Here is a 135,578-nt window from a genome sequence, read left to right as displayed (position 1 = left end):
TATATATATATATACACACATATAAAAAAAATAATTGTGCCTGGCTGCATGCCAGCCTGGAGGCACAGGGGGAGTGCTACACACATGGTGGGGAGGGACAGGGACCGGTGCGAAGGAGCCAGTTTTCTCTGGGAGGAAAAAAAAAATATATATATATATATATATATATACACACACACATATATATACTTTGTTTGCAGTGATTTTTCTGAGGAAAACGAAAAAAATATCTTTTGTATAAACCACCGGTCTGTGGAGCCAAGCGGACTCTGCTTGGAAAAGGTCTGTGGGCTCAGGGAGGCCTCCGGCCCCCCGGGGTGGGGAGAAAATGACCTGTACCTGCATACCGAGGGAGCACGCAGCTGCCGAGAGGCCACCCCAGCTGTCTCGGTGCCGTCAGCAGCAGGGAGGTTTGGGGAGCCAGGTTTGCACCACAGCCCCCCTGCCTGCGCCACAGGGCTGCCGGCCCCGGGGGTATGCGCGGTGCTGACCTGACCGCCGGGCCTTGCCCGGTCCTGGCCAAAATGGCTTTTTTCTTTTTTTTTTTCCCCTCTACAGAAACCCTGCACATGGGTGATGGGTCAGGGGGATGCTGTTCAGGAAAGGTCCATACATGCCCCAGATCTGTGCTTTAGGAGGAAAAAGGAGAAAAAGAAAACAACCCAAACATGGAGTAATCTGTGCTGTTTTTAACAATTCCGTTATTATGATTCTTTATGAAACCTTCGTTTTTTTAAATTGTAATAGAGGGCATTCTGGCTCAGTTTCTAGCAACTACGCCAAAGCGTAACCGCGCTTCTCATTTAAAGCTGCTTTGAAAGCGATCACATGCAATAGGTATTAGGATATTAAGAGTGTATATGCGATTTTTGCTTTTTAATTTACACATCCCGCTTTCCAGTTCTGGGACGCCACTAATGTTCTTAGGCAAGAATTACTATATTTAAAGAGCTGTTTCCTTAGCCCGGGTGGCACCGTGGGCTTTGCGAGATTTGAACGGGCAAATCTCACCGGAGTAGTTTTGCGGTAAGAACTTTTGTTTAGATGAAGGCTTTGGTGGCTTACACCTCCCAAGTGCTTTAGGTTATCTTATTGCGAGATTAAAAGAGTTCGGCGTTCAGGAGCTGCTTTCTCCAGAGTCGTTTAAGCGCCGCGTAAAATACGGGAGAAGCGGCGCGGTCCGCTCGCGGCGAGCTGGCGAGTCTTCCTGCTGCCCGAGGAGGTGACCTGGAGGTGGGCTTCTGCGTTGAAAGCGCCATCTCTCGCTTCCCGACCTTTCGTTGCCTTGGCCGAGGTGAYGAACGCCAGGTGAGCGCGGCGCCGCTCGGCAGGGCAGCGCCCGCAGAAGACGCCCAGGAGCCCGTGGTGTCAGGTCTGGGAGCCTCCCGAGCACGCGCGTCCTCGTGGGGACGGGCACGCAAAGAGCCGCGGGGCTGCTGGCGGGCGTTTCCTGGATTTCGCTGGAGCCAGGACCTAAAGGTGTCCTGCTCGGCACCACCAAAAGCAAGAGCAGCAGCAAAACTTGTGTATCTGGGTAGACCTCCAACAGCAAAGCCAACCTTTCTTCCCCACCAAGCAAGGCTTTTCAGYGAAACAGGGGGCATGATATCTTCTCGGCTGGAAGGCTTGGATAACCTTCAGTAAGCTCAGTACCCTTTTACAGAGTGGGTAATTAAACCGTGAAGTGCCTTGCCATAGGATGTTATGGAGGTCGAAATTATAAATGGATTCAGGAAAAGGGTTAGGCAAAGTCATTTTGGCTGCAAAATGTGACAGTCTAGATACAAGCTCCGGCTTCAAAAGTCCCCAACCCTGCAATTGCAGGTTTCTTCCCTCCTCTCCTTACCCAAGGCAGGCAACGGGGCAGGAGAACCCAGAGYGGAAACATGAAAACTGCAGAAACTGATCCAGGGGCTTTTTGCGATGTAAAAGTCAAGACGTCTGCAATCCAATCTCACTTAGAGTAATATTTAATATATTAATTGACAAGATCACTTTTTTCCCCTTCAGAATTTGAATTTACAGCATGCCGTCAGTCACTAGCCTCAAGCTATAACCAAGATCAATACCAGCTGATATGTATATGGCACTATTACGCTGATAGTGAAATAAATAAAACTGTCCCTTTTAAATTTGTTTCCTCCTCAAAGAATTCARTCTTTCAGACCTCTCTCTCAGCCAAAACTTTTGATAACATTTATGTTTGCTGGTCATGAAGCATCTAAATAGTGTTTCATAAAAAATCTTGATACAGAAAGACCATAGGAGTTGCTGGGTATTTATATCTCTTTAAAGAAGGTAACATGTGGCATGCAAACAGGTTGTGCCTCATAACTGTGTGTTAGCAAAGGATCACCCATGAAGTGCTCACCGTAACAAAAGTAATCTTCAGTAACTAGAAAAAGTAGTTTTTAATGAGATTTAATTTCCTTTTTAATACATTATTTTGACTTTCAGCAAACCTTTCTGTTTTCCCTTGAATGCAAGCAAACACCTYGGTGTGTGGAGCTGCTTTCTTTTCCTCTTACGAGCCCTCCAGTAGCCCTGTACAGGCACAGAATTCACCAGATTATTTTGCATTAGACGAGCTCTATCGTTAGCGAGAGCAATTAAAACAAAGGGGCTGCAGGCCAAAGTGCTCCAGTTGTATAAGGATAGCAGAAGTCGTAGATTAAGCCGTATATTAATTACTGGATTCCCTGCTGGGAGCTGTGAATCGCTAATTGTTTAAATTTACGGTGCGCTCTTAAGGTAGCTTGTGGCTCGCCRAAACCCAACGCATCAGGAGTTTTTGTATGAGGATAGTGAAATGCTGATATTTTAGGAACTGTTGCAGATGTTGGGAAGAGCCGCTCCCGTAGCTCGAGGGGCGGATTCACGGGGAAGACGCAACGCAGCTTTTGGCGGGGGGGGGGGGGGGTGTTAGACTGGTCGCTTCAGGCGAGCTGCTGTGCAGGCTTGCAGCGACCTGGTTTTGTTTCCTGTGTGTCCCTGACCTGTGCTCGCGGGCTTGGTGCTGCGTGTCCGAGCGCACCGGGTCATTTGCACCCCCCCCCACAAAAAAAAACCTGCAGGGAGAGCAGCTCTCCCTAAGTCTGTAGGGCCTTTTGGCATAAATCCCTTAGCCAAACTAAGCTATTAGAAGGCCTCGAAATTACTTGTGTGACTCAAAGTCCAGCTTCTGTCTCAGAAACCCGCTGCTGCTGACTGCAGCCTATACGTATATATATATATATACACACACACACACACACACACGCATACTATATATATATATATGTATCCCTCGTGGTGCGTCGGGAGAGGGAACCGGCTGTGACGGCGCTGTCCCGGGAAGGGCCGCGAAGGAAGACGGAGCAGCCTTGCAGCAAGCGAGGAGAGCTGCTCAGACACCTCCATCTCAGCACATTYGGGCGCTTTGTTGCGTATTTTAACCTAGAAATATTCTTTTCGGCACGATTTTGGAGCAAGATTTATTTTCAGCTTCTTTCGAGGCAAATTGGAGCCAGAAACGAACAAAAAAGCCTCCAAAGCCAAAACGGCGCCGCCGGACAAAGGGGCTCTTGTTTGTAAACGTCCATCTCGGAGCGTTGCTGCATATTCTGCGGGAGCCGTTTTTCATCTTCCTCTTACACCATCCAGTTTTTTACATACTAACCTATTCAAGAGTCAAGTACTTCTCGCTGCCTTCTTGAGTGTCTTTTCAGGGCTGCTTCGCTGTCTCTGAGGAGGGTGAACTTGCTTCTCTCTAATGTATCGATCCCCTTAGATAACGTCCCCAAAGAGAAAGCTAAAATGGTGTCTGGGTTTGCAGGGGAGAAAAGCCGAAGAGGGCCAGCTGAGTCCGTCCCCGCACCCCGTCGGCCGCAGAGCCTTCATCGCTTAATGCTCCTGTTTCTGCACAAGAACGGGCCTCTGTTTCAGCAAAACAACCCAGAAAAAACAACAAAAAAAATCCAATCCCTTGCCTTCTCCCTCCCTCAGTTTTCCTTTGAATCCAGACCTGGTCTAGCCAGCAGAAAATTTCTCTGCCYGTCTACCTTAATATTTCTGTCTGCATTGCTTTGCCTTTCGCTGCCGCCAAAGCCAAGTGTTTGCTGAATTAAATAAACCGTGCGGCGTTGACAGACCTCGTGAATGCTGCCAGCGGYGCGGGAATCCTACTGTGGCTCCCCTCCCACCTCAAATCCTACGGCCAACTTTGGGCTCATTGCTGCAGTAGTAAGTGAACAGGAATTGATTGGGCTCACAGGGCTAAGGGAGTCTCCAAAAAATTGTTTAATAGGCGGGTTTTGTCACCGAGCAGCAAAACATTGGGCAGGTGATGTCCGGTCTGGTTTGGAAGCCGCAGCCCTATCCTTCAGGAAAAGGCTTTCATTTAAATTCAGGCTCAGTAAGCCAGCAACATGTGAGAGAGATTTCTTTTTTTTTTTATCCTACAGCTGAAATTAAAGTATTTAACAATCTCAGTGGCCAATGAGTTAATAATGTGGGATTTAATGGGTTTCTGGTGCTCTGATAATACAAGAGGTGATGCTGCAAGGAAGATGGTTGTTTCTATGGGGCTGCTACAATGCAAAGTCTTCAAGGTGAAAAATAGCAGCTCTTTCTGACAAAGTGGTTCCTTAAGGACCTCGAGAGGTCAGGTTTGAATTCTCAAAACAAAACCGTAGTGATTAAGGACGCCTGATTTTGTATGTCTTAAGGGCCTAGACGCTGTTACAYGCTCAGTGCACTCGTGTCCTTCTGAGAAGTTCACATTAAAAGGTGGGCGTGCTGTTCTGGTATGAGGTGTAGCACAGAGCTGTCCGTTTAGATCCAGTTGTTCTTTGTTGTAAGGCCCAGTAAAAGAACGTCCTGTCTCAGATACCACGACGTTATTTCCTCGAGCACCCTTTCTTTCCTCTGTTTTTGTACGTGTTAAACAGTAGCAACAGCAGAAGGGGGTGTTTTGGGGAGTAACGTCTGGGAACTGATGGCTCAGATCAGTATTTGTGTTCCAGAAGTGTTGCTGGCTTAAGGTRTTTGATTTCTCTTTTAAAGTAATTGCATGAGACAGTATGATAACCTTTTTTTATGAGGGTTTGCSTTTTAGCCTCGTTTTTCTTCTTGACAATACAGCGCCCAAGARCTCAGCGTGGTTCTACGGAGAGCTGCTGCGTGAACGACTCCCGTTGTCCCTAGACCCTGTGTTGCACTCAAGCCTGCCTTACCCAGACAACGTGGTCTCGGCCCTGGGGCTTGCTTGGGTGAGTCACGCTTGACCCAGCACCTGGCAGTGGGAGAAAGGCAGCCTAGCCCGCTTTGTCTGGTGTGGCCCTTGAGGTGACGCCAGGGCAGCTTTGGGCTGCCGCACGTACTGCTGGGCTGCCCGTGGTCCCTTGCTGGGACTGCCAGGTCTGCCTGCTATGTTCTCCGGGGCCTCCTGCACGTGGAGTTGACCGAAACAGGCCCCTTCTGTGTTCCTGAGCTTTCTGGTTTGTCCAAATACAGGAAACGATATTCTTCCTCCTTAAGGTGCGAGGAGAAAGCTGTCACGTTTTAAAATGTTGTGAGGTTCGTAAGCAGGAGCTCTGGGCCACAGGAGCTTGCTCTGCTTGGGCTGGGAGCCTGGCGGCACCCTGGGGGGAGCACCAGCCCCTGCAGGACGGCGGCGCCGGAGGCAACGCGATGCGCGGCAGCCGCAGATCGCTTCCTTCCTCGGTCGACCGGGGAAGAGTTAGAGACCTGCGGCTTTTCCAGCCGTGGTCCTGCCGCTCGGCGCTCCTCGCCTCCTTGTTGCCCAGAAACTCCTCAGCTGCCTCTGAGCTGTGACTGTTTTCGCTTGCGTACAAACGTTTAGCAAGCGCTCAGTCGCAAAAACCTCGTGGTCGGATGAAGATCCCAACCTTGCCACTGCCATGACCAGCAGAGTCCGGGTTACCGTCCGACTCCCTGCTCGAGCAGGGGCTGGTGCCAACCAAAAYGGTAATTCGTTGTCCGCTGGCGTCCAGATTTTAGCTCAAGAAAAAGTGACTCTTTTAAAGCTCCAGAATAGTTATTCCACCTGGYGTTGGATTTTTTTTTCTCCAGGCTCAACTTACAGTTTATAAATATGTGAGATAGGAGATTGGTAATTCAGTTTATAGTTTGTATGAACCCTGAAGCTTATGTCAATGCTGTTATCTATTATAGAAATGCAAACATGCTCTTTGATGTGTTATTCTCAGTGACTTGGGAGGATAAAGACAGAATATTCTATGGGCATTTGTAAAAGAAATTCACAAATTGCCAGTCTTCTAGGACTAAATAACGTATTTTCATTTATTTTTTTCCTCTTTTGCAATATGCTTGATGACAATAGCTTAAAAATTAGAGAAATTTTGCATCTCTCTAGGTTTCTGCAGTACGAAAGCTTAAGCCACTTTGCCTGCTATACTGAAACCCTCCTTTTATTTATGCCCTCTCTTTTGTTACAAAACCCTCTTTTTATGTATAGAAGAGAAATTTGGTGTCTCGTATCAATGATTTGTTTTGTTGGACAGCTTTCCTTGCTATAGGAGCACCTCCTGCTGGCTCTGCACAGCACTGCCCATGGACTGCTCTTCATGGTTTTCAGACTTGGGAATAACAAGCAAGCCAAGGGGGTTTCCTAAAATACAGAGGAAAATAACCTGAGCGGGCCTGGCTGTGCTGCTGTGAGTGGTGAGAGGGATGGCCCTGCTGACTGTCGCTACCCAATCTGCTGCAAACGCGTGTGTGTAATCCATAGTGGAGTACTGTTACTCCACTAGCTCAGTTCAGGAGCATCTTACAGAGCTCCCAGATGTCCACAGTGACCCCGGCTGACACGGCTGATGTCCACAAAACAGCTGGCCATAAAACTGGTAACAGTGAGGTGAGAAACAGCACTAAGACATTGTACTTCTGCATGGTAGTTTCAAACAGTCAATGAAAAATCTTGTTTTTCCACCAAAAATGCCATTTATATATAAATATATATATATATAAAAAAAGTGAACATTTGGTGGGTTGGTGTCCATTTCGGTGAATTTCTTTTCAAAGTATAAAAGCAAAATGCCAATAAGTTGTGTTTATTGCTGCCACAACAAGCAGCTTTGATGTTTTGTTTCCAAGCAATTTTTTGTTCCAGGCTTATTTTATATTTTTTTAGAAAACAGTTAAAAAGTCATTTTTAAAAACAAAAAAGGCAAAATGTAAATGATGTGTTAAATTTAATTTAAATAAGCTCTCCTGGCCAGAATTTTCGTTTTCCTGGAAGCCTGGAACGACTGAAGTTGTTTGCTGGCATTCAGCTACACAACAAAAACAAGTTCGATACATCAGCGTTTCCCCTAGAATGCGAACGCTGCGTTTGAGCCAGCTCTGGCATGTTCCCTTTGGTGATCAAAGCTCTGGGGATGGTGGGGCTGACAGAAAGGAAACCTGGTTTGTTAGTTTAAATGCAGTGGGTGGGGAGAGCGAGCGAGYGGAGCGTCTTGGGGAGCAGGGCTCAAGCAGAAGATGAGCAGTGAAGGTCTGTTCATCAGTGCCTCTTTCTAGCTGTAAATATTAGCACTGTGGCAGCACTTAAAGGCTTCTGTTATTTATTGCTTTTTCAATAGTACATAAAGAGGCCTTTGAGATGGACACCAGATAAAAACATAATAAAACCCAGTCCTTGCCTCCACAGCAATTAAACTTTTCCTTTAAAAAAAGGATGACCCATGGATTACTGCAATAAGATTGTCATCTTTATTGTCCTGCTTTAATATTTTGACACACCCTAACGAAAGCACAGCGTGCCACTACAAGGCCGTGCCGTGCTGGGCTGGCATGTGTTTTATGGCCGTGTGTGTCCTCCAGCGTGTTTCTGTAGACTCCTCGGCTTGTTAGTTGTCGCTTTTGTTCRACTCGCAGCTCTTAGTGAGGTTGCCACGAAGGCATCAAGAGCGCTGGGCTGGTGCTCGTCACAAGCAGACCTCCACCGGCCCGGGTAGACGTTGAACCGGGACAGCGGGCTCAGTCCCAGAGCCTGTGTAGCACACGTTTTTCAGGAAGAAAAACTGGAAAATAATTTGGAAATATCTTAGAAAATGGGTTAAAATTTCTCTGAGGCTATTTTGGTAAATCTTGCTGCTCATAAAACCCGGCTCCTTTTATCTCATAGGGACTGAAAGGCAAAAGAAAATTATAACTAATACATTTTTAAGAATTAGAAAAAATTATCTAACCTCACATATTCAAAATATCAGCATATTACCATTTAAGGCTGTGATTCTCAACAGAGYTTATGGGAGCATGGCACCCAGGACCAACTCCTACCCCCCTCGCAATGCATATTAATTTCCTATCAACTTTCATGGGAGGGATCAAAACTCTCAGCTCTCACTGAATTTCCCTGGGAGTTTGGTAACTGTTGCAAAAATCCCAGCTCAACCCTCCTAACTGTCACTCTCGCTTCAGGGGGAATTGGGTGCCTATTGCGGAAATCCCAGGCTCAACAGCCTGATAACTCCTGGCTTTCTGGGCCGAGAGGCAAGCTCTGTGCATCATATCCGAGAGCCAGCAGGAATCTCCTTTTCCTAGTGCAGAGGGTTTTGACATTTTGGCCTTAATTATGTCTTTCAGGCTGGACTGAATCTTACCTGTCTGGGGTTCGAGTTTACAGTATTCAGGGATCAAGGAGTATCTACATTTAGGCAGCAATATTCAATCTGGGTGTAGCACTCAGTTTCTACTAATTGTTACTGTTCCAAAATTGGCCCCAAATTTGCGATGACAAAAAGTAGGTTTCGTGAGCTGGACGAGTGGGTGAAGTGGCTGGGGCACTTGCCAGCACGTTGCCGTGAATCCGTGTCGGTGTCACTGTCACACAGAAGCCTTTCTTTTTCTGAGACGAAAAATAACGCGTGTGTTGTTTCATATTGAATTGCTGCAACTAGATCGGCGCAGTGGCTTTGCAAATCAGTGTGGACCATAACCAGCTGCGGTCAGCGGGATGCTGCAGGGGCAGAAGTAGTCACTGCTACAAGCCTGATTACAAGACTAAGGCTAGCGCACGTGGGCTTGTGCTTGCAGGAGCGTGGGTGTGGGTGTGTGTGCGTGCGTGCGCCCACCCAGCTGCGCACATACATGCAGACAGGCAGCAATAGCAAAAGCRGTTGTTTCTGGAACATACAAATCTGCTTTGCAATTACAGCTCTGGACCTGTGATCTTTAGTTGTGATTTATTTAGAAGAAATACTACTTGTGTAGCCCACAAATAAAACGGGCCTGCTTGCCAGCGCTCCCAGAGCGATGGTAATTACATAGATTTTTTGGTCAGTCCTGTCATATTTACTTCACTAAGTTGATTAACCTGTGTAATGAGTACAGGACTGTGACCAACACTGACCCCACATCAAAGGATGGTATTGCTGCTTTGTGCTGACCTGAATTTTAATTGTTCGCTAGGTTTTGTAATTGAACCACAGATGTGCTAAAGAAGAGAGGAGGCATTTCAGCTGGCAGGGTGTGCATTTTCCCACATGTGTCCATTGTGTATACTATAAAACGTTAGATGCCCGCTTCAATACGCAAATACCTAGTAACATGCCACTTCACAGATACCTAAAGCCTTTTTTTTTTTGGCTCAACATCTTAAAATGAGGAACAAATTTAATTTATATGCTAAAACTTCTCTATATGCATTACTGTGCATCACCAAGGCTTTTGCATAAAGGTATATAAATAAATCAACAATGAATAAATTAGGATTTCAAGTGTCTGTGAAGTTCCCATAGGCTTATACACTGAGTCCTCAGAGTCCAAAAAAAGCTACTGCAGACAGATGTTTTTCCCTTCTTCAGGATCATCAGCGAGCTACATCTGTTGCTTCAGCCAGTGGCTATGCCAGACACAAGAGAAAACACGTTGCTCCTTAAATGAAGACAACTATTAGAAATAAATTAGAGCATTCGGCGAGTGACTGCACCGCACTTTTGTTTGAAAGAACTTCTCTTTTGGAAGCCCTCGCAGCGTGAAAGAGACGGCCTAGACCGATTGCCCCGTTTCACACATCCCCTCCCTCTTTCTTTTCGCTGGAGAGAAACACGTGTTTCGACATCTGAGTTCTCCAGCGTACGCTGCTTTCTACCTCAGCGCCCCTTCCATTTGCAAGGAAAAGTGCCGTGTACTCCATGGTACGCCTCTGACAAAGCAGGGGGGATTAAACTAGACCTAAGCGGGTTAATGCAGAGTTGGGTGGGTTGCGCTGCAAGGGAATGACTGGGAAGAAGATCCATGTTTCATTCATAACATTTTGTTTAAATCATATGGAAATAATTAGGAGCTACATTCTCATCTTGGTGAGCTGGGACTTGGGAGTGTGCACTGAGATTTATGCAAGACTGAATTTGGTCTGAAACTATTATTCTTTATTCTGCTTGTACTTCTTCCATCTTCCTGCGATTTAAATGTCTTCCTGTGATCTGCCAGCAATGGATGTTGTCAGGATTCACAGAAAGCTGTTGACTCCATGACTTTGATTTTGTGCAGAGAGCTGGCTGAAAGAAGACCAGAAGACCCAGATTTGTCTCATTCAAGAGGACTGTTGTGCATGGCAGAGTAATGAAGGCAAGATGACAAAATGTGGCAGGTTTCATGCATAGCATACATGGCTATTTGCCTCACACCTTTGGTAGCCAGAGTTCTTTTAAAATGGGCAATTTGCAAATGTCTACTAATACTATGGAAAAAAAAAAGATTCTGTCTGCGTTTGTACCACTTACTGGGATCTTGAAATAGTCCTGGCCTTCCTTTTTTTTAAAGAAACTGCAGACTACAGGAGTATCCATCTGGCACTTACTAGAGTCTGTAGGCACTGTGCTTAATGTAACATTTGCAGCACACCCTCCAGGACAGTCTCTGCTTTGTTTTTCTTCCCTGTGTGCTGCCCAGGAATCCCAGAGGCATCTCTGGGAAGGTTTTTCTTTCAATGGGGGAATTGTTTGTTCAGCCACGTAGTTCAGTTCACCAACTGGATGCATTTCTTTTTTTTTCTTTGCAGTTCACTCCATTACACCTTGATTCACCCTTGGAGCCTCAGAAGCAACCTGGGTGTTGCTTGGGTCTGAACTTCTCTGCACAAGACTTGCAGACTCTTCCCCCTCTGGCACAAGACTTGCAACCTGTTTCAGTTGCTTGTGCCATAAGGGTTGTTCTTGCAAGCAAGAGTTTTAAGAGCATTGATTTATCTTCTAGTGGCAGTGTACTGGCATTTTTCTACTGTTTTGCAATGGTTAGTTACTCACTTAGGCATGTGACCGGCCTTGAAAAGTCAGTGAGAATGTTTAAATGCTGAACGTTGCACACTATGAAGAACGGTGCCTTAGTTATCAAACTTGAATACGCACAAGCACCTTGCTTCCCAGTTCCACAAGCACTCTTACCCTTACAGACGATATAATACGTGAAGCTGGCTGTGTCTAGCCACCTTGAATGTATTTGCAAGGACTGAGTGTTAATCAATACACATGCTAGCTAAAGAAAATAATGTAGTCCCGTCAGAAACCCTAATGTGGTATATTCTTTCATAGTGCGTGTATGCACCTGTAAGGGCAGTTTTCAGATTGTAAATATGGCCTCTACATTTCTCTCCTGTGTTTTAAGCTTGCAAATGATAAAAGCTTGTGCAGTGCATAATGATGCCTCCAAACTAAATATCTAAAATGTGCTAAAAAAAAAAAATTTTTGCTTTCTAGAAATCTCAAGCTCTATAAAATAGATTTTGACTCTTACATCAAGACAGTATTACTCAAATCAAATTACATGGGGTATCCCAAGATTAAGTTACTAATAGAAGAATTAATAGAGAAGAAATGTCATAAACAAATTATTAAAATACAATTTTAAGGTAAATATGTTAATTTAAAATAAGTTTCCTTACTCATTTGAAAGATGTAATTTCAAGAGAGAATAACCAGTTTAAAATTAATATAATTTATTAACAATTAAAAATTATAACACAAGCAGAGGGAGGTTGGAGGTGAAATATTGAGTTTCCTTTGATAGGTAGAGTAATTATGAAGTATGCTTTTGAAGTTCAAGAAGAGAGCCTTAGGACACAACATTTTTTAAAGTAAAAATTGGCCTGCACTCTGTACAAGTGATTTATTTTGCACTAAGAAATGGGTGTGAGACATGATGTGATTTAAAATGTCATCCCTTGATGGAACTGCTTGAGGGTGACATCATTTTTTTTACTTTTTTCTCTCCTTTTATATATATATTTGGCTGATTGATTTCCAAAGTTTTCTGTCTTAGGGAATCTGCTGAAATTATGTAGAAATGAAAAAAACAAACAATCAACACCCACTTCAGAATAAAGCTTCCTCCTAAAGTTCAGGAAGCTAAACTCTAGGCTCTGGAGGGAGCCACCATAACTTTTTCAGCTGCGTCTTTGTCATCTGTGCTGTTTACCTGATGGCTGCCTTTGCAGAATACCACTTTAAGGTACCACCGAATACATTTAACAAATGCAGCAGAAGTTTTGTTTCTCTTCAAAACAGCCTGTCTCACACATCTTTAGACAGGGAGGGCCCCTTTCCTCCATATGTGTCCTTTCATAGCCATACTTCTAAAATTTGGGACCAGACTTACCACCTCTTACAGCTTTTCTTGCAAACGTGTTTAGACTTTGCTTGCTTGAGTAAATGGGCCTTTTCCCCTGATGCAACAGATGGAGAAACAGACCTGCATTGTGGGAAATGGGGGAGGCCTAAGGATTATGCAGTATACCTGGTAGCTGATGAAAATGGTGACTTTGTGACACATTTGCTTGCACTGCGCTTTACAAGCGAGAAGGAGGAGGAGGCAAAGCTGGCCGTTGTGGCCTGAATGACAGAGGTGGTACTATGGCCAAAATATACCCTTGGCTACATTTGCAAGCTCGCTGCCTGTAAAAGTTTTGCTTAAGCTCAGTGGCATTTTTATATGCCTTGTTGACAACCCTGGTGATTTTTATCATAAATCTTACAAGTTTTGTTTGAAGCCTTAGCTGTTGGAGACAAGTGATTTATGTGAGAATCTCACAGTTTTTACTCATTGGTGAATCTCATGTTTTACCTACTGCTAGCTGAAGAAGTTTTCCTGAAAAAAAGAGTAAATTTCTAGCCTTCAGGTTTGCAGGAAAAAAGCCTTGGAAAGATAACTGGCATACATCCCAAGGGTCAGAAGTAGGCCCACCCTTCTGAGGGACGCTAGGCTGACGACATCCTCACCACAGTATGTTGATGGTGCAGTACCTCCTCTGCCTGGTTGATTTGTACCCACTGAACTGCTCTGTCTGGAGCCTCCCAGGGAGCTCAGAGGTTGTTCATGAGTTGTGCAGAGCTTTTGCAGTCCATGCCACAATCCTAGGAAGTGCTGAGCTTGTGAAGTCTGGATGGCAGAAACATCTGGACGCATAGTAGCTCTTTTGGGCTGCTGTGGGGGAGCCTCACCTGCACTTGTGCTACCTACAGAAATTCTAGCAAAAAATACCCACTCCCACCCCCTAAAAAAACCCAGTCACAAATGTTTCAAGTTTCACATAGATAAAATGGCTGGACAGGACAGGGGTTGTGTTCTGGGAAGCCCTGAAGAGGGTTTATCCTTTTCTCTCTGTGAGCTCTACCAGCTCTGCAGGACTGAGCGAGTGAAAACTAAGGGAATGTATTTCATCACCAGCATGAATAAATTATAACTGCATACACACAGGGAGCAGATCTGCCAAGTAAGAGAAGCCACTTTTTTTTTTCTTGTCACTTTTCAAATAAAATTGCCATCTAATCTAAAATGAGGCAGTCTTGCTGAAAGTCTATGAATTCTCTTTGTGTGAGGGACTGTAGCAAAGTTTGTAGCCAGACTTGTTATAAAGACATAGAAGTTAAAAATAGCTGTGCAATCTAGGAGCAGAATCCAGCTCTAAATGGGTGGCCCAGTTTGCTCTCACATGCAAGTATTGTAAACAAAAATTACCCTTTTCTTCTTAGGTTACTGCTGATTGCTTTTTCTCTTGCCATGGGGAAATGTTCGCGCTTCCCTATCATCTGACAAATATTCTTATGATCTTTGTTCATGAAAGATCAATGTTAAACAGTGTACCAGTATCATTTTGACTGTGAGCAGCACATAATTATGAAGATGTTTCTAATGGAGGAGAGGGAAGAAGATAAAAAAGATTCCTGCAGGAAGCTTGCAAGGGGCTTGCTAAGCTTTTCTTCTGGGCCTTCTTTAAGAGTTACTCCATTTCACGGGCCAAATTGCTGCTGCATGGCAGGATTGACTGACTCTTGCTCCCAATCTGACAGTCATGAGGCCTGCATGAATTACACAGGCTAATTTTTTGGGGTGGAGTAATTTTGGAAGATTGATCCTGGTTTTGTCACATATCAGCTGATAAATTCTTTCCCGTTGTCCCATGCAAAAGGACTAGGGGCAATGGGCACAAACTGAACCACAGGAAGTTCTGCCTGAAGATGAGGAGGAGTTTCTTCACTGTGAGAGTGACAGAGCACTGGAACAGGTTGCCCAGAGAGGTTGTGGAGTCTCCTTCTCTGTAGATGGTCAAGGCCCACCTGGATGCAACCCTGTCTAACATGCTCTAGGTGACCCTGCTGAGCAGGGGGGTTGGACTAGATGTTCTCCAGAGGTCCCTTCCAACCTCAACCATTCTGTGATTCTGTGAAAAGGGGCTGGGAATCTGGGCATGTGAATCCCTGTCTCCCTGCTGTGCTACAGCCAGGAATTGCTTTCATCGGTAAAGAGAGAATGTGTTGCACCATAGAGAAAGTTGAGGCTATAAAGGAGGAGGGAGTAGGAGATATCTAAGCTGGTTTAAGTCTGTTATGAATAGAAATACTATTTTTTTTGCTAAAATACTTAGATGAAAAACTCAGGCAAATGCTTCGTATTTTCTGACTCACTCTAATACCCAGCCTTGTTAGCATTTGTGCTGTTTTACTGTGCAGGCCTCATATATGTCTATTAAAGATAGCACAGAGAGGTTTATCCGTCTATGAAATGGGAGCATACTAGTTATTGGTCTTGCAAAGTGTTTTTAAATCAGTTTATTCTTCTCATGTTTTTAACTGTAAGCCTGTCTGAGGCAGGGTCCTTATCTTCTGTGATTGCTTGGTGCCAAGCAGAGGTGGCATTAGAGACAGACTGTAACAAATGCTTTAAAATCACTGGATCAAAAGACTACAGAATTAAAAGGCACGCCTTCATTTTAATTGCTTAAAATGTTCACAGTTCACAGACAACAGTAGATATGTTTTCCATTACTGACCCGTACATTAAATGCGTGACCTTACAAGAACAACAGTATCTGCTATTTTCCTATAGCTATCATTCCTAGTAATTTAAACACCTCAGATGCAGTGTGAGGAATAAAGCCAAAGTGTGTATCCGTCGCCCAAGATGCGTTTGGTGATATCATCGCCTATCGTGTCCTCCTGCTGTATCCATTGCTGCAAGAGGCTTGGAAGTCATAAAAGGAAGGCTGCTAGAAAGCTGGGAAGCACTCGGCTAATCCATAAAGTCTTAAATATATGTAAAGCAATGTGCAAATGACACCTACTAACTGGAAATTGCTACAGATGAAAGAGATTTGGCAGCTGAATCACAAAATATTATTCAAAGTAAATAGTTACACCAACTTAATAGCCTAGAAACAGTTCTACCACTTGAACAGCTTTCAGAAGTACCAACTACTTTGAAAGAGTGGCCCATTAAAGTAATAACGAATCCAGCCTCATCCTCTTTTCTCCATATCCTTCAGGCCTGCTCTGGTTTTTGTCCGATTCAGCACAAGCTTAACACCCATCTGCATTCGGAAATGCATTTCAACATGCGCTCGAAGCTCAGCACCTTCGTGCCCGAGTGCCTCGCTGTCCGGGTGCCCAGGCACAGGCATTTGCCTCCCTCATCGCTTAAAATCAAGGAGCACCGGGTACGTCATCAGCACAGCAAATTCAAACAGCCTCACCCGGGATGTAATGTGCCACGCTGCTCACTTAGCCTGCCTCGTGCAGGATGTGGCGACCATTTCTGAGTCGCTGCCCAAAAAACGTCTAGCAGAAGGCAAGGTCTGCTCTAAAAAAATCGATCAACGCCTGATTTAAGGTAGACGTGTGAAAAGAGCGCTTCAAGTGTGACATTTGTCTCTAGGCTAGCGAGATGTCGAACTCGGCGGCCAGGAGGGCTGTTCTTGCATCACGCTGTTGTAAGCAGCGCTCAGAYGCTCGGTGAACGGTGTGTGCGGTGGCAGCGCGCTGCGGTGGCTGTGGCTGGCAAACCGGTCTCCCAGGCGGCAGCTCCTGGGGGCTGGCTGGCAGCGTCACAGGCAGAGCTGTCTCGGGCCAGGGAATTTTACTTTATTTTTTGCTGGTTAATGCAAAACCCCGCTGGCTAGCGCTCCGTGGCTGGCTGTGGTTTCAGCGAGCCGCAAGGCTTCTCCGCCGCTCCTCACCACCGGCCGGAACCGGCCGGAACCGGCCAAGACCCGCACGGGGCTGCCTCGGCGGCGGCCATTTCGTGACCTGGCCGTCTCGYGACCCAGCCATCTTGTGACCCACCACTGAGGGGGCCAGTGGGGCCCTCGGGGCGCGGACCCAGCCGGATGGGATTCAAAACACGMAATTAGTTCCTGGACACTCGGAGGAGAGGGCCCGTGTTGTAATTTTTTTCCCCYCGCCGCTTGCAGCAATCTCTGGAGGATGGAGTTTGCTGGCAGAAAAATGCAAATAAGACACATCCCCAGTGAACTTTTTTTGCCAGACGGGGTGCTAAAGCGAGGTGTCGATGTGTTCAAGAAAACCATTGCAAGGTTAGCTAAAAAAGCCTTTCTGGTGTCTTGGTGTCTTTGAGATAAATCCTCAAAGTCCTCAGATGGCTTGTGTGTTCTCAGGCTGCTGCTCTTCAGTTACTGCACTTCCCAGACTTCAGGATAATTACCCTGTTTTGTCTGAAAGTTTAGAAAATTAACAAGAATTTGGAGAATTTAAAAGAACTTTCTTATCATTGCTAAGTATCAAGGCAGGTGAGACTGCTGTATGGCCGCAAGAGTGCAAGTCATTCCAACAAGGGTCTGCAGTATGTGTGCGAGTGTTTGCAATATGAGGACCTGAAATACTGGTGTTATAACAATTTCAGCTATTTTAGCACAAATATCCAGGAAATATCTCTAGTACTTTCCCAGTGGGCAATGGGCCTGTTAAAGTGAATGACTAAGACCCTGCCGTGTTGACTGTGTGATCCATTTGGGTATTTAACCAAGGAAAAATTTCTTGTTTCAATTTCAGTGAAGTGAAATTCCCAGCACTGCACTGCCTCACGGGCTCCAGGTGTTGCTTTAGGATTTAGGAACAGTGTGCCACACAGTGCAAGGCATTTTTTTCCCATGTATTCAAGGAAAAAGAATGTTTTAGAAATGAAGGTGTTGATCTAAAACCTGGCAGGTGCTTACTCCTTTACTGACTGCCCATGTGACAATTAGGCTTAGCCTCCCTGTGCTGCCTCATCCACCTGTTGTAAAACAGGGATGGAGTGAGGACACACTGGTGTTGTGAGACTGCTAAGAATTATATTTTGATATTACACCAATGGCATGTTCTAAAGTATGCATATAGGTGAATATAATTTAGTTTTTGTATATTGGTACTTGGAAAACTTTGCAGTATGTTGTCCAAAAGCTGTTTCTTCCATTTTGATGAAAAAAATAACAAAAGTGTCAGCCTACTTTTTAATTGAAGATTTCCAGATACTGTAATTGCAACAAAGTCTGCATTAAATTCTGCTTATTATAAGTCACTGCTTATTCAAATATAGCAGATAGGCCTTAGTGATTACTATTGGCTTCATGTTGGTCACTTAAATCAAAACTGATTTCTCACTTCCTTATTTTCAGCTGCAGGATGGATCAGCGTTGACGTAGCTTGTATTGTGTTAAGGAATAAATACTAAGAACACTCAGCTCCTGTCAGTGAGTACAATTTATTCTATTTATGTTTGATAGATTACTGTGTGTTGTTCCAGATTATGTGCAGGTGACCTGTTCGTAGTGAAGAGATTCCAGATTTGCTTTAATTAATCATGTACAAGCTGTGATTCAGGTTACATGCATGTAATACATAACATTGGACAGGAAATATAAAGAAGATTATTTTAGAGTACCTTTTGAACTTCATGCTCATAAATATCTATGCTACTAGAGCCTTATAGATTCAAAAGGCAATTGTTTATTCCTTTTGCATTTATTCCAATGAACATAGTCAATGCTGAGTATTTCTAAGGACCTTGCCTGTCCTGAAATAACAGTTAAGTTAAAAAACAGAAACTTCTTATATTGAAACACTGATTATAATTTTTGAGCTTAATTATTCATTCAAGAACACTGTCAAATGTTAAAAGGAAGAAAATAATCCACGTTTTACCTGTCACACGTAAGAAAACTATGGATGTGTGTAACCTAGCTGTTGAGCTATTGGCTTAGCTTCTCTCAAGGAGAGCTATGAAGCCACGTGGTGTCTCCAGGTACTGGATTTTGTACTTGGACCTCTGAATTAAAACTCCTGTAGAGTGACAGCTCCCTATTGGGTATACATCTGAAGAGCCACAAGAGTGCAAGTCATTCCAACAAGGGTCTGATATAAATTACACTCAGTAAATTGGCTCCAGATATGTCTATTTTGGACAGTGGAACATGAAGAACTTGTGTGGTGTACTAAATCTTCCTACTTCCTGCCCAAACCTTGTCTCTTTACAGGGAGCTGCTAGCATAGTTACAGAAATATGGATATAGAGGCTGGCAGGCTCTATATAGAGGCTGGATGACAAAATTCCACAGGATCAGATTTACACAAAGACTGCTATTAGCTTTGTAGGCACATTATTTAATAACTGGGGGATGTGCAGTGGGGATCTGAGAGCTATATCAGATACTTCATTTAGCTGTAGCAAGATCTCCTTCAAATAAGTGGCAACATGCATCCTGATTTTGATATATGTAGCCTGAGATAATGGAAGAGGTAATCATGATGTAGTTGTTTAAACCTCAAAAATGTTTTAAATAATTGATTTCCATGCATGTAAAGTAAATATCAGTTATTCAAAACATATTTATATTTTCAAGAAATAACAGTATGACAAAATAAATACTTACAAATAATTTAAAACATATTTAGAGGCTTTTAATGGTGCAAAATATATGTGTGTAACAGCAGCAAAACCTCAATAAATATGTTTTAATAATTCTTTGGATATTTAACGCATAAACATCCTATTGAGTTGGAAAAACAGATTTAATTTTAAGTTAAGCAATAGGGAATGAGTTCACAAAAACAGTTTTTAAGATTACACCTGTTTTGTGAAAAGCATACACATGCCTCTCACACGTGAGAAGAAAGTGGTGTTTATGTTAAAGAATCCCTGATTACTGATCCAGTGCAGAATCAAACTAGTACTTCCTAATCTGTTTTTCTTTCGTTATATCAAGTGAGAAGTGTTTGGCCAGACTCTCTAGGGTATGAAAACTAAGAAGTCCAAGGTGACTTTTAAAATGTATGGAGGTAGCTAAAGGAGAATTTCTCTAAACTGGTGGAATTTTTACTGATGTTACTATATATGTCAGTGACACTCTATATCTTTGTCAAAAACTAAGGCAAATGTTTTTAGGGGCATGTCAGAGGGTAAGAGGTGTCGTTGTTAAGCTCAATCATCCAATGGAGTAAGGACTGGACCACCTCCTGGAAGAAGAAATTAGGGTAAGACTTCTGTAGGTTTTGCTCTCTCAGAAGCTGGGCCGCTAGACCCTGTCTGTATGGCCTCTCCTGAACCCTTGAGTGCAGAGCACACCATGATCCTATTGCCAGGGAGTTTTAGTTCTTGTGCCTGTGTTCTTTCTGCTGATGCATACATATAATGATGAGGTATAATTCTTGCCTTACGACAAAACAGGGAAGTCAGCTGCCCTTTCTCAGGCAGAATTCCTAATGACTTCCCTGGATGCTTGGTTGGAATAAGGACAGCAGAAGAACATTTAAACATTACACATTTGGTGTCACTTGTAGTCTCACTTGTAATGTAATTAAGCTGCCTGCCTGTAAAATATTCCCTTCCTACAGTAAAATGACTGTCATTCGAAATCTACTTCAGATAACAAAGTTCCCTTCCCATAGCGAGATCAGTCCTGGCAAAAGTAAATATAGAATAACGCAATTGTTATGCCATTTTTACTCAGTAAACCTGATTTTCACTGTCTACTTATTCTTCACTGACGTAATGCAATTGACTTCTTGGAAGTAATTGCTGATTACAGTAATTTAAAGGCTTGTCTACATGAAGCATTTTGTAACAACTGAATTGGGGTGTGAAAGTAAATCACATTAGCTCTTCTTCAAGTCTCTATATGGACACTCCTATTCTGAGTGTCTTCATGGAGTTTGGATTTAATCCATTTCCAAGATTAATTAACATATTAATTTATTCTGTGCTAACTTTCTCACAATCAGCAAGCTAACTCGGTATTGCTCCCAATAGTTTTAAGCTCCCAAATCACCTTTTTCTTATCTCTCTCTTTTTGTTTGTTTCTTTCATTCATTCCTATTACATAGCAATGTGGTTATATACTCAGTGTTTCTGAAATATTCTTAACTGTGGAATTCCCCAGCTAGAAGCTAAATATTTCATGTTGTATTCTCTCTCTGTGTTGCAGTGTAGTGAGGAGGGTGCATATACACATGTGAAACTCCTAGGTCCCTACAGAGAAGAAGTTTAGGTGAGCATCTATCTTCCATACTATCGAATGCTATTTTGCGTGCTTTTGTGAAAAGGGTAATGCAACACAGAATGCTGTACATGGKTTCTTCCAGCTATGAATTAGTCTCTTTTATCTGTCTCTGACCACAACAGATGTTGGCAGCCTTTCTATTTCATATCCTTAAGTCAGACTAAGAATATCAGTTCCGCTTAGAGAAGCTGTAGGGGAAAAGTTTAACCCTTTTGGGAATCCTTTTCCTAATTTCTTATCTTTTCTTTAAAGCTCTTGACTTTTGTAATTTAAAGGAAAAAAATCAGCAAATGTCCAAAGTGACAAATACATCTTTGGGTATCCTAGGAGCTTAAATTTCATAGATTGCTTTTTGGTCCCTTTGCATTTTCAGTCACCCTCTCTTTTGCTGGGGATACATAGACAGAGATTACAGAAATCACTGTGAATATTTCTAATATAAAGTTAGCAAGAGAATTTGCATGGAATAGCAGCAGTACTGCAAAAGGCTTGTGAGTATAATGTTCCGCATTTCAAAGGTACTGTATTGCACCATCAGCAGTACTGGCCATCGCTGTGCAAAACTGGCCTCTCCTTTCCAAATCATCAATCAGTTCATTATTTTCCATTCATAGCAGTATGAAACATTATTTTGAAGGTCTGAAGAGAAGCAACATATTTTTCCCTATTGACAAAATTAACAAGGGTTTCATATACCTAGGTTTTCTTCAGGATAATCTTGGACTGTTTACTTTCATCTCAAACAAAAGCAAGCAAGAAAAAACAAAGCCATGAATCTGTAATTTTAAATAATTATGAAAGCTGTTTTATTGCACTGTTCTTAAAATGAGGTCATCAGAAAGTCACAATAAAATGAAAGCATTACATGAAAAAGGGTAATAATTTGAGAAGTGTCTATTACTCCTGCACACAGTCCTTGCAGTCTGTTCAATGCTGCTTTCTCATTGAGATTACCAGCTAATGGAAAGATCCTGGCAATGCCAGAAACCAGTTCAGCATTCTTCTTCCCATTCTCCTGCTGCTGTCATGCCACAAATACAGCTCTGTACAGCCTGATGTGTAACTAGTTACAAGTCTTCAAGAGAGAGGGCTATAAGGATCTAATTTTACTGACTGACATGGAGTGCAGAAGCATACACAGCTTGCTCATATCCTTTGTGGAGCTGGAAGCAGAGCCACTTTTTTTTTTTTTTTTTTTTTTTTTCCACCACACAGAGACGCCATCACATATGTTCAGAGGCTGATGAACTAAAAAGATCTGGGAGCCACATGTGACCAACAGAATGAGCATCAGTCTAGAGTAGAGTTTCAGTGGGAGATGACTTTTGGGAAAGTTCCCATAGAAATGTCATTGTAGCATTTCTGTCCTTACAGGGCCTGATTTCATTTATTCTGAGGCTTCTTTACACATCCGTGGCACTGCAACAAGACCTTAAAGTGGACATAAAGCACATTCACAATCAAATCAAGGGCCCTTTGGCATTGACAGAAGGGTGTGATAGGGCCATGAATGACAAGGAGAATCTAGCCCACCATGTTTATTCACACAGTAGCTTCTGCTAAGACACAGAGTCTGCCTCACAGTCAGGAAAAAGAAGGGCTTGTTTTCATTAGTGGACATCAATGCTATCTGGTGGGAGCAGAGTACCGGAGAGCAGAGCTGCCAAAGGAAGATCACAGAAAACTCGCTGGAACTCCAGAATGGGAGTATTTTAGTGTAATGAGCGACACAGCTGGAAAGATGGTATTTTCAATAATGTAACAGTCTTAACCCTTAAGGCTTAATCTCCCAGTGTTGCAAGTGGGTCGATCCCTACTCTCCTGTGAGAACAGAAGCGAAAGACCCCGGAAGTACAGACAGACTGTGTGAGCAGGCAAGCCTCCAGACAGTTTGCTCTTGAAGGCAATGGCAGCAGCTTCCCTGAGGGCAAACCTGCAGCACAGGTTCCCTGGGCTGAACAGGCCTCCAAATTAGTCACACTTTGTTAGCCCAACTGCATCTTCACAGAATGGAACAACAACTGAAGCCACTTTACTTTTCCTTCATAAGAGGCTGGGAGAATTGCAAAGAAAAGGCTCCCCCCCCCAAATTACAGTTTTTTGATATCTCAGGTAGAGTTTATTATACAGCTTTTCATGTAATTTGTAATTTTTCCTGTGACTTGTGATTTGTGGAAAGCTGCAAGCAAAGCACTTCAGGGGCAGAGTTACCCCCACTTTCAAATCCTGGAAGCCTGTAAGTAGGACACACAGCTGCAAGGTCTGTTCTTGGCCTCACTGAATGGTACCATATTTATATTAGATGGAGCAGCACCCACCAGGACCATCTTCCAGGGTCCTGTCTCCTGTATTGCTGGGGTGTCCTTAAAGGCCTCTCACTGCCGTACTGTAATGAGAGGTAAGTGATGAGTGTTCATGTCCCCTCGGACAGAAAAGGGATTTGGGGCTGGTTCTCCTGCRTCCCAAATGAGTGCTCTAATCACTTTTATTTAGCAATTGGCAGCAGCTACAGCCACTGCTGGTCTTCTGCAGTTTTGTGGTCTTGGCCCTTTGCTTCATCGGCTTTTCCTCTAAGCACCCACAAATTAAATATTTCATATTGAAAAAAATCTTTTGTGGCCAATGAAATGTTTTTCTTGGTTGTCGTGACCTGGAAGATCAGTTATTTGCATAGTGCAGCTTCAGACATAATATCAGCTTGTATGGGACAGATCATGAAGCTTCTCATTATAGTGAGTGAAGGATTTGCAGTTTGCACCTAAGAGATTTTTGTTACTGAGAATTGATCTCTCATATTTAGTGTGTATTTAAGCAGCAGCATATCCTGCAATTACTAGAAGATAATGTTAACTTATTTTAGAGCCTGTCAGTGAACATTGTCTAATGTTGGTGAATGTTGTCTAATAATTGATAGTCAGAGGGTTTCTTAGTCACTTGTGGTAATGTGGTCTTCCTCTTTGCAGGATTATCAGTCTTTTAAGTGGGATCCAACGACTTTCCTCAAAAGAGTGGAATACTAGACTCAGCCAAGGAACACTTTGAAATGATATTTAACCTAAGGCTGACAGTGTTACAGAATATGAAGCGATAATATTCTCTTTCTCTCTTCTTCAAATTTACATGCACATGATTAATTGCATTATTTATCCATAGCTAAATACTGTATAAAGCTCTATCTTTATTCATCTCCATTGCAATTTGGCAGTGAGATATTTTTAGATGCTACATACAGTATCTGCTTAATGTTAATTTTTCTATTTCATTCATCTGTAATTTTGCATATATGTATAATCCTAATCATTATAACAGAATTCTAATGATTCTTCCTTTTACACTTGATAAACATCTACTAGTTCAGTGAAGAGTATGAAAAAAATATTTGAGATAGACCAAAAGGTACAACTGAGAGCAATACTCATGATTTCCCATAGTCTAATCAGCTCGTTTGTGGAATGGCTTTCCTAAAAGGCTTCCTGAAAACATCTTAGCTTGATTCTACATTCCCAAGAATGTGAAAGAGCTGGATTATCTCCAGGTTAGTTTACACTGCAGCACAGTATAGACATGATAGAGATRACTCTAAATGAGCTGCATTAAACATATTAAATGCATAAAAAATGTACACATGGCCTGAGATATTTAAACTAGTTTAACGATAACATTCAAAAATATGAAAAGTGTAAAGGAATAAATTAAATACTCAGAAAGGTCTCTCTTGTCTCTAAGTTTCATTGATAATGTAGCTCTTCCCAGTTGTCCAGTCTGTGTAAGTCTGGCGCTAACACAATTCTTCAAAGCTTACTTTTGTTGTTATCTTTGTACTAACTAGGGTGAAGCCAATTTGCAAATTATGGTACTGTGTCATCAAACAGGCCAGCACTGGTGTCCTGCTCCACCAGTTGAAAGTGGATGTACATGAATATTGAGAGGTCTTTGAATCTGAAAAAAGGCTGACCAATGATTGAAGAAGGTTTGGCCACCTGAATTTCTAGATTGCAATTCCACTCTGACACAGTCATCCTGTTTCCTTTCATGTCAAGTCTCAGACATTGACTCCATCTTGCTGAAAAAAAAGGGTAAGGAGAGAATAGCAACTCCCTTCTCTTATTTTGTTGCCATCTGATGTTTTAGCTACAGATGGTAACCCACTGTGATGAGGAACAGCCTGTTCCCTTCTGCTACAGGAAGTCCACGTAGGATTAATGAGCGCATGGATGCACCACAGCGTGTCAGCCCCCACCAAGGCAACTCAGAGCGCGAGGCTGGTCGGCCTGCCCACTTCTGCTGTGCTGCTAGTGGTAGCACAGTGCAGAGCTCTCAGAAACTGGGAACGGCTGCCTGTAGCTCCTGCTGCTTCACAGACGCTTGCAACATTGGTGAACCTGACTGCTTTTTAACCAAGTGTTGCAGTTTTCTGAGGCTGACCATGTTAGTCCCCAGTTTGAAAATCTTCTGCCTTGAATTCAGGGAAAAATATACCCCGGTGATCATTTTACTGTTAAAATGTGACAGAAGAGCATAGAGCATACACTAATAAAAATGGCATGGGTCTTCAGAGCAACTCAGTGGTTCAGCTGAAAAAAGCAACCCTTGCATATTTTAACACCCTATACTCGTGTCCTGCTTTAGGAGGTTCTGAGAAATAAGGAGGCTCTGAACTGTTAAGCTCAGCTGCAGCAAGCACAGCAGCTTTTACCTGACAAGGTGTCCTCTCTCAGGCTATGCAGAGCATGAGTTATACAGTCTCCCTCTGGACAGAAGAACTCTTAACTACCTAAACAGATCCACAAATTAATTCAGTCCTACATTCCTGAATACATCCTGAGCAGCTCTTGAAGAAGTTATCTGGATCAGATACCCTGAATTACTCTTTACTCTTGCCACTTTCAGTGGCTTGGAAACTTAGATCAATTCCAGTTTTAGGAACACTGATCCTCAGAAGTGACAGTGCCTTCACACATAGGTCATCTCAGAAAAGGTGTACAAAGTTATGTTTACCTTCACATGAGGAGAGTGTAGTTGCAGGTTAATACTATTCTGTGAGCAGGGAAAGATAGTAAATTTGCAGGCTAAATTATTTCTCCGTTTTAATGCAGCATAGATTCCAGTGTTTGTCATGGTAAATTCCATTTGATAAATTCCATTTATATTTTATTATATATTAAATTTTATTTGTACTTGCTTTATTTTGGCCCTCTCATTAATAATGTCTCCAGAACTTACTAGCAAATCTTCAGAAAAGAATTTAGGCAACTAGCTAAAAAACTGTAGCCTGAGTATTTTCTCCTCTCCCTGCCTCTTTAAATATTACAAAGGCCTGATGTGCAAAAAGGAAAATATTTAGGGATAAACTGAAGCTAGGTTTAAGGAATTATATCTCACAAGCGTATAGGTCTAAAAATAGGATCTTTATATTGTTAGTGATAGGTATTCCAAGCTTACCAAAGGACTGCACAAGAACTCCTTAGGGCTGGAAAGAAGTAGGATGATGGATGTTAAAGTAGAGTCATTTTTAGACATTTTTCAAAATAAATGGCTATTTTTCTTGCCATTTGGGAACTACACAGCAGGATTAATGGTAACTAATGCAGTGTAGGTTTAGACAAAAAAGTAGTCCCAGCAAGCAATTTTAAAAGTCTCTCAAACATTATCTGATATTGTAAATAAACAGGAATATATAATCATATGAACTGTTTTTTTTGGCATGAGTTTGGGATACTATCTTTACCTTAAAGTATGATAGTGTTCAAAATAATGTCATAAAAATATTTTCCAATGCACATCCTCAAGTATTCCATCCATGTTTGTACTGCATTTTACCTGTGCCATCTCTCTGGCAAAACTTACCAACAGTTAGACATTTTACAAGTATCTGGCTGCATATACATTAGTGTTGGTCATGCATCCATTCTATTAATACTGCTCAAGGTCACTGGGGAAGCAATGTTTGTATACCTTGGGAAAGAGTTGTAAGCCTTACTATCAATAGATTTGCTTTATAAAACAACAACTGCAAATACCTTTTCTCCAAACTGTTTTTTTTTCCTCTGTTTTTTGATACTTTCCGCAAAAGATCAGTAATTTTTGAAAATGCGAACATCATACTCCTATAATGCACCTAAGATCAGAAGTTAAGTTTGGCAATTTTAACTTCCGTTAAGCCTGTTCCCTTCCCTCACAAAGGTGTGAAAATAAAGGAAAACTGATTGAAAGAAATATCTTGGGCAAAAATTTGCAAATGATCAAGGTTATGGAAAAAAAAATGCCAATTTTAGTCTAGAATACATAGCCATTAAAAAAAGAGAAACAGTGGACTAATTATAGTTGTGGGGCAGCTATTCTACGTGAGTTGCAAAAATGAGGATAATGGTCCACACTCAGGGGAGAGAAGGGAAGCCAAGACACAGGATGCTCAGTTGTGAATCAGGCGAATAATGATACTTCAGCATGTCTAATTGTCTAATGCTGCAGTGTGTGTAAACTAGGGCAAGCTGTATATTAAACAAATTAAAAGCAACCCAAGGCTGTCTCCTTGCATGGGCTCTGTTGTCTTGCAGAAGAGCTGTTGCCATTGGCTTTGGTGGGAGATGTGGTTTCTGCATTACCCACCAGGCAGTTGTAACAATATAAACGTGGTGGTGTCATTTGCTCTGTCTGCAAGATGCAGTTGCATCTGCACCATGTTAAAGGCTTTTTCTATAATTTTGTTTTAGAATGATCTCTAGCAGTCCCTCTGCCTTGCCTTCAGAGATGCAAGTTAGCAAGTGCTTAGTGTTGCTTTAAATCGCCTCTTTGGAGGAGAGCTGAAGGTCTCGCTTGCGACCTTCCAAGATGGCATGTGAAGCGCTGCACACAGGATGCGCTCGAGGCAGGAGCGGTGCTGGAGTGGGCAGCTTTTGCATCCTCTGGCTTCAGGCATCTAAAGAGCTTTGATTAGGAGTTCAAGCTCCCTATAGTGAATACAGAGGCAGACTCCTCAGAGGAGGCATTCAGAGCACCTAAACTGGAAGTCTGCCTCTCTCAAAAATATTTCTCCCTGAGTCTGAAGATTACAGTGTCTGTAACATACCTCCGAAGGATATTAAGACATGAAAAACTCTTGCTTGAGAAATGAATGAAAGAGCTAGCGTTTTCAATTTAAAGAGAAGAGAGAAAAAGGCAGCTGATAAGGTGTGAAAAACAGAGAATAGTAAGGAAGTTTAGGAACTTCCACTGAACGTCATTGTCTGCCTTTTCCTCCTGGCATCCCTGGATTTCTATCTTTTAATCTTAATTCTAATCAAGGATTTTGGTAATGTTTAACTACGTTGTTAAAGCCCTTAATTTAATCCAGAGAAGTCATGTATATTGTCTCTGAGTATGTAGAGAATGGTGGCTAATAAGGAAGACATTAAACTGTGAACCAATTTTTCTGTAGGGGGAAGGGCTTGCAGCTTGTATCTGCTCATATGCTTTCCTGAATTGTGTCATTCTGAGTCCAGCTCTTGTCCCAGGGATGATATGTKCCAGGGTTTTCCTAGCACAAGGTGCTGTCAGCTGCTCATGTGGCTATGCTAGTGAGGTTCCTGTGTCTCAGAGACTGAAACCATTTTGTCTCCAGCCTTAGCAAACATTGCGTCATTCCTTTGGACAGTAACTTAAATCTGTGCAAAGATCAATGCAAGTTAACAGGATATTTAATGTGAAGGGAGATGAGAATCAGTAAAGCATCCATCTATGGCACACAAATAAAAGAAGTGAGCAGGTGTTTCTTTTTGGTAGCAGCATTTTAATTGGTGCTAAAGCATGGGAACAGTAGTACTGTCACAAAGGCGGTGTGTGAAATGGGAGGCGTGTTTTGTATTCCTCATATAGAATGAGAAAGTATCAGTAAAGGAATTTCATTTCTAAATACCCAAGGGCAAGTTCTGATCTTGGCTACCCTGCTAAAACTCAGTAGCAGCTGTACTGAGAAGAGTCATTGTAGAAATGCTCTACTCTGAAGAAATAGCAACATAGGCCCTGGACAGAGATTTGCAAAACCCTTATGCTTGGGTCAAGATGAAAGCCTTGCATCTGCTCCCCCTGAAATTGAGCAGAATTCAGCTGTATGTTTTACCTTTGGACCGTCATGCTTATTTTGATTCTTTGGGGAACTGGGGGAATGAATGGGAAAATGATGAAACACGTGAGAGGGCCTGGACCCAAGGGATCTCCTGGTTCAGACCGAAGACTTACCAGGTTGGAGTTATTAAGCAATCATATTGGGGAATGTTTATCAGAAGTAACCAGATCTCTGAACTGCTTGAAGTTATCATGTCATGAGTTGAAGGTAACAGTTCAGATACTCTTTCAGATTTCCCTGCAAGAAGATTTCAGAGGCAAGAGCCAACAGTTTGCAAACTCCCTGCATAAACATCTACTTTCATATAATGCAGGCATATGTCTGCATGTGCAGAGATATGCATATGTCTATAATTATCAAAACTCCTTCCAGGTTCAGAATGAAAAGAAAGCCATAAAACCAAAACTTTAAATACTCTGATATAAAACCGTAGATCTCAGCACACCGAAACTTTGGACAGTGTGAAATCCTTCCAGATTTGGATTTTGTCTCTAAAGCACATCTCTACTAAAGCTACAAGTTCAGTACACTCATGCATTTTAGTAGTTATCCTAGAAAATACCCAGAGACAGATCTGTGTAATTAAAATCCTGATTACTGAAGGGATCAGCATATGATGAGGCAAGAAATGGTGGCTAATATCTGATGTTATCTTGCAAAAGAAGAGCCCTAGAGCTTGAATTTGTTTAATGCTCATTTGGCTTTCCATATATGAATGATATTGATCATCTTTTGACAAACACTGCTGATGATAATGGATGAGACTGGGAGCGTTACTTGTTTTGGTTTGTCTTGCTGACTATGACATTTAAAAGAAGAGTATGGCATTTTTGTCAAACCTTTTGAGGGGTGTTTTCAGAGGCAAGCTTTCTAAGCTCAGTTTTGCAATTCTGTGGGACAGTAGGTGTTTGGGGAAGGACAACTGCCTGTGACCCATCATTAGGACCTACTAGCACACATCTTTTCCAGTGGTGCTGAAGGACACCTCTGTAATCAGCAGTGATCTGGGTACACATTTATAAAAAAGGTTGTATGACCTGTCTGATTTCTGGAAGAAGGGATTGGATGTGATGACCCTAAAATCCTTCCAAGAACTAGAGACATGCTTGTATACTGTCAATCCTTCCCATTAAATGATAACTTAGCAAAGAAAAACGCCAAAGTTACCTTATTACCTCTGAAATTTCAGTGCTCCTGAAAATTTGACCCGTTGAGAGCTCTAGTTCAACACTGACAAAGAATTCTTGCCTTTAATTAAATTGTAAGTATTACTTGATAGTGATTACAGTTATCATTTTAATTATTTCACTGAGTACAATACCACTGGCTCACACTGGAGCTTTTCAAAATGCATCTCTCTGTATGTAGAAGGACAAATAGCATGCTCTGATCAGTGAGCTCATGTGATTTGTAGATGCTGTAGTTAACAGAAAGATTAGTGTTTCTATGATCTTAAAGATTTAGCTGTCATCTTTCATTTTCTTTTAAACCTCACTTTTCTTTTTATCCTGAGGGCATTATGAAAGAAGTTTCTTCTAAAATTTGTCTTGGAGTCATCCAAACTGAGACAAGAAAATGCCTGGTCTGGAAAAAAGGAAAATTAAAAAATACAGTTCTTGTGAGATGCATGGAAAGCATGGAGATTATTCAATCTTTATTGATGGATAAAAAGGGCAAGCAAAGAATTAACATGATAAACAACTCCCCTGTACAGGCTGAGAGGGCAACCCAACATGCAGAGGATGTTGTGTGTGGAGCAGAAGTAGCTGGCCAGAGCTCCCTAGCAGCAGCCCCCTAGTCCTGCTTAGCTGCTGCCCTGTCCTGAAGAACCATGCAGGTAAGCAAGGGGACATGCTCCTGCTGTGTGACCAAATGGCAGCATCACACCCATGGTGAACACATGTGGTACCTCATGATGGAGCATGTGCACCCATATTAGGCTGTTGAATCTGAGGTGCATGATAGTCCATCCTGTCTCTGGCCAGGTAATGATTTAGGTGAGACCCACTGAATACTTATAATTGTGACCAGTATGCATGCAGCTACATGGGGTCCTGATCTATATGCCCAAATGTGTCTCTCAGAAGCTGTATGCCTCAACAGATTGTCCACCTGTAACATAGGCTAACCCCTAAATTCAGAATTCATGCCGACAGAGCATTAAAATTTTAGTCTATTTAGTCCACAACAAGAAGAAAAATCTTTTTGTAAATCCACAATTTTATGATAAAAATATCTAGTTCTTTGACTAACTTAAATCAGTTTGCAAGAAATGAATTGCAACAATATCACGACCTGTTCTGTGTAGGTTTTCATTAATAGGACTCTCCCTAATTTACTGAACTCCACATACTTGTCCAGTTCACAGGAGAAGACAAAGAAATTAAAAGTTTTCTCTGCCCCAGCAGGATGGTCAGGAACACAAGCAAGTACTGAGCAAGTCCCAGGTGAGAACAGTGGCCTCTGGGCAAACAGTACCTGTAAATGCCAGCTCAGAATCCATCCCCCACGGGCTTGCAAATACCTCGCCAGTGACTGAAGGGCTAGTTCAGGCAGAGACTAGAGGCAGTTGTCTTAATAAGGGCTCACTGGGTTAGGCAGAGTAACCAGACAACCGCTGTTCAAAACCACTGCCAAATTAAAAGGAAAATGAGAAGATTTTTACATCAATTTAGTAACTCCAGTGATAGGAGAAATTTAAGGTCCTTGAAACTGGATACAGATAGCAACGCTACARCACACCGTGAAACAACGTAGATAGAACAGAATTCCCCACGTAGGGAAGAGGGAGTTTCTGCTTCAGCTAAGAGAGATTTACTTCTTGTGGAAGTGTCCTATTTCAGTTTGTGTTAGTCTCTGTTGTGCCCTCCTCTGAAATACTGATTCAGTGGGAACGATGCCGTCTCTGGCAGCTGGTCCCAGACTGCACTGTACCCTGCTCTGATACGTGGAACTGTCTTTCAAATAACGGATTTCACCTTTAGCACAAGGGACTGAGTATTAATTCCTGTAATTTTCTCAGTGTCTGAAATTACTAAGTTATTTTTAAGTGGTCTGCTGGACACTTGCTAGGATCACTCATTCTTCCTTGTTTGAAACTCAAGATTTTTCCTCCTGGTACTTTCGTAGTTCCCAAGTACTATTTTAAAGTATTTCTCAGAGGTTCTCTAATTGTCTAAATGCCATAATTCCCCAAACATATTAAAACAAATGTTATGCAGCCTATAGCCTTTCCATGTATAACCTCACTCATAAAAAATGTTGATAGAAATCAAATACTACTGCCTACTTTCTGCTTCTTGTTAGACAATTTAGGAAGACATCTATTACATTAATGATTTTAGCTATTCATATCAACCCTCTTTTCCCTAAATTTGTGCTTCACCTTTCTATAATATTTGCAGAAACTTTTCATTCTTCTAACCCTCTTACAGCTCAGATCAACTTTATTTTCCTTTTCTCCTTTTGATTTTTTACAGCCTTTTAGTTTTTCCTTGCAAACTTTAACTGACTCTGCCTTCTCATTTAGTTTCTTCCTCCTTCTCCATTTCCAGTACAGATTATTCTTTGTCCTTAGAGCTTTGAGTGGTCCCGTGTGAACACTCATCAGTTGCTACTGCTGCTTTGCTGACATGAGTGTTGCAGTGTGCAGAACGTGAGAGTCAGCAATGCTTGGACCTTGATTATGAGAAGGCCCTCCCCTTGCTACTTAAAACCTCCCTTGCAAATACTAGAGGGGAGGGGAAACACATGGTGGAGCAGATATATTAATACACATACAATAGCACCAATTGCCTGCAGGAGTAGAAAACCATGAACACCTAACTTGAGAACAAAATTAATTTAAAAATGTAGGTCATATGCTAATATAGTTCCCAATGTAACCTGTATAGCATCACCCAGCACAACATAGGAGTGGATTGTGCCTTTTTGTTTTTCTTGCTTGCTGTTTGCACCACTTTCTATGTGTATACGACCAAATTAACTGCCAGATGCAATGGCCATGTTATAGAGAGGATTTCTTAATCCAATGATCAGTATAAAATGCTTTATGTATTCTTATGCGGGGAACTGTCAATTCTCCTTCATTGCTGATGAGCAAAGGACAGAAAAATAAGTTTTTCTGCCATGATCATGTTACACAATGCACAGGCTTTATTACGGGGGATTTTTACTGTTCTTCAGAGCAGTTGTACTCAAATCTCCTGACTGGGTGGACTGGAGAGCTCAGGTCTAGTAGCTGAGGCAGGTTGTGCACCGCAGCCTTACTCTATATGGTGTGAGCAGACTTAATGCATGTGTGTGATATAATTTGATTTACATATAAGGTAGGCCCTGTGCTTTGCAGTAAAGTCAGGCTTCCGAAGTATGTCCTTCACAGACTGTCTACCTGACATCTCTGACTGTTTCCTCGTGAATAAGCAAGCACTGCCTGGGCAGTTGATCCAGTCTCTGCCTGTCCTCTCCTTCTCTCAAAAGAAGCTTTGCTTGGTCTTAGGGGTAAATTTATATGAAGAGCACTTTATACAAATGCTGTGGTATTGACAACCTATTCTCACCTCCTGTTTTTCTGGGGAAGCACGCAGTTCATACATACTGGGTAGAACATACCCAGCGAGCCAAACACACTGTGATGCCAACTGAAAGAAATGTTGCCAACACCTTTACCAGTATCCAGAAAATTTTTCTGGGCCATAACACCCTCATTCTGCAGGTGGTAGGGAAGAGGGCTTCCTAGGCAGGCTTTAGGCTTCTGAATTGTCCTCCTGGTGGGCAACATACAGATCATGGGCTATGCCTTGAGGACTTCTGCTTGAAAACATCAGAGTAGCATTGCACTGAAGGCTACAGCAGAGGATGTGGAAATTTCTTCAGTTCTAATAGGRCAATTTTTCTGTTTCTGTTGAACTTATGTCTTTACTGCATAGTTCAGACCTTTGCAAAGCTCGGGGTATTTTAATGGAGGCTGTGACAGATTTAGAGCTGCACAGTAATAACTTATGAATACCATATGCTGACTTGGGTTATTGGGCTGTTTACTGTATAGTGATATTGCTTAATTTAATACAGGGCAGATGGAGGGAAATAAGCAAGAAAAARAGATGCAAGATAAGCTACTTCTCAAAAAGTTTGAGTAATAAGGGGCAGTGTCAAAAAAAGAAAGAAGCAGAGCTCACCGAGAAAAACAAATGAACAGATAAGTGACATTTTAAAAAGTAAAATGTTTTAAGATGAGGAGATGGATGCTTGTTTGAACTAGAATACATGTGTGGTGAAAGGACTTGCCTATATCTGCCTGTATCTGACATCTCCGAATTGGGCTGAAGAAATTGGGCTTGCCTATACTATCATCTGGAGGAAGCAAGCATATATGCTGTCACCTCCAGAGCCAAGTAAAGTGTGTGAAGTGTGTGTGTGTGTATTAAAATGGGAAAACAGTGATGCTAATTAGTATCTTGGGAACTTATTTTTGTCTTGTTTAGTTGTTTGCTCCCAAAAGTGTAAAATACCAATTCTAAAAAGATTTTTATTTTCTTCTAAGACCATTTAAAAATATTGCCTTTCAATTTATGTATCGAAAGTCTTTAAAAATTCCAAGTCATATAAGACATTGTTTCAGGCCACTAAATTGGCTTATCACTTCAGTAAGGAAAATAAGGGGATTTATGCAAAGCGAGGTCTTCCTTTGGATCTTACAGCAAACCAAAAGAAAATCTGTCCAGAGTCCTGTTTATAGATGGTTCAGTGCTTTAAAACCTACCGCCTCAAGAAGCTACCAATAAAAAAACCCATAGCTTTTATTTTAAGAAAACTGACTGATCATTGACTAATTTGAAGGAAGAACTGGGAACTGAATCTGGTAAATATGAGCAAAAGCTACATGGAGTGCTTCCATCTGTGCAGCAAGTGCATCAGTATAGTTCTTGAGTTGAATGCAGACAGAACTGGATTGCTAGCTGCTCGGATACCTTGTATCCCAGGAGCCCTGGAGATGTGGCAATTTGGCTTCTGCTGTGCATGCAAGTGGCTGAATTTCTTGGGAGGCTTGTGTAGCCCACTGTGATCTTGTGTTTGGATCTGGAGTAGTTTACTATCACTGCTATCATATTACAGCAGCAAAGGGTCACAGCTGAGGTAGTTTAGGCACAGCCGTAAACAGCAGAAGCAGCGAGTACGGCCCTGAGAAGATACGATCAAGCCCCTTGGGGAGAAGAAAATAGGTGGAGGTGCAGCTTCCCATAGCTATCACATAGATCACCCTTAGACAGAGAACTCACTATATTTCATGATTCAGGTGCCAAGGCTGGATGGCCCATGTGCTGGTCTGCTTTTGCTGAGCACCAGCATGGGGTTCCTGGCATGAAGCACATGAGAAGAGCATCAGAATTCCAGTATTTCCTTTCTGTTACTATGTTCACTAAAAGCAAGTGCTACATTTATTAATACTTGTTGGTGAAAGTTGGTTGGCTGCATAATAWGGTAGCATGAGATGTTGAGAAATGGCTTGGATGTTTTGCACCTGAACGGTCATCTTACTGAACTTGCAACTGCCCATTTAGATGTCTGCCTAATTGTGGCGCCAGTTTGTCCCACCCTGGTAACAGTAAGTTGTGCCAATATTTTTACAGTAAACCTTCATTATCTAAGTTTTATATCTGTCCATAAAATGTTGCTGTAGGCAGATATATGGCATCTAAGATAGGCGGGACAAAAAACATAAATACCCATTACAAGTTGAGTTATAAGTGGGCATCAAGATTTTGAAGAAAATAATTGTATCTTTGCCCTATGTAGTAGACTTGCGGTAAAGGTGTGCCTGCTGAGGAGCAGAAATGGGACCCTCACTCTCCTGGCTGAGGGAAGAACTGGGAGCCTAGCACCTTGCTGCTGACTGCTCAGGGATCTGTGTGATGCTCATGTTAGCTTTCCTGGACAGGAAAGCAACTGGCCATCCTACTATACGCTTTCGTCTGACAGCTCCCATCTGAACTGGCAGTTATGGCATCTGCTGTGATACAACCCTCTGACCAAGTCAAATTATGTCTCCACTAAGCTTCCATATTCATCAACTTTTACATGAAATGATGCGACACATTTTCCATCTCCATTAGCTTCTTTTGTTTTTCCCCTCTTGTATTTATTTATTTACTTTTCCGAAGTAGGAGCAGCAATGATTTTCTCTGCAGTCTCCAAGTATAGGTATTTACAAACCAGAAATTTGACAAATCAATATTAATGAGTCCCACACACCCTATACATTCTTCTCTAGCTCCATGCTTTCTGTCTCAGAGGCACAGCTTTCAGTGCTCTCTCTCAAGATAAATATTCAGAACAAGAGGATCTTTTTCCTGGTTTGCTCTTCTAATCTGCTTTTAAAATAAATGACTTGTCTGAGCTATGTCCAACAACCTCATTACCTGACACTCCGTCAGATGTAGAGCCTAAGATGGGCTCTCAGGCTTTCCTTGCCCGTTCATGTGCTATTGAATTGTCATTGTGCAGAGAGGTCTCATCTGTACTGTGACAGATCTTGATGAGGAGAAAAACTCAGTAATGAAAATGGGAAATTTGAGTAACTGTGAGGAGGAAATTCTTTCTCCACGCCAAYTGACTTCCTGCCCTTCGCACAGTTATCCAGCTGTCCAGGTACTTGTGTAGTTCTGTCATCACAGCTTTGACTAGCTCGCAATTGTTAAAGGACCTCATCAGATGCAGCACTCTGGTGATACAGGGAAGTGCTATTGCCCCCACTTTTTTGAATAAATATAACCAAAATGAGATTTAATGACTTGGCCCAAAGGAGAGCAGCATGGACTGCAAATAACAGAGTCCAGTTCATCATGAGGAAGGGACATTTTTCTTTCTTTTCTGAGTAACTCCTTAGTTTTAAAGAGAAATTTGTGCAGGATATTCTTTAAAAGTTTTAAATAGTACCTTAGAGGAGACTATCACATCATGTCTTAGCATATAATCCCACGATTTATATTTTCAGAATTGGAGTTTAAATGTGCATTTTGAGTTTTACTCATCCTTTTTTTATATCTCCAGGTGTTCACTTTTACATTTGTGCAAATCAGGTATTTAAATTTCAAAACCCCTGATATCATCATGTCTTTGGTTCATCTTCCTGGTGTGTAGGTAACTGCAGGGGCCTCTGGTTATTAAGTAATGGGAATTAACAAGACAAATGTAAACATTTTTTTTCAAAAGGACTGTACTTGGAAATGTTAATTAGAGAGCATGAAGCCATTAAAGAGTAAAAGCCTGYTGGCCTGGGGCTGATGAGGAATGCTGGCCTTCACAACTACAAGCCCAGCCAGTTTCTCTACTCTCTGCTGTTTTATTTGTTTTTACTGGGAGACAGCTGGAATAGTCCCCCCCTCCTCCTTTTTTTAACAGTTCTTGCTCAGACACTTTTGTTTCCCATACCCAACTGGAATACTTTATACCGTGTCTTCTTTCAACATTGTATTATAAATATATCCATGTGCTTCTTTCTGATGCCCAGTCTGGTTGACGCTGAGTTTTGTAGAAATGCTTGTTTTGTAAAAAGTCATTGTTTTCTTTGTTAAAATACTTGCAGGCAAATAAAGCATAATCTGCAAATGACATAGAAGTTTTTTAACTGCTTAGGAACTGGCCAGTACCTCAGTGACTGGTGATTTCCCTGCTGTAAAGCACATTTCTTAGTGAATCTCTTGCATCCCTTTTTGTAGTTTCCAAAGAGCACATCAACAAAGGGAGAAGAAAAAAAAGGAAAGGGTATAATTTTGCATTTTGTTAAGTTTAAAAAGCCTATTAAAAGGCACTAATGAAATAAAGGGAAACAGTGTGTCTGCTGTTGGTGTAATACAAATCCTACTGTATGTGGTTGTGAAGCAGTAAAGATGTCAAAGGAAGAGTAAATGGTGTGCACTTGGGCCAGCAGCCTAACTAATGTAAAGTTCATCAGCAGAGGGCACATGGTCTGAGACTCTGAAACTGAATTTTACACCTTATTTCCCATTTTACCAGGTTGCTTCTTTAGGATAGYTGGAGATTGTCAGTGTACAAAAAAGATGAAAGCAGAACATGGGAAAAGGAAGAAAGTTGGGGATGAGAGACTGCTAAGTACAATTCGCAAAGGGAGCTGTGTTTCTGAGTTGTTAGGACATTCTTCAAAGAGGTCAGCATGTGTTTCATTACACTCCTCCCCTTGCCAAAATAAAGAAAAGAATGCCCAGACATTGCAAATGGATGTCATTCCCTCCTGTAATGTCAGTAACCCACAGGGCTTTCGGGTGGCAGTCTCATTCTTTGAGAGCTGAGTGTTAATGTGCGTGATGAACTGGTGAGCTCTTGGTCATCTTATCAATTCTTTACACCTTGTGTTTCTTGTGCTGCCTTGTTCCAAGAATTACATGCAGCATCTCCRAGGGCTATACCATTGCTCTGGCAATTTTATTTATTTAAGTGAAATACAGTCAGAGCTCCTGAGGGTCAGAAATTTCTCCTATTGAAGATTCCTTTGGGATTAAGAGTGGATCCTTCATTAGGGCTTAACCAGTGAATCTATTAGCTTGGCCTAACAAATTTAATGTCTGTTATACAGTTACAGGTCTAAGTGCTTGCTCTGGATAAGAAGGACTGAGTGGTTAATGTTATGTTACTAACTATGCTAAGTGAATGCAATTCCAGAGTGACTATTTCTAGAATGCACAGCAAAATGAATTATAGCACATTACTGAAAGGGATGAAYTGGGTAAACTCACTTGATGGCAAAGTGCATGCTTTTTTCCTACTCCAAAAGGCATAACTGCAATTTGATATATAGGCTATGATCAGCACCCTTACRTTGCAGGGTCATTTACCCATGTCACGGTGCCTTGCTGCATGCACTCCATGCAAAGTTTCCTTTAACGTGCCTTCGCACTATCGCACATTAGAGATTCATGAAGAAAATCCAGCAAGCACTGCTTGAGATTTTCAAATGACAGGCAGATACCTATTAGCATTAATCCTCTTTCTSAATTCTCTAAAGAGCTCTTTGACAAGGGTGTGTGCAGGACAGGAAGCGCTTGATAGAATTCAGCTCCTGCTCAAATTCCTCTGTTACAAATGAAGGAAATTGAGACCCTCCATCATCGTCCCAAGCGCTGACGCAAACAGCCTGCCTTGTGAGTCAATCTCCCCATTGCAGTGTTTGGTGCAGGAGGGCCTCCAGTATCTGCATAAAAGGCCACCCAGTAGTTGTGCAGGTTCAGAGAGCAATAGGCACTGAAAGGTACGGTCAAAGCACAAGTCTGCAGCCAAGAGCCCCAGAGACAGAGAACTGAGACAAGTGGTATGTGGGATTGCACGGGCTTTGTGTTCCCCAGCACCGCCATTAATTTTCTCTCTTCCCTTTCCCCGCGTGATGAATGGACGGTGGAGGGGTAGGTAGCTCCCCCACCACAGCTTAAGAGAAGGGTCAGCTTGGTACCTCCAAGTCCCGCAGGGTCTATATGGAGCTGTTGTCAGCCTGAGGAAAATAAGGGGAATTAAAAGGGAAAGGGTTTCTTAGCTTGAGATGCTCTGCATGTTTAACAGTATGGTTCAATGGTTATTTTTAGATGACTAAGAATAGGTTATTCTGCTGAGGTTAAATGGGACTGATGGTGGGATTGTGCCTAGGCAATGAGGAACATAAAGCTGTCATATCCTGAAAGGAGATGGCTGCCTGGCACATCTATACCTGAGCATGAAAGTATGTTACTTCCAAAGCGGTCTGTGGCACCTGTGTCACACCTTACTGCTGTAGTAAAGATTGCTTTTTGCTTAAATAGAGTTCCTCAAAATTGTCATGCTTGGTGAGAATTAAAATTTTGCCATTTTAGTGTTTGTGTGTAATCAGCTTCTGAGGACTTCATAAGGATGTATTGCAAGTTATACATCTTCTTTAAAATATACATTTTTTACAATCTATAGGTTTTCTGTGGCATAAAAGGGAAGAAGTTGGCCTAGTGTGTTGGCTGTAGTGGAAAGAAACCTGTGTGGGATGTATGTAACTCAATGTACTGTGGGTGTGAGAATTTAAAGCAGTCTGATCTCAGTTACACTAGCACAAACTCAGAGTAGTTCAACTGAYGTCAGTGAAGTTACGATTTGAACAGATTGTAAACAAAATCAGGATTTGTCTCACTATGGTCTTCTTTGAATCTATACTTCCTTGATCCATGGTTGTAGCTGATTTATGGTTAGTCAGTGACTCCATAATTCCAGACTTTTCTGCCAAAACCCATCATCATTCCCCATGAAGATCTGAGATTTTCTTTGGGAAGGAAATAATTTAGTTAATTTGCTGAATAAGTATGTGGTAGAATTTTGTGGGTAAGCCTAAGGGAGAAAATTGAAATCTCAAAACACATTTGAACATCAGCTGGCTGTATGAAATTCAAGACAATGAAAGTCAAGACAATGACAACAGCAATTTAATAGTTTATTTAAAAATCTGTAGCATTTTGCTATAAAATTATGTAGGGATCTAAGCTCTGAAATGCTTGTTTGTATGATGGGATGCTATAGCTTGTCTTACATCAAGATCTGGAACTAAACAAAAATCGTAATCAGAAGAGCACTGTTTTGTAGAAAGTCTGAGGACACTTTTCCCTTGTTTGCTATCTGATAACCAATCTAGCCATCTCCACATGTAAACTCTTAATCTTACATTACCTCAAGGAAGTTTGCAGTCAGCATTCATATAAAATGATCACTCTTACAGAAATGCTGGCAAAACCATGTGATAAATCCTGGCTCTGAGAGAAGCTGGTTACTGTCTGCTCCCGACTCCCTTGTATCTGTTCCATGACACTTACAACAGCTGACTGTGGCTTGATGTTTCAAGTCTGAACATTTATTTGCAAAAGTTTCACCAGGCCAAACAGCTAATTTGAGCAGCTCTCTGGCTTCATCACTCCATACAGGACATCCCAGTCTGAGAAACAAGGGAGGCAGAGACAAGGAGGTGTAGGGACTCCACAGGGAAGGGGTGTTATGGGACCACCCTGTTCCCTACACTGGACAGCTTTAAAAACTAAGCCAAAACCTCTTCTGAATAGGAGTGGTTAGTTAAATTTACATTACTTAATGTAAAACAGATAAGTGATTCTGGCCGTGAAGTGAACAGCACCATAAGAACAAGACAGGAGTTGAAAGAAGAGAGAGGCTGATCCCAGGGGGATGAAGGAAAATCATGTTCAGTCTTTCTGTGCTTTTTAGGTTTTACTTCACCAATAGCTATGCTATCTCTTCACTGTAGATGTACATCATCAGTTCAGTTTATTCTTGGTCATATTCATAGACACTTCTGTGAAATATTCATCAAGGGTGCTACAAAACCCAAAGACAACACTTGTCCCAGTGGTGTAGGAAAACTAGCTCTGCTAAGAGGGAGAAATAAATTGCTCCTTCAGATAAAACTAGAAAGGTTAATAAAATTGGTCTTTAAAAGAAAAGCTTCGATGATGTAGTCTCTTGTATTTGGCCTGACTGAGGACAGACAACTCTGTACAGACCTGGAGGCACTATGGAGGTTATCCCAATAGCATAAAGTTTGGATTAGCTATGTTTAGACCTGTTAAAAGATGAATTGGGATTGGGACTAAGATTTTTTTTAAAAAAATCAGTAGTGATGAGGATGCCTCCATTTATATGGAGTCCATTTAAAGGGGCATGATTAAAGGAAAAAAACCCCAAACACTCACTTGCTTCCCTTCATAGAACTTTGAGACACGTCAAGTTCAGCACAAAGAAACCACAAACAGACAAAATAAAAAATAACTAAAAGAAATCTTGACCTAGTTCTATAGTGTTTCATTTAGGGAGCTCAAAATTTCTTTGCCTATATGTGGTATTGAAATCTTTGTGTTCAAAGCAAGGGAGGCTTTTAAATCAGATTAGTTCGTAGATAATGCAGCCACCTCTCTGTTGCCTTCCTGAAAACTCAAGACGCATAATATCACACTCTGTAATGAAGAAAGACTGAAACCTTTTTTTAAGCAAAGGCAGACTTTACAGAATCCTGTAACTCCAGAAAAGGCAATGAGAAACATTGTATACAACACCCAAGGTAAAATAAGTGTATGGTATTAAGTGTTAAATCTTGCCTTACTTCTGGCTACGGGGTAGGTAAGTTTCATCTCCCTATGATGGAGAAGCTGAGACAAGAAGTGATATTTATTTTCCCAGGATCCCAGCATGGGGACTAGCCCCAGTGTCCCTCACACCGGCCACTGAACTAATAGGCTGTGCTGTGTTTAGCTTAATGATGCTTACACTTAACTGCTGTGAATTTCTTTGGGGTTTTATCTTGGTTCTTACGGTGCCCATTGTGGCTTAAGCTATCAAGATTCAGAGTGCATGTGACTGGCATTTTGTAACTGCAAGGTGTTTTCCATTTCCATTTCCATTTTGTTCATAGCCTTTGAATTAAGTCACCATGGAAAAATGCCAAATAATACACCCTTTTTTGGCAAATAAATGTTAAAAACTAGATGCCTCAAGCATATTACATGCTTTGCCGGAAATTCCCAGACTCTTACAACAAAGAGACAGCCAGGCACCATATCAACTCTTCATAGCAGATCAAAATCACAGTTACTTGCTGGAGTTGTGGAGCTTAATATTAGAACTCACCTCTGTCCACACTCCCTCCCTTCCCTTCTAGAGGGCTAGTTCCAGAGAAATGTTCTGTGGCCACTGTTTGTCTTCGAGGGACATGGTTATAGAAACTAGGCATCTACGGGAACTTCAAAATACCAAGAAGAAAAATAACACATGCATTTATGTTGTCAGTTATCCCATACTGGGAAAGCCCAAGCATATCACGTGTTACTGAGATACTATTGCACATTTCATTTAGTAATAAGACTACTTTTTAATATTGAAATACTAGAATGTGTTTGGGGTGAATAGGTATCTTCCATCTCACAGCAAGTAATTTCAGAGCTGGTTTCTTTATAGAAGTAGGACTTCCTATTATACAACGACCAACTATTTGATTCATATCTATACAGCATGAGCTGATAAACCTAACTGTATTTTAATGAAAAGTGTTTTGTGTGAAATTAGGCTGCATAAAGCAGAACTGTGCTAGGCCAAGAACTGAGCTTAGAAGACATGTTATTTAAAAAATCACTTGTGTCCTAACAGACAGACATAAACTACCTGATCCATATTCTCATTCCATTGAATCAGCCTTCAGTGTTTGTATCCAACATGCCTGTGAAAAATCATGGGAAACTGGGCTTCTTCCTGAAATGGTGCTGTTTACAGTGAGGATAGAACAGTTCACACATGTGTAGCCCCCCAAGGCAAAATGAGGGGGATTTGGCCTTTCATGTCTCCATTCTCTTCCCTTCGTTTCCTGCATATTACAATTTGAAGGGTGGCATTCTCCCCTAGGGAGACACAGGGCCTTTGTGGTATACCAGAACCAACCTCTCTTACGTTGGCTTCAAACAAAACTAAACTCCACATCTGAACAGCTCTGATTTTGGTGGAAAAAATTCAGAGCCACATCTGGACTTTGCAATTGAAGTCCCTAGGACAGTTCAGAAACAATGGTTGCTAGTTGCTGGTACATGTACTGTGACTCATCTGCGGGTGTGTGTTGCTGACTCTTTTACTATGGCTGAAGAGCGAAAAAGGCTAGAGGCAAGACTCCTAGCTTTATCCTTACATTTCATTTGCAGACAGCAAAACTCTGACTAGAAACTCACTGAAGCTGATACAATGGGCTTTGGTTCATGCCGTAACTGCAGGTATCCATTGTATACTGGCCTGTACCAATGAGACATTCCTGAATACCTTCTTTGTTTCAATTTTGTGGATAATGCTGATCAAAGGGAAGAGTTATTCCACACAGTCCAGCATGAGTCTATCTGAAARCTAGCTTCTGGAGTTTCTTTTATGGATGACATGCCCTCTGGAGTTCTTAGAGCAGACTTTTTTGCCTTATGGTTAAAAGAGATGCCTAGATGCCCCCAGATTTTTTTTTTTTCAGTCAAGCACTTCACGCAAGATGGAATGACCTCCTTTTTCCCTTCCTGTTTACCTGTACCTTATTTCATGTGATTGGGCCCTGGGATATCACATGGTAGAGTGGGGTTTAAGTAATTTCCTCCTCCTTCTTAAGATCTCAACTTTTTTTTTTTTGTATGTCTGAATTACACATTTCTTGCTTCAGGCTGCTTTCCAGTGCTAAGGCCTTTTGAAGACACTGGCAAAATTTGGACTTTTAAGACTTCTCATAATGTGATACATAATTTCAGCAGATAAAAGTGGACATCTTACAGCACCTAATGACATAAAGGAAGGAAACTGGGAAAAGGGTACCAAGTTCAGTCTATGAACATTACCAGGTTTGGCAGCAGAGTCCATTTTGTTAACCCTCTGTGAGAGTCATGTATCACTGAGACTCAAAACCCGCTCAATCTGATAGCACAAAATTATCTTTGACTTCAACAAAGCCAATATTTAAAGTTTTACTTTCAAAAAGAATCTGAGAACTGAATTACTGATATATACCCATGTGATCAAGAATGTATTTCTAAAGCTGGAAGACTTAGTTGTGCAAAGTAGCAAAAATGCTCGGAAAATCTTCCCTTTTCCTTTACCTTTTGTTCTCACTTCTTTGATTAACACTGGATTCCTGGGTTTCAGCCATCTATCTAGGAATGCCTAAAAGTTTGAGACTTCTTCTAGGACTTCAAGTCTGGAAAGCATTTTGTGGCTCCACAGTCAGATAGTGCTGTTACTTAATATTTGTGTGGAGCCATAGGTGATTTACGTGGCCTCCAAACCCAAGACATTGCAATCTAAATTGAACTCTACAAGACAAGATGCTGAGGGAGATAACAACAAGCAAGGAAATGGAGGAGGAATCCACTGGACAGGTTTATGGACTGTTTGGGAAGTACCATTATGCAGTATGTCAACATTTTTTTTTGTTTTAAAAGTAGAGAAGTGATTAGCCTGTTATTGTGTGTAACAGGGTCATAGATTATGGCTATAGGAAATAGCTAGTCTTAAGGAAGGGGTTACACGAAGCCTGTGGAAACAGATCTGTAATAGTAAGACTGCCTGTTGCAGAAATAAAAATCCTGTTTGACTAAAAAGCCTAGGATGTTTTTTGCTACACTGAAAAGGCACATTGCTCAGGAGCATTTGAATGAAAAATGAATAAATAAAACACCCAATGTGTTTGTGTTTTCGAGTTGCTTTTGAACTCAACTATAAGCTAAATAAAAGGACCTTGCCTCTTCCCACTCCATGATCATCAGCTAATACTCAAAATAAGTCTTTCTGTATGTAAAAAAATGACCTTTTTATTGTTTTCTACTTCAGGATTTTGAAAATCTTCTGACTTCCAAAAGGCTTATTTTTTTTCCAAAACCTATTGCTTGTTTTTTCTTCTTTCTTCTCGATTTTTCTTCTTATTATTGTATTCCATACACCAACTCAGACTTTCTGTAGTAATTACAGACTTTTGTTCTCCCATGTCTTTGGACTGGTGTCCTGGAAAACTCCAAGCCCTCCAAGCGTTATATCTTGAGCTAACTGCCAGTTTTCTATTCCTAACTCAATAAGAATACCAAGAATTATCCACACTTTGCTGACACTCTTAGTTGCAAGGTGAGATCGGTCTTTTAGGCACACACAGGGAGTTCTGTTACAATGTTGGTTTGTGACTGTCTGGAACTCTTTTTATGTAGGTTTCTATTTTAGCAGACACCTATCATGTCTTGTAATCCTGCATACTTGCAAAATATCAGTTTTCAATTAGGGAAATAACCTGGATATTATTTAACAAAAAAAATCTTTTTAATCTAAAAAAGATAATGCATATAGAAATAAACCAAAATAATTAAGAGGTTAAGAGGACATTAAGAGAAGTCTCCCTAGCCCAGGCTCAACAGTGTCCTGGCGAAACAACATTGATATGTAAAGTCACAGAGATTTCCCAAACCACTGAACATTTTTCTCTCCACCAGATGACTGTATTAACTCTTTCTTGTTTATGATCAATACTTCTTCTGATGTCCTATATACTTCTTACTCCAGAGTGCTTACCCTCAGCATGGCTTATGATATTCCCAGCAGTCTGACCTTTTAACAAATGTATAATAGTCTACAAATTAAATGGGAAGTCAGGATAGTTCATCTGCCTAATTCTTCCAGCTAACGAAAACTTTGATTTTACCATAACATTCTTTTGGAGGAAGGAATATCTTATCCAATAGTCATTTTAAGATTAAAAATCTTAAACATTCTCTTTAGTAATTTTCTGGTTAGGCGAAGTTAGCTTTCCATTATTTACTGGAAGATATGTTTCTTTTTATTCACTGTTATGTCCAAATCTCTCTTGGACTTCCTGGCTGAGGGTGCCAATATTGGCTAATCTGGGATGTTCGTTTTACTGTATTATAAAATATACAAAAAAAAAAAAAAAAGTCCCTGGTCTGGAGGACACAGCCCAGAACCCGCAAAGGCAGAGGAAGCGGGAGGGAGACAGAGGCAGCCTCTGAGCAACTTTATGTCCTCTCTTTTCCTGCTGCTGTGCAGCTCTTGTAGCTCTTGCTGGAAATGTAATGCTCGTTTCACAGTGAAATGGTTCAGAATAGTCTTGAACAGCGTGTGCTATGGGACCTCAGTTCTCCCCCCGAGCTTCTTAACGCTTTCATGCTTGGGCTTCATGGGAGCTTGCACAAGACAGCCTGTGGTTGTGCTCACCCCAGGGAACTGGCAGTAATAAAAACTGCAATTGTTTGCCTTATTTATGGGCAGGACTCTTAATCATTTGTAACTAAATTAGAAAATTTCAGAGAAAAGGCTAAATCCTGTCCTCAGCTATAGGTTTTCATAGAAACTATGTAGATCAAGCTAGATAGTATAGATCAGTTGGCCATGCCGGCTGTCTGCCCTCACACTGCTCAGTGTGTGGATGATGAAATTAGTTTGTTTCACTCTTATAATCAACCCTCTGATTTTAGAGTTTGCAGTAAAATGCTCAGGGCCATCAAATGTGATGGGATAGGTAGACTGCCAGGGTGCCTCTGTCTTTATGGCAAGTAAGACCTGCAGGTTGGTGCAAAGGCTTGCCACAACTCCCTCCCTGCCTCCTCACCTGAGTTTCTTTTGAAAGAAAGCAGAAGGTATCCATTTGTGCACAACACTCAAGGAAAAGCATGAATTTGGAGCTGGGAAATACTCTTAGGACCCCCCTTCTTTARACAGACCCCTCCCAGAGACTAGAATTTGGCTTACTTCATTTTACCATCCCTGACAGAGTCTTCTAGATGTAGGAAGAAACCACTCACTGATCCTGGAGCACAAAATAGGAGCACAGCTGTTTTTTTTTCTCTTCCTACTGCTTCTGCTTGGAGCTAAAGCAGCATTGTCCTAACTCATAATTTATGGCTGCTCCTTATAGCAATAAAAAAATGGAAAAAAGTTTTCTGGCACCATTTGCTGAAGTTTTCTTTCTCTTAACACAGTCAAATGATTCATAATTAGAAAGTAGTGTACTTTACTTGCTCTATTCTGGTTATACAGAAACTCATTAAGCACCATGCATCCAAGTGCACTGTTTTATGTAAACAAGACCTCTGAGAGAGATATAGATGTCTGATAAAGATGAAAAGAAAAACTGACTAATACCAGGCCACATTAATAATGGCCATGTCATGTTCTTAAAAAACAAAAGTCATCTGCTGTGCAATTATTGCACATTTCACAGCAGGATGGGGGCAATGTAAGGAGTAGAGATTCAGACAGAAGGGCCAGTCATAGATTTTAGACCCAAATAATTTATTTGCAGCTAGTTTGAAACTTTGTATGGTTTTAGTTCTGTAATGAAATGGGCTGACCTCTGCTGTGCTCCCAAAAGCTTAAGATTGGTATTTTCAAAATATTTTTTACTAAGAACATCAGGTTGTGTTTCACACTGAACATCTATACTTTCAGCATATGAGTTTGACAGAATCTGTCTTGTTACAGCTAGGTAGGATTTAGATATTTGATGTATTTAGCTATGACATCTGCTGTTATAATGTATTTAAACTAAATGGATAGTTCAAGTTTAAAACTGCCTAGCCATGTCTCCTGGTAGTGCTGTGTGGATAGTGTGTACTCTTTGAAGTAGTTTATCTTTTCTCTCTGAGGTAGAGTCTTTGATGACCACCTCAGACTTGCAGCCCTGCCATGTTCTCTGCATTTTTTGGAGAGATTAGCCCTCCAGGGCTGAAATCAAAATTTGCTCTGCTCACTTGGCCCTAATTTTCATGTGTTACGTTTCTTGTTTCTGTAATTCAGAAACTGGAACGGGTCTACCAGGAAGACTGCAAGTGGAGGTGGTCTGGAGGCCTTTCAACCCAGTTTTATAGACCTGAGAGAATGARGTTTTCTCCATATTAGAAATCCTTCAGTTTGATTAAATATTAAAAAAGAAAGCCAAATCTCCAAGCTCCACAATCTGTGGGAGATCATTAAATTTACATAACTTGAAATATCCAGGACTAAAGATGTTGAACACATGTATACTGTATATACTAATTTTTTATATATATATCTTAAATATATATATACATATATGCGCACACACAGAGGCATATATATATGTATACACATAAATATATATTTATACTTACTGAGTAAAATGGTGCATTGTTTTCCAGTAAAAGTAAGGTTTTGGGCTTGACCCAAACACTGGTCTGAGACAGGAGAAATAGTATGTGATTTCCACCATCTGACTTACTCCATTCCAAAATAAGCAGAATTGAACTTAAAATATGTCATTAACAGCAGTTTGCATTACCCACATAAAGCAACATAAAGGTCAGACACTTCCACTGAGACTAGATAAACATGCCAGAAGTATGTTAGTTTGAATTTTAACTGAGATGATTTTAAAAGCACAGTTTACATAAATATTTGAACTAAGGTACTTATATGAACTGAACCATCTCAACTTTTTCCATAGGTAATGGTATGGAGCCAATAAAGCATAGAGTGTAGGCGTTTATCCCATGACTTTCACTGACAACAGTTCTACTGTGTAACATAATAGATCCAATTACCACAAGCACTGAAGCAAATGGTTCAGTGTCTTTGATTTTCTCTTTATAACCCAACTCTCCAAGAAGTTTTCTGAATAAACTGTTAGTTTCTTTTCTGCTCTGTTTTCTGTGGAGTTGGTGGCAGAAGCTGATACTATGTCTAGCTTTTCATGATCAAGAGTTTCTAGGATCTGAGTCATGATGTACATGATCACAACTGATACTCTTCAAAATGATGTTGAAGCCTCATTACAGCAACTGGGCTGCTAAAATAAAGGCACTGTGACTATGATCGTAACTGAATGTACAATAGACTTTGGCCCATCCCTTTCACTGCTGAGTGGCCATTCAGAGTCAAATGACCTGTTCTTCTAAGTCACTTGGTGAACTTGGTTGAGCTTTCTTTCTTCAAATTGTAGTTAAGTTCCTTTTCTTTTTGACAATCTCTTTAAAAGTGACTACACTCTCACCTATAAAATATTTCCCTCCATAACTACTAATCACACTGTGTGGTCAGAGACTATTGGTTATAGCAGTGATAGAAGGTTTATAGTAGAGCTGAAAAATGTTTCTGATGGATCTGTAGAGCAAGAGGGGTCTGAACTCCAAAAAAAATTCAGTTTCAAGGAGCACATTGCATTTTCAGGGCTCCACTTTTTTAAAAGTTTCAGTCTTTAAATAGGTATTTAAAAGATCATTCTGTTGATCCAATTGGAAATGGGAATTGTAGCAGAAGACTTACCTGTAGCCCATTTATTTTCCACTGTTGAAGATGCAAGAGAAATAGATTCTTAGTTGCTAGAAAAATGTTCAAATAAAAAAAGTAGCTCTTCTGCTGCCTCTCAGGGGCACTCAAGAAGAGTGTGAGCTGTTGCTGGAGTGTTAACTTGAATGGGTTGAGCACAGATAAGGTCTGTGGCATAAAATTTGCTTAGCAGAAAAACACGGTGCTAGTACTAAATGATTAGTGGGCAGTTTTGCTTTGCAGAAAGTGGGTCCTTCAGTTTTCTAAAACACATTTGCTCAGCTTATGTGTAAAAACATGTATTTTCTAGCTGCTGGCCTTACAAAATCAGATGAGAAGTCAAATGAGGTTCTTGCTCACTCCCAAGAAGTCTGACTCAATGAGATACGCACTGGGTGAACACTCTAAACCAAAGGTAAGCAAGTCTTGGGGTTTTCTCTCCCAGTGAGCAACAAGCCAAATTCCTCAGTTGGCTGAGAGGCATCAGACTTGTATTTCAAAAAGTAAGGAAGGGGAAGCTGTAGGGGCAGTTCACCAGCAGGAGATGATTATGGCCTCTCTCTGCAAAAGTAGGAATGGAGGGCATAAAACTGCATGCCAGAGAAACTTGGCAATACTGGCCTCTGCAGTCCCTGCTAACTCACTTCCTTCTACAGCCACAACTCTGGACTGGCAAAAAGTAGCGTGGTTTCTGAGCTTTGTTCCCAACCATAAGATTCAACTGCAGCCTGAGCGCATTTGTACTGCTTGCAAACTGCATGTGCCTYGAAAAGGCAGAGCTTGACAATCCTTGCACTAACCTATGTCTGTGCTTATGAGACTCATAATRTAAGAGCCACCTCACAGGAGACAAATGAAGGCAATGATCAGTGTGACTTAAAATCCACCTTAGTTCCTTGTGGATTCATTTTTCAAGGCTCCTGAATGTAACTGACTTCAGAGATACTTCTATCTCTTCCTCTATTTTTTTCACTGTTTTTATTCTTCTTCTTTCTTACTCTACTTATTTCCTTCTTTATGCTGATCAGTTATCAGTCATGTGCAGCTTTTAGCCCAAGCTTGATGAGTCAGATCTTGAGTAATGAGCTGGTTTGTTGAACATCTATGACCCAGATGTTTTGGCGGAAAATTTACTAATAAATTAGATACAATAAAGTTATTAGAGATGATGGGTTGCTGTTATTTCAATATGATACGATTATGGAACATAACAGTAAAATCATAAACCTCTCCTGCTGCAATCTGGCAGACACAGTCAAGAGAGTTGTTGGAAAGGTCATAGATTAAGTATCCCACTCCTGGCCAAATGGAAACTGAAAACCCCCAAAGATTGTTTTTTTAATTGTTTGTAAAAATAGAGACAGCTTGGAGTGACCAAAGTGCCAGTGTTCACTAATGGAAGAATTCAGATGGGCCACATGCGTTTCGTGTTTCCAGCAGGTTCACTTCAATCACAAATCAAAGGCTAGTAAAAGTAAGAAACGCTKCATGAGTTCAGAGCCCGTAAGATACAATCACTATGGAGTTGAATTGATTTTATGCTAAATGATGTTGCATCCAAAACCAGCAGCAGAATTCAAAACCACTTCTGCAATGGGAAGCATTAACGGAGCTACCTGAACAGGTTTTTTCCTCTCTCCATGGTTGGAGTGTGGTGTACATGTTTAAAAGACAGGGTTTCTACTTTTTTTCTACTTTTATTGGAAACAAATTGTCATTTTGGTTGCAAGTTTGAAGGCCAGAAAAATCAATTAAGGAAGAAAAGCAAACAGGTCACACAATGGCAGTGGAATGGCTCTCCACACATACTGGAAGGCACTTGCATGAATCACATAGCAGCAAAAATAGACCAGTGTCAGCTTTTGTAGTAGTCCTTCTCCTTCTATCCCAACTCCTCTCTGCTCCCCATTCTGTTGAATATTGTGCTATGAAACAACTGACTTTTTCCATCCAATACACTGAAATCCAAAGACTGCTGCCTGTTTGACAGGTATGTTGCTGTTAATCATGCAGTTTTTGAAATAAAAATGGGAAAGTGAAGGATAATTGGTCGATTTGTTGCCAGGGGGCTGTACTTGTTTGAGATACATGCAGATTACTCTTTTTTTATTCCAGCGCAAAAATCCCAATAAATGATCTCAAGGAACCACTGGCATTGGTGTAAGTGTGTGTATGCATGTGTGTGTGCGCACTTATGTGTATGCGTGCGTGTGTGTGTATGTGTGTGTGGTGTGCCTTGTAGGGTTTTCTACCCCCTCTTGCAAAGCACAGGCCTTAATGAGTTCCAGGGGGACAGTGGCTTGTCAATCACAATATACTTTTCAAGTAATAGTCATCTCTGCCCTATCACAGAACCACAAGGCATGAAATAATTAGAAAGCCCAGAGTAACTGCTCTGTTTTACAAGAGCAAAATCCTTGCGTGGATCATTTACATAAACTTGTCACTTCCCATTACAGTTCTAATGCGAGCTGGGTAATAATCATGGGACCTGAGGAGGGGAGGTCAAGGTATGATACTCCTCCATGTTTGAAGCACAAGGTACGCATGTGCCTAGCTTTCCATCCCCCACTGAATTAATGTAAAGTATCTTTTATTTTCCATTAAATAAGAACTATTCATGCTGCTATGGCAGCAGACCATGTGCAGCCTCCTCTTCTTAAGAGAGAAAAAAGGCTTTTGCGTCAAGCCATTGTTAGGGGAGAATTCACTTTGAGGAGCATTTCAAAGCTGATCCGATTGGGGAAGGAATAATGTTAAATATTTGGTATGAAATATTTATAAGACGCACACATGAACATCTGACAGAGTAGCCTCGAAAATACACATTTTCATCTTCGACAGTTTTAGCTCTTTCTGAAGGAGAGGGTGGGAAGGGTGTGTTTGTGCAGTGAGAATCGTATATATAAAAAAATGCATCTAAACACACACGTACATATACACATGCAGAAGCAGATACACTTGCGTACAAATGCTTGAATGAATTGATGGGATTTAAGGCAATCTGCATCTGAATGCTGCTCTCCAAATATGGTAGCAATAAGGGCTTGCTGAAGTCTGTTTTAATAATTGTGAACAAGAAAGCCTTGCACTAGTGCCTATCTGAAGGGGCATCCATAGAGTCACAGAGGTGGTTGCTGCTGCTGCTGCTGCTGCTATTTTCCAGCAACCATTTTGTTGGTGTTCTTCACAACTGTTGTCAGGCATCATCTACATTTCTGCCACAAGAAAACAAGCTTCTGCATTTTGCACAGATTAACTTTCTACACGTGCATGTGCACATGGGTGTTTTATTATGTTTTTATTTTAAAAGAATACACACAATTAGAGATAAGTGAAGAACAGATTTGCTTACACACAACTAGTGTTCTATTTTTTAAAGCTTTTCATCTTTTTGGGATGAAGCAAGCCAAGTTTGTTTTTTTTCCRAGGGGCTGTGAGAGGTTTCAGAAAAATGGGCTATCACCTCATTCTCTGTCCTTATGACAAGAGATAAAGAGAGAGTGTAATGGCTCACTCCTTACGGCAGTCACAGTGAAATGCACAGGATGGCATATATTAAATAACCAGAATAAGGGATACCATGTGATTTGCTTTCCTTGTAAGGGGATCTAATAGCTCTCTGTTAGAAACCTTAYTTCCTTTTCTTTTGTTTTTTGCTGTGTCTCTTCTTCACTTGCCCCACTTCGATCTCCTGTAGGCTGTTGTTTTTCTCTGGTGTGTAAATGTCTGTCTAGTTTAGACTGTAAATAAGTTGGAGGAAGACCTTCCTGTCTGTTTGTACTTTGTACGCACACAGTGCCACATAGTTAATAGCAATAGTCTTGATGAACTAAAAGGCCATATTTTTTTGTCCCGATAGGCATGAGTTGAATATTCACTGTCACTTTAAAAATTGCTAGATCAAATGCCCCAGGCAGGCTTCATATATTGTACAACATGTTTTAATGTGAACAGGCTGCTCGATAGCAAGACAGCATYATTTGCCCTCATCTGCCAGCTTTTGTCTTTGAGTGGAAGTGTGGGGCCTGGTGAGAGGTAGGATATGAACTGTGTCCAGACTCTGTTCCTTATCTCTGAGATCACCAAGAGGGAGAGCATTGTTGATGGATTTAAATCAGCTTTTTCCCCCCTTGYGCACAACAAAAGTCTAAATCCCTTTTCAGGCCAGATTGCTCCATTTCGCTGCATGGGTTGGGCAGATTGGAAACATGTTTGTCACTCAGCTTTTCTCCCAACCTAATCAGTAGACACTGGGGTGGTGGGATTTCAGTGCTCAGTGTATCACGCTTTAATCTATGGAGTCGGCCGTTAAAAGCTGCTGACGTTGTTGCTGCTATGTGTGAGCTGCTTCTGTCTGTCATTTCTGAAGACAGATATAAAAAATAATGTTAACCACAAGCATAAGCAGAGGGTTTAGCAGGGATTTGAATCTAAAATGTGATACTTCACACAGGCCAACTTGATTTGGTCCAGCAGAGCTGAACCCCTTATTCTGTTATAATAAAGTGTGTAATATAATAGCAGAGATCGTGGTGGGATTTACTGCCCCTGTGTTTTAGCTCTGCTGCTGAATAGGTCTAAGTGGCAAATAAACATAGGCCACAATGAGCGATGGTTGGAGCAAAGTGGCTCAGCAGACCTGACGGCAGGTTTCAAGTGCTCTCTGGTAACACCACAAGCTCATCAGTGTCTCTGCATTTGCCAAGGCTTAGTCTATAGCACACAAGCTTCATTTGTGCCTGCCGCGGCAGCTCTAAAGGGAGAAGCCATTTCAGCAAGCAGGTGTAAAGAAGCAGGGTTGCTCTTGGGCATTTACAGAGGTAAGCAGCATGCCGAGAGAAAAAGTTATACAACCATGTGATAGGTGTGATGAAAGATATTACAAGCATTGAAAGAATGTAGGCTCTTCAGGGCAGAGTCTGCAGCTGTTTACACACACGCACACATCTGTAGCTCTGTGCACGCATTTACACACACATATGTACCCTTTGTGCTAAGCATAGTGTGAACAAGATATGGACTAAGGTCTCTAAATAAATAAATGCAATTTTCCTTCTCAAGAAAGATGTATTTCACTGACTAGTATGCAATAACATTTCTAACTTTGTCCGCCACACATAAACATGCGTGGATAAACTACTTTAAATTCCCTTCAACAGCATCTGTACTGTTCTGTAGTATTAAAAGGTACTAATAATTAGAAGAATGGCATCTACCAGCCCAGCCTATTTTAAGTCCTGTATGGCACATGAGAGTTTGGGGTAGGGAAGGAATGTAGAATGGGSTATTTGAGAAGCAAGGGTGCTTCAAAAAGTCAGCCCAAATGTTCAAACTTAACTCTTTGCTGTGGGAAGGGGCTGGCTGGGTGGAATCAAACCATCTTGTAGGGGCCATTGGGTTAACTGATACACTGGAAGAAAGGCTTGTATGCTGTCCTGCCAGTCTGGCTTCCCAGGTTCCCACCAGCCACTTCCAGGGGTGCCAGGTAGCTCAGAGCTGCCTGGACTTCTGATTTTCCCAAAAGGACTTGTAACTTTTTCATTTTTTCTCCCTTTTTCATCATTTAGGAATAGAAGAGTTTCCTAGAACAGAAGTTTCATTTTCAACAAGTTCATTCTTGTTAGTGCTTGTAAACTATGGCCAATTATTTTATTCAAATGCTAAGTGACCCCTTTTAGATTTAGCTGTCCAAGGACAGTGAGAAAAATACCAGACTTCTTTCAGTAGCTCTCCTTTGTATCTGGGAAGGGACACAGATATTTCAAAGCTCTCCAGATACTGTCTCCTTCTGGAAGACCTGAAGGACTTTAAAAGAGAGTGTAAAGAGAGTTTTCCTGTGTGTTTGTCTTGTACTGATTGTAGCAGCCCCATTCCTGCCTGGATTAATAACTTAGAATATTCTTAACACCTTTGTGTTAAGATCCAAGTACAAAACCTTTATTGAGGCGAGATGAACATTCTCAGTACCTATGACAAGAGCCTTCGGCCCTGTTGTGAATAAAGAATGGGTTTTTTGACCATACCATTCACTTGAGTGGCTATCTAGAAGTAGGAGCTCAGAATTTCTGTGTCTTGACAGATATGTCAGTAGCAGAGAATTACTGAGACTGATCCCACGTAGGGTCTCTCAACAGCGGGGGCAGATGAGAGGAGATGATAAAGATGTTAAAAATAGGAGACAAAATGTGAAGAGAGGAGCCAATATGCCTCAAAAAAATTTAAAATCTTTCATCTTTACCAATGTGATAGATGGAATCCCGGTTCCAGTCTCCTTTGTGGTACAAGTCCAGCTAGCTGGTGGGGCAGGGTTTTAACCCACTACCCTGGTGAACTACTTGCAAAGGATCCGTATCAGGACTACACAGTATTGTGAATAGGGTTCCAGAATTGGAAAGCAGAGAATGCAGGTGATCTTCTAATTGAACTTTCAAAGCAAACTATGAATATATTAATATACATACATATATATAGCCAGTTTAATTAAACAAAATTCCTTGCAAGCTGAGACTTTGCAAGACAAGTTTCATTTAAAAGTTGCTTTTTTTACAATTCCCCTGTTCAAACATAAGTCCCTAAGAAAAGAGGGCTTGATATCCCAACGCAGAGAAGTGTTGGCTTGTTGAACAGATTGATGTAGTTTACAAAAGGTTTCAGTTAAGTTATCTCATTGATTAACAATGGCACTGGCAACAAAATGGGAAAATTTGGAGAAGAAATTCAACTGAGTTTAACTGAAATGAAAAAAAAAAGATTTTTTTCACTAAGATGAATTGATTTTTCTCATTCAGGAGAAAATATTCAGTGTCAGATGTAACATTTTGTTTTATGGCACTTCCAAGGGGAGGAAACGGTGAAGTAGCTATGGTATCTTTTATCCAAGAGCCCAATGATTAAGGCACCTATTTTCTATGTATGAGGCCAGAGTTAAATTCCTTCCTCTGCATGAGGACAATTGTATTGATTATCTCTCAGGTATATGGGCTTTATTTAGGTGGAGGAGAGAGAAGTTCTTAATTCCTCTTGTTCTATTTTATTGGGATAATAATTTAAATATTTTCAAGGCCAGGGACACAATCATTTTTTTGTTTAGTGATTTCACTTAGGTCTGTACTCCAGGCCGTGTTACACTGACTGCTTAATTTAAGAGCGTAAACTTCTCCTGGAGTGGGGTCTGCAATCCTTTCCTGCTTCTGCCATGACTTGTCTACCATTCAGTGATAAAGTCATTTTGCATACTCTCTGAGCTCTAGTGAACGATTTATTCAATGCAAAAAAGAACAGAGACAGCAGGAGAGACTGAGGCAGCTGACTCCAAACCCCGGTTTGATCAGCTGGCAGATAGGTGAATAGCCTGGCTCATATGCTGTTCAGGCACAGGAATAGAGAGGATTCATCTTGGGGTCCCAGCCATTGCCTGGCCCAGTGCATGAGTGACAGAGCAGAAGACTTAATAAAACTATCAATGACTTTTTTTTCTGTTTTTTTTTTCCTTCTAGTTGAAGCTAAAAACACTGGCCTGATGTTCAAAATAGTTATGGGAAGATAAGAAACCACAGTTACCCAAAAACCCTTTTGCCCAGTTCTTTTCCTGAGATCGYAGTCACAACTGCAACATGAAAAAGGTAATAACTGACAGTTACCTTGACTATTCTATTGTTTGTATGCATGAGAAAGCAAAATTGAACTTTTTTAGGAGCTTAGGCCCCCTTGTCAGATCAGACAACACCTTAAAAACCACTGGGGCTATAAAATGAACACAGAAGACAGAAGGTAAATGAGCTTTTTATGCATTGGAACTGAAGAGAACGCCGGATAAAGCACCTAAATTGTAAAAAGTGCAATCCTTTATAGACAAAAGCATTAATTCGATGATTTAGAATGACTTAATCATTTTTCATTTATTTGATTAGAACTTTAAACTTTTATTCCTTTTCTTGCCTTCTTACTCTTCTTGAGTGAAAAATACTGCTACTCAGATTAATTTTAACACTTTTTCTCTGCTTTTGCACTGTAAGTCTTTCTTCTGCACCTACATTAATGTTTACCCTAATTTCTTCTGAAAGTATTAGAAGACCCTTCCAGAGACACTGCCATCAAAAGATTCTCTAGCTGAGAATGATGCCAAAATAAACTCCTTGAGGTCTCACCTCCCAAGACTCTCAGGAATCCCAGCAGAGACTGATGAGTTAGATTTGGCACCCTTGTGTATTTTAAATATATTCTTTTTCCCCTCTAGGTCATGGATATTTAGACAGATGTGTTCAGACGCTTGCAAAAATTAAGGGAATGACAAAGTTAGCTCAGTTCATGTTATTAAGTGACCAAAAAAATGTCATTGTCACAGCAAGCAACCAGGACATCAGGGTCTAGCTGTTCTAGACCATGATGAAGTTTGTTTAGTTCTTTCAGTTAATAACAGACATCATTCAGTGGCGGTATTAAGACTTCTATGGGCTGAATTTTTGCCAGTGTTATTCCCTTATGACAATACTTTTTACCTTTGCCTGAGACACCAAAGCATTTGCTCAAGGTCTTGTGAAAGGCTGAATTGGGCCCCTGATGCCATCAAACACCTGTGACAATCCCACTCCTGATAGCTACACTTTCAGCTTTGTACTTCTGCTGGAAGCAAAGCTCTTCTCCTAAACAGAGGTGTGATTCTCATTGCCATGGCTGCCAGAGAAGGAAAGTCTTTTAACTGAAGTGTTGCACCTGAATGACTGTTATCCCTACAGGAAAAAAGAAGAAACCCCCCTCCTTCATGGAACGAACAAATAACTAATGAGTGTGTCTACTGTGGAGCAGCAAGAAAAGCATGTCACCTTGTCTTGCTTGGTTTGGCAGAGCTGGAACATTCATATGAAGAGAAGCTGCTACAACACGCCTCCCCTTCTCCCAGAGCCATGCAGGCTCTGCTGCCAAAAGCACTCTTCCTTTACAGCACACGCAACAGGTAAGTGTCTGCCAAATGACACAACACAAACCTCCTAACAAGCAGCTGAGGGTAGGGTGGGGATTCCAGATAGAGACAAATCTATGTCCCTCGGGAAATCTGGAGCAAACCGATCAGTATAAGAAGTATTTCACTGCTAATTAAGTCCTGATCCTTTGGCTTCACTTAAAACAGATTGGGAGTATATCATGTTTGACAGCAGGTGCTGACTAGTTTGAAAGCCCTGGTCCATCAAATCAGGTAAGAGTTTTATATACAGTAACTCCTTTTAAAAGGGAGACTGTAACTTGCTAAGTGATAGATATACCCAGGCCCTTTCAAGTATAATGCATTATTGACAGAGTTATAATGCTTCTGACTTATTTTTATTCCCTAAACATTTGCAAAATTCCCCTCTGCTCTAAAAGAGCCTTCTCTGTCTCATATTCTGTCCTCTTCATTTGTGTGTGTGGAACAAGTGCCAAAGGAAGCAAAGCCAGGTGCAGCTCAGAAACCCCAGAAGTGTTTGTTTCTGCTCTTCCTGATGTAGTTTGGGATCCCAAATCCAAACAGGAAAGTCTGATTTTAGTAGAGATACCCCCTTCATTCCATGTTTATCTTCAAAACTTTGAAAGGTTGATAGCAGAAGAGAGTCTCACAGGTTGGGTGCTTAGTACATCTTCTCCCAAGGTAGCAATATCTTTGAAGGAGTGGTCATCACTTATTAGTAACTCTTAGGTTTCCATGGCTGACTAGAATGTAGAAAGAAATGCCCAAGAAATGTGAAAGTGAAAAACAGTAAGCTGCCTATGCAGCTAGGAACTAAGATAGAGAAGTCATTAAAAATCTGAGTAATGCTTTTCTGTATCTGAAAAACTTCTTTCTTAATGATCTCTGTGCTACAGAAAACAGCAAAGCAGGTTAGAATAAATAAAAAAGTTGTAACACGCCTCCCTACTGATATGGCTGCCTGAAGCCAGAATGCAAATGGTACATACTCAGAACAGCTTGCAGAATGACCAACTGAAATTGTTCCCAATCATGAAATTGCCTTAAGAACCTTATGGTTAAAAGGTAGATTTTCTGTTTTTGTAATTTACTCTCTGAAATCTGAATTTCTAAAGCTTTTTTTTTTTTTTTTTTTTTTTTAAAAAAAACCTCTCTTTGGTGTCATAATACTGCATTCATGTGGCCAAAAGGATTCTGTACCTCATCAGTTGAATGAAAGAGATATTTAAAAGGTAGTTAAACATCTGCAAGTACAAGAGCCATTCTTTTATTATTTCTCATTGCATTGCCAGTCTTCTGGAAGTCAGGAAATACTCCTTAAACTTCCTGGTGTGCGATAAATTTCTGCTGCTAGTGCTAATGCTAGAACTTGTGAGTGTGCTGGTGATCGATAYTGGCAGAAGGATTCCCTTTGTCCTAGGAAGGTTTTAAGTAAGATCTTCCCTCAAGTGTTGTGATAGTAGTATTGTTATGAGCTTACTTCCTGCCTTCTGGAATTTGGCGGCCACCAGGTGAAAGTTTCTTTTCTCTGTAAAGAATAAGTGCAGGGATGTTTTCTCCCCTGATATCAAGGCTTGTCATGAGAAATCTCCACACAGCTTTCTCTCTTGCATACTGCTGGTTAACTTCTGTGGCTCTATGTATGTGGTGCTRTCATTGAGTTTTTCCATCCTAGGCACTCCTGAAAAGTTAACACAAAGCTAGTGGGCCAACTTCTGTCTGCATCTAAATTAATAACATTGTGTGGATGTAGTTAGAGGCAAAACTTCGCTCTGCAAGAGATAAACAAACTTAATCCAATGTGCCTTATACGGTGCAGCAGATCTGTGTCCTTCAAGCTCCACTAGCAGTCTGTCATTCATCCAAATCATCTACTCTGATTTTAGACTGAGAAAGTTCTTGGTGCTTATGCTTCCAGTCACGGTTATTTACTACCTGAATAAAAGAGGGGACTTCCTAACTGGATAGAAATAGTAAAAGGATTTCATTTTCTATCAATAGATCTGTTATGAATCATCCATTGATGAGTTTTGACAGCGTATACCTACTGAAGAATATTCTATTGAATTTAAGCGTCAGGAGTAAGTAAGGCTGCCCAGTGTGTTAGTGTAGTACATTACAGTGGTTCAAGTGTGGTGTGATAGATATTACAAATGATTTTTGTAAATGGACATTCTATGTGTAGTTATAAGTAAAAACTACATGGGCATTTAAAATCATATTGTTCTTCTAATGATACTAAATGATCCTTACGACAATCATTTTCTGGTTTCTTTGAAAAAAGAGAAATACCAACATTAGAAACCTGAATGATAATAATTATAAATGGGAAGGCACACATTTTTGAAATAGTCTTACAATATGCAGATTAAGAAAAAAAAAATGTTACAACTTAGAAAGCTAAAGATTTCTGAGAAAAAAAAGAATGAATATCAATAGTCAGTCACATTCATTTATATCAATAAATAACCAAGAAGTACAATKCAGAAAAAATTAATAGTGGTTTTGAAAATGTAAATAGTTTGACCTAACTTTGCTATCATTCAAGAAAATGGCCAAACTTCCACTGAACTCTTGAGGGTTTGAGGTAATCCCATACTTAGCTGAGTATTTTAGTTCATAAACTTATAGCATTTTAGAGTAAATAATTCACCTGCCCAAGAGTATTTTTTGATAATTTAGTATGAAAAAAGGGCAGCATAACTGCATCTGATATTCCTTTTAATCACATCCTGGAATCAGAAAAAATACTCACATTGTTGAGATTTAATAGATAATTACCATAGGCCATTAGAATATATACATATTTTGAATATGAATATTAATATGTGTACTCACTTTTTAAAGCAATAATTCCAGTCTTTATGCAGATCAGAGTAGTTTTTTGAGGATCTAACAAACCATTCATTTGTAGCTGAGGAGGTTTATAATTCCTCAATGTGTTCGCTCAAAGACAGTGTGGCCTGGAGCCAGCCCGTTCCAAGGCAAGAACCCTGCAAACACAGCTGTCCAGAAGGGATTAGCTGGAAGCAGGGGCCAGATGCCAGTCACGGTACTTACTCTGCTCCAGAGTTGTGTGGGAAAAGGCAGGAGAGAGATAGAGTAAGGAAGACTTGAGAGCAGAGCAGAGGTGCTGTTAAGTCAGGAAGGCCTGCTGGAAAGAGGATTGTAGTTATCTTGCCCTAATAAGAGTTGAAGCTTGAAGAAGAAATGACAAAAGGTCCTACAAAAAAAAACAAAAACAAAAACAAAACAAAACAAAAAAAAAAAAAACGGTTTATCATACATGAAGAGTTGCAGAAAAAAAAAGAAAGGAGCCTGGGTTCAAGCTGTAGAAACCAGTTGTATTTGTTTCCCAGCTTATCTAGATTTTTTTCCTATCTATAACGTTGAGGTGGTTGTTCCCTGATTTTGCAGGGAAGTCAAGATTTTTGATTGATTTTGCTTTAGATATCTCTATCAGAAGACTTTTTTATGTCTAAATATGTGAACATCTGTATTTAGCTTACAGATACAAAAATATGGCGTGAATTTAGGTCCATTGTTGTATAGTATCTCTGATACAAAACGATGTCATTTCCTGAAGAAATTTGGGCCTAAGTTACCTGCAGGGTGAAGGATGTATAGAAGACTCCGAAAGCCCCTTTCATCTGGACCACAGCACTACAGATCCTACATAATAGAGTGAATTAACTCATTGTTTTGATCAGGGAAAAAAAATTCAGTAAATTGTGCAAGACATCCAACAGCATTAGGCCATCAGTTCTGGTGGTTTTACCTTTTGTTTGCTTTTAACTTAGAACAATGGAAGATTGTTAATGGTATGAACTCTGAAATGGAAGTTGGGAAAGAAATAAGAACAGAGTACTGTTGATGTAGCTTTGCAGTTCAAATGGATTTGTGATACCAGTTCTTTATTCTACTGCAGTCCCTTTGTGCTCCAGCAGTGAAAAGGAGGCCCACTCAACATTTGTCTTCACAGATTTGGATATGGGATGGAAGAAGTAAAGGAGCGGAGTATGAGGCTGCAGCTGAGGAATGTGCACCTTCCAACCCATCTCCTTTGAGGTAGGGCCCAACTCAGTAGCCTATTTCTAGCTGCAGGGCAGCATTCCTTCCTTGCCTGGGGCCCCTTTTGTCAGGCAAAGCTAGTATAGGAGGTCACAGAGCAAGAAAGAGGCTTGGTGCCAAACTTGGAGAAACATAGAAATGTGTGTGGGTGAGGAGGTCTGAATCTCATATGCAATAACTGGAAACATGAAAAGTCTGATGGGACCAGCCCCATGAAGGCATTTTCTGAGCTTGGTCAGACAGTCCAACATGCCCTCTCAGCACTGCCACCCCACACCCAGCAATTCACAGTGTCCTGCACTGTATTTTTTTCTGGTTGACAGAGTCTCCCCTTTGGATCTAGTGTACATTAGTGAGCTGTTCTAACGTGAAAGGGGTGAGGAAATGGCAGAAAGCATATCTAATAGCATCTTTTATTCTTCTCTATTCCTGCATAGGCTAGAGCTTGGYTAAAATGATGAATTGCTGTCACTATCTCTATTGCTTTTTGAAAGGGTTAATGGATAGGCCAAAGTTTTATTGTGTCAATAGCCCAGTGAGCCCAGTGTGCAGTCACATTGGGTGACTTGGGCAATGCCACGTCACATACTGACAGCAGAAATAAGCATAGAATCTAAATCTCTTTATGCTTGCACATCTCTACATTAAAAGATAAGTCTCACTTGAACTCACCAAATCATCTTGTTTACTAGATCTTGCTGTGTAAGTCTGAAAACAAATTATACATCCAAATTAGTGTTAAAGGCCTATATGTCTTTCCAGCTGATAGTGCCTGAGGCTTTTGACATTCATCCAGATCTGGATAACTTTCCTGTGAAGGTGAAAGARTTGTGAACTGCTTGTCCAGTACCAGGAAATAATATTTAAACTGTGGTTATTCTTATTTCACAAAAGTTTTAAAACATGTTTTCAAAATAATGTGCTGGAGGAAGTAAGCTAAAATCAGCTCAGTTCTTCCTCACCTTAATTGCAGTCCCTTCCTTGAAGGAGAGAAAAATTCCCATTTTGATGTGCTGATGCCAGTTTTTGGAGGAACCAAACAGGGCCAATAGAAATACTAAAGCAGTTGGCACTCTGCTCACCTCTGTCTTCCGGCCTCACCCCAGGATAAATATACAGCACCTTCAAGATATGGCAGAAGTCCAGTTGCTTGCAAGGCCATGTCTCCACATTTGAGCTTGGAGCTACCAGCTGGCAGTGGCAACAGCCCTGGGTCGTCGCAGTGGTTATAACCAGTGACTTTGAAGTTCTGCCCTTCAGCTATCTCCTATTGCACAGAGCTTGTGATACATGAGTCCGTGTCCTGCAGCTGTCACCATTTAAATCAGCAGGCATCTGAAGCAATGCTGGCTACCCTGGGGAAAGGGACAAGAGATGAACAAAGTGTTCATCTTCAATTAAACYATTGGGATGCCAATGCAGAGTCTGATTCCCTGCAACTTTCTCCTCTAAAGTCAGTGTCATGTCCAAGCTTCTTAATAGGAAAGAACAGAGGCAGCTGCTAAGGTCTGCCAGTTAGTAGAGGGTTTGAAGAAAAGGGGAGGGGATCAGCTGATTTTTAGATTGTGATTTCAGTAAGCTGCAGCTCCCCTTTGCACTACTGTCTTTAGTTTGAAATTTTGCTGCTAAGTATACTAGAGGAACTCAACAAGATAATGGCCAGGCAGCTAAACCAGCAGAAGGATTTTAAAAAAGCTTCCTTTTAGTGAGCCAAATTCAGCTCCCATGTAATTGCAATTCCTATTGAAGCCACATCTGAAACTGCTGCTGAAGTCAGGCTGAAGCCAGTGGTTTGGATCATCATTTTGCAACACAGTATTTGGGTTGCCTTCACCAGGAAAAAGTTAATCGTGCAAAGAATAAGTAAGAGAAAATATAGCCCACCTGGCTGCTGCATCCATTTAGTCATGAGCTGAATGTGCCCAAGTACCCTTTTTTTCTTGCATATCAAATATGCCTGCCTGTTTTGAGCCACAACAAAAGCACTAGCAACAGACTTTGACACCTGTGTTTCCTCCAGCTGTGAGTCTCATCTTTTTTCTGCAAACCACTTTATCTGCCTCAGAATGAGGGGAGAGTTCTCAGAATTACAAATGCTGCTCTGCAACAAATGGCCTCTTCCTTTGCTTTATCTGTACAAGAGTATGCTCTTGGGCTTATTTGTCTGTTACTATGAACTTTACATGCTGCAGGGTATGCCCCTGATTTACAGAGTGAGTTTGATACAAATTGCATAACAAGAGTATTTGTAGTGCCGGCTCACATGTTTAAATCCGTGGTTATGTTCTGAAGGATCTGACTTTCTCTCCCTTACCAGCTGTCCTTCCTTAGTGATTAGAACTGATAACAGCCCTGCTGAGAAACCAAATGGCAGAAAGCAAATTGCTTCTTGAAAGGGGGGGAGGGAGGAAGAAAGAAGAAAAAAATAAGGAAAAGGGGGTCAAAAAATCTAGTTTTAAAATACAAACTGCCGTTAAGCTGAGTAAGTAGACTGGCAATCTATGAGGAGACTGGAATTGTTGCCACTGAAATGAGTGGAAAAATGTTCTTGTCATTCACAGCAGCAGAGCAGCAAAGGAATTTCTGGTATGAAAGTTGTCTGTCTTTTAGTGCATCTGCATACACCATGTGCTGGGCCACTTGGCAGGCCAGGAGATTACGTAAAAAATCTTGGAAAGTCTGCTGTCTTTGTTTAATATATCAAAAATACTTCTCTTCCATAACCAGAGCAGCAGCTCTGTATTAGACTTGCTGATACAGGGCAGGACCTATACTAAGGCAAAACGAAAACTGTCCTGGTTCCATTTCATGAGCTTTCATAAAGTATGCTGAGGACAGAAATAAAAAAATTCAGTGAGCAGTAGCATCTGAGTGACTTCTGTTCCAACCTTACTCAAGAAAATGTCATTAATGTTTACAAGAACAGCCAGCAGCCCAAATAAAATCATATCATATGTACTTTACATGCTGTACTACAGCAGGTAAACTAATAGAGATAGCAGAAAGTCATTGCAGTGCTCCAGAGTATGTAGCCGAGAAGCCATAAGTATGGGATGTAGCTGAAATTCCTTGGACAGCTTTGAAGGTCTCACCCTCACTGTCCAATAGTGAASCAAATTTAGGTCAGTTTGAGCCATCTCCTTCCCCTCAATGGGTCTGAGAGAAGAATTTTGTCTGGGTAAACACGTCTCTCAACTTAGATAATTAATTATGTTAATTCATTTTAATTTAATTGAATATTTTTGCATGACAAATTAGTTGTCACAATTTAAATTTTTTTAGAGTTYATATTTAATTCAACTGGAAAGATCAAATAGACTCGTTCATTTCCCTTTTTGCTTGTAGTCGTTTTAACTCGACTTCCTGTTCAAGTTCTTATGCAAGGCTGCATTTTGCTTTATATTTAAACTTTACTCTATGTTCTCAGGAATGTTATTTAAACTGTGTCTAATCTTGCAAGTTTCTTTTCTGTGTATGTGGYCTGTTGGACTTTCTCTTCTCCTTCACAATTATTTAGAGCCTTTAGCATATATTGGTAACTTCAAATGTGCAAAAAGGTTCACTGTTCTGGTTAGGGTTTTTCATTTAGGAAATGTCTGATTAGTAGCAAGCCATTTTATAATCCAAAAACTCAGCTTGTGAATATGAACAGATAGCAGGTGATTGAATGTGGAGAACTACAGTATCACCATTTTGGCTTTAATAGGCAGCCAACAGCTCATTTAAGCCAGTCTTTAAAAGCTTTTATTATCATTCTAGCATTTAAAGTAGAGTGATTCTGCTTTAAATAATTTCTTAGCCTGCTCTCAGCCATTCTATGCTGTATTTTGTCTAACGAAAGACCAAACTTTACAAGAATACTTACCTTACCCTGGCATCTTTGTACATASCTAATAAAAAGGTAATTGTTGACCTGGCTTTATGTTTTAGTTTCTTTGTATTACTTTGCTTTATAAAGTGCAGAACACACACCAGGCTCAAAAATGTATTTGTAAAGACCTCGTGGCCTTTACGTAACCATCATTATTAGATGATTCTTCCCACCGCTAAMGATAACAATTAACTTGTCAAAAGATATCAAGAGAAAGATATTTGCATAAAGGATATAGGACACATTGGAGCATCAGTTAAGCTTATATTTTAGAAGAATGCATTAGCTCATATACTTTGGCAAACAAGGCAAAATTTTTATCATCCCATTGCACCTAGTCTCAGGTGGCCTTCATTATTTCATGTACTCTGTAACATTATTTCATGTACTTTTAAAAGCAATACAGAAGCAGCTTACGTCTATCACTTCTCAGTCTGAAACATTACTGTTTTCGTATAGAATCCTGTGTAATATAATTAGGAAAATATTTACTATTCTGATTTTTTGAACCACTTGAAATTAAACATTATTTTCTTTCCAGAGATTTCTGCACTGGGGTAACAAAAATACACACAAGAAGTCTTTTTGTTATGTAAGTGATGAAAGTAATTTTTACAGAAGTGTACAAGCTTTCATCTCATTTGAATTTTATAGGACTTTCTATAAGGACAGAATATATGGGAATTTCTACGTCACCAAAAAGGGGGACTTTATGTTGAGCTATTTTCTCTCAGAGCTAATTCAGATATATCAGGCTATGAAACTGTCCATCATAAAATACTATTTTGCATATGTTTCTCTCTGACTTCTCAGCTGGTGTGGCCTATCTCTAATGGGCAATTRCATCAAGAGTTGTGCGTTTGCCTCTGGGTCTGTCATGAGGCTTGGCTGCTGCTGGACGTTCTGAGAATTGGCACAACACACTTTCACAYGCTGCAAAAATAATTTCTTGTGCTAATCCCTCGTGGCATTTACATATTACACAAGCCCCTCTTTATAGAAGAAAAAAGCAATGTTTTCCCATGACCATACTTAATGTACTGTAAATCTATGAACTGTGTGGATCTCTGAGCTGCATCTCAGGATACTTTGTCCTCCAGAAAAAGACTTCATACAAAGCATGTGTTGTATCAAGAGAGGAAAGCTCTGGTGTGGTTAAAATATTAGTTCTAGACCTGAGAGGTCTGAGTTCAAATTTATGTTCATCTACTGACTACTGTGTGACTGTTTATTATGGTACTACATAAACACAAAGCCAAAAYAGGTTCTATTATGATAGACACAAAGTTCAAGAATGTAAGAACATCTGTCTTGATTCACACTAAGGGTTCCTTGATCTTACATTCCAATATCCAAAAATGTTGATAGCAGATGCCCAGGGAAGAGTAAAAATAAGGARAGAAATATACTTCCTCCAAGTATTCTCCTGATTCCCAAGTTTTAACTCAGAGAACTTCCTAAAACTGATTTTTTTTCCTATTTAATAACGCTTAATGGCTCTCTCTTCCAGGTACTTGTACAGGTTCCCTGCCAAGCCATATAACCTTTTTCCATCCCCAATATACTTTTGCAGGGAGTTTTGTAACAGAAAGGACTGTCTCTTCTTGTTTGCTCTGAGACTTGCTCTGGCAAGTTTCCTTTGATACCCCTTATTTCTTAAACTGGAAAAGACAGAGAACATCTTTTCCAAGATACTCTTTAATTAGCTGACCTCTATCACGTTTCACCTATCCAGATTGTCTCTTTCCAAGCTGAAAAGTCCCAGCCTGCTCAACTGTCCCTTTAATGGAAACTTTTCTGTACAATGGTGGTTCTAATGCTTTTTTCACTACTAGGGATCTTGAAAGAAGATTTTGCAGTAGACTCGTGTGTTTCTCTGTGTGTGAGCATACATATAGCGCAATGACAGTTTAAAAGAACAGTATTGTACAAAGTATTGTACAAAGCAAGAATAGTGTAGATAATTTATTATAACAAAAGTGTTAACAAGATGAGAATATTTAATTATTACTCATTGAAAAACAGGAAAAAGAAAGACCATTGCCTTGCAAAGGACCTTGTAACTTTCTCCTTTCTGCCTCCCTTCTGCAGTTCAGCCTGAACAGCCACCTGCCCATTTCTGTGGAAGCAGGAGAGCCAGTCAAATCCCCACTAAGGGCCCCTGCAGAGCCAAATGAATGCACAAGAACTCTGTAATGCATTTGTTGAACTTCTAACAATCTCATTGTGAAATGGCTCAAACTCACAGAGATACAATGAATTCTCACCACTCTACAAATGAAATCACAGGGCATGTGGGGTGTCAGGACCTTCTAAATGTCTCTTACACTCTACTTTTTGCACGCAGCCTGAGCGCATCATGGCCATCACCGCGACTTTTGGGATAGCTGAGGAAATCCCCACTGAAGGCTACTTTGCAAGACATAGTATATATCTTCTGATGCTGGGCTTGGTGCTAGCATATGCATATCCATACTTTGTGTAGGAAAGAAAGAAAGCTTAGAAAAAAATTCTAAGGCACTCTGAAGGTCTAGTAGTCTTTCCCACCACCCCAAGGTAAAAATCACCCTGATTCTTCATTTAGGCTCATCCTTGTTGCCTTTCTCTGAGCATTTGGACCTATTGTTTTTGTGATAAGGGAACAACTCTGTACAGAGTATTAAAAGTGTGATCAAACCATAGATGTATGCAGTGCCAAAATGATGTCCTTTGCTAGGAATTGTGGTGATTGCTGATATTTGGCTGTTTTTTTTTTTTTTTTTTTTTGACTGCTACTGAGCATTTAACTGATGTTTAAGAAATTAGGCAGTCCACAGTATTTGCATTCCTAACAGAAGAAAGATAGATMCAGTATAGGCACTGGGATAGAGCATACCCTTTTGCAATTTAATTGAGCAAATGGCATGTATGTTCCTTAATAAATCCATTGATTTTTGACAGCTAATTGGTAGAGACCAGTTTTGCCTGCCTTCCTCATGTATTTGTACAGCCATCTGTGCCTTCATTGGTTCTGAAGTTGCTCGTTCTGAAATTGCAAAAGGCACTCCTTTTTTATTGGTTCCATCCTGCTTATGTACAAACAATGTGCAAAGTTTTCCTCTTCCAAAATAGGATGGAAATAAAAAGAAAAGAGTTGCTATGGTCTTTAATTGCCCCTCTTTCAAAAGTTTGTTTTGTAAGATTTTTTTTCTTTCTCAGAACCAAATTACCAATGTCTTAGTCAGTGTCCAATTCAGGAGTGCAGCCGTGCTGAAATCCTGTTCCTTTTTTACCTCCTCACAGACAGAGTGAATAACAGTGTGTATTTCCTTCATAGGAATATAAAAGCATAAATTATGAGGTGCTTAAGTATTTAGGTAATAGGATGTCAGCTGAGTGTAAGAGCTAGTGAGATTGTTTTGTCTGTCTCTACCTTTTCTGAAGCTCTCATTTTTATCTTTGTTCTGACTCATGTGCCAAGATGTTGGCATTCATGGGCTATCTAAACTTGAGGTGATGATCAGTGGAAGTTAGGCTCTATTCCTTAGGATTATGAAATTCCATAAAATCAGAGTGAACTCAAGGAAGAACTAACCAAATTAGAGGTCCAAAACTGCCCACTGATTCTCCAAACCATACCCTAGAATTACAAAACAAGGAATTACACAGGCAAAGATTGACCTTATCRTCAGAATGAAGTTATTCTAAACACCATATTCAAAGGTATTCTAAACACCATGCTCATCACATTTGGGTTCCATGCAGACTAGAGATAGCCAGCGCTGTTTAAGATGCAGCTGCTCCAGAGCTGTTCACACTGCCTCACTGAGGAATGGACTGGAGGAACAGATTGGATGAATGCTTCTCATTTACTCCGGTTAAACCTTTGTGAGCTTAGCTCAAAACAACTTTCTTGTACACCAAGGAACTGACTTTACTTGAGAAATGCATGAGGGACATTCCTACCGTCCATGCTTTTGGCTATGAAGGAGAGACAATTAATCTCAAGCAGAGGAATACTAATAAACTWAACAAGGGGCAATAAATAATTATCCTGTTTTTTCAGTCTATGTTTGCCCATGGCCTTGGTCACTGCTAAAGTGCTGAGGGTCCATTTACACACAGGTGCTCAAGGTTTGCTGTGGAACTAACCTTGGCTTTCATGGCAAAGTTTCTGTGCTCTCCGTTCATGGCACTCCTGTTTGTACGAGTCTTGAGCAGAAAAGCAGCAAGACAGTAAGATGCTGATGTTGACTGATCCTTCTGAGGTCTTTAGGATTAAACACAATCTTAAGCCCCAAACCACAATTGCTTTTCAATTGGAGATCTCTCTGAGAAATAAAGATCCTCTGTACTAAACTAGAGAACTATGTTCCAGTAAAAAAATGCATTCTGGCAATGCAGAATGGCACTTCTACCTCTCCCTTGAAATCTTATCCTTAGTCAGGGTAGGAATGATTTCAGCTAAGGGAACAAATCCTTTCACAATGCTCAAGTAAAAGTATGTAAAAATACATGCCTATATGTTTTTTACCTCCTTCTGCTGCAGTTTAACAATAACCCAACATATGACTCCTTTCGTTGGCAGATTGCTTACATAAAGTCTGCCATTTCTATTGCTGACAGATCTCTCGCTTCTTACTCCTCCAGACTGTGCAGAATATTTAATTAAATTTTGCAACTTCAGTATGAAGTTCAGGAAAAAAATAAAGATAATGTTCATGGGGAGAAAAAGGAATTCCTTTAAAGTCAGCTTCATTAATGACTGGACTATTAGAGTGAGGGTCACTTTGCCCGGATTGAAATAGCTGCATCTTCCTAATTGCATTTTATTTAAATTATTTCTTTATTTCAAACATGTTATGCTTGTTAGTGATTTAATATGCCTGGAAGCACAAATTAATTATACCTGGCAGCTAATTGTAGGAAAGTTATGGTGATCAATGTTTATGCTGCTTTTTTAATGTCTACCTTTAGTTTAGATACTTGGATTAGTTCCCTCCTAATCATGAATAAATATTTACTGCTTATATGTTCCCATGCAAATTGGATTAATTTTAGCATATTCATGTGAGAAGGACATCACTGCCTAACTCAATATTAAGCTAGCTGAACAAGCAATTTTTTTCCCCCTGCTTAAGTAGTGAATTAGCTAGATACAGAGAAAATTCAGCAAAAGTTTGCTTATCCCAAATGGTTTGGGGGCATCCAGAGTATTTGGATATATGGAGGTAAAGGCAATCAAAGGTTTGACTGGGAAAGTGACTCTTCCTGGGGCACCTAACCTTGAAGAATTTCCGTTAAATACTTCTCAGCTAAATGGTATAATAATTGGATAAACAGGGTGGTAAAATTTGTTTGATTTTGGATATGGGCAGGACTGAGTGCATGCCTATATATTTTGCTCTTTATAACCAATTTATAGCATCTCTTGCAGCTTTCATATTCTCCCTGATAACCCAAAGTTGCATCGTATCCTGTAGTATAAATGTACCACAGTTTTTCAAAGCATAGAGTCTTCTTTCTCCCCGTCTCATTAACTACCATTTCAGGTATGATACAAGCAACAGTCATCCAGGCCTACTGTTACAAAATGACAGTAGCTTTTCTTTATGTTGCCAGCATTTGTGTCATCCTCAACTCTTGCATACTGACTCAGGAAATGTGCACAACTGGTGCGTATTGACATGTGATATTGACTCTCTTTTTGCAGCCCAGTGGTAGCGTTTCCATGTTGCTTCATCTTGATGGTGTCCTCTGAGTGTGCAGTTGTATCCTTTTCAGGGAATTGCTTCTCTTTTTCCAATAACAATATGGGTGGGTCATCTCTTATTAAAAACTACGCAGTTGAGAAATCTTTGTCTATGCATTTGTCAAATGAACTGAATTGTGGAATAAGCCTTGAAGTGAAAAGCCTTTTTAGCCAGAGATGTGACCCTTTTAGCTTTTTTGGCAGATTAATCAGTTGTAGGAATGCTGTTTCTTTTGAGACACCAAATTGCTGAGGGTTTCTGCATTGTTCTTGTGCCATAATACAGTATCTGGAAACAAAGGCACAGCATTCAGGCAATGCTGTAGTGTGGGGGCCATTAACCAGCTCTGTAGTGCAGAAAGCTCTGAAAGCTTTTTACATTCTGAGCTGTTCTGACTAGGAAAGGCATAATCTTGGAGCAGCTTTGGGGTATTCAGCACTTTGACAACAAGATGGTTTGTACAGGAACTTCAGTGAAGATCACAGGGCCTAAGGCTGGGCATCAGGGTTTGAAAACCTCAGCCAGTATGCTGAAACCACCTGAGGAAATGTCTGTGTTTTATATCATCAGTCAGACTTAYCTTTTCGATGATTAAGACAGCTGGATACAAATTGTATTTATTTGCTGTCTGATGTCTTAGAGGGTACAAGATTTTTAGGCCAGTAGGAGAAAAGAAAGAAACAGAAGCAAATTAAGTGTTTGATTTTGAGTTCATGGGACTTGATCTTTGACAGCACAATATTAATAATAACGTACAGCAAATGTCCAGTTCCCTCCTCCCACTGTGGATGATGTTGCTGGAGATGAGTTGCAGAAGGGTTGGAAGATTGAGTCTAATATGCCTCTGTGCACATGTGAGCAGCCTGTGCACAGGCAGATGATCAGTGCTCATGCAGCTACTCCAGCATGTCCTGAACATAGCAGATTCACTGTGTGTGACATAGTGCAAGACACTCAAGGACACTCAAATGGTTTATATGATATCTGTGCCTCTGAACTCCTGGGATACATTGGAGCATGTGGGATATAGACTTGATTTTTGCATGGTTGGTAGCCATTTGTCTGGTTTTCCGGATGTTCCAGCTGAAATTTTTCTGGAAATCTGGTGGAATACTGCCCAAAGTGGTTGAATTGGCAGATTTGAAATGTCTTCTACACGTCTGATTAATGTAGTGTCCATGTAAAATGTCTTCCTGTGCAAGTGGGATTGGAAAAGAAAAATACGAATTATGCATAAAAGCAACTGAATTAGAACCTCAGTCCTTTGTGAGTCTTGCAGACCTTTATCTTCACATTTCTTACATCAGTGCTGCTGTTCTATGAACATGCTATAATCAATATTTCAGCAAGTGCGTGTACTTGTATTTAGATGATGCATTCCATGTTTTTAATTTCTTGTGTATGGTTCAAGTTCAGCTGCTGTCTTGATACCATAGCATCCCTTATACTTTTGGAAACATTGAGGCATTATGGCTATTCATTATGTCAAGCTGAACATAATGTTCAAGTTGATGGCTAAGAAAACCTATGATACCCGAATGCCAGAGAAGAGCCTTTGCATTTTCCCCCAGGCTGCCCTTTCTAGGATGTTTTTTAGATAGGTTACTAGGATAGTGTTGTACCTATGTGCTTTTTACAATGGATAATTTGAAGTTGCCCCTCAGTATTTTGTTGTAGCCATCTAGCTGCGCAATGTGGTTTTGCGACCTCCGATTTTAAGGCCCATGGTAATCAAAATAGTGATGCTGYCTGGTTCCTCTTTGCTCTACCAGAGCTAACACATTTAGCGATGACTTGAAAGAACAAAGCAGATAGTCTCTAATTATCTTTGCAGGTGACACAAGACTGGAAGGATTAAGAATTATGAAGAGGACAGGGATACAGACCTTTCTGCATGAGTTGATAAGGTAGGGGAAAGTTAAACATTTGAATGTTTATATGATCAAGATGGGATGGAATATGAGGGGACAAATATTAAGGCTATGATGATAGAATGGGTGACTCTGTCTAGGAAGTAGTGACTAAGTAAGGAATTTGGTGGAAATCTTGATAGAGAGAGTCAGCAGAACAAATTCCCAGTGTAACATCATCTATTAGATATAATGACAGCCTTTTAAAATGTTACTCATCTGTGGATGTATGAATAATGAAACCTAACAGTACAAGCAGAGAAAGTCATAGTAAATACAGCTGAGAATGTGCACTCCTGCAATAGCATGCCACATTCTGCCATCTGCAATTCAAACTAATGGTAAGTTGGTGACAACTCACAGAAGAGACACGTGATGACGAAAGGAGAAAACAAGACTTACAGAGTGTCTAGAAAGTTCAAAACTTAGTCTCTTCAGTTCACCTAAAAGAAGAATTATCTTGACTAAAGTCTGTCAGGACCTAATGGAGTACAAAATTTGCTAATAGACTTTTTGTTTGAAAGAGGATCTAATTGCTGAAAATTRAAGTAAACCACATTTTAACTAGGAAAAGGTGTGTATTTCTAACAGGAAGGCTAATTAATARTTGGAATAAGTTTTCTCAGTTGAACAACATCTACAGACTATGCCACCTATTTTATTATATTTTTAATTTAGCACCATTTTCTTGGAAGCAAAACCAATGGGAATATTGTTGGATGAGAAAGGGGACCTATTCCAATATTATAAGGGTGCTTATTCAGCTGAGCTATTTTAGTTCAATCAAATAATATAAGATTTTTTTTCTGTAACAATTGCAACAGAATTGTAGCAATTTAAAGAATTAATTCTTTAAAAATGCCTTAAAATGCTTTAAAAAWCACAGTAGCCTTTTAATGGACTCGTGTAGTTTTGTGTCTTTGAATATTTTTTTAATTTACCTCCAGGAAGCAGGACTTAACTGTGACAGGGAGTCAGTGAGAACCTTATCGTGAAGTTTGGTTCAGGTGTGTCCTATATGAGTCTCCTTCTGGCCAGCATGGCCAGCATGGCATATCTGTGGGGCAAGCTACATGTATCCTCCAGGAGGAATGATTATCACTGGCATCTTTTATTTGTTGGCCACTATGAGATTCTAATATTTAGAACAGGAAAAAAAAAAAAAAAAAAAAAAAAAAAAAAAAAAAAAAAGATTAACCTTACTTGCCAAAACTCTCAAGGTGGTACTGCAAGGTGGTGATTAGTCTGCCATCCTAGTTCTACTTCTTCATTATTTGTAGTAGCAACAAGTTGAATTTAGGATTTTAAGTTCAAAACAAGTTTAAATGGTGAAATTGCTATAATGTCATCACTAATCTTTCAACAATTTTCTGGATGTTTCTCAGTTTTAGTATGTTAAAACATGCTCAGCATGTCTCATTTTGGAGCCTAAAATGTAAAGTCTCTGAAAAATTCTAGAATATCAAACAGTTTCTATAGCTCCATGGGTGCATGTCCGGAACAGAACAGAAACTCTGCAGTGAAATATAACAGCTTCTTGCTCAGTACAGAGAAATCCCAGTGTGGAAATTCTGTGTTAAAAGTAATTGTAAAATATTTCAAATGTAGAAATGCTTGTTCTTTGAAAGTAAAAATGCAGGGCAAATAATACTGTCGTCATGATTTGTCTGAAAAGTCTGGTTCAGATATATTGCAACTAACAAGAGAAAACAAAAATTTCTATTTTTCAAAGCAAGCTCTATGTACCTGACTTGGCCACCGTAAAAGTCAGTGATGCCTTATCATTGACTGGAAATGGAAGAATTTGGCTCTATCAAAGTGCAACTGAAAATCCTACCCTAGATTATTCTGATGTGTTGTTATGTATTCCAAAGTAGCTGTATTTATGGGAGATTTTTAGTAAGGGAACATTCATAATTTTGTTTTGGGAGGCCAAGAAGGGGTAACCTCGAAAGTAAAATCAGGACAAACAGTGTTCTTGAAAGTGCAGTTAAAGTGATATACATGATACAGATGCAAAAATAGAGAAATAAAGAATTTAGAATCATCAGGTACAAGGTTCTTCTTTATGAAGAATTATTTCAAAGATCTGTTTCTGTAAAAGGTATCACCTGTAAAAGGAACTGAAATGTGCATTTTAAATCATGTTTTTTCCTAATGCTCGGTCATGAACTACTACTTAAGCTATCTGCCTATATAAACAGAGATTATACTTTGTCTTTTAGGTGWCTGTAAAAATGTGTTGGAAAGGGGCTGTGAATATTAGGAAGAACCATGTTTTCTTTAGTCTGTTGTACTTCCAAAGTTTATAAGCAAATAAATGTTTTTCCTTGTTGGTTGGCCTTAAAATTCAGTCTGGATCAAAAAATCAAATATTTTTTTCTCTTTTGGCCCTGCTTATTCTTCTATTGCTCTTTTGTTCAAGTGGGAGAGAAAGAAGTAAAAATGTTTGGTTTTGTGTATTTCTTCTCAAGTAATTGAAAGATTGAAAGTTCTTCTAAGTAAAACCAACTGTCATGTAAAAATTCAACCATGTTTTTCTGTTTGTTTGCAGTAGAAAAGTCAGACTGAATTTAGGTTCTGTGATCCCTGGCATGCATTGCCCAAAACTCATTGGTGGTAATGGTTGATATTAGATATTGTAATCCCCTGCTGATGCAGCTGGCAGGTATCAGTATCTTTTGCCTGGTAAATTGTTGCTATTCACAGGCTACTTTCATCTTCTGTTTTTTTTTTTTTTTTTTTTTTTTTTTTTTTTTTTTTTTTTTCGAGCAGCGTGAAGTGGATTCACTTGGGAGTCCCCCAGGCCTCCTCTGGGTCTGCTTGGTCTGGAGGCCTGTGGGATGAGCAATGAAGGTGCTTGCTGTAGGAAAGGTTTCTTCTGCAACTGTGAGGGTTAGAAAGCTTTTGTCCTAGAGCGGAGAAGAGAATGTGTCCTAAGTAGGGGACTCCAGGAAGTGGGAGCTTGAAGGAAGACAKCAAGTATCACAACATTCATAACAAAATTATGCAGGTTGACAATGTTAATTGCTGTCATCATAGCTGTGATTGGCTGAAGCTGGGAAAGACTGTAATTTCTGGCAAAGAGAAAAAAACCTGCTCAACCTTCCTCAGGCTCAAGTCAAAATTATATTTTTTACAGTTACCATCTTTTGTCTGTGTATTTGTGCTCTCTCTGTTTTTGCTTGTTGCTGAGTGTGTTTTGYTCCCCAGTGCCAATGTATGGGCTTCTGGAGCTGACTGCTTTACCATTGGTGAGAAGGAGAGAATGGTTTAATTCCATCAGCAATCGAGAAGGAATAATGTACTTCTGACTTCAGTTTGGTATTTTTCTTTTAATGAATGCRTGTTTTCCTATTGATACACCTGCCCATCAGATAAGATCCACCAGGCCTGGACTTGATCCATTGTTCTACTCAACAATATAGTCAATTCAGTAGCTAATGCACACATAAGATGAAAGCTGAAAATAAACACGTCGCCAGATACAGTATATGTTTTAGTGCTCTGCCAGCTACCAAGGGTTGAGAGTATTCAAGTCAGGAGTTGTAGGAGTTACCACAGTATTTCTCAGTGCCAAAGGTCAGGTCTTTTAATCTTCCATGATAATAGAACTACATTTGCCCTGATGAGAACAAAGGGACATAATTTTGCCCCATTAAATAAGCTTTTAAACCAATAGAGTTCAACTCATTGTTGGCACCTGAATGCACAGCGAGAGATTAAATTAAAATTTTAAAATATACTTTTGAATCAATATGAATGAAGGAGAAGACAAAAGCAGGCAAAAATAAAATAACTATCAAATGGGAAGTACTTAAGGTTAGACTTATATGATGTTTCAAAGCACGAATTGTAATATGTGTTTAAAATATGACTGTTCCTTTATTCCCAGCATGTGGGTTATATTCTGAATATGGAACAAGAATTTAGCCTTTTTCAGAAGCTGCATTCTTAACAAATTATTCTTAAAATGAAACTGTTTAATGAAATTGCTTTATAACTGCTGTATAAAAGCATGCATTATTAACAGACAACCATACATAATACAATATAACACTCTGCAAAGTAACAATGATTCTGCTAACTCATTTAAACGCAGTTTTGAACTTTTCCGCTTTTACTTTAAAATATAACGGGCTAGGCATTGTCTTTGCCAGCGATCACTGACAAGTATAAAGTACTATTATACTGGCACAGCCTCAGCTCTGGGAAGTTCATGGTGTTTTGCAGAAAGCAGGTGGGCGAGCCAGGCGTATACTGCAGGGCAGATTGCACAGCTGTAAGATGTGGAATTCCCCTTAAAAGGATCGGCAAGTCTTTGAAAATGAATTCATCRTTGAAATAAAAGAGATTTCTGGGACATGGGAAGAAAATGGGGTTTGATTAGTTTCAAATTAACTCTTTTTCTGTTTGCTTTGCCTTCATCTCCCCCTCTTTTTCCTTTCTTACCCCCTTTTCCCCAATAACTGGTTTTGAAGAGAGAATATAGATGGATGTTTAAAGATGGATGTTTCCATCTTTAAAAGGTTGTACCAGAGTGTTGCAATGAATTCTTCAGTGTAGGCTGCTTTACTGCCAACACAGAGCACACCAGAACCTGGATGCATCTGGAATATTAGATTAAGGAAACACCAGAGTTTCTCAGTATCTACTAGGAAATGCATTCATTGATTTTGCTTCCTAGAACGCTCATAATAGATCTCTCTGATTATTTTTTTTCACTGTATATTTTGTAAATGGTGACAGTACATTGCACAAATTAGGAAGAATGGCTGCAAGGCGTTTAATAGAAAGAATAGTTGTATGGCATTTAATACTCCAGTGCTCTTAAGAGATTTGCAGGTTTTCAGCATCTAGGAGGATTTGCCACTATATAAATGTTATATAGTATTCTTATTTATTAGTTCATTGGCTGTGTGAACGAAGATCATGAGATTTTAATGCCAGATTTCTTCCCTTGTTCTTGACCTTGTCATTAACAGCAGTTCAAACATCAGTAAAGACCTGAATGGATGCCCTTGCCAATAGAAGTGCCCTTGACGCCTACTTTCAGAAACTACTGTAGGTGGTTGCTCGTGATGTTAGACTACAAGGAAACAAATTTTAAATCAGCTGCCACTTCCAGAAGTTTTTGTTTTATTTTGCAATATCAGAGCTTTYTCTTGCTGATCAATGTGAATTGTTTCATGGCTATGAAAGTCAGCCAAAGAAAATATTTCTTTCACATCTGATAAAAATTTTATTGCTGTATCRAGCTCCAAGTAAAACTCATACTCTTTAAGCAGTTCCTGAAAAACACAAATTAATTTGGATTTGAAAAATACCCCCAAACTATTAAAGCTGCCAACTGAAAAAGGAACAGATAATTAGGAGATGACAACAGACAGCACAAAGCCAACAGAGGAAAAACTGGAACACAGCTAGACAGCAATGCTGGCCATCTAATCCATTAACAGCCTCCTATAATTATGTTTTGCTTTTGCATTAAACTGGTATAGGCACAAGAAGACATTATTRAAGTTGTAATCTCCAGCAAAAGAAATCTCCTCCTGCCTAACAGCAAGCAGCACACACAGGAATGTGACTTCAATTAGCACTACTGTAAATTTTCATTTAGCGCTTGGTAGGAGCATTCAGCAATGTGTATATAAAATTGGGGCTGATGCTCCACTAAAGACATCCCATACTATTATCCCATTGATCCATTGATCTCTCAATTTGTATCTGTGGGGTGAGTAGGAGGGGGAGAATTTAGGAATTTAGAGCTCATGGAAAGCACTGGAGGACTTTTACTTGAAGTTTTCTGCACCTATTTCTATAGCTGCTTTTACCTATTATCACGGTGTCAGTCAAAGTGCCTGAGGACTGTGCGAGTTGTGCTGTTTGTGCTCAGGACAGGCTGTCACGGCCGCGGCAGCGCAGGCTCCCCGTGCTGCCCAGCCCAGCACACTGCTCCTGGCTGCTGCAAGCGGGGGCACCCAGAGCCAGCCCAGCGCCCTCATTGCCATTGCTGCCGTTTACTGCCTTTTACATTGCCTTTTGGCCGGCAGACACCCGTCTGCTCTGACATGGGACGACCACTGGGACCACCTGGGCRTTTTCATTTCATTTTACGCATTAGCCTGGGAACCTGACAGCAGCCCAACGGGTTAAAAGATAGCAGCAGTGTACATTTCAGTTTTGTGCTGTGATAGGTTTTCTAGTTGCTACCATTTGAAGAAGACTTGCAGATTTGCTCCAGTCAGGCTTTAGTATTCAGTTTAGTCATGGTGCACTTGGCTCTTCTTTTTATAGGATTATCTTGTGTGAGTAGYACACAGGTTTAGTTCTACTAGTCARCTATGATATCAGAGTTTGGGTTAGCCCATCAGAGCATTGAGAACTTCTGTTTGTTGTTGTTTAAAGTTATTCCTTGGTGGCAGTGCTTATTTGGGTTTAAACTGCAGATGCCTGTGTTTATACAATTTACATTGTTTAAAATGTCACTATTATTTGTTTTTAAAAAATTCTGCTAAGTTTGCCATAGTGTGTCTTGTGATTTATTGTACYGCCCTGTGCTATGTCATTTTAGTAAGGATCTTGAAACAGGGCTCTATCGTTTTTTTTCCCCTTTTGCTGTTTGTTCTGCTCTTTAATTACATTCATATCAGCTACTTTGAAGTTAATGAGACTGTTGGGATATGTAAAAGAGAATTCTGTATTGATTTCAGCCCTAATATCTTATCTTTGCATCTTTTTCTTCCTGCATGTAATGTGTTCTGACTGAGTCACATTTGCTGACATGTTGTGATGGGTTCAATAGCTTTGGCTTAATACAGGGCTTTATCGCATTATCCAAAATTAAATGAAAATAGATAGATAAATCCAAAATGTAGTCCTGCCTTCTCATTCACTCATTAGGCTTGGCATATAAGGACTATAATTTATTAAAGCTGTTACAACCTAGATAATCAAAATATTTTTTTTCTGTTTCTTTATAAACAACACTTTCTGCTGACTTCCCGTCTCTCTCCCCTACCCCCCAAAAAGAGAATGAGTACTATAGAGCAAGGCAATGTGATAATGTTGAGGTTGGGATATATATATCAGCCTATGTGAAGATTCAAAGCTGAGTGAGGACTTGAATTTAGATATAATGCAAGTGAAGTATTTAATTGAGCTTGTTCCTGTTGGGTCGAGCCGCGTTCTTGGATGAAGTCAGAAGATCATAGAAGATGATCTACTACTTTGATGCTGCAGATCTTCCAACACTCATATAACTTTTTGGTACCTTGAAAAGGATGCTATATGTGTAGCTAAGCCATCAGATTTCAGCTGTTTTTTTCAGCCAAACTCAGTAAATAATCACCTAGTGGTTTTGGAGCTGTTTCTGAATTTGAATCTTAGTGTAAGTTCAGGTTACACCGTTCAACTGCCAGGTAGAAATCCCAGTAGAAATGTTATTGAGTAACTCAACTTTTGCTCTGTTCCAACTATTTTTTCGTGGTTTTGTTTGGCAACCCAGAAATGCCAGGAACCAGTAGGTCAGCAGACATTCCTTAAATGGAAGTCTTAGTATGCCGCCTTTGAATTTTACAAGGCTGTTACCCAGATGCACTCATTCAAAAAGGCTGTCCTACTACATTCTAGCTGTATTCCATTTCTAATAAAAAACTGTTGTTTACACTCATGATACCAGACCATTTGGAGCTATGTGAGAAATTTATACTGGCAGCAATGCATCCTAGTATTCAGCTTGGTTCAGTTTGCATGGCATTGCCAAATCCATCCAAAACTCTGATTAGAACATGACTCAGTCAGGAAATTTGCATTCTGTTTCCCACCAGAAGGCTGCATCTGTTGTCGAAGTGATGTAGGATCATCAGATCTTTTCTTTAGTGCTGTATCTGAAACGTGGAAGGACATCTGAGGCCAGATGAATTTTACCTCTAATATTTTCTAATAGTCTATTCTTCTAATATTTTCTAATATTCTGTTCTAATAGTTTGGTTTATCACAAGGCTTATTATATGTTCCTAAGTGATCAGATTGCATTTAATAATAGTTTAAAGAATTTTGAGGAATATCTGTATTACAAAACTCTTGATCTTTTGTAATAGTCTTGCTCTTTCACTACGAGAATTAGAAATCAGCAGTGAGGTTTAGTTCRCTTTGCACTATGAAAATGCTGCAGGGTTGCCAGAATCACTATGTAGCAGCATGTGAGCAGTCTCACTACCGTAAGTCGAAGGATGTATCTTGTTGGCTCTCTAACAATGCCTTGTTAAGTTATTGATTCAGCAAAACACGTAAAGACACTCTCAACATTAAATACTCAAGAGTTCTTTCTTGACATTTATTTATGTGCTTCTAATGCACATATGAGTAGAAGTGCTTTGCAGTATTGGCACCTAAAAAGCTAAACTCCCAAAGGTGCATTATACAAAAGTTTGTAAGAACTAAAATATGATAATCCAGCTCCTTTCCTTAAACTTTCAGTGGCATTTTCACCTTGACTTTTTGTCTCTGCTGGGCTGAAAATCTTTGCCAGTGTTTAGGAGAAGACCTCAAAATGCCTCTGGATTACTTGTGGATGAGGACAACTTACTTAAAAGTGAAAGACAAGAGAGGCAGTGCATTTACAAGTGAACTGCAAAATTCACCTCATCTTAACATATGTCTGTCTTCATCCATAGAGTTGGAAGGGCACTCCAAAGATCAGCTGCAGTAAGCTCCCCAAAGCAAGCTCATTCCTTGTCCATTCATCGTTATTCATCAGTCACTACTGTCTCCCTGTGAATGTGAAGTCTCCTTCCAGCAGAAGGAAGCAGCTTCAAATCTCAGAAAAGGCAATATTATTTTGAAATCTGCGTAAGAGTCACTATATTGCTATCTATTAGTGTTTCACAGTATTAAAAATGTTAGCCAAAAGCTTTGCATGTTTTTTTTTTCTTAGAGAACAATACCCTGCATTCAGTGTAAGCTGTATGATGAATGCAATGTATAAGACCAGACAGGAAACGAGGACACCTCTGTTCCATCCTCTGCTCTTTGACCAAGCAGATCCCTTGTACAGTCACTTCACTATTTTCCATCTCCCTTGCTCCACTGCAAAATAATATTTMCAACCTTCAGAAAGCTTTTTTGAATGTCTAGATAAAAACCTCTACATCAGGAGCAATGTATTTTTATTATATATGTGCACACTCACCAAACATATATTTGGCTGATATAATATTTTAATGATTTCCTTTACTGTAGACTTCTGTGAATTCCCTGTGATTGCTAAAACTCTGTATTTTGCTGTTCACCAAAAAAACTTGCTCTTCATATTCCTCCATATTCCACATTTATTTATTTTCTATTTAAAATAAGATCACACCCACTAYAATTCCATCTGTAAAAAGTGTGTTGGCACATCCTTTTAGAAAGGATTTGTCTAATTGATTAATCTTTTCCTAAATTCAGGCCTTTCTTACATCATTTTACAGAAAAAAATATATTTTAACACAGAAGTGAATTTCCCTAAGTACAAAGCCTTATTTTATTCTGTAAAATTATATTGTCAAGCAATGACAGAATAAAATTTCCCCAGATAGATAGAAATACTGCAATAGGCCCATTTATTTCTATTCTAAAATCTGAATTTTATGTATCATTAATTATATTTTTGATATGAAGTGGCAGGAAGCTGGCCTAAAAGTCTAAAATAAAATATACTTCATTGTGACAGTGAAATGTACTCACCACCTGAACTGCTTAGAATTTTGATTCCTATACAGTGAATGCAAGATACTTCAGGCAAGAAAAATTATGGCATAATTGGCAAAAGTCCCATCTCCAGATGGAGGAACTTCTAAAACTGACATATTAGCCTCACATAATTTATGTTATGGGAGAAATAAAATAACTGAAGCCCCTCTGATTACTCCATCCAGAAGCAAGGTTTAAGGAGACACGTTCCTTGAATTAAAACCAACTTCTTCTCTGAAGTCTTCAACAAACTCAGAAAAGCAAGCTCAGAGAGATACACAAAGGACAATTGCTACAGTTAAGCCTAAGCTGTAGGATCCAAGAGTCATTACAGAATTGCTTCTGCCCTTTCAAATACATCTTAAAGATTTACACGCCTCCTGTTCCTTTAATACCTGAGTCCCTACCAGTCTTTCTTTATACTTACCACACTTCTATGAGGAAGTGTTCCAGAGAACTACTTTTCAGATGAAGAATGGCAGGACAGAAAAATGAAGTAACTTGATTTGAAGAGGGACTTGAACCTGTAGATTCTACTTTTTCTCTGAGGCAGCAGCAGTTCTGCTCTATGCAGAAATTTGCATTTTTTAAGACCAACCTGCAAATTTGTAGTAATGCAGATCACTTGTAAGCCAAGCCTTTCAGATATATCTGTGCAAAATGATATGCTTACCAACACTGGAGGCAGAATGAAGGACGTATACTTGAACTAACTAGGAACTGCAACAATTATTAAATGAAGTTTTCCATTCTCATATACTGCCTTTTAGTGATCACTCAAAAAATGTCAATGATCATTTGTCTTTCCCATCTTTGATTCGCCTTGATCACAGAGAATACAGAATGAAGAGGCAGAAACAGGAGTATGATGACATTGAGGATTGGGAAGCATCTTTTGATAGGTGTTTTTCTTCTAATCTCTCCTAAGTAAAGGATGTGCCTTTTTTGTTCAAGACACCAACATCGGAGAAGACTATGTTAAAGATTTTTCACTATCCCTTAGCATATCCAAATTTGGATGCCAGTGTCTCTCATGCTAAGGGAGCAGGATATATTTCCATGGAGATCATGAAATAAGGTCTTAGCCAATTCATTAGATAATTTGAAAAAATAATTAAATTAATAATTGGCTTCAAGAGCAACATGTGCATATCCATGCAAATATAAAAAGAGATGGTTCTTTCAGCATATGCTACTACTTTGGTGTTATAGCAGACACTAATACTGGGTGGAAAGGCATAAGTGGTCACCCAGGRTCTACTATTCTCCTTCTGCCAACATGGTAGTCTTGGTGTTGGATATGTTAGAGTTAGAAAAGAAATTTCCTTGTTCCTGTTCACTGGCCTCTGGAGTATCAACAGTTTGAATCTATTTATGAACTTCCAAACTAAAGGTATGACATATTTTGTCTGCAAAGTGGCAGGAAGCTGGCATTCTGCCTAACTTTCTCAGTTTTTGTGTGGTAAAGAGATTTATGTGTTTTTTGTTGNTGTGCACTTACCTGCAGTATGACACTTTGAATTGGAGGGTTGGAGGAGTTAATGAGATGGCTTTTGTGCGCCACATTCTCGTAGCCTTCACATCAGCTGTAAATTGTATACTTGTCTGCGGCCTTCCTAGCATGACCGTATTCCTCCAACACAAGAGTTGCAGTGTTGAGCCATCCCAAGTTCCTGTAGCTGGTCTCTGCTGTGGACCAGGATATGAAATGTTTTCAGCACTGAGGGTGTTTCTGCTACAGCATGATCAACTAGTCCCAGAAACGGGGTGAGGAGCATTGGATGAAGGTAGAGCCAAGGTCTTCAGTGTCTGAGCTTGGTGGGAGGAAGAAAAAAAGGAGGAAAAGCATGGGCACAAGTAGCTCTGACAACCCCCCTCTGACTAATGGGGATTTTAGTAACTACTTTGGGAACTATCTGTGATTTTAACAGCCAATTCCACAAAACTATACCGAACTGCCTCCAGCAAGCTTTGGCAAACACCTTTAAAATAACATTTATAGGATACACTGATGGCAGAGAAGTTTTTTTATTTAACCCCCCAATTCAGAAGCTAGCGTGTGCCCTAAAACTTATAAGGTCTGTATTCCCTCCAAAGGTCAGTTTTATGTAATACTCATATTTCATTTTTAACTCTTGCAGCTGTAATTCTTGTCAGTCACACAGATCTCTGATCTCTTTTAGAAYTACATTTAGTTCTTGGTTTCTTGGAGAATAAAGTGTAAGGATAGAAAACTGTGTTCCTTTAGTGACCCTATAGATGCTGGAAATACCCCAAAATAAGATTTATTTCACTTTATTTATTTCTAATGATTGGCAGTGGTCCACTCTGCTTCCCCTTCTCCCATCTCCTTTTTTCTTATTTCAGTAATTTTATTTTCATAACATAACTCAGAAGGAAGGGCTATGAAAGGTATAAGCTAATGATCTGGYGGATCATGTCTTCTGAATATTAGATCTGCAGTGTCATATGCTAGTTCAGATGAAATAGTAACATAGAGGGGTCCTGCTGGCCAATTCAATTGCTATTCCAATAAAAACTGACTGAAAGGTTTATGCTATTGAGAAAGGATTCCTTCAAGCAGACTCTGTAAAAATAACTGCTGGARTGAAATAGGGCATATAATTTTTTATTAATTCTGAGGTTCAAATATTTGTAAAAATTAATCCTACCTTCAATTATAAAATATATCCCCTTGGGAATAAATATCAGAAATGTGAGCTGGATAGAAATTGAAGGAGCACACACTTTGTTTATACTATAGGAGGGAGAGTGGAGTTTCAGCAATTATCCACATACAGTGTGAATCTACCCACTGCACAGGGAGTAGCTGAACTGAACAAGATTTAAGAGGAGCAGGCTGAAAGGCTTGCTCTGAAGTATTGCAAGAAGTAGGTGATGAGCTTGCAAGATCGTGTGYACCTCACTTCGGTGCTGCATTCTCCTTCTGTTTCTTGCAGCACTCAGAAGGTACRGAAGCATTTTGTCCTAAGGAGCAGGGTTGCAATTTTATTCTCAGTGCTAATCAAGTCAGCTCTGTGGAGTCCCCAAGAGAGACTATGACTCATGTGCTTGTGTTTTAACTGTTTCTCCATTTAAGACAGGTATGAGTCTATTTCCACTGATTGTTAGGTTCTTCAGACCCATCAAAGCCTGGAGGGGTTAGCGCCCACTGCAAGTATCGCTGTCTATGGGAACCTTCATACTGACTCCTTGGATGGAAGCTCCTTGAGCTCTTACTGTCTCTCTTCCTGCAGCGCCTTTTCCTTCTTTTTTCCTTTGCTTGTAACTGTGCTAAGTTGGTAGATCATATACTGAACACGACCAGGAGACCTCTTGTGAGCCTCATTAAGTCAAGACTTAAGACTTCGTTGAGATTAGTTGGAAGTCTGATCAACTGAATCATAAATATTCCTCCACCCCCTCACAAAAAGGCAGGAATTTTTATTAAATCATTCAGCTGATGGCTTAGACACTTGACCCATTCTTTATTTGTGTAACTGTCATTTGTTTTTTTTTAAGTATGAACTATTTTACTTCACCTAGAATTGCTGAAAAGTAGTATTGTAAAAAGTGTAGAATTTTTATATATAGCAACAAATAACTGTATATACAGTAGGGATTCAGAATACAAAGAATGCTGAAAGTCAGTTCTGTATGTGAACTTGTTGGTTGGGTTTTGGAGGACGAAACTACTACCTGCTYTCTCAGAAGAGAGTTCATATCCCTTTCATTCAGAAGTCCGAAATGAGTCATATATCAGCTGTACTTCCCTGCAAGCACTAAGGCTTGGAAGCTAGAAAATCTACATACMGTATTCTTGGCACTTTTGTAACGTGTTATTTCTTCAGCAGCTTTGTACAAACATCAATTAATTAAGTTGATTGCCTTGCCAGAGTTTCTTGACCCTTTGTTTTTAGTTCTAGAGCTGATGCTGTTATTAAATTGAACTGCCAAAAATTCAGACTCAAAAAACCCCACAGAAATAATATCCAGTGAGCCATCGACCCATTGCAGAAAGATGTAGATTGTGTAGGGTTTATGGAGTTATTAAAACCACTAGAAATTGTACACAATTACCTCAACAGCTGCTAGGAGGATGTAAAAAAAGAAGACACAACGGGAAATCATTTTCTATTTGCACTYTGGGATGATGTTAGTATCCCTCTTTTATTTTCATGAGTCCAGTTTTGTTAGAAATTCTGTTCAAAGAATACAGCTGGCAACAGCTGTCTATAGTCTGAAGGGTCTATTTGAGTGTGTTTAATCCTGTGATGTTTTAAATTAAAAAATTAAAGTTCAGATTAAACATTCAATGTGTATTTTTTGTATATAGCCTATGAAGAGTATTTAGCATCTCAACAGAATGGCTGTTATTTTTGTTATATTATTGTTGTTGTCCTTCTCCATGCTGAGAGGAAGATTGTATTGCACAGTCTTCCAATTTTGGGGCACAGACTATGTTTTTTGCTCTTGTGATTGCCCAAAAGAAGAGCAAAAAACATAGTCTGTGCCCAGAAAGCATTACAGTGTAAGTAAAGAGCAAGAAACCGACAGGGTGAGAAAAAAGAATAGTTGAAGAACAAACAAAAATGATAAGCTGATAGGCAGAGATCTTAGCACCGTAGCTGTCACACCATTACTGCTTGGCTTACAGCGCCATCCTAATCTCATGGCAGTTGTTTCAGCTCCTTACACAAAGACGTGCATTGTTAGATCAAAAACTGATGTCAAATTACTGCAGTTTTCACAAGGCTTTAAATGTGAATGTTCATCCCCTTAGAAAATGGGCTGTGCTGAAGGTCTTTATCTAAACCAGTTCCAGTCTCTTTGGCGTGTAGAAAACAACAGCGGTCCCTTCATATGTTGGCTGTGTGGACAAAGAGGACAAGGACTCCATGGTGCTTGCCTGTGTGGTCGGAGGCTAATTTGCTGATTAGTGACTTTTTTAACAACCTCCCAGCACTCTGGGCTGGGTTCTCCCTCTTCCTGGGGTCAGGACGAGGAATTCTGTGATCTCAGAGCAACCCTCAGGAAATGACTTAGTTGAGGCAAAGACCTCAATGAATTTCCATGTTACAGAAGATTCTGAAATCAATACCTCAACGAACATGAATGGAGCTATTCATTTCAGCGGGGTGTGGGTGGGGAGAGGCCAGGATCTAAAAGACCTGCGAGACTTCATAAAGGCCCCACGCTATTCCCGTACTCTAGCTGTGACAGATCTGACCAGCTTCTTTCGTGGTACGGATGTTCGAGCAGCACATCCTTGTTTACCACCTCACAGCTGCAGTCTCACTACCCTCTAATAATAGTSATACCTGCTTTTTTATCGCAGTCTCATTCTGGCTGGCTTTGCCTTCTACACTGATGTCCTGCCTGACCTCTTAGCCTCTTGCCTCCTTTTGCTCGCTCACTCACTTGACTTACAAACCCACCGCAACCCTCCCACTCGCTGGCATAGCCTTGCTCCTGTTTTCCCCAAACACTGCTCCTTCTCTAATCCATTTCAGCACCGCTTTCTTTTTCGCTGCTGCCTCTCTGTTTCTTTCAACAAAGCCTATTTACCCTCTGCCCCCGGCCTCACCCTGCCCTCTTGAGACCTCCAATCCATTAATGTCTATCACTTTTTTGTCACTCTCAGCATCATCTCTGTGCTGTCTGCTCTCTTAAGTGACCTTAGCTATTGCTTCACTCCACTTCAGTCTTTCCTTGATCCTCAGCTCTTTCTTCACTGTCTSCTCAGAAAATCTGCCCCGTGAACCCACTCAAGTCAACTTCATGACAACAGCTATCACCACATTGTGCTTGTCATCTTCCCTATTTGTTTTACTTCTTCCTGTACTCTCTCTATAGGTACCTGGCCATCACTTACATTCAGGGAACACTTTCCTTGAGCTGACCTGCCATCCCTCTTTCCTGCAGATCCTTTTCTGCAATCTCCTTGTATTTTGATGCAAGCAACATTTAGGACAGAAAACATACACTGTTTTTCTAAATGTCTGTGACAGTTATTTCATTCCTCCTTGTCATTTGTTATCTATCAATTATTTTGGTGTCTTCCTTCATATTTAAGCAACATATTCTCATTGCTAAGACAAAAAAGTAATAGTGCAAGGGTATATCCAACCAAGAGATCTCAGCTTTTTTTGCTGTCAGCATGGGAGGAAGAAGCTATGCTTTATCAGCCTTTATAGGAAACAGTCTCCCTAGTTTACTAGTTTGCCTGTCAGCCTTGCCATTTGCAGCTGTTGGTGGTGGGGAGTAACACTTGATGACTGACCTCTAAACTCACCCCAAACTGTAATTGCTGTAAATACATTCTCCATGCTGCTCTCTTTTCCTCAAAAATCTGTTCAAAAGGCTCTGCATACTTTGACTCTTCCACATTAGCAAGTGTATTTATACTGTCAACAGCTGGTGATTCTTGAAGAGGGAAGGCACAGTAGGGAATCACAGTCTATCATGCCTCCAGTTGGTTATTGTTTCAATATCCTGAAGAAATTACCAAAATTGCTAAAAGTATTTAACTGAGACACCAGAAAACAAATGCAATTTCCCCTGCTTGTAATGGGTCTGTTCAGAAGTGCCGCAGCAGCCATAAAGAGTTAATGAGGGCCTGATTAACTCTATAAAGCGTGGTTGGGCAGCCAGAGAGGTAGAAATGTTGCAGCCTGGGCAGGATGGGGCAGTGATTATGAAGGCAGGAGATTGTTTCGCTCTGCTCCCTCTGAGAGATGCCACACTGCAACACGACAGCRGACTCCGTGCTGTGGCTATGGTGTGGAAGGCTGCCTCTTGTCGTCTCTGTAGCTGGCTTCAGATGCTCTGGCCATTCATTTGTTGCATTTAGCGGTAGTTGCAGCCTATTTTTTTTCTGCTGCATTTGTCATGATTAAACTATCCTGCCTCTTTGATTGTAGAAACTCTGCTGATTTATTAGGAGGAGTTACTTTTTATCTAATTTACTTGATCAGGCACTTGCAGCATCTATTTCTTGCTCCTTTGTGTGGAGTTTATACCAATTCAATTTTATTTACTCTTAAACAAACCCACGTGGGATTTGTATACTTTTTTTAGATTTATTTTGAACCTTGAATTTATTGACTGCTATTTCCATAGGAAAGTTTCAACTTGGAGGTGGTTCAGGGGTTATTTTTTTCCCCTTCTAAAAAAACCAATCCACAAATCTTTATGGCAAAGGGACTAGGAAGAGCATTCCTTACAGAAAGAGTCTTATAAGCTGAACTTCAGTTACAGTACTTRCCACTGTCATTTATCTAAGCTGGCATGAAAAAAATAAATAATACTGAATTCAATGATATTTTTAATGCAATAATGAATTTGAAAATAATTCTTGCTTTACTACTACTGAGACTGGAAAAGTGAACTAGAAAATAATGCTGATTACTAGAACTGTAGAAGAAACTGAAGAGCTCCAGAAAAAAGTCTTGATTAAAGACAGCATTAAGCTCCAAGGAAAATGTAGACTTGGAAAAATCTTTCAAAACTTGTAACTTGAGAATGTTTGCCTTTATGGAAGGGGAAGAAGATGGATGGTGCTTGAGCTAAGCCTGAAATAAAAACGTCTCTACCCTTTCCTTCTGATTAAAGCTTTTTGACTTTTCCTGAAATCCTGTGACTGTGCTTAAACTTGTATTTGCTTTTGAAACTCTGCTGGTTTCAGGAGTGTCCCCTGTCTTAATTATAAAAGATTTGTACTCAGCCTCTCATGTCACATGCCTGTCTTACAAGAAGAGAAAACTAGAGCAAATGTGTTTGTTGGGCCTGATGATAACTTCCCAACCCAGGAAACTGAGGTATCTCTCAAACTGATGAAGTCTCCTAAACAAACCTAGGGAAACTAACTTCAAAATGAGGAGACAAATATTTCGCCTTTCAAAGTCAGTCCACACAAAGGTGTTGGTCCAGCGCTCTCTTCCTTGGGGCTCTTTTCTGGCTGTGACTTTGGCTGTCGTGTTGTTACACCTACTGCTCTCCTTGATGTGAAATAACTTGAAGAGGTAACTATGAGAATACAGGAGTAACTGAGAGGTCGAGCCCTCATACCCAAATCTGGACTATGTCTGCTTCTCCACTTTACGCCCAGTATGAAGAAAACTTCCTGAACAGCTTCCTGCCTTGCTTGCACCTGACTCTGTGGACCAGTTGTCCCTTGGAGTCCTACTGGGAGCTGTAGGCTTGAGTCTTCTGTCTGTTACATCAACTGTGCCTATCTGTACTACAGTCAGCCTTTTACTGTTTCAGTCTCTGTTCTATATTTATCTTGTTTATTATACATATATTCACATCACTAAAGAAAAAAAGCTGCCGCCACTAAATATGTGATACCTCATTCCTGGAAGGCCCTCACTACTTCTGCACTTGGATGATTTAAGGGTCCCCCTCCCTTTCTTCCCTGTAAACCATCTCTCTGCTGTCCCCAGCCAGGAGGGCTAGTGAAAGCTTCCTGCAGGATACTTCCAGGCCCAATCTGTAGCAGTTATTGTGTGAATGAGCCAAGGCTCATGGCTTAAGCCACACTGCCCTGAAAGCAGAGTCCATTTCCTCCCACTGCCTCTGGCCTGCCAAACAAGAAGATGCTACAAAGAAGGAGCCAGTTTGGAGTGACTGTTAAAAAGCACAGGCTGTAAATCTCCATTCTGTGAATTATTATTCTTACAAAAAATCAAAACAAAAAATAAACGAAAAAATGTTTCGTGGTAGAAATTATGCTTTTATATACTGCATAAAACTAACATATTTGAAGAGAGAAACAAAAGGAGGTATATTAGTGTGCCAGTGTATGGCAGCTTAACTGAAATATTCCTAGCAGCCCAGACAATGATGATATTACTTACACTTTGATCAGCATCTCTTAATTTCTCCTAAGATATATTAAAAAGATTTGTCTCCTTTATCTCCAGCTACTGGAGTTAGATCCAGTCTGGTGCCCAGATGACGGCTAAGTCTGGTGTTCTGTCAACATTAAGGAAGTTTGGCTCCAAGATCACTTTGCTGGAACAGTCTAGGGTGTAGCAAAACAATACGGACTTTGGATGCATTTTATTTTGATCTCTGGAGATCCAACAGACTAGTCATGGTGTGAATGTGGCCAGTTTATAGGGAAATTATCCCACATGTTGATCATATATCTGATGTCTAAATCCAGTCAGTAGCATCAAAGGAATATCTGAAAGGAAGTGAATCTGAATACAGCTCTGAAAATTGTATGCAACATTTAAAAGAGTTTGGTCCTTTTATGACCTGCTAACAGTTTTGTCACTGCAGTCTGTGTGAGAGCCATCAGAGACAGTGGAGGAAAGCAAGAAACTAAGACGAAAGCAGAAAACAATCTGCTTACGTTCCATGAACTGAATTGGAAAGATTTCTTTTCCACAGACACATCTGCACTATGTGCATTGAACATTGGAGGATGGCAAGGTCTTACTTAGCAAATTTGAAAGGCAGGTATTAGCTGGATTGTAGAGTATAGAGGAATTAAGGCTTATGAGAAATAGATTATTTGTCTGTGGCTGGATTAAAAGAGAAGCTGTATATGTTTAGCTATTTCTCACAAATTACAAGAGAAAGCAGGAATTTGTGCATCCTTTAAAAACTCTTTTTTTTTTCTCTCTCTAGGAGAGGACAGGGACTAGCTAGGTTCTGTAGACATTAACTTCACTTTTTGTTGCTGTAGACTTTCTGTATTACCTTCTTCTGCTCTGTTAGTGACTGCACAGTACAGATATACGCATGCTATCTCTAGAAATCAAGTCAAATCAATCTAATTTTGTCTTACGGCAGGATAGCAAAGTTTGTAAGAAGAATAAACATTTGACTTTAGTAAGGTATTTGATGTTCTGAGGGGCATACATTTCATTGCTTGAAGATGACATTGTGAAGAAGTGAGGGCAAAACTGTATTCAAAGAATGATAATCAGTTCCCTGTCAAATGGAAGAATATGTAAAGCATAGTTCAGATTTCAGATGAGTCTCGCTCTGCTTGGTGGTTTTCATTACTAATGGCAGCCAGTTAGATGATGAAATAGAAATAGCCTTACTGCAATGACAGCAAACTAGAGTGAGAGAGTGAGTACTTTAGAGGCAAGCACTGGAATCCAAAAGGTCTTGACAAATTGATGACATGGTCTGAAAAAAGCAGGATGCTTTCAGTAGGGGCAGGGAAGAAGCCCAGCACAGGGTGAGGGGTGACCAGCTGCAGCAAAACAGAGCACAGGGCTGGTGGGAGCAGTTTGTTCAGGGACTCATACATTGTGGTTCTGTGCTGCATCTTGGCTGCAGAGTTTGGAGGGTGTTTTGACTCTAATCTCATGGTTACTTGTGCGTATGGTTGCTGTAGCCACTTTGGTGTATGTTCTCAGGCGTATACTTAGGAAGGCAACTTTAGCTAAAAACAGTGAGATTTTGATTCCTGTATAGTTTTTAGGAATCTGAGTTCCTGCTCCCCAGCTGTAAACTGCAAAGATAATACTTTCCTCTCTCACAAGTGTGCTATTAGCATAAATACATTAGAGACTGTAAAGAATTAAGATGCTGCAGTAATGGGGATCATATAAATACTTTAGATAGAGCTGGTTTTCTTTCCTTATGCCATTTGCAATTCTCTAAATTGCAAATTAGAAAAAATTAATCATCTTTATAGTAATTTTATCAGGGCATTTGTATGCTTTAAAGTACTGATTTTGGCACTTTTCTCCTTTAGGGCATAGTACAGAGTAGCACTGTCTGAGAATTGTGGATAAAACAGGACAGAGATGCTGAAAATGTGGGTAACTAGGAGAAAGTTTCCTAGCAGCAATAACCATTTAAAAACTCCCAGAACTTTGTCTTCTTACATTTGACAGTCTCCTTTTGCTATTTTTTACATCTGTGTAAATAAGCCAAATGTGTGATTCCTCTTGTCAAATTATTTCCAATTAAATCTTCAATAGCCACCGTGTGGGAGTATGTGTGTACACTTTAAAGCATTGTTAGTTAAATTATTGCCAATTTCAAATCTTACCTTAGGCTGCAAGGAATGCAGGTGTAGGTAAGAGCAACCATCTCCTTGGATTATACAGTGAAATGTTCAAGTAGCTCTTTATTTGCTGGTTCTTCAGGAGAGTTTGAACCAGTGGAAGACACTCAGTTTTCTGGTGAGGAGACCTAGTGAAGAGAAGAAAGAGTAAAATGGAAAGAAAGACCATCTTAGATATTTTCAAAAGGGGATACTTAATGAAAGAATCTGTGCAAAGAGACAAGAAAATGAAAAGAGAGGACCAAATCCCTCTCCTCATCTTTTGATTACAGAAGCGCAGAGCTGRACTTTAATATTTTAAAGTATGAGGACATTCAAATTCTAATCTCAATGTCAGTTCCCCAACTGCTGGAGATGGATTCAGGATTATGATGGAGCTCACTATAAAAATAAAATGGCAGTATCATTTTTTAGCAAGGGACTTAGGTAGTGGTGTGATAAGATGACTTCAGTGCCTTTTTTMTGTGCCCAGCTGTTAATTTTAGAAACAGCCTGACAAACGGTAGTGCTGCTGAAGTCCTGGCCTCTGTTGCCTGGTGGCACTTCCTATTCCACTCAGGAGAAACAAGTCAGACTGAAAGAGAGAGAGATTTTAAGTGCAGTCTCAGGCAAATAAGTGGAATGGTTGGATGTGCTGCAATCTGGAGCCAGAGGAACCAGAGGGAGAGCAAGAAGGAGGGAGCAAAAAGGAAGTAGTGTTTATTTGCTGCATAACTGAAGTGGTGTTTTCTGCAGTACTCAAGCAGGAAACGAGGTGTATGTTGGACAGAAATGTAAATATTTGTGGTGTTTTGGTTTTCAGGAAGGATAAGAATTGAGACTTTATGAATCTGGCAAAGGAAYTGGGTTGCTTTGATGTGGAAGTGGTTCTGGTCTGCAGTTGGACTGCCATGTTTTGTAGTTTCCAAAATCAGCTTTAATAAATATATGTTTTGGGGTGGCCTATGGAGAATCCTTCAGGATTTTAATATTCAAGGAGACACAGGCCTGTGAGGACTCTTCAAATGAACTTAGGTTGCTAGGGCAGTTTCTGTGCCTGTGACGAGGCTCACTGGAGCAGCAGGCAGAAAACCAGTGTTCTTGGGCTTTATCTTACTCCTGTACCACACTCCTGATCGTCTGTAGTCCTTTGAGTTCAGTAGCAGCAGGCCAGACCGCAAGGGAGCAAACAACAGACCACCAGACAGAAGAAGTTACTCTAAGATTTTAGGTCTTGTCCGTGCTGGCAGGATATAGGGTTACCAAAACACTGTGTACGCACTAATTCAAGTTGTTTGTGACCAAATGTGCTCTAGCACCGTTTGGGTGGACTGTGCAGCCGAGGCTGCAGCATTCTGGGAAATTATTCAAATTCCTTGTTGCTATGAGTCCAAGTCCAAGTTCAGTTGCTTTAAACTGAGGCTGTATCCTGCTCACTGCCCTTACTTCCATGCGATAAAAGCAAGCAGGACTTTGCAATAAGCACCTGCATGGCTTTCCCAAGTGAATGCCAATGTTTTAACAGAGTATGGCAATGTGCATCAGCAATTTAAAAATCAGGGAGATGGGAGTGAGATGAACTTTGATTTCTTTGTGACTTTAAGTGAGTTTTAAGAGCAAGAACACAATCTTTCAACACACAGCCCCATTAGTCATTTGTGTCAGGAGTGGCCAGAGTACTACAAGCCATTTTCTTTTATAAGTCTGTGCAAGGAACAGGACGTATAAAAGTTAGAAGAAAAAATAGGAAGCATCTTAGAAGCTCATATATAGCTCATATTTTCTGTAGGAAGCTTAGGGAACTTCCCTCATAGAAGTTGGCACATGACTCCTCATTTCATAAATGTTTCTTCCTTAAATATAATGTTTGTATCATCTCTGATTTTGGGGGTTGAGTACATCTGATGGTTCTACATGGGGGTTTCTGGATGCTCTTTATGCTTTCTTACTTACTATACAACTGTGAAATGTCTGAATGTGCTTTGACTTGTTATTTCTTTTGTATCTATCTGTCTTCCCATCCCAATTTTCAGCTACCTTTTTTTCCTGAGAATTTAAATATTTTTTTTGTATTTGGCAGCGAAGCATCTGCCTTGTTGGAATAAGGTGTCATTTTAGCTGTGTCATCTTATTGCATCCCTGAGGGCAGACTCCCTGACAGGTCGGCCTGTGATGGGACCAAGGCCTGCTTGGGAGCAGCGAGAGCACTGTTAAAAATTGCAATGCCAAGATGGGAGGCTGTGGCCCAGGAGGCCTCTCTGTGCCCTGAGGCAATCGGGGCAGCACCCAGGCAGAGTGCCTGCATAAGGAGGCCCACATCAGCCATGGAAGATCCCACAAAGCAGAAGAGTAGCTTCCTGCTTCCACATATCACATGCTTATGCTCCATGTGCCTCTTCGGAAACCCTGCAGCTCAGACAGGGCATTCAGCYTTTGCATTTAGGGGAAGGATTATATTGCCACGTCAGCAGGAGGTTTTTTGCCAGGGAAGGTAGCCTCATACACCACAGCAGGATCTGATGTCCAGTGAAGGGGATGACCAGATGCCTGACTCCAGTGAGGGGAGAGCTCACTTTCTCTCAAATATGAGCAGAGAGCTACCTAGGTGTACAACCTGGCTGTGTGTCCCTTTAGTGCTTGTGGGGAAGCAATGGGGAACTTTCCCTTGTGTGGAGGCAGTGCTGCTGGCCACTGGAGTGGTGAGAAGGGGCCCAGCAGACAGCTCAGCAGAGCAGGCCTGTCCCACAGCTCCCAGGTAGCTGCAGTGGCATGCGTGAACCATCATCCCCTCACCCAAGTGTGGCCCATTTCGTGGGCCCCTCTTGTCCCCCTCACAGCTCTGTGGGACTGGCTTATTGCAGARGGACACACTGGTGGCAAGTGTTATGCATCCCAGAGGCTGCCTGGACTGATGTGAGAGGGAGACATATTTCAGAGTGGTCCAAGTCACTCTTCAGGGCCAAAAAGCGCAAGGAAGCACATGGGCCATTTTTCCTCTCAGCCTCCTCTACCCATACCTCTGGCCATCCTTGGCTGYACCCTGACCAGATTGACAGATACATTTCAGTCCATGGAAAGCCCTCAGAAGGAGAGAGAGCTAGGCTGGCACTTTCTTGTGGTGGAGACCTCTTAAGTTTTGGGCTGGGTATGAAAGTTGAGGAAGGAGCCTTTAACAGGCAACTAACTAGCTGAGTCAAGAGAAAACAGTCTCAGGGCTGGATCTATGCTGAGCATTTTTCTGTGTCCTYTCTGTCACTGAAAGTCATGTGTTGAGCCAGCCAGGTCATTGCTGTCATCTCAGCCTGGCAGAAAAGCACTGCAGAGCCATGGCATTTGCTGTCTGCTCGTTGATGGTTTCTACACAGGGACATTTGGGAAATGCTTACATGGGAGCTTCTCCAACCTAGCCCCAGGTTTGGTAGGGAGAGGAAAGGAGAGCACATATGGAAATGCATATGTTCTTGCCAGAATTGAGGCAGAARGATTGTCTTTTTTGCCCAGTAGGTGCCATGTGTGCCTGCGTTCCCTACTGTGACAGGTTGAGCTTCCTCTGAGATATTCGCACTTACCATGCTGCAGGGTGCATCTGATGGTGAGGGGGCTATAACCATTGAGACTAGGCCTCCATGCCTGCGTCTGTGGATGGACCTGCTCAATGTGTGCTTAGTGTCACATCCATGCCCTGGAGAAGAGTGTGGGAGACAGCTGGTCTAGACACCTTCATCCTGGCCCAGATTTCTCTTCCTTTTTTGGACACTTTTGGGTCATGATGCATGTTTGATTGTAAGCCCTGCACTAGGCTGTGCGTATGACAGATCTCTGAGTCAGAGCTAGAAGTACTTGTGCTGTCTTATCCCAAACATACAGTGTGATGAGCAAYGTCAAAGTGACTGGAGGAGTCTGAAAGAGCCCTGGCGGCCCAAAGCATGAATTCAGATCAGAGCACTTCAGCATGAGGCTTCTTTATTGGGACTGTATTTGGGGAGAATTTAATGCACTATAATCRAAGAAACGTAGTTCTTACTTTTCACACTGCTTGGGAGCTGGAGTAAAGTGAGGTCACCTTGCTTTGCTCCAAGTAAAAAGTATAGCAGAGGCCCAGCAGTGTTCATCCTGGCAACCAGACTGCTCAAATCTACTGTCTGCAGCCCTTTGGCTAGCAGTGCTTTACAGATGATGATAAGCCCTACAGATGAAGATGAGCTTGGAAAAGCTTTTGCTTTTCTAAAGCCCCCTGTAATAAAAACTCTTGATATCTGTAGAAGTGTAACTGCATTAACTGTGGTGAAGTGAGTGCAGTGTCTCTGGAATCATGGCCTTTGGCACAATGGCCAGAGACTCGGGTATCTTTGTCTTCTGCAAACCGGTGCCTTCAGCACAGTCTAACCCTCGTGCCAGTTCTCGGGGAGGACTATCCCACCACTGAGGCAATTGCTTTGTTTAAGGATAATGTGTTAAGTCACATTCCAGAGCACCTGAATCACTTTACTAATAACACGCTTGTCAACCTGACTCATGGCATGTGCTCACTCCTCATTTAAGAAAAACCCGCAACAGAACAATTGTCAGATCCATCTGTCTTCAGGCTTACACCAGCCTGCTGGAAAATGCTGTTTTGTTAATGTGCACCGCATACATTGTATGCTGTACCAGCAGCATCATTTCAAGTAAAGGGCATGACTCATGGGATGCCATTTGTCAGATCAAGTATTAGAGAGTATCTTATTGATTATTCAGCCCACAGGGTGCAAATCAGAGAGTGAACCAGGAGTCCCAGAAGCAGCAGATATTTGTAAAACACTATGAAATGTTCAGATGAGCTGTCTATAGAGAGACAAAGTTGAAGGGCCAGTTTCTTGGCTAATTTAAAAAGATTCAGTGGAATTACATCAGATTATCACTACTAACATTTTTTTTTTAAGGAGAGAAGCCTGCAAAGGGTAGATGGAAATGCATAGAAGTAAGCCTTGCTATCTAATGAAAGGCCGTTACTCCATCAGAGAAACACCTTGAGTTGTTAGCTCTTGAAAAAAGTTAAATCCGTAGAGGAAAGGTGTGAGTAAGGCTGCTCAGAGAAGGAGGAGGCAAGGAAGAAAAGCAGCACAGACAGAATGGAGGCTAGAGAGGAAGAGCAAAGGACAACCTCAGTGCAGGCAGTGTTATTCATATTTTCAAAAGTGTTAAACTATTTTTCTTTTCCTTGTAGGCAGCTGTTTCTGTGCCCCTGTGTCAAAGATGCACAGAAGAGCACAAAAGTACATTCAGTTGAGTGAGGCTGAGACCCATACCATGGCCTATGGGAGGGCAGGCAGATGCAGTTCAGTCTTGTATAGRTTGGATAGCAGTTCATGAAAGTGTTGCTTTTAAAATGTGTCTCTGTGCATGGAAGACTCAAGAACCTGTTGTATTCAGTGCAATTTCCCTCTCTGTYAGTTTTCCCAGGAGATAACTTCCTATTATTTCTTCCAGTCCCTGCCAGTCTATATGAAAAACAAATGCAATGTGGGATGGGATGCCATTGCTAGGGCTGGRTTGCTGTCTCTATGTGGTCAGGCTGCATCTGTGGAAGGGGAGCACTGCCTGTTTTTTACACTGTASGACTGGAGCCCCTTGTTGATGTAAACCCTGACTCTAACAGTCTGGGTGGTCTTAGTGGAGACTTTCAACCTCTCTGCACTTCTGCCTCCCCCATGTATAAAATGTGGATAATAATAATTAACTGTTTCACAGGAGTACTGCATTTTCATGTCCGTACAGTGCTTTGAAGGGGTAAAGGACTTAGTGCTATTGAAACTTTTCAAATGCAGCTGTATTTCATTGCATGCATAACAAAGAGTGATATATTGGTTTAAAAACATATTTTAAACTCTTGATAATTAGGAAGTCGGGCAATGGCAATTAATACTTTCAGACATGGTGCTACTGTTCTTCTCCAAACTATAGCTCGTTTAAAATGCTAGCCCTATAATTTATTAGCAATATTTAATACCTCAGTGACCATAAAACTTAGTGTTTTATTACCACTGATTAACATACGTTTGATGTTCTGCCCAGTGTTACACAATCCAAAACAAATTACTTTCAGGAAGCTGGATATTATATAAATACAGAAAAGCAATAAATAATGCATAGGAGAAACATTTTTCTGTGGGTTCTAACATGCCACAATCACTTCAAATGACTTAGACTTCTTAGGCAATTTCTCAGTTCTCCAAGGTGTTTTCACCTAGGAACACACTTCACACCATGCTGGCTACTTCTCTTGCTGCCAGATAGCTGGTGATTCCTGGCATCCTGTCAGCCACTGATACCACTGGCTACTCATGCTGCATCAGCGGAAACCTGAAATTGCTGGGCTGAGTGTCTTCAGTTATGATAGTCTCTTTAATAAGCTACAGATGTGTAAGAAACAGAAAGGTTCTTTCATTTTTCAATATGCTTCCCTTCTCCCCCCTCCCCAATCTGGCATGAAGTAAAAGAGGAAAAACATTAGAAATGAATTTTTTATTGGTTCTCATTGACCCATTTAAGGCTCTGCTTGGATAAGGGCGAGGGGACGAGGAGAAGGAAAGTCGATTGGCTTTGGAATAATGAAATATTCAGAATTAAATTTCTCTCAGTTATATCTGGTTGTGCAGCTGTTATAGGTACCTTTTGAAAATCATTGCYTGCCTSGTTAGATTTTCATTCATGACCAAAATGTCTTTGAAAAGATTGATGGTTCCTGAGAATCTCTGAGGTAGAATCTGCAGTAAGACCTAGTAGGTGTTTCCACCAAAGGTTGAGGCTCAGGTCAGTAGGGTCTTTTGGTGAAACAGCATAATAAAGAATTCCTATTGAGTGAACCTGGACAATCTAATCAAGCTGTAAACAAAAAATCTTATTTTAGCTTTGGCTCATTGAGTCTTCTTTTCTTCTTTTATATCGATCAACTTTTACCTGAAAATGGAATTTCACAATGCTAATTCAAAGTTTTGTTTTTAAAATGTTGAAATTGGTATTTTGGCATTTCTGAAGTGAAAGTGCAGAGTCTGCAGTTTTGTTCCTTGGCTATTGACCAAAACTCAGATTTTTAAAGGATAAAGGATTCATCAATGGAACTACTGCCTATTTACAACTCCTTTAAACATTTTCACTTCTTCTTTAATATTGCAGCAATATAAAAGATTGTTTTGTTGTCACCAGGGAAAAGTTTGAACTTCCATCTTGCTGTGACCTTGTCATGCACTAACTGGAGACCAGACACTGTTAACTCGGTCTTGCAACTTTGTTACCTAAACCCTAATGTTCCCATAAACTATTTATGGCAATTTCAGCCTACATATTCCTGTCCTGAAGTGTATATTCTAAAGCTGACAAAAGCTAGGAGTTTTTGTTGCATGGCTTTGGGTAACTAGTACTAATGTAGTGGACGCTCAATTCTTCCTTGGACTCATCTCTAGCCCGTCCAAGAGATTTCACTCTGTAGAATTCTTCTTGTGAACATCTGCTAATTTCTCTTAGAAATATCAAGAATAAGGCAGTGAAAACACCAATTAAAAATTCACAAAGAATTGCTAGTCACTTGCTTAGCATTCACTAAGGCAGATGAGAGATTTGGGTGCCAAAAGATAAAAGGATTTTGACACTGTGATTTATATGTTAAGAAGCCTTCCCCCCTCCCCCATTCTCTTTTTAGTTTTTAAACTCTTCTTAGTCCTACTGCCCTGCAGCAGTGCTTTCTGAGAGAGGCTAAAGCAACTTCGTATTTTCTCATGAGTGCATGTCAGTGCCTGTTCCTTAATTCTGCATCTGGCTTAAGTGAATTCAGGTGACTCATAACTTTATTTCTCTACTTAGTTTTTCTCTTTCTTCATTTATCAACCACAACAATATGAAGTGAGAAGGTTTTTTTTCTAGTCTACTAACCTGGAAGGCCATATGAGTAGCCCTGAAGTGAACAAATAGTGAAATTTTAGACATGATTGTGAGAAGAAATTAAATTCATGTCTTGTAATAGTTTGGTAATGAGCTAAGATCGATGCCACTGTAATTTGGATTTGCACTTATCCATGTAGATTGAGCATGTTGCCAGTTTATACTGAAATGGCCTATTGTTCTTCCATCTCTCTGCCATGGCACCTTTCTTTTTGTTCTTTCTTGTCACTCCTGATGTCTTAGACTCTGTTGCCAAATCTGTAGTCTTTGGGCCATAAGAAATAGACCATGAAAATTCATTCAGCCACAACTGTATACTAGGACTCTTGTGAAGCAGGGCACTGGGAGTAAACTACATGAATTGTTCTAGTGCTGACAACTCACTGTGGTACCTCTTTTCTGCAGGAGTTGCTGGGACTTACCTGTGAAAATTGCGTGAGCTATAACTTATGTGAAGCATGTATAGGGGAGATCCAATGACATGTGCCCTTTCCTTGTCCACAGAGTAAGCCTGACTGGAAAGACTGCGTCTTACTAACCTGGACTGTAAGCTGTTTGTGGCAGGAACTGTCATTTATTCTTTCTCTATATGTCATTTAGCTCAAAGTTTCCAGCTGAGGCCAGAATATGCTGCTATAGCATAAGAAGTATGTAATAAAAAACTGTAACCATCTGCCGAAACTATAAGTATTGCAGTCCCTGGTTTTGTGGGACTTGAAGGAAGTTGTCTTTGCAAGGAAAAATACGTGTGTAAATTCACAAGAAATGTTGTTCCCACTGTTACTGGAAACATCCACTGTCACAAGCATRTTCAAGCAACATAGCCAGACTGAGCCTTCATCAAAATCTGAACAGAACATTTCTTGACAATTAGGAAGAGAATTTTTTTTTTTCTTAGTTCTCTCTTTCATGTCTCTACTTTTGTTTGCCTCRATAGAAACAGGTGTCCAGAGCTCAGTAGCAGCATTTACGAGGGGTAYATAGGCCACTGAACTCAGTTCCTATTAAAAGTATAGAGAAATAAGTACTTTATAATGATCCATCCTTGCTTCAGTGTTTTATACTTAATACAGGATGTGTGTATGTGTGTGTTTGGGAAGGTGATGGAAAACAATGTRTTTTATGCCATGTCTGTTTTTCCCTTTTCTAATCTCAAAGCTAGTTTGTGCCCAGTTGCACCAATCCTGAAGTGCCTTTTGCTTGTACCCCATGTATTCCTCATTGCTGCAACTTTCTGGTCTTCTATCTAATGTGTCTTATGCAAGGAGAGTGAGTAAGTAATGTCATATCAAATGAAATGTATGATAGGCTCCTGAAGACCACATACAGCCAACAATACGTGTGTATCCTGGAGACTGAACGCTAGATAAATACTCTGGAAAAGTGTCACTCCATGCTGGGTAGCTATAGTCTTTTCTAAGTATCTGATATTGGTTACTGTCAGAGACAGGCCACTGAACAGGTCTGATATGACTGTTCTTACATGTACATGTGTATACCTTCTCCCAGATGTGCTTTTTACACTGTGACCCAGTGTATAGATTTGCCTGGGTGCTCTACTTGCCTGTGGTGCTACTTCTACAGGGAGGTTTCAGGAAGGCCTCAGGCCTGGCTATAGCTGGGAGGCAAAGCTCTTTTGCCTGTAACAGTCTAAACAAAGTCAAATCTCTTCCTCTTTCAAGTATTCAAGGTAATGGCTGTACTTGGGTCTCCTTTTATGCATAAGATCAGAAAGGCTGCTGTTTATTCTTGCACCTCCTTATAGGGATCTTACTGATGGTTTGCTTGCCGTCCTCCACCCAAACAAGTCATGTGGGAAGTCACTTGGGATGAGTCAGGAGCAAACCAGGTGCTTTCATTATCTGTTCTTAATATCTCTTATGTACAAATATAAACAGAATGAGATTCTCCTTGAGTAATGCTGGTGAGCAAATTACCTTTGAACTGCCTGCCCATTTGGGAAACAACATGACTGTTCATTCCAAATATGTCTTGGCAGTATTGTTAAGGACACATTTTATATGGWAACTTTATGCCATATTCTGTATATTACATCGCTCTCTAGAAGCCTTCTATTCTGCAGTGGGCTGCAGGCTATGTCATCTCCCAGGTGCATTGCTTAATGCTCATCTTATGAAATGCAATGTTCACACATGCTTGACACATCCCTGTATGCAAAAAATCACCCCCTGAATCCAAAATAATACCTGTAAACAGAAGCAAAAAAGTTAATTTGTCATTTGCAGTGCAATTATGGTGCACAAGACAGACAGAATGAAAACAACCCTGAAGTCCCAACCACCAGGGAATTTTCAGCTCCAGCCAAGTCTCTTCCTTGTGCCCACCTTCATTGTGTGTGTTCAAGTATAAGACTGAGCATTGTTAAAAGACCTTCTGAGAGACAAACATGTTATTTTCCAAAYTCAGCTATACTCTTGCAAAATGTCATACTTTAGGGAGGTTGAACCACTATCTGAATTGGCATCCTGCATGGGGCTTTTTAAGGAAAACATTTTGATCCCATTTTGGAGAGCAAATAAGCAGCTATTCCATCTCATTTGGCTCACAGTGGCACACAGATCTCTCACATCCTCTCTGTGTTTTGCAGCCATTCCAGGCAGTGTATATTAAACTGGATCTTGCAGTATGAAATACAGGAAGAGAGACCATTGTAGCTTCATTGTTTCAATAACTGCCAATATTTTTAACAAGGGGCTTCCAGACTTTGCCTAGGATAAACTTTGTGGGCAGAACRTATGTACTACCAGAGAGAATTTGCACTAATTTGTTTTCCCATTCAAACCAAAATGCTGTCTCATAACCCAATCAAAGAAAGAAATAGCACCACCCTGCAGATGACCTCTGCTGAAGATGTTTCTGCTCTGCTTTCAGAAACAGACTATGTTGGTGCTAGAGTGCTCAGCTTGTGTAAGTGAGTATGATGACTAGAAATACTTCAGGGAAGGAGAGAGCAGCCTTCTTTCCTTGAGTGCTAACTGGCATATTGCAAAAGGAGATACTTTAGCAGCATGTTTGTGACTCTGTGGAATAAAGCTCTGCATAGGTGACTAAGCAGCTTTAGAAAGGGTTGAGCTTCAGCAGAGTAGGGGAAGTTCCCCACTGATTTTGGGGTAAATTGTGTCAGTATGTTCCGTATATCACGTAGTATTCACATGGAGCTGAGCTCTTCTTCACAGCAGTATGTTTTCAACACAGGGAACTATTTTCACCCTATTCTATCACTCTTCTTTTTTCCTCGCACACAGGTCCGTAAGTACCTGCTTCACTTGTAAGAGTATAAAATGGACCTSGGAGGCGATATTGCCCACCAAGTCAAAATGGTTGTATTATCCCCACTCATTAGGGAAGTAAGCCATTGTTAATGCCTACAGAAACTTTCCAAGCTCAGTTAAGTTGTGCCACTGTAAAACAAATGTTTGCAATAGGGCAAACTTCTTCAGCTCACATCCGGACAAAACTGACTGTGAGTAGTCGGCAGGTTGCCCATATTTAATTACATTATCCTCTGCCTGCAGTGTACCACAGGCCTCTGGAGGCAATCCAGGGCCATATTTATTTTGTTTATATTTGCTTGTAACTTTTCATGATTGATTGCCRTTCAGGGAAATCATCATGTTTAAAATGCCACAGCTTTGGAAATAGATACTTTAGACTCTGTGCCTTGGTTTTAAGGAGCTRTACTTTGGTAAAGCTGCCATGGAAGAAGGGCTGAAAGATGTTCCTGTCATTTACATCAACAAAAATACAATAGGTTTTGTTCCCATGGTCTTCAGGTCTCATTTTTTTTTTTGGAACCTCAATGAATCTTGTTCCAAGTTTAGCTGATATGAGAACAGGTTATATGTTTGTAGACTTAAGGTAAAGATGGATGGCTTAAGAATCCAAGGGGAGTAATAAACTGATGGGGACAATTCAGACTTCAGTTGCTACTGGCTCCAGCTATCTGCCCTTCTCAACCTTTGGCTGCCCTTGAATCAGCCCCAGAACTGTTAATTTTAACAGTGCTAATTAGGAATTATCAGTGAGCACCACTTTTGGGTCATGCTGATTCCCCTGTGGTGATAGCTGCAGCAATTTGGAAGATGATTCCTGAGCTGCTGAGTTACCTGTATGGACAGGATGAGGCCAGCAACCAGGAGCAGTAACTGGAATGGGCAGTCCAGACTAACGTGTCAGTGAGACCAGTAATAAAGGGGGAAGAGAAGAATTATTGTTTTCAATTGTAACTCAGCCATAACGGCCTGGAGTCTGCCTCCCAATTAGCATTTATGGGTCTGTTCTGGTTGAGTCAACAGAGATTCAAGACTACACTGGCATACATGCTGAAKAGTCTTTTTTGCTGAATATAGTGTCTCCAAAGGTGGAGCAACACCAGGTCTGAATAAGCAGTCATATTTAGCCTCTGATGAATGATACCGTTATAWCTGGACAGAAGTCATGTACAATTAAACATTGCAGAATAGGTTGCTTCCACGTTTGGGTTGCATTATCATCYATTGTTCTGAACACACACTTGAAAAAACAGAAGTTGGAAAAGAAAGGATTTTTGTTTTCCTCACAATGTCATTTTGAGGATGAATTTTCTAGTATAGACTTGGTGGATCTATCTACAACAACTTCTTCCTTCTGCATCTGTAAACCCAACCACAAAGTGCACAGAATGTATGTATGCAGAATTACCCAGGCCATATGCACTGGTGAACTGTTCTGTGGTCATTCCCACCTGTCTGCAAGAACAGCTARCTCTTTTAAAAATGTGTCCTTCTTATACTACTTAAGATAGTCTTGTTCTACTTATGTCCTCTCATAGATTAAATTGTCAAAAGGTGTCAATAAACCAGGTGAGGATTGAGAGAGAGTTCCTGACAGACTGTTATGTATATAGACAGATAAAACTGTCACAGGAAGAGAAGAGCTTCTGAAACAGTTTGCCAAAAAAGGCTTCTAGATTTTTAGCTGGAATTTGCTTCAAAATACTTCTTAAAAATGAAGTTCTATAATGATTGTAAAACAAAGTTTCCAAAGTTATACATCATTTTATTTATGACTAGCCTGAGGGAGAGAAATTCAAGGATCTCTTTCTGTGTTTCTCAGATTACCTGAATTCCATCATACGTAATAAGAAAATTATTTTGCATTAAATATAAAAGGAGAGTTTCAACAGTTGGGATTGGAAACAATTAAGTTATAACTTTAAAACTTTATTGCCTGCTTATGAGTAAGAACTCCATACTTGTTTTTTCTTAGATTAAGGATTTTGATGCTGTTAGTAATATGTATTATTTATAGCGCCATAACACCATGCAATATTTGCCAGTATCAGGGCAGATAGTGTTGTTACAATAGAAACAGGTAGAAAAATACAGTGCTTGCCGCAGAGAACTTAGGTGATGTCTGCCTACCAGTATGGTTTTATCTATCTACGTTATAGATGATACAGATGTTGTTGATTCACTGTCCCTTTTGCTGAGGGTCAGTTTAGGCTGAATTCCCTGTCAGCCTTCTGGGTAGGCTTCMGGTGGAATCTCCATCCATGCACTGACCCACTGCATAGAGAGGAATTTTACTTCTTGAATGTTAACAAGTGGTGTAAGTGGGGCCCAAAACTCGCTGACTTAAAGTGATCCTAATGTCAACTGGAACTGAATTTATTTAAAGCTAAGCAAAAAGGCATATCCCATTAACAGTAACACAGAATATTTGTTTCATATTTGTATATATTTATTTATTTAAATTCATCTCACCTCTTTGAAAAAAAGTAACATGCCATTGCTCTAGAAGGACTGAGCTTGCAAACCATTAAAAGGCCAGAGGGCTTCTGGAGATTTCAAACTCGCTAGATGCTACAGCAACACTATAGACAGTGAGACAGGTGGGCCCACTTACTGGCCAACCAAGAAGATWGCAGCAAAGCAAAAACACAAGGATAAGCTCTCCTTGATGTATGTGAAAAGTGGGTATACTCTATCACTCAAGTTACTCTAATGCTCCATTATAGCATTGGTTCTTACTGCTGAGTGGAAGTTTTCTGGCCATCCAAGCACTTCAAGCRTTTATTATTTTTGATCTTACACTATTCATGTTTATCAACTGATAAAGCTTTCCAGATTTCAAAGCAAACTCTTTTTCAAACCTTACTGCAGAGGAAGCTGACTCTATAGAAASGTGTCAGGACCGTATTTTAGTTATTCAAAGGTTTGCAGACAAAGGACAGCTTTGAAGTAGCTTTTGCAAATACCCTTTTGTCCTTAGGAATACACGTGCATCTTAGGTATAGGAACACTTCAGCTGATGAGGTATGAGCTAACGAGAAGCAGGACCATATTTTGCCATAGTTATGTACACTGAGTCTGAGCTAATGAGCTTTGAGGGTGCRGGAGAGAAGATTCTCTGGCTGTGGCTCGTGTAAGTGTTGCACTCCTCCATGGCAGTATGTCACAGCCGAAGTGCRTGGAGGAGTGCACACACAGTAGATCAGATATAGCTGAATTTGCTAAGCAAATCACTGGTCCAACTCATTCACAGTAGGTCCAATTTGGTCTAGAAACAGCTGATATGCTCTACCAATAGCTCTGTGTGAACAATACCTGTATCCAGAAGGTGTTGAAGGAGGTCTGTTGCTCTGAGGGGGTTGTGGAAGATCAAGAAATCCCAGACAAATGCCTATAGTTCTCAAATTCTGCCTTGAGAAAATATCCAGGATCAAAAAAGTGGATGTATCTGGCAAAGCTGGACATTTCATCCTAGCTACTTAGACCAGAGTGATCTGGACCTGCATTAATGTGGTTGGGATGCAGGTCTGAATGCAGTAGAAGGCAGATTGGGGTGAAATATTCAGTACCTCTACATGTCAGTGCCTTGTGTGTGTTGCTCCAGTATCTGCAGTAACCTCTGTTGCTTGAGAAGCAACATCCTAAGCTGCAGAGACACTATTAAAACTATACCTGACGCCCACAGGTATTATAATGATGAAAATATTTTGGGCTGTTTTTTTTTTTTCTCTTTTTTTTCTTTCTTAGTGTGCTCTGTTTTCCCTCCTTTAATCTGCCATAGATTTGCAGCAAGGGTCTGTTTTTATGCACAGTTCTCCAGCTGGGATGAATAAAACAAACAGAGGTCAAATGACTAATTCAAACCCAAACAGTGCACCAGCCCTTCAGCTAAGATTTTAGAATGAGCTTAATGATTTTTAACTCCTTGCTGTAGCTGCTACTTTAAACTGTTCTCCACAGGCTGTCTGTCCGATCCACATGGCTGCTGAGGGGAACAGCATTTTTGTTTCTTGGYTTTGTAACTGTTAAAGCAAAAATAACTGTAAGCCCAGGTAAAAGTGTTTACATTGGTAGATGGGCATGTACACTGTACTTTCATGCATATGCCACTAGTTTAAAGTATATGAATTATACCACTGTCAATGTTCTCCTTTAGGGAGCCTACTGCCTGTGATGAGTCATCAAAAAGGCAAAAGTCTCTTTACATGGTGAGTRAGTGTTTGATCCTTGAAGCTGAGATGGTTAATTTAAAGAGATTATGATACATTCAGAAAGAAAACAGATACCGCCTGATAAATTGTCTTTGAAACTGCAAAAGCCAGTGATAGTAAAAAGGAGGCAAAACTGAAGATGAGAGTATTAGAAAGCTGGATAGCCTGTTGAAGCTGATATTGCCTCAGCTGGAGCTGGGAAAACAGTTATTCTGTAAATCATTTAGTATCCATCCCTTCTACAAGAGCATAGGACTTTTTTCTGTGCTATTATCAGGGCTCTGTTCTCTCTCTCCTCTACATGATTACCTGGAAGGGATAGGAATGAACAACAAATTTCCTCTCCTTGAAATGCTACTTGTTCCTCATATATAGGAGTTATTTCCTGCCTGCTTCTCACAGCAAGTGCAGCACTCCAAGAGGGATGAGAAGTAGGTAGTCTTCTTCCAGGTTGGCCAGCCGCACAGAGCAACAATCTTCCATCATTTTAAGGGGTTGATTAGTAACTGGGAGACTTTGGAAGGGAAAATGCCTCCAGCAAGAGGGCCTTCTACATTACTCCCACCAGTGAGTTGTGTCTAAATGACACAGTCTTGTCCATAGCAACTTGTCTGTTGTAGTTTTATGTGACTCAACAACAGAGTTTCCACTGTTTCCCTTGCAAGACTCAAAAGAAAGCAGGTCTTACAGACCAGATAACCCTTCCTTATTCATGTGGAATAATCCCGCTACAAAGTCATTCATGGGTAAAGCAAAGAGAAGCTGTCCCTAAAACAGCTTTCTGAGGCTGTTTGAGCCAGTGGATTCCTTCATGTACACGGTTGTGTTTGGGGAGCAGAACACACAGACTAGGAGCAGCCCGCAGAAGCCGAGTGTAACTTCTCGGCAGTATGAGCAKAACACCACCATGAGCAGCACCTCCTGCATGTTTCTGGGTTCTACTTGAATGGAGAAGTAGAGACACAGATCAGGACATGAATTGTCTTTGTACAAACAGGGATTAGCATCTCCTGCACACAACACACCACTTCTGGTAGCTGTTTGGTCTGCATGAAACTATGAAGCCCTCTTGTGCATATCTATTGCATCTCTTTCCTCTAGTTGATATGGTTATCTAGCTAATGGGGGAAAAAAAGGAGGAAAGAAATCCTTTTTTTCCTCTTAGCAGTGGTGTCTTTAAAGACTGGGACTCATTATGAACCCTGGGCAAGAAAGGAATATTACACCCTAAAGTAAAGGCTTGTTAATCTTGGAATTTCAGGTTGTGAAGGCAGTGGCAGTAGTTCCAGGCATTGGAGAGAGGCCCCTGCACAACTCAAAAAGAAATGTCTTGTAGGCTGGTTGACACAGCAGTTCCCAGCTTGTCCTTTGTCAATCTGGACTTTCAGTGAGTCAAGTGCAGTGACCTTGATAATGGAGGAACAGCCTGCCTTTGGCACAGCTCCCTAGCTTTGAGCAAATACATTCTCAGAGTGCAAAGAAATGCCAGGTAGATAATGTCAGAGATGAATCCAAAACCCGTTCCTGCTTGTATTGCAATCCATCAGATAGATTGGGGCTGCAACGAATGAGGTATAGTTTGATAACTTGTCCAGTGGGACAGCTTCAGGGGGCTCTCTACAATAGTCAGATGAGGAGTGACATGTTGAACAATGAAGAACCCTGCAAGCCTCATCAGCCAATCTGCCTTAAAAACAGCTTAAAGGGATTAAATCTTTGGCTGGTTGCACCTTGCATTTAACCAGATCATGTGCTTGGGGACAGCACAGCATGATAGTGACAGCTCAGATTAGTGTGCTCTTGATGAAGCTCTTAAAATCACTAGAGTTAAAGGGAGATCCTGGGGTCAGTCGTGACAATACCCATCAGTCTCATAGCTGAGAAAGAACAGAGACTGTTACAGTAGCTATTTCTGAGGAGAGCAAAATCACCTCACACCTAGTCAAGATACTAGGTGTGTAGTATGGATCAGTGAAGTCAGTGTGGAATTTGAATCGCGGTTCCTTGGGCCCTTCTTAAGGAAATTATATTGAAGCTTTTGGTTATGTCAAGGAGGTTGGCAGGTGATACACTCCTTTAGGACTTTCTCAGCTCGTATTAGTTCTAGGCCATCAGACGTAACGTCAGGCCAGCCCTTTCGTGCGCATGTTTCCTTGAAACGATGTATTAAGATAATGAAAGTGTCAACAGCTTCTTTTGAGAGTGACAGTATGGTGTCCTCTTTAAGGTATGCATTATGAGCAGGCAGCTCATTTTATCAAACTAAAAATGACTTGAACTTCCTGGGCAGTTTCTTTGCTGCTTGTTCTCCTCTAACCTCAGTTGGAAATGCAGGGCAGTGTTGACTCCTTGGCAGTCAGTTTTGCTACCTGTTGGCCTGAATAGACAAACCAAAGAAATATCCCAGCAGCAAACTTTCAAGGAGGATGAAATAGCACAATCTGGAATGACATCTGCAGTAGCAGTTTGCTCAGTGCATTGGTGTTAGCAGTTCTAACTGTCTTGCAAAAATGATAAAATTTAGCAAAATATTTCACTTCTGCGTTCATATGGATGTAAAAAGGAGTATTTTAAGAGAATCACAGAAGTGGCTTGTGGCCTATACAAATCTCAAATGCACAACTATATGTATTAAATATAGAAAATCCTGATTCCTGCAACAGTGGGGAAATCTYCTCTATACTTCAGGCACAACTCTACTGTTGCTGTTAAGGGTCCTAAAGGAGGCAGTAGGTGCTTCATTCCTGTGCATGATAGAATTAGGCCAATGTAGTAAGACAGCATTTCACAAATAACCAGAAGTGATCCCTGCTGCTGTGAATGAGCAGAAAATTCAATATAACTTGTTAARTGTTTTAGGGAGCCTCTATATCCTGACAGGTCTATTACCATGAAACTCTTGTGATGAAAATGGGGTGAGGAAGTTCATCACTTGTTTCCTTTCTTTGTGGTAGAAAGCAGTGGTAGAAGCTGAGCAATTCAAGGAATGCCTGAAGTTCCTGTCTGGGTTTTGGCCCCTGGGGTTAATGGATTGTCCCTATCAGCATCTGAGAGATTAATGCTAGCAGCAATGATTCAGTAGTCAAAGTCAAATGACACTACCCTGAACAATTTTACAATTTTCCTTTGTAACTTAGATACTCAACTTCTTAATAATCCCCCCAAATCTTGAAGTTAGTCAGAAACTACATGACAGAAACCCTCCAGATGATAGAAACATTGTTGAATGTCTGATCTGATATCTGGAAAGCGGAGTTTTTAGAAAGCATTGTGAGTTTTCTGGTGCTGCAGAGATACTAAACAGGAGATGCCTGACTCCATCCCTGSTACCATGGTAGAGTCTGTCTTAAAGGATAAAGTCACACTGATAAGAGTACATGGATAAATATGATCCACTGAAAAAGAATCAGTCTGACCTCTGTAGAGGGAAGTCAGGTGAAATGTTATGGTGTCAGTAAGCCYGTGGCTAAAGAGGATACAGTGGAACTACTATATTAGGTCTTTGATGAGGTTCCACACTAGAGGTTATTAAAGACACAATATTGCTGTGGGAGTGGAGGAAAGGTTCGTTTACAAACTCAAAGGTGACTGAAGTTAGGAAGCAAAGAACCACTTAATGGCCACTTTTCATGATGGAGAAAAGTCAGCATGAGCATCCTTTTGGGATCAGTACTGGGACCAGTCTGATTCCAAATCTTCCTCAGTGACGTAGAAAAGAGCATGAAAAGTGAAATCTCCAAGCTTCTGGATAAGCAGTTTCGGGGAATCAAACGCTACGCCAATGGTAAGCAGCATCCAAACAAACTCATAAAACTKAATAAGCAAAGGTAGCAGGTGAGCTTTATTTTAGATGTGAGGAAATGCGTCTAGAATAAGTAATCTTAAAAGGCTGATATGATTGAGGGTTATATCACATGAAGGCAGTGGATAAGCTGAATGATGAACTGTTACTCATCAAATACTATAATACTAAAACTAGGAGGCASTTTGTGAAAGTCGTAGGAGGTTGTTAAAACACATATAATAAAGTAATCCTTGCCATGGTAGGCAGTGAACTTCTGGACTTCCTACCCCAGGATGTTTTGCAGGCAGACAATGTAAGCAGGTTCAAAAAGTGATTAGACAGACTCGTAAACAAGAAGTCTGTAAACAGATATTAAAGAGAATAGAGAAGGATGTATCCTGTAGCACTGCTAATATGACTGTAGTTCTTGGAGGGGTATGAAGGAAGGGAACCACAAAAAGTGGCTAGCCTTGTCTACTCTCCTAAATTAGCATTTCCTAATGTCCTGTGGCATCCTTGTCAATGACTGGCTGTTGGTATGCTTGCGAAAGATCTACTCTGAAGTTTTCCTTCATCAGTAATACTACAGAGCTGATTAACTACAGGTGCTGATGTGAGATATGCTTAAAATAGGTGTTAGTGCACTTATATATGTTAGTGCACCACACATCGTGTAACACCATTTTTATATCCTGGTACAGCTGTTGTAGCACATTGTGAAAGCTGCTCCAGGACTCCTTTGCCAATGAGATGCTCAAGTTCTGCATCAATCTTTGGCTGAAGGGGGAGAGATATTCTGTATGTGTCAGCACAAGCAAATATCCTGGTGGAATAGTGCTACTCATCCTTTATAAACTTCTCATTTTTGGAAAGTACTTGAAGGAATTAAAATTCTTTCTTAGGAACTCTTAACTCCAGGGAGGCTCTTGCTGGAGGAATTCCCCTTTGGACAGAGCCATCATGAAAGGTTCACCTTGCAACTTCCAAAGGTATCACTGTCATGACCCCTATAGTTGCAGAGCATAGGGTGGTTTTGACCCCCTGAATGGGATGATGCAAAAAGAAAGGATTAACAGTGTATCCACTGGCACTTGTCACCCTTCGTCTGGAGCCTACTTCCTCCTGGCAGTGTTTTTAGTAACCAATACATGTCACTTCTATGGACATACAGTAAAATTTTTCTTACCTTTTTGTAGAAGGAAATAAGWATGACTTGTTGGCCTTGGCTCAGCAGACTTCTGTTTCCTATGGTTCTTTTTCTCTCCAGAAATGATTCTCACTGTCACGGAATGAGTGTCTTGCTAAATCAAGAATATCACAGATGTCCTCCCCAGCCTGAGTAGAGATTTGGGTGCTTGGTCTTGGCTGATTATACTGATATGGCTGAGTTCCCAAAGTTCCAGTGAGTTTCTCAATGACAACCGTCATGACAAACTGTGCTTGTAGGAGTTTCCAAAATATGAATTTCCTTCATATGCATATACACTCACTCAGTAGAAAAGGCCTTTTCCTGAGTAACTGTAAAGTAAATTCCACTTAGGAAGGAGATGCACAAATGCATCACCTTGACATTTGTGGCTGAGGCAATTCCTCAGCATGCTGCTGAAGTTTTGTTGTTCAGCTATGCGATGCAGTCCAGCAACACAGGTGACAATGACCTCATTAACRTGCTGATGTTGCTTGTGAAATTGAAACCTGTGGACGATGACAAATGATATAACAGGCAAGAAACGTGCCTTCATCAAGATTATTTCACTGTATGTCTGAGTGTGAGGAAAAGTGAGAACTATGAGCCATGTTATGATGTCAAGTATCTTAGTGCCACAGAACTACAAAGAACTACAAAAAAATCAGTTGTTTCTGATTAGGACTGTCTGTCTGGTTGGCTGCAAGATAATATAAATGTCATGTGTAAGAATCCCATGATACAGCTTGAATCCCTCAGTCTGTCCTCAGTTGTCATCTCAAATTGCAAGAGGGCACGTTCATTTGTATCCCRCAGTGCCAGAACTTTTATTGCAAATGCTTGATGATTGAAGGCTTTGCTCACCTCTTAGTGGCTCCAGAAGTCTTAGTGTTTGTCCCTCTTCCCCTGCAGGGTCCAGTCCTGATCATCAGATATTTGATGGCATTTTTGTGGAAAAGTTTCCCAGATTTGAAATATGATTTAGAACACTGAATGAATGGCCATCCTAATTTCCAGTGACTGTTGCTGGATGAAAAATGAGGGGAAGGAGCAGGATACAACATAATTTTTTTAGGTATGAACAAGAAACACAGCATCTCTGGCATCAATACTACAGAGAATTTAGATACTCTTATAATGCATACAAAGCATATGCCTTCACCTGAGGGGAATGTGGAAAGACCATGCACCAAAGAATTGATTATTGCTTCTTTGAAACTAGAGCAATTCAAGTGTGAGCCTGCTTGAAATACCTGTTGAAAACTTCTTTCTGACTAGAAACATTTAGAGATAATTTGTCACGTTGATCTTTGTCACTAAGAGCCAAGGAATAGAAAGATTTTAACCTCTCACCTTCCAAAAGGGAGGACCTTAAGGAAAGGAGGGAAATGCCACATTCAGTGTTTCCATGAATGAAAGAGGGAGCTACCATGGGCTTCTATCCCTGTCTTTCAGCCACAAAACTGGTATGGAACAAAAGCAAGAAAAGCTCCACACAGAGATATGAGATGAAATGGGTTTGGTTCCTGCCTAGCATAGGACAACAATTCAGCAAATATACAATCGTCAATCTAGTTAACTTAAAACAGTGAGAGAAGATCCATTATATATAAGAAGACRCTACTGTGAAAACATAGATGGTGTACACCTCTTTGGGAAAAGCACAGTAGTGGCTGTACTTACTACTTATTGAGAATATCTAACCGTTTCCCCATATTGCTAAGGTTGTAGATAGAAAAAGAGGGTGGGGAGGTGGGAGAAGGACCAGGAGAAATGGAAGCAGGAAAAGCACACATTTTATTCATACAGAAAGAGTGGGCCCTCATAGCTACAAAAAGCGGATTGTTTAATTTAATGGGAAATTGGGAGGAGAAAATACTAACTGAAGTAAATCTAATTTTAAGATACTTTTTTATCTTGACCTAAAAGAAGACTCACCAGAAAATACCTAAAGTGCCTGAAGAAAACCTTGGGGAAGCTTGTGTGGATTAGGTTTTGGGTAGTGTGGTTTTACTTTTTTTGCAACAGGATGTGACAGCTAGCTGTAGTCTGCACCTGTCAGCCGTCAGGTGCTCTCCTCCCAAATACCCACAAAGTCATTTGTCATAAACTTTTGCCCTGATGCATTTCCCAAGTGGTAGGAAGTATTAGGTGGGTTACGTTTTCTGTCTCCCACACTTCTTTTTTAAAGGTTTCTTTAAAGGAAGATATCACAAGGAAGTTCTCAGGAGTTCAYTGTAATGATTTTTACCAAGTGTCCAGTACTGTTTATTCTAAACAGTATTACTTTCATCTGTTTAAAGGATATAATAAAACCTTTTAAAATTATTGTGGGAGCTCAGCATCTGTTTTGATTAGATCTTGGCAGGTCGGACTACCCATTGTCCCCTCCCCCCAACCATACCCCTCATAAGCCATGCAATATTTAATCATTAAAGCCACAAGAAATATCTCAAATTACTCAAATAAGACGGTACTTTCCATTTTAGTTTACCTCAGGCAAATTAAACAGGCCCCCTTGAAACAGTGACAAGAAGAGTTATAGGAGCTTAGGAGCACCAGACACCAATTACGATTTGAGAACTAAATGCCATAATTAACAAGAAATATACTTTAATCTAAAGCAACTCAAATATGCGGCTGGATAAAGAAAAAAGGTAAGGGTAAACTCTGTAATTATAATAAATCGGTGTGCTGAGGAAGTGTGTACCTTTGAGGGATATTCTTTTATTCTGCAATTAACTTTCAAGTGTTTTGCTAAATACCACTCCCCTACACACACATACGCAAACCTCCTTGCGTTCTCTCCTTCCCCAGTCCTCTTAATAAACATTTCCACAGACATCTTCCCTGCAGTAGCAGTATTTGTGCACTCCACTTGGAGCAGAGTTAGAGTAGTGCTAAGTGCTTTCAAAAATCTTATCACAAATTTTTCTAGTAAAAGGGAAGCTTTGGGGAATAGCATTTCTCCCAAATATATAAGTAACATACATTTGTACACTCAGCTAGTAAATAAAAYCATGCTCCCTCTGTTTTTGCTTGAATAATATTTAAATAACAGCCTAATGCATTTATTCTTTCAAGAGCCTTATTTATATAGACCTCTACTTTTGCTGTATTTTTGTCATCTGCGCTAGACCTTTAGGATGTGTTAATAATCAACTATATTGAATTTCCTCATGCTCGTGCTAACAATGGTATGTGAGAACTACTTTTTTTTTAAAAAAAACGAGACACTAGCCTCTCCTAATTTAGAAACGCATGTGCCAGAGCTAGACAAGTGAAAAGGAAGGGAGACAGAACTGTTAAAAGTGGAGCTTTGTGAGTATAAGTTGAATGTGTCGAGGTTAAAGTATTCCTCTAATCTCAGGGTCAAGAAGGAAAGCTACAGCTAATAAAGTCCGTCCATACAGTTTTATTCACTTGCATGCACTTTACTAAAGAAAGAAATACAATCTGGAGACCAATTACAAATCACTCATCTGATTCTTTTAATCCCTTTATTTCCATATCTGATCAAAATCAAGATTTATTTTTTCCTACTTCCAAGGAAAAAAGAACCCACTAAATTTGCATGCRGTACACTGTTTTCTGTTATTGACACAGAACTTCATATTGTATTCTGAAGCCTTGCAGTTCCTCTGGCCATCCGTTTCTTGTGGATGTGCATGGGTCTAGATTTGTGAGCGTTTGATTCCCAAAACTGCAGGCAGGCTGGAAAAGAATTTTCTGAGGAGTGCTTTTTTTATCTTAGGTAAAGTCTTGTTTTTTGAAGGTTTGACATGGCAGATGAGCATTTTGGAAAAATCTAGGCCATAGAGCTCAATTCTTCTGGAGAGCTCTTGGTTATGTGGGGCAATGCCCACTGCATCCGGCTTCTGGAAACTGAACGGATGAGAGCCTGCACAGCAGAGGACAGAACTGGTTCGCTCCTTAGTATTTTCTGTTTATTCAAGTATGTTTTAATTTTCCAAAATGTAGAGTTTTCTAAACATTTGGAGCCACACTGTGACACAGCTATACCTACAGCTTTGTTTGTAGGCAGTAGGAAAGMGCGTGAAAGACTTTTAGTATTTAAAGTAATAACAGGAAGGCAAATTGGATTTATAAGGCTCCACCTTAGATGGGTCACTTATCTGAGAAAGGTACAATAAAGAAGGTGCAGGACAAGATAAAGAGTTCCCTCTGCTTATCTAAGAGCGTATCAGTTGTTGCTGGTCGTCAGGGAAAACAGTGAGCAGTTCAGGAGCCCTAAGTAATGCCTGTTTCAATATTGCGGCAAAGGACAGAGAAGTGCCAAAGTCTGCAAAGGCTTTGGTGTATGTGTTAGTGTTTGGTGTGGACACAAACTTATTAAAGAAGCTCCTGCCTCTATTTTAACAAGACAGAGCACTTAATTTATCCTCTCACAGTCTCTTTAAGGATGTATAATATCATTCTCTATTTTATAAACTTGCTGTCTTTCACTGGTCCTCTGAGTGGTCTCTTCAAAAATGTTTTGTTCTACCGAAACCTAATTAATAGTCCATATTATCTTCTCAGCAGTGGAGCGGGAGTGAACATGACAGTTACTTCTGGCATTCAGTGTGGGAGAACATGCATTTTATACTCTTAATCATTACACTCCAGATGCAAGAAATGCCCCACATCAATGAAGCGTTAGTCTACTGTGCAGGTGCTAGCTCTGCAAGCCCTTTCTGCTCCTTATCGCTCATTCCCTCCCTGTTGTTCTTTCACTCTAAGGCTGTGTCTAATGCTGCTACCCAGCAATGTGAATAAAGTGGGTGCCTGCGAGACAACAAACACTGAAGTCTGACTGTTGTGCTACTGGTGATAAGATATAAGCTAAGATTGCATAACTCTTCCAGCAAAGATGTCTAGCTGTGAATGAAATACTCTGAGCAAGGCTTACAGGGTTTGATTCTGTCCTCAGATAGGGAGAGCCCCAGCGATGTGGAGTATCTTATCAGATCAACCACCTGATTTTACAAGATTTGCAGAATGCTATGCCCTGCGGCTAAGGCAGATGCTGTGCACTGGGTATGTGTTGTTCTCATTGAATTGTAGCACAATTTCGTAATACCTTGCACTATCACTTAGAAACTGTGGCTTACGTTACAGTGGCTCACAGTAGTGCCTCACCAGTTTCCATCACTGACTGGACTCTGTTGAAAATTCTCTATTTAGAATTATCTGGATGTTGTGAATTAGTGAGAAGAAAACAGATTGGTCCTGTTTGGATGCCCAAGAAGAAATCCAGGGTACAAGAAGATTTGTACGTGCCTTGCAGATATGCCTAGTAGCTAGCTCTTTGCTCTGGGCTGATGTGTTTAGCACAAATTGCTGTGCATGGCCAGAGATAGAGAATAAGAGATTTTCTAAATGATTTGTATATGGAGAGCATAAGGAGCAACGAATGTCCCTTAAAGCTCTTGCACCACAGTTTGCTCAAATGCCTGTAGAACTACCTTTTCCTGATATTTACCTGCTTTCTTACCATCTCTCTCTGCAGTATCATATTAAGTAAAACGTACCTTGAGCCTGGTTCAGCAGAACTCTTTGCTCTTCCCTGGATTTTCACACTTCTGTGTTATATGAACCAGTCCCTAATTTACTGTTACTAGGCTAGATAAATGTTACTGAAACCTATTGACTAATCTGTCTGCATGTGTTTACATTTCTAATGTGTATTGCATTTAGAGAGGGAAGTAAAGTTTGCAGGAAAAAAAAAGATAAGAAAATGCATTCAGCTTGTTATGTTTGAGTTTGTAGCCCGCTCTGTTACTTACGGAAATAAATTCTGTATGATTGTGGATGACAGTTTCAAAACCATGTGGTGGGTATGTTACTTTTGGAAGATACATGCCTAAATCTGTATAATTGGCTTGCTATTCTCAGTGCATATCTTGAAACATTTGCAAAAGATGGCAGAGTTGGAAGTCCTGGTTGTCTTGTCCTAGGTCATCTTGTTGACAAAGGTCACTTTGGAAACTCAAATCACTCAAGTCACTTTGGAAAGTGAGAAGAGGATGTAAAGTCATTCTAAGGTCTTTACTTTCTGTCAAGTTACCAGGCAACAAGGTCTGAGCTGTCCAGGTGAGTTTGAACCTGGGGCAATAATTCTCTGCAAATCTTTCACATGTTACTGCATCCTCAGTTTTTTCTACCCTTGCTCCCAAGTGTCTTTGTTGGCTCTTTGCACTGCATCATGTCCAGATCCTTTCCTAGTCCATCGAATCAGGTATGGGAGAGCTTGTGAAAAGGGCTTGTGAGAGAGCATTTGTATGCTTATGTGATTTTTGTCTGCACACATGAAGGAGAGGTCAGCAATGAAGCTACAACTGTCTAAAAGCTGCAGTTTTTGGAATAAGACTTAGGCATATGCATCATTATATACCCTTGAAAAATGTTAATTTTACTCTTAATTCCCAATGTAATTTTGGAATGATTTCTTTCCTTTGTGTGCATGAAATACTTGCCCATATCTTTTCCATGTATCTTTATTTATACACATGCTACAAATAAAGGCTTTAGAGGGCAAAGACTGTAAAATAATGCCTGAGGATTTAAACTGAGATTGTAGTAAGTTGCTTGGAGGCTCTGAACAATATTGCTTGAACAAAGGAAATCTTTTAATCCCAAAAGGTTTGTTTACTGTAATGACTCTCAAACCCAATCAATATTTGTTTTATTAACCTGTTGGGTGGATTCAGTTTAAAGTCTTACTGTAGCTTGTTTGAAGTGGTTTGTACTGGGAAGCTCTGTGAGAGGTAAACAATGCTGAGAGTCACAGCAACAGTGGCCTATTGTATTGAGTTATTCCCTTTTGTACAGAGACTGTTGACCACTTGTGTTGTTTTTGAGGATATCAGCATATGCTTCTTTCCTGACACAACCTCAAGCATTCAGAAATCCCAAAGGTTAGAAAATATTTATCAGGAGATGCTTTAAAAATATTTTTCTCACAAGCGTTTGCTGTCTCCACTGTACAGTTTTCTTCTCTGCTAATATTGTGGTACAGATGCACAAAGAAGTAAATGATTGTTAACGAACTTCAAGAGCAATGCAGCTGGGCCCAATTATATTAAATCATATGATGACGTACCATTTTTGACATATGCAGCTTCTCTTTATTGTAAATTAATCACCCTAAGAATCTATTTTCATTAGATAGAACATTAGTGTTCTGTCTCTTTATGTTTTGCATTATTTAGAATCATCATGGGTTGCGTTGTTTATTTACATAATTAGCTCCATATGCCTTAACTACATTCAACATATGTTTGCAAGTATGAGAGACTCCTGTCCCTTTAAGAAGCTATGCTGGCCCTGAAGGCAAGCCTGGGAGATCTTATATAGGAATTTTCATGAGCCAACAGTATTCACCAGCTTGAGCAATGGTGTGGCTGCCACTTCGTGGACTGAAGATACATCTTTCCTCTTTAATTGAATTAAAAAAAAAAGAAAATATTCTCATCTGAGATGATTGGCAATGATAGCAATGCTCACCAGTGAAATATTATGTGAAGAGCACCAAACTATTCTGCATAACCCTGGTATTGTCTTAGTGGAAAGGAAGCAACCTACTCAAAAGCTGAATGTGGCCTCAGTTAGTTATGATTTTGAGGCATCTGTAGTGCTGCCAGACTTTCATGCTCAAAAATACTGAGCTGTCCCCGAACATAATGTGAGGTTGATGGTAAGATCATGAGATTTAGAAAAAAAAAAATAAATCAGTTCTGGATTTCTTTTTTGTCCTTTGATGTTTGAGCCCTTGATCGTTCCCAGTTCCAAGCTTTTGTCCAAGAATATGAACTCTAGAAACTTTTCTCTAAACAGAAGTGGAGAATAATCCAAAATTACATGATCCTGGGACCTATGGCTTGACCTTCCCTTGCCTCTCAGATTTGAATATTGCCGCTTTTGAAATCCCACGGTTTGTGGTCACTCATTAGTTGTCTCCATCAGTGCCGCTGTGCGTATGCCTCGTAAAGCAGCGCTGGTGCTCTTCTGATCCTCCATCTGCTCCTCAGCTGATTGTCGACGGGCTGTGATCTACGTGCTCTGAGCTGGGCAGGGAAGTGCAGAGCTGAGGGATAAAGCAGCAGTGAGTTTACAGCTCAGCAGGAAGGAAAGCTGCAGACCTGCATGCAGAAAACGTGTGAGAGGGAAATACTAAAAAGGGGGCAGACGAAGGTTAAAGAGAAGGAACAGGCGACCTAAATGCAGTTAGGTGGAAGAGGGACCCACTGGTCTTTGTTAGTTTTAAGTTTCTTTCCGGGAAGTGCCATTGAAGCAGCCTTGCTCAGGTATTGGTATTTTCTACATCTTTACCAGAGTTTCCACGTGTGCCTGTGGAGAAAATGATATTACCCAAGTTCTGGCAGCACTTCAGCTATCAGTGAGTTTAGACGTTTAATATAATTTGGGAGCACAGTTCCGTAGTGAATGCTTCAAAACAATGAAGGGTTCTCCAAGGTGTGTCAGGCAGGGGATGTAAAATTCCCCCTTAGCTGCTGCTTCCCCCGATTTTATATCCTATTTTAGGAAAATACTGGCTGTGAATGCTGCTGATCTGTAATGTTCATCTCGGGTAGTTAGAAAAGGAGCTCAGTACAGTGAGGACAGCTGTGCTAGAGCTCTTGTCAGGCATCCCTTCAGTAGCTGAACACTGCTCCATTATTTACCAAATTTACTCCGTAAACCCTCAGGGATTACGGAAGAATTACTGCCCCTTTCCAAAGGATACCAAGACTCAGGCAGATTAAAAACCTTGCTCAAGGTTGCACAGAGAGTCTGTAGTTAACCTGACAAATGAATTTAAGCCTCCTGAGTCCTAATCCAAGCCCTTTCTCCTAGAGCGAAGATAACCAGTTTGAGCTCTTGAACCGCATATGACTTGAGAGCACTTTTGGCAGAGCTCATGTGCTAAGGCTGCAGCTAAGGCCAGTGGTGGACTGGTGCTGGCCCAGATCAGCCAGATCAAGTTCCCTGCTGTGAGGGGAGGTGAGTGAGCAGTGGGGTGGCCCTGCTTTGCCCCACCAGTAGTGAAGTGGTGGGAAGTGCAGAGCGCTGTCATACTCAGCATTTAGACTTTGCCAGGGGTTTCCCATCTGCTGCACTGTTGCATGCCGTTGTCTACATCGGGGACCCCAGACACAATTGGATCCCCAGCTTGCTTTCACTGCATATTGCAGTGGGAGTCTCCCAGGAAGGAGACCTAGGAGTGTGAGCCAGAAAGGAGCTCTGACATGACCCTGGGGGTCAGTTTAACCACAGCCTTTGTGTCTTGCAGCTCTGCCCTGCGAAGAGGTTAGTATCCAGCTGGTGAAGACAGGAAGTTTTGCCACACCACTCTGGACCAGATTTTCAATCCTGTGCTTAGCTTAGATATGAATGATGGACAGATTTATCCCATCTATGACTACCCGTGAAGTTTCAGAGGTGATTTAGCCTTGGGACTATATGTATTACCTTCTCCCCCTCTTACAACTTGTACCTTTGTCCCTGAGCTTCCTACCTGATCTTCCTTGGTTCCACAGGGTTTAATTCTCTAGTGCAGTTGTGGTGGCTTTACGCTCTTGGCTGATACACTGCTATATATGATAGATAGGACTCATGCTGTGCAAGCAAACAGACTCTAACAGCTTTAAGCAGTTTGTAATTGCCCTTGGACTCTCCCCCTTCCCATGTTTACCAGCTCAGTGGCTACAATAAGGCATACCGAGTGAGAAGATGCTGTCCTGGGCTAAGTATTGCTGTCAGTCATGGGCCATCCCACTGCACTCACAGAGAGAACACCACAGTGGACTGTAGCATTAAACCCCATCTCTGCAATTATACTGGATGCCATTCATTTTGGAGAATGCAGAAGAGCACTTTTTGTTATTCATTACCAAGTCCTCTGAGGATTTATCTTTTTTTCTCTCTTTCTTCTGGTAATTGTTCTAAAACCCTTGAATCTTTAACTAGAATGAAAATTTGCTTTATTGCTCAAGAGTCTCAACATTATAGCAGTTTGGATGAACTGCTCACAGTCCAGACCTAGCTCAGCATGCTCCCTTTTATACTGTCCTCACCCTACCACTCTCTCATGTGCTATGCATACATATCCATATTTTGTGTCCCCCATAAATAATTTCAATACTAAGACTTCCACATAGAGAGATTCATGCAGAACCCCACTGCATGTCTAGCTGTTTTCCTTATCTCTAGCTTGCTCCTTTTTCCTTCATAATTATTCCTTGTGTTCTCTTTTCTTATCCTCCTCCCTCTGATGCTTCCTACACTGATTTCCTGACACTGAGGCTACCACTGAGGGAAAAGAGCATAGCACTCAGTTCTCAGTGTCTGTTTTTTTTTTTTTTTTTTTTTTTTTTTCCTGACTGGAATGGTAAGAAGAGCATCCCTTGAATGCTGACTGGTTTTGGACTTAAGGAAAGAAACCCTTTTTCAATGGATTTGAGCTTTGTGTTGTGAACCTCTGTGTAAATTCATGGTTTTAGGAAAAAAAATATGTTTACTGAAGGTATATAAAATATTTTTCTTTTTGACAAAGTTATTTCAGTAACTATATCACTTAATTATCCAGATTTTAGAAGAGTTCTAAAGCAGGCAATAGTCCCCCAGTCTATAGATTGCTTAGCTGTTCTCCTGTGACACATAAGGATTGCTCATTCATCAGATACTTTTTTTTTTTCCTCTTGTAAAAAGGGACAGGAAAAGTTGAAACAAAGATGACTTTATTCCTGTTTTCTACTTTCTCAATATTTTTTGTCCAGGATGTAAATGGGAGTAGTATTCCAAAAAAAGAAAAAAAAGAAAAAGAAAGAAGTGTGATTGAGTACAAGCTCCTGTTTAAACAGGATACATTTCAGGCTGCCAAGAATGGAGTACTTTTACAGAACTAAATATAAGGATCTTAATTGAAAAGGAAAATTGATTTAATATCTTGACACAGCCTGTATTTTTTTATTTATTTTTACAAGGGACTATTCATCTCTGTGTGTAATTTCTTGGTCTTACATAAATGACACAGTCTTTTGCATCTATAAATATGCAGGTTAGTACATGCAGGGCATTGATTTTATGGATGATACCAACCCGTATGTTTGTTGTAAAACGGCAAGTCGGATGCCTGGTTYGTAATTTTTTTTTAACATGTAATCCATGCATTTCAAAAGATGCTTTGTTATTGAAGAGATGGACAGAAAAAGCTCTGCAGCTTGTATTTCCTGAAACCGGGCTTTTACTGTCTTAGTATCAAGCAAAAAGATGAGTCTGCTAATGATGTTTACCCACCTTGGCCTGTGTTTGCCTAATGTTTGAAAGGGATTCTGTTGTCATTAGGAATTCCAGAGAAACGCTTTCAGAGCCTTAGCCAAACTAGGGAAATAGAGAGGGGAGAAGGAAAGGGAGAGGAGGAGATACTCCCATTCCCCCCACCATCTGCTAATTTGTACAAGTGTCTCTATTTATTCAGCACCATCTAGCGGTAGATGCTAACAAGGCTTCTCTTGATGCAGTATATGGGGGAAAGAGGGATAAATGGATTTTGGAGGAAGGGGTACACAGTAGTGTTCCCACCAAAAACATGGAGATGTTCCTCCTCATTGATCACATGATTTCCAATCTGTGTTGGTTTATCTGCTCTACTGATCGCAATAGGAAAACTAGATAGCAGGGCTTGTGAATGCCCATTCACTGATTTTACTGATTGTCTGAGTGAACTGGGAAAATTACTTAACTTATCTTTGCTTTGTTTTTCGTGTCTGTGCAGCACCTGCCRTGGTTTAGTAAGGTTAATGCAAGGCATAAATAAACCTTAAATAAAGGCAGATGACTAAGAAATCCTGAACTCAGATTTTCTGATAAAGTTTTGCTACTTAACATCTAAACTAATGTCAGTTATACTGAAGCTTTACCAGCCTGCTCACAGCATGCTAAGCTGAAGGCTGTGTGTACATCCCAGTGGAGCTGTGCTGCATGTTCCCTGGCCATAGTACGGAGCACTTAATTACAGTTAAAATGTAACATTAGGGTGGTAAGGAGGGCAGAGGAGGGAAGTGATTGGGACAGAAGGCTTCTGCAGCAGAGCAGATAGGCCCTCTAAATATGCAAGGGATCAGCTCCCTGAGTTTGTGACAAAATAAGACATAGGTGCTAAGAAAAAGTCCAAGGTTACACCCCCAGAAGCAGAGATACTTCAAAGCAGAAACTTTCTCTAGCTGAAGTAGGATTTGCCCTTGCATTAGCTGGACATTTCTGCCTGAAATTCTTCATGGAACAAAATGTCATTGAGAGATTCACACTGGAGATGCTGTAGCTTTTCTTGTCCCAGGCTGGCAGGAAGCAAGGCTGTGCTGTGGACTCCATGGGGATATTTGACATGAGCCATGTACCAAGCATCCTACAATAGGAGGGCGTAAAATAGCCACGTGGATGTGCCGCTGTGTGAAGCTGCTGATCTCAAAGAAAAATCATAGTCCCTGTGTATTTACATAAGTGAGAGCTCAGAGACCTCCTCAGCAAAAGTAGAAATGTCTTTCTGTAATTTGCAAGCAACACTTGCTGTTCAGCTAGTGTGTTGAATTTCAAGTCATAACTCAATGAGACCTTGACAGTGAACCATGTCAGTCTGTTAATAACATGAGGATGTCTCCTAATAGGTTGTTAATAACTTGGTCCCAGTTTAAATATACTCAAAGGCCTTCAGAATGTGGTTACAGTCTTGTAAARAAACACCACCTGAAGCTGCAATACTGCCTTTTTATCAGGCCTGCATCTCCTTRGAATGGGAAAATAATTCAGAATTTTCTTCCAAGTCTCATAAAGCTTTACTTTTCAGTTTGTGTTGCTAGTGACAAAAATCGAGGGCTTCAGTTCAACCATTCCATTAGATATGTTTCCATAGATATGTTTCCATTCCATTAGATATTCCAACAGTGTGAATAAGTCAAACTTCCCCACAAATGTGCCTTAGCTCTCACCTGCTAAAAGGCTCTCTGAGACAGGCTCAAAGACTGGTCTTTGCTGAGTTGTCACTCACCGTGTCTGGTAGCATCAGTTGCCATGTGAAATGCATACCTGTCTAAATTCATAGTCTGGAGGACACCAAGAAGACAGGAGTAATTACTGTTGCTTGATCTTAGTTTCATCCAACTGGATTAGTTGTGAAATAGCTCTCAGATTTGGACTCTGATTTAGCAGAGCGCACCAGCATGCATTACCTTCTTCAGCAGGCAAGTAACATTAGACTCATGTTAGATATAGAGGTCAGGCAAATAGCAGTAATGTGATAGATTTTGAAGGCTGCAATCTCTCTGACTTCTTGGGGCTTCTCATTTGTTTAGGGACCTTGCTGAATTCAGGCTCCCAGACATCATCAGTTCCCCGATCTCTTGTTTCTTTGTAAATTCAGTAGTAGTTGTAACTTGTCATCCAGAATTTGTACCAAATCATGTCTATCCTGGATTACTGATCTGTGTTTTTGCAGATCTGGCTAAGGGTGAAATTTGAATCTAAGCAGCTGCCAAACAGGGCATCTGTCAAGAAATGTACATACTGTTATACTTCTATAGTTCTGCACGCTATGTAAATAATATTTGCCTCCTGGCATCTTCCACAAGGAGCTGATTTTCTCCCTGTAGTTTCTTGCCAGAATCTTGGCCATTTCAATAATTGAGACTCRCACTGAGACCTCTGAAATGTTGATATCCAAAAGCACTAAAATCACAAAACACTGCGTGATGGTGACTATTCTAAAAATGTATGGAGGATCAAACACATTATATCTGAAGAAACATCATATTTCCTTGCCCGGGTTCTGCACCCTTTTGTAATACAACAGATTGAAACTGGAATCTGCCCACACCTGCTTGGTTGATACTTGCTCTCTGGAGGAAGGTGGAGCTCCTTGGCCAGCGCCATTCTAGATCTCACCCAGCACCAAAACAAGGGGATCAGAGTGGTGAGAAGAGAGGCTCATCACCAGTTTCACCAACCGTGTGTGGTGTTAAATATTTTGTAGCCCACAGGCAGCTAGTGTAAGGCTCCTCTAGCTTAGCTCAGGAAATAGCAGCAACCTGAGAGTCAGGAATTTATAACCAGCTCCCTAAGGGTCTCTTTAATCTTGATCCAGGAGAGAACGCGTCTCGGTCTTTATCGGCAGAATCTTCCCAGGCAAAGAGCCTGATTCTTGTCTCCATGAAGCTGTGTCAATGGAATCACATGTACATCTATCGTGCTCAATAAAATGGGGCCAGGGAGCAAGCTGCACCACAGATTGTCTCTGCTGCCTGATTATTAGCACACTCCTGACACCAGCCAAGAAAGAGCGTACACGAGGACTATTTCCAACTGGCAGTATGAGGAAGCTGCACCATTTGGCTCCTTCCAGCTTCTGTGATTTGCTTAACTACCTATCACACCATCCTCCCAGGTTTTGGGACCTCGGGGGGGGAGCAGGGGGGCCCGTTCATGCTTACTCCAGGGCATGCAGCACATAACCACAGCATTTCGCTATGGCATCTGGTAAGCTGCAACACAGCCCTCACATGATTTCAGACACTTTGAACTGAAATAAACATATGAAAAATAATAATTATGTTTTAGGCTGCAGGGCATCTTGTGGAGCCTATGAAAGACCCAAACAAGTGCTATACAGCGTGGTGAAGCCACAAAACATCCCTGCTCCGGTTTTATTAGCAGTATAGGCAAGATGCTGACATTAAAAATGGAGTTACTAAGTTTAGCATTTTCCAGACAATGTCAAAATTCAATGAACAGTGTGATCCGTAAAAAGAATCAGCCCATCACCATACCCAAAGAAACAAGGATTGTGCTATATCTGTGGCACTATTTTTTAGCACGGCATTTCGTGTTTTCTCCCATATTAGCTACTCTGGGCACATTCTGTTTTAGAAGGAAAAGATATTTTCATGTCTTAACTGCATGTATTAATGACAATATTCACTCTCTGTCTTGATAAACCATGTTTACTAATGAACACGTGCATATCTGTATTAACTGATGCTTATTGAAAGGGAAACAGGTCCACATATTTTTCAAGCTGAATCAAAAGATGGTCATAATTCATTTTCAGAGATTACATTAACAGTTCAGCTTTGCAGGAAAAAAGTATAAGAAATAGGGGCTTCTTTGCTTTTTTTCACACYTTTTTGGAAAGACATGAAAGAGGTGTAGTGAGTAAAAGTGTTTAGAGAGTGAAGATATATCGAGTACCTAGACAAACTGGAAATGATCTGAAACCAAGCCAATCCCATTGGCTACTACYGAAGCTACTTTCATTTTACACAAGTTTTGGGGCTGTTAGTGTACAGACCATAGAGTTAAAAAGAGAGAAAAAAAGTGATGTTCTGTCCTATCTTAGCAATGTCTGTCTCAAAGGGAGGGCTTACTTGCTCAAAAGATATAGCRATATGGAGGTCTTTCTTTGACCTACTGTGCCCATTCATTTGTGTGTTTGTTTTGTGGCAGTTAYAGCACTAACTCACCTGATAGGCAGAGGGTAATATGCTATTAACCAGGTGTATTATCCTAGTGCCTTAAGTCAGGAAGGCAGTCTCRTGCCAGGCTGGCTGTGTAGGAGCAGGGAGTGTAGGGGGGCCATTCACCTTTAAAAACTGAACAGCCAGCGTACTGGGTGGGGCTAAGGCATAACAAAAAAGCAGATGTGAGATCACAGCACACTTCCAGTCCATTCCATAGGACTTTGTTGTACTGCTAAAAAGCAGGAGAAAGTTGAGGTCACTTACCAAGAGAYATAAGTGAATACAACACTTCTGTTGAGCATGGTGAGGTAATTTGCTACACAAAGGCAGCATGTTGTGTCCTTAAATGCAGGGACACACTGCTTCTGAGCACTGCTGAAAGGAGTCGCTTTCAGACTTGTGATCTGCAAGACATGGCTATTCACCCAATAAGAACAGGTCACACTCAGGAGAGGAACTGGTAGTGAAGAGATCTGAACGTTTACCAGTAGTGCCCGTGTCCTGCCAACTGCCAGTGGAGGGGGAAGATCTCACTGGAGAAGGAATTCCAAGAGCAACTATTTCTTTCTGTATAGTGAATTGCCACAGTGTCAATCAGCAGTTGGGCAGGATCTACCACATTTTCAAAGCTTTTAAAAGAGGCTAATGGAAGAAAGATATTTATGGCGTCCTCYATTCCTCACACTCCAAAACCATCCTGATCTGTTGAACTCTGGGGGATGATAGATGCTGCTGCTCTTTGCATGACTTCCAAGAGAATGTGAGTTTTRCTGGGCTTCTGGATTAGGGGAAAAATATTTTTTGCTGGTTATTTAACTGTATTTGTTTTCCAGCAGTTATTTATGGTAGATTCACAAAAAGCCCTCCTTGTTATTATAAAAATCTCTGCTTGATCAGATCATACTAACAGAATTACTCCTGACTTCTCTTTCTATTAATTGGTCTATCTCTTCATAAGGGATTTTATTTTTTTTTCTGGGGTTCCRCTGTATGTTCTATGTATCTTCTACAGCAAAAAGAAATCAATTCTTTGAACAAGTTGCTTCTCTCAAGAGCTCCTTCCTTGTTTAAGTGGGCCCCAGTGTATTAAGAAGAACTGAACTGGATGCAGCTAAGTTAACAACATTTCCAAAGATATGTCTTGGGTGTTTTTTCTGTATTAGCTAGGTTTAGGGAGTTGCTATGGAGGTGCATTTGCCTCCAGATGAGTCAGAATTATTTAAATACATCTGTCTGGATCAGAGGGTTTTATTCCAAATTATAAAAGGTGTGCAAGCCTTCATCTTTAAACAGTGTCTATCCCTGCAGTTCTCTTGCTCCGGACTTGCTGCCACTTTGTTCTCAAAGCACTCTTCCTTTTCAGGACTTCTGCTGCTGTAATGCCTTTGCAGCACTATCTTCTTGGTTTCCTGCTGTAGGAACTGAAGGCAATGAGACTTCTCTTTTCACCAAAGACCTGGTCCAAACTTTTGAAATCAGTAGAAATCTTTGCTTCTGTTGACTTCACTGGGTATTTTATTACACACACATGCATACACATACACRTGCACACACACCACACAAGAAATTAAAAGTAGCTTCAGGATTTCTCCCTTCTGTATCCTTAGTAAATATGGAATCAGTGAGACTTCCCCTCTCTTTCTGTGCTTTTGGTCCGTCTGATTTCTGTATGTCTTCTTCATCATGAGGGCTCCTTATCCAAAGTATTGTAACAACTGTAGATAGTAAATTAAAGGAACAACACTGGATCAGATCCCCTTAGCTGGGCCTTGCATCCATGTTTATCTTAAAAATATGTCCAATAAATCACATGCCTGAGTGGAAGAAAGAAATATTAATGTAAGAATGATAGTATATGCTGAGAAGCCTCTTTCTTCTTCCTACTGACTGAGGGCTCTGAGCTGAAACACATTTGAAATTCCTCAGTCGCTTTTCAACAGCAGAAATAAGTGCTCAGACCTGACGCAGATAGAGCCTCATGCTGTTGTTGCTCCAACTGCAGCTGCTTTGTCTTAGGTGGGCTTTCCTATAGTCTACAGAAATGCAACATCTATCTGCATATCAAGGTGTTTTAGTGCACACTTGTTAAATAGTTTCTTTTTTTCTCATCCTCTGAACTCCAAGCTATCAAGCAAGATACTGTCAGTTACATCTTTATGCACACCTACATTTTCTTCATCCCTGCACTGAAATGTAATTACTAATGTCTGTAGAGATGCACATACAGGTATGAAGACCAAAATAGTAAACAAATGTCAAGTATAATTATGATACACATGTGTGCATGTCTTCATCTGCAAAGAAACATAGCTTCAGAAATATTCTGGTTGCTATTTTAATCCAAATTCACTTCACCAGCCTCAGGTTTTTGTAGAGCTACTTATCTCTAATCCCGCATTACCTCAAAACAGGGATTTCCCATGTTACTTTTCACAATGCCAGAAGCACTTGTCAGATGGAAATAGGACTTGATAGAGCCATATGGAACAGCATGACCTGGAATTGCTTGCTTTTGACTGTGGTGGGCAACCATTTAGCTTTATGAGAAAGTCTAGAGGAAAGCAAAATTGTTAAGATTATTAGTCTGCAGGTGCAGCAAGGTAAATGCTATTGTGCTAAAGACACAGAGGGGCAGATTCTCAGCTGATGTAACTATTCCTGAAGTTTTTCATGAAGGCTTTCTTTAGAGAATCTGAATTTCATTTCCCAAATACTCAGTGTTTCAGATTACAGGTAACACAACGTGAACAATAGGTGCATTAGATTAGGTGGACCCTCAATTCTATATCATGAGCATATATTTTTACATATTTCTTCTGATTCACTTCCTCACAATAAAATAATAAATGTAACTTTCAATTTTCATTTGAAGCATACTGAGGGGATAAGGTGTGGTAGAAACATGTCTACCRACCTTTCCTCAGAGAATATCCTACTGCATGCATCCTGTTCATCTCTTACAGTTTGTGTTGTCAGTGGCATGTGTTTCTTTTCCGATTTAATTATGACATCAAAATTGGCACAAGCCAGATTTTTGCCTCTTTGTTTCGGGTTACAGTGATCTGTACTCAGGGGCACTCTTACTGTTCATCTGGAGTCAGCCATACTAGGGCAAAGCAGAGCAGAAAAGGAGTGACAAACTGATATGTCATCAAAATGCAGAGCCAGAACAACTGAAAAATTTGTGGATGTGGGCTACTTTTTGACTGTGCTTTTGCAGAAAAAGTCTTTCACATCTAAGGTCCTTTGTTCTCAAAAAGCCTCACTTCTATCAAAAAATTGAAAGGAACTGAGTGACAAAGATACCATTCTCGATGACTCTAGGAAGAAGCCACATCAACGTGATCACCCTGTAATTATTCCCATTTGCAGCAAAGTCAACTAAATGCTTAATTGTCCACCAAATGTTTTCTTTCCTTCAGAGGAAAGCACTCACCATGGCTCCTTTTGCGGTCTCCTCAAAAGTGATCTCACACCAATGTATGAGTTCAAAGTGCTAAAAAGGAGAGAGGCAATGAAGTGTTCATCTTTCACCATATCCCAACAGACTGGAGCATTTGGTCTTGTGACACTTGTAGTGGTCTTGGGGCTGGGATCCTCTGCTTGTTTGGGAATCTGGCCATCCCATTTGTCCTTCCTCAGCAGGATGTGACTGACTGGCAGATCGCACAGTTATTGGTGATTAGTAGACAGTGCAAGTCTCCTAGAGCAAAGCTTTCCATGATGACTGGGAACATCAGAATCTGAGGAGTTTGCCACCCTGAYGGTCTTTCTGTTGATGTTCTTCAGGAATTGCTTTCTGCATGCAAACTAACCTTCTGGAAACTGAATCCTTGGAGAAAAGCAAGCAGAAGAAATTTAGTAAACTCWTAGAAAATAAATAGAGCTACTGCTTTCATAGCTTTGCAGTCAAAAATCAATTTTAACTGATACTTACATTGCCTCTGATTTAACGTTCTTCACCTGTATAATGATTTTTGCTTGCTGTTGGTGAGACYTAGTTTTGGATAGTCTTTTCTATTGCTTTTTGTTGGTCATAGGAAAAATACTAAACTTCTGAGCTGAAAACTGTGATGCGTATATAGAAAAGAATTGAACAGAAGATTAACTGAAGACCTCTCTTCCATCCAGAAAAGTTGTATSACCAAATTTATTATCAAATAGAAGAGAATTAGCTTTTTGGTTTGCTTATGCTCTTCATGTTAGAAACTTCGGAGAGATTAAAGCTACAAAAGTTAAGGAACCTACCTGAGCTGTCTAATTTAGGCTACTTGGCTCCCTCTATAGTCAGTGGAGAGACAGCGAATCATCTCCAGATGGGAGTTCTAGCCCAAGAGATCAAAATCACCCTAATTTTTTTCCATAGACAATTAGTTATCCTGCCACATAAAGACACAGTGCAGATTTCCCAATTTGCTAGTGATTTCATTCGTCTTCCATTTAGTTAGTTTCTCACTCATTGAAAAATCCTTTCCGGAGATTTACAGAGAAACTTGCATGCTGGATTTTTAATGTTTTTTAAGTTCAGGTAATATATAAAGCTTCATCTTTTTAGAAGATATTTTCACTGTAGTAGTTGACAAGAAATGGAAACAATTGCTTTTCTCAAATTTGTTTGGAAAATTTCAAGGTTTTTAAAATTAGTAAGTTTTTTTCAGTCTTGAAATTGTTTTTCAG

At 40.4% G+C, this 135,578-nt stretch overlaps 1 long non-coding RNA gene across 1 annotated transcript; it reads left to right on the top strand.

The window, feature by feature from the left end:
- The first annotated feature begins 17,917 nt into the window (after positions 1-17,917).
- Positions 17,918-74,235, top strand: LOC146601283 (uncharacterized). The gene is made up of 7 exons (XR_014896415.1): positions 17,918-17,986; positions 20,717-20,779; positions 50,026-50,130; positions 57,215-57,340; positions 58,454-58,671; positions 62,588-62,727; positions 74,168-74,235. It is a non-coding gene; the product is annotated as an uncharacterized LOC146601283 (long non-coding RNA).
- The last annotated feature ends 61,343 nt before the right edge of the window (positions 74,236-135,578 follow it).

This window comes from Rhea americana, unplaced genomic scaffold (assembly GCF_003343005.1).
Source record: "Rhea americana isolate MKP2758 unplaced genomic scaffold, rheAme1 scaffold_106, whole genome shotgun sequence".
Taxonomy (NCBI): Eukaryota; Metazoa; Chordata; class Aves; order Rheiformes; family Rheidae; genus Rhea; species Rhea americana.
Note: the sequence above shows the minus strand (reverse complement) of the source record. Positions and strands in the feature narration are given on the sequence as shown.